This window comes from Rhinoderma darwinii, chromosome 1, assembly GCF_050947455.1.
Source record: "Rhinoderma darwinii isolate aRhiDar2 chromosome 1, aRhiDar2.hap1, whole genome shotgun sequence".
Lineage (NCBI taxonomy): Eukaryota > Metazoa > Chordata > Amphibia > Anura > Rhinodermatidae > Rhinoderma > Rhinoderma darwinii.
In genome coordinates this window covers 575,018,422-575,162,600 of record NC_134687.1, presented here as the reverse complement: position 1 = coordinate 575,162,600, position 144,179 = coordinate 575,018,422, and the positions used below count along the sequence as shown (strand labels likewise).

At 42.7% G+C, this 144,179-nt stretch overlaps 1 protein-coding gene across 4 annotated transcripts; it reads right to left on the bottom strand.

Moving 5' to 3' along the window:
• Window positions 1-83,943: 83,943 nt before the first annotated feature.
• On the bottom strand, window positions 83,944-140,677 carry DEPDC1B (DEP domain containing 1B). 4 transcript variants are annotated; one of them, XM_075854903.1, is made up of 12 exons: window positions 140,503-140,677; window positions 138,109-138,176; window positions 115,373-115,638; window positions 112,902-113,037; window positions 111,215-111,342; window positions 103,407-103,537; window positions 100,741-100,788; window positions 99,964-100,104; window positions 96,667-96,833; window positions 87,668-87,844; window positions 87,374-87,559; window positions 83,944-84,974 (listed from the first exon to the last, which is right to left on the bottom strand). In XM_075854903.1, exons 2-12 carry the CDS (start codon window positions 138,148-138,150, stop codon window positions 84,822-84,824), a joined length of 1,575 nt encoding a protein of 524 aa, XP_075711018.1. In that variant the 5' UTR covers window positions 138,151-138,176; window positions 140,503-140,677; the 3' UTR covers window positions 83,944-84,821. The 4 variants fall into 4 exon arrangements, with proteins under 4 accessions (XP_075711018.1, XP_075711019.1, XP_075711015.1 ...); XM_075854904.1 differs by having other exon boundaries at window positions 138,139-138,176; window positions 140,503-140,676; XM_075854900.1 differs by lacking the exon at window positions 138,109-138,176 and having other exon boundaries at window positions 140,485-140,677.
• Window positions 140,678-144,179: the final 3,502 nt, after the last annotated feature.

Below are 144,179 nucleotides of genomic sequence, written 5' to 3'. Positions count from 1 at the left end.
CATTTAAAACATTTAACAGGACCACATTGCTTAGTACCCAAAGACTTGCAGTACTTTGCAATATGGCCTGAGCCGGCACATGCAAAACATTTAACAGTACATGCTCTGCTGGACTTAGGGCAGTCACCAGTGCATGATCTCTTAAAGTTCTGCATGGCTAGGGACGCACTTCTGACTATCGTACGCTTACATTTGCGTAACACTTTCGTAACAATGTTACCTTCAGGATTCCGGATGGGATCACGATTTGGGACATCTGATCCATCACTCTTTCTACTCCCCCCTTTTTGCCCTGTAGAGGGCAAACTTACAGCAGAATCAGGCCTTGAAAAAGACAAGGCCGGTAACATTTTTGAAAAATCTTTTATGATGTTTTGCATACTGGCAACCAATTGTGACCTAGCAGCAAGCTCATCATTGAACTTGGCAATGATGGCATCCGTATATGCCGCCTTATCCTTAAACGCATTGATCACAGCATAAGACCCAGTCAGCTGTGCATCAATATCATCACCACGATTTCTCAAATCTATCACCTGCGATTCCAGCATGTAAATTTGCTTATCTCTATCAATGTTACATTGAGCATTCTCTGCCAGTTGTGTCTGCAAAGCAGAAACCTGCTTCACATTGTTGACACAACACTGGCAGTGAAGATTTGGGGAATCACTCTTTTCTGAGTGATCAGGCTTCCACGTCTCTTCATAAACACATATCAGTTTAGCGAGCATGTGGAGCCTTTTGGAGGTTTTGTTAAAAACACTCCTCTTGCTTATGCACATCTTATCATGCGCATAAGCCTCGTCCAGCAGAGTGGACCACAGCATTCCTGCTGACTTGTATGTAGTGGGGGGTACTGGGTTGAATGAACTATGTTTAGAAAGTTTTTTAAGTGTGGAGAAATCCATACTTACTCTATCAGAAGTCCTCTTGGTTACTGCATAAGACTCTAATGTATTGCTCGATCGCCCGACGATTTGTCGCTGTAGATCAGCACACCGCAAAGCAAAATAAAAATGTTAATACCTTAGAAAAACAAAACAAAAACAATAGGTTCGCTGTTCTCAGTTGTATCCTGTATTAAGCCTTAAATAAAATTGTGTTACTCGTCCAAACTTCAAGGTCTGGGCGCACAGCATAACATAACACTTCACTGTGTAAGTATGTTATCAGTACACGCCTCACCGTCTATCTTAGTTCACGTTATAACACAATTTTATTGTACAAAGCACAGAAATAAATTGAAACCAGTTCGGGCCTTGGCTCGCCACTTCCCTTTACAGGCTGGATGAATCCGACCCAAAGGAGTGGGAGAATGTACCGAAGGTAGATTTACCAGTAGTGAAATTGGCAAAGAAAGCCGTCCTTCCATCTGATGAATCGGCATTACTGAAAGACCCTATGGACCACAAAGCAGATTCCCTTTTGAAGAAGGTGTATATTTCGTCAGTGGACTCGTGCAAAGCGTTCTTGTCTTCAGTGTCAGTGGCTAGAGCACTCCGGGTCTGGTTGAGCCATTTATCGAGGGATTTAGAAGAAGGTGTCCCAAGGGCAGAAATTCTCCAGTCTTTCCCAGTAGCCTCGGAGTTCCTGTGTGACTCCCAATTGGATAACATAAAGTATGCATCTAGATCCCTATCCCTTTCGAATGCAGCCAGAAGAGCTCATTGGCTTAAATAATGGTCGTGAGATAACCTCTCCGAAAATAATTTTTGTAGTCTCCCTTTTCAGCCAGAGTTCTTATTCGATCCCCAACTTCCGGATATCTTGGAACCCTTAGCGGAAGGCAAGGGGGGCAGGTTTCCTGAACCTAAAAGAAAGGATAACCAGCGGTACTTTCGGGATCAAAAAAGGAGAACCCTTAATCTTCAAAAGAATGTTTCCAGACCGTCAGCGCATGTTTAGAGCAAAGTGGGAAAACCCTTCCTCCTTTCGGAAGAAAAACCCCAATCAAAAGCTCAGTGATTTATGATGCCAAGCGAATCCCGCAAGTAGGGGCAAGGCTTCAGAAGTTCTCCTCTCGGTGGTCGATGACATCATCCGACGAGTGGGTGATGACAACCATCAAGAGAGGATACTCGTTGGAGTTCAAAAAGTTTCCCCCAGACCACTTTGTCCTCAATGTGCATAATCCGATAGTCCATCAGCTTTTACAGGTTTTTCTCCAGAAAGCAGCCTTGGAAGATGTTTTAGTCTTAGAGAGGGGGCAAGGAGTCTACTCCAGAGTGTTCCTGTCCCAAATCAGACGGCAGTTGGAGACTGGTTATAGACCTGACCTTCCTCAATCAATAGCTGTTGAGGAGAACTTTCAAGATGAAGACCATCCGGTCAGTGATGAACCTCCTGGAGAATAACTATTTTCTTGCAACAATCGACGTTATGGATGCATACTTGCATGTCCCTATTCTGTCCGCTCACAAAAATTCCTTCAACTAACAGTCCAGACTAAGGGTGGGATAAAGCACTTCCAGTTCACCTGCCTGCCCTTCGGGATTTCGGCAGCACCACGTGTGTTCACAAAAATTGTAGTGGTCCTAACGGCAGCACTGAGGCTGAGAGGAATATGTGTGGTGCCTTTCTTGGACAACTGGCTAATAAAAGCGCCATCAAAATCTCTACTCCAAGAACATCTCCACACCACACTGGAATTTCTTCACTTTCACGGGTTCTTAGTGAACGTCAGAAAGTCACGTATCTTGCCATCACAGAATCTGAAATTATTAGGTTTTATGGTAAATTCCCAGTCAATGACAGTCAAGTTGTCTCCAAAGAGGATAACTACAATACGGGGTTCAATAGAACACCTCATGCACCATCTGAAGGTATCCGTCCGAGGGGCGATGATAGAAAAATGTATGTTCTTATCAAAGAGATTCAAGGAGGCATCTGAATAGAGATGCGCGTCTTTTATTTTATCGATAGTTTATCTATTATCGATAAGAAGACACTATGGCAAAATGTCTGCCTCTATCCTGAATGACAGAGTTTTTATACATATTCTGAGAATAACATGTCTGGACTAGTTCTTGTTACATTTTGCTTCATATATCACAATTGACATCTAATTAAACTAATTAGAAGTTAAACGTCTGTCTGGAAATTATAATCTCCCTTTTTAGGAACTCAGATACCCCTCCTCGTATATAATATCAGTTATCTTAACCATAAAACATATTAGACATTTTGTTAGTCAAGACTTTTACAGATAAGCTTGCATACACATTTTTAGTCTTCATTAGATAAAGTAATCATAAATTTAAAACTTTCCTAATATTCCCCCTGTTGTATATTTAGCAAGGAATGTTCTGTGACATATCCAAAACAGATATTCTTCTTTAAGTTTTCACCAATTTTTTTCATACATCAGTGTTTTGTCATGGGGTGTTTCCAAGCCATCGTATACGTCCTCATTTTGAATTTCTTGGTACATTGTTTTAGCAATTGAAGTGTCAATGAGTCTCTGAATTAGTCCCCTTATGCAAGAAATGCAACAACACCCACGAGTTACAAATATAGCTGCCACTGTTGCGAAGGAAATCAATAGACTGGAGATGTGGTTACTCCATTTTCCAAACCATCCTTCAAGCCAATTAGTGAAGATGTCATTTATTCAAGAATTTTCCCCAAGCTCTTCGGAGAGGGAATTGAGTCCTTCCAATGCCTTGGTAATACTACCATCAGGAGCTGTATTATTGGGAATAAAAGTACAACAGAAGACACAAACATTTTGCAGACACCCCCTTTTCTGCTAGTAATATATCCAGGGCCATTCTATTTTGCTATGTCCTTAAAGATATAGGTCCCAACTGATCTGCAATGCCCTTTATTGCATCTCTGGTATAATTAACAACTCTCTTTTGATTGTAATATATATAATTAATCCAGTTGACATTCTTATTTATTGTAGACCACCAGAAAAATACAGAAGCGAAGCCTGATGCAATCTGATTTCGGGCCTTAAACTCATTTGGCACCCCTCGGGGCACTGCTATTTTCTATGATCAAGGGAACCTCCAGGGATAGACCGCTTATAGTGATTCAGATAGTATCCAGGGCTATTTTCTCATTCTCTGAAATTCAGGGGCTGAAAACAAGTGGAATGGCATCAGAAGCTGAACCAGAGTACAGCTTCCCTGCCACTTGGCCATTAGCCTAGGTCTCAGCTTCCTGTTTCCAAATAGCCATCAGAGATCAGTCCTTGCCCTTGTCTGGTTGGTAAACCAATTAGAGGAGTAATTACTGTTATTGGTACCAATATCTATGGTGGTTTCACAAAACTCTTCAGTGAGTTTCCCTACTTTCTTACCTTGCCCATTTCTCAGAAAGCAGATGTAGTTGCCTGGGTAAGCAACTACTAAGGGAGGGATTTCATCTCTCCCCACAGTTAGGTGCAATAAAGAAAGTGTCTTACTTAATTGATCACCTGGATTATATGATGCATTCTATAAAGATACACGCATTGTAGACATTGTGGATTCTCCTTATCGGATAGCCTGAAAGGTATAGTAGCCAGATGTGGCCTAGCTTTTGCGCAAGCGATACAGTTAGTTTTATTATTTTTGATTGCAGTGTATCTCATCCAGGCTAATCATTCATTTTTATCACTGTAACCTGTTTCTAATGCCAATTTATCTTCATAAGTGAAGTTGGCCAAATAGACAATAAAGGGTAGGTCTATCTTCGGGGCTAAATGACTTTCAATTGCATCCTTTTCCTTAACATCAATAAAGAAATGCCCTATAGGGTCAGTACCTGAAGCATCAGCTCCTATAGCATATAGTCCCTTATTCTTTTATTAGGATTTCGGAAGGTCAAAAATAACTAGTTACAGTTGGTGGAACTTGTACAGGGAGAGGTAAGTTTCTTCATAATAATTAACTTTTCTTTTAAGGAGGGATTAATGGCAGACATCATGGAATATCCATAATCATTATGGGCTGTGATCCAATTGGCCGAAGACCATGAAGAATATCTCCTTGTCCCTAGGGTATTTACATAGATAGAACAAATGTATTTATCTGAATATGCTAGTTTGTGAGCTGTGTTTCTATCCGTGCATTGGTCTCTAACCACAGCACAAAAATCTATTTCATATGTTGCAGTCTTACCTTCAGTGAAATTAAAATATGTAACTCTCTAAGCTCAGTCTTTAGGGAATCATACCGCCGACCCACGTTTCCCAGGGATCCCATATCTTAGGTTGACACACCTTGGACCCCCATAGGATACCTAGAATAACTGATAACATTTTGCCCTGTCTCCTCCCAGGCTCTGGATGTTTTCTTCGCTGAAGTTTGAGACCAGTCACTTCTAACAAATGACCACCCTTTGTAATCAGTCTTTTATAGCCTAGGATCATAGTGGCAATTCCCTAACTACCTTACAGTGTGATAAGTGTATCCAAGAGGTACGTTTGGCTATCTTTACGGCCGTAGGTGTGGTAAGCAAAACCTGATATGGTCCTTCCCGACGAGGATGATACCAGTGTTTTCTTTTTATAACTTTGATCAGGATCCAATTTCCTGGCTTCACAGGTTCAGGTACAGAGTCAACTGGAATACAATTAGAGATAGAAACTTCCCTGTTGGTAAACATTTTTTCCATATATTCAGCAAGTGTAAAATCAGACTCCTCATCCATCCTAGAGAATGGATTTAACTGTGGTATTACAAATGGTCTACATACATCATTTCAAAAGGTGTTAAACCTGATGCTGTAGGAGTCACAAGCAAACTTAGGACTACTAATGGTAAACAATATACCCAATTATTCCCAGTCTTTTCCATTGTTTTCTTGCGTTTGTTTTTTAGTATCCCATTGTCGCTGTACATTTTCCCAGGTATCCGAAACCTAGGTATTATGTCCTTTACCAATGCTTTAGCGACTGTGATAGCATCTGGGCTTACTGTGGGGAATACTTTTACCCATTTGGTAAATACATTAATAATCACTAAGCAATATTTCTTCCCTTTGAGTTTCGCATGAGAACCAAGGTCAAAGATAACTAACTTTAATAACATACGAAATCAGCATTAATATGCTTGTCTTAACCGGTTAAGGACTAGGCTGTTTTACAGCTAAATGACCAGAGCAAATTTCACAATTTTGCTATGCACTTCTTTAGATGACTATAACTCTGCAGGTGAATAAAGTTCATCTTTGAATTTTACACTCTTTTTAAAGGACAGATAGGGCTTTGTTTTAGTGGCATTTATCAGTATACATCATTTTTAAAATGAGGGAAAAATTCAAGAATTTAGCAATTGTGGCAGTTTATGCTAGCATTTTTCACACATAGTATGGACCACGGACAAAATTCATCTCCTTCTACTTCTTCCGTGCATGGGGATACCAAATATGTGTGCTTTATTCACTGTGCGGGCATGTGCCAGGGCTTGGCATAAAAGGAGGCTTTTTGGCCTTTTCGGTCCAGGAATTCTGCATTTGATTTTATAGCAGCATACTGTTTTCTGGGCGGCGTAATGCTGTTGAAACATTAGAAACACCCCATAAATGACTTCATTCACACAAGTATACCCCACAAGGTTTTCTTCAAGGGGTTTATCATATTTTTAGACAGTCCAGTTTTCTTCTGAAAGTTTATTGAATAAGATGGAATAAAATAAAATGAGCAAATTTTTAGCAAATGCATCAGTTTATGCTAGCATTTTTCATACACAGTATAGACCACCAACAAAATTAATCTCCTTTCACATTCTGCCACTTCTCCTGTGCATGTGGATACCAAATATGTGTGCCTTATTTATCACATAGAGATGTAGGAGGGCTTACGATAGAAAAAGCTTATTTCACAAATCGCCTTTTTTCAAAGCTGGTTTTACAAACACAAAAGAGTTTCTATAAGGCTGGGTTCACACGACCAGGTTACGTCCGTAATGTACGGAACGTATTTCGGCCGGAATACCCGGACCGAACACAGTGCAGGGAGCCGGGCTCCTAGAATCATAGTGATGTACGATGCTAGGAGTCCCTGCCTCTGCGTGGAACTACTGTCCCGTACTGAAAACATGATTACAGTACGGGACAGTAGTTCCACGCAGAGGCAGGGACTCCTAGCATCGTACATCACTATGATGCTAGGAGCCCGACTCCCTGCACTGTGTTCGGTCCGGGTCTTCCGGCCGAAATACGTTCCGTACATTACGGACGTAACATGGTCGTGTGAACCCAGCCAAACACTTCCAAAATATCTGCTCTTGAAGCAGAGATCCCAAAATATTCATCTAGGGGTATAATGGGAATTCATTTTTTTGGGTTTCCTAAAATAAGAAATTGCAGGTTCATGCAAATTGAGCTCACCAGCAGATGAACTTTAGAAAATATGCAAACATGACATCCACCCCCCACCCATTTCCTACCTCACCCTTGGAGTAAAATCAGGGGAAAAATAAAAATGTAATGTAGGGCAAATATATTTTCAACTAATTAAATAAAATCTAATAATTCAGAACAGTGCGGTATTTTTTTAAAACATGGGTCAATGCGCAGGCCTGGTTGCGAGGGACATGAGGGACAGAAATATCGTAAATCTTTGCGGTGCCCGTCTTTTCTGCAGACGCAACACGTTTTCTTGGGGTGCTTCTAGTTGGTGTTGGGGGAATGCGAGTGATGAAATGTCTTTCAGTCAGTCGCGTGACATCCTCAGACTAGGGGCATTCTCTGGTGTCCTGAACATCAAAAATGAGGCCTTCAATAATTTTCTCCTGGAAATCCAGATATGTGTCTCTGCCTCTGTTTTTTTTACAGAGCAGAAATGAATTGTGGATTGCCACCTGTAACAGATAAATGGCCACTTTTTTGTACCAGGTTTTTGTTTTGCGTTTTACTAAATAGGGCTGTAAAACCTGGTCACTTAACTCCACCCCCCCCCATATACTTGTTATATTCGGACATGCTTACTGGTTTGTGCTTGTCCGATGTTGTCCTTCTTTCCCTCACTGCCACTGTTCCTGCGGTATGTATTGTGTTTAGTACATACACATCTTTGCGATCCCTGTACTTGACCGCCAGCAATTCTTCAGATTCATAAGCACAGGAGTCCCCCTTTACCATGTGCTTCCCCACTAATTGCTGCGGAAAACCAATTTGTTTTTTGCACATGGTACCACATGCTCCAGTCCTTGCAGCATGCAAATGCCTAAACAGAGGCACACTCGAATAAAAATTATCACAGTACAGGTGGTACACCTTGTGAAGCAGAGGCTGCATTATCTCCCACACGATCTTACTGCTGGTGGAAAGATCAGGGGGGCATCCAGGAATATTTATTGTGCGGTCCCGCCCTTCATAAATCCTGAAGGTGGTAGTATATCCTGACCCGCTTTCACACCATTTGTAGAGCTTAACGCCATATCTTGCCCTTTTGGAAGGTAGATATTGGCGAAAGCTAAGTCTGCCATGAAAGTTGAGCAGGGATTCGTCCACGCTTACATTCTGCTCAGGGGTGTAGAGTTGCAGAAATAAATTATTGAGGGAATTTATTAGCGGTCTTATTTTGAACAACCGATCACGGTTATATACTGAGTGGCATATAAATTAGTTTCATGGACAATCATATTTAGGAGGTCGTCAGTAATAAATAAATGAAAGTAATCCATTTGGACAAAATTTGTATTGTCCACAGTTATGCCAGGAGTGGCAGTAAATCCGTGGATTCTAGGCCCAAAAGATGAAGCAAGTGCCCATACAAGAGCCTGAACTGGAGGGACGAGGCTGTCCCGTGCTACAGCGATACTAGGCCCTGCGCTTTCATGTTCTGCAGTTTCAACTGTGTCAGGGACAACTTCCCCTGACGATGAACCTGAAGTGACGCTATCTACACTACCGCTAACAAAAAATAAACCGCTATTGCTATATATTATATATATATATATATATGTGGATATATATATAATTATATATTCCCTACCTGCCTATTCTAATATAGTAAAAGATAGAAAGGTAGATAGATAGAAAAAAAGATAGATGGATAGATTGTATAGATAGATAGAAAGCTATCTATACAGAGAATGTTTTACAGTGTAACACTTTTTTTTTCACAGTATTATTCTGGCAGCAATTCGCTCAAGTCTCTTCTTCTTCTTACACGGAAATTCCAAAATAAAAACAAATGTGATCGCTGTGATATGTTTTCACAGCGATCACATGTTCAGGGACCATCAGATTGGTCCCTGATACTCTGCCCAGTGCCCAGAGCTGTTGGTAACAGCATGGGCACAGGGCTGTGTGCACGTGATTGCGTGCACACTGTATTTTACATAGAAATGCATGTTATCGCTGTGATTGGTTGTCACAGCTATCACATGTTGAGGGACCAAAAGATTGGCCCCTGACACTCTGCCCAGTGCCCATGGCTGTTAGCAACAGCCAGGGCACAGGGCTGTGTGCATGCGATCGCGCGTGCACAGTCTCTGAAATGCTGCCGTGATTAGTCTATACGGTGGACTTCAGAGACCCTGACCGCTGGCCGTAAAAACACAGCCAGCAGTCAGGAACCTGTTAAAGGAACAATGTCTTTCTTATTCACTACATAAGAACAAGATGGAGTCTCCAGACAAGATGGCTGCTGCACAAAATGAATTCATTTAAACATTATTTTAATCACTTTCACATTTACCCAAGCCAGGTACTTAAAAGAGGGCTTATCCCCCTTACAGACTTTATTTTCTTAGCTTGCTCTACGGTCATACTTGTCCTACTTAATGCCAAAAAGGTCTATACAGTGGCAACAGGCTGGGCCAACTACTTCACAAATGCCCCCTTTGGCAGCATTCAAAACATCAAACACATAATCTGTAACAGTTTCCAATATGTCGGCCACTTTCTCTATATTATGAGCATTCTTTACTGCTAAACCTACTAATATTGCCAATAATCCAAACTTGTCCTGCCATGGTACATATTGGTCATAATTGTCGCACTGTCACTTACTGTCCTAATGGGACTTTTCCCCTTGCAGATATAACAGGTTGTGGGCCTTTTCAAACCTAAAGACACCCAGGTAACATAACCTCAGTGCTCTCATTGCTGCCATGTACTTCTTAGTTATGAGTGACAACAACCAGTGACCTTCACCTCATAACTCCACATAAAACACCTCAAGTTGTTATTCACAATACTGCAGCATATTTACATACATTATAATTAGAAACTTCAGACAATAGGGTCTCAACTAATAAAAAAAAAATACTATCACCAATCTCATGCTATCACCCCTCAGGTTTGGGTCCCATCAGTTCATTGACAAGTCCTGTACATCAAATCAAACAAACAAACAAACAAACAAACAAACAAACAAACAAACAAACAAACACCTTTATATAAGAAAAACTTCTCTGTCCCTCTGGACAGGGCACCTAGAAAATGTGTAGTTACTGGGTACATTTTATGTCACACTTGTTGTTACTCTTTTCAGCAGGATTTGTACCTTGACCTGAGCTGATTACCTGTAACAGCTCCTACTCACAAAAATATTCACAGATACCATATATTTTATTTGACAAGTGTCTCAAACCAAATTTTTACCTACTCTGAGATTCAAATTAACACCCTTATACATATACCTAATATCTTAGGAAGCTAAAACAACTTGTTTAATTCAATGAAATCCATACAAAATATGTTAGAATGGATATTGTGGACTTGGGAACTGTCCTCTTTTTGGTCTTACAATCCCCTGTGGATTATGTTTGGCGCATGTTAAACAGGTTAAACAAATTTTTTAGAGTAGTTAGTAAAGCCATATGCTGTGAACACTTTAGATATGATTTCTACCATCCCCCTTGTTGAGACATGGCTTGTCCCATGGCTCAATATATCTGAATAAGTTGCTGGGTAGGAGGTATTTGTTCTTACAAGATCCATCTACAAACAGTATGAGATCACTATTTGGTAGTGGAGTATCTTTAAGATCTGATCTTGGTAACACTCTTTCTGCTAGGGAGGATAGGCAATCATGTGGTTCACCATCCTCAACAGTAGGCATCAAGGTCGAAGGATTTAAAGTGGTACATCTTTCTATCATAAATAACACTAATGTAACAGAGGCTCTTATAGCTTCTGCAGTGGCTACAACTGATTGAACATGGAGAGGTATGGCTCTAGCTACTGGGTCAATTTTTGATGAGTAGTAAGCTAGAGGCCTATCCTTTCCTCCATACTCCTGTGTTAGCACTGAAATCATGTATCCATTTTTACAATCTACTGTTTGAAAAAAGGGTTTTGAATAATCAGGTAGTCCAAGCACTGAAGATCCTACAAGAACCTGTTTTATCTGGAAAAAAAAAACCTCCTCAGCTTCAGGAGTTCATTTAATTGAATCCTGGGCTGCAAGGGGTTCCTCATAAATCAAATACATCAATGGTCCTGTAATAGCAGCATAATTGGCTATCCAACTTCAGCAGAAGTTAGTCATACCCAAAAAGGACATCATTTGTCTTTTTGTCAGAGGTTTCTGTGCTTGGAGTATTGCTGACTTTCTTTCTTCATCTAGATGTTTACCTTCTTGGGTAATATGGTGTATGGAATGCCTGTGTGATGCCGAGACTAGTAAGTATATTCCCTAGTACTTCTCCTGTGAAGTGGGTTCCTCTGTCACTCTCAGTATTTGCTTAACAGTGTTTTTTAGCTGTGGCTTTGGTTACTGGCCATGCCTCAGGCCAGTTTAAAAACATGTCAGTACATACGAGGACATATTCATATACACCTACCTTGGGTAGCTGTATGCAGTCCACCTACAGTCGCTGGAAGGGGTAATCAGGGCGAGGCATGTGCTTACTGGGTGTTTTTGTCATTTTACTGGGGTTATGTCTGGCGCATGTCAGGCAACCCTCTACATGTCGAGGCAGCTGCGTTTTGAAATCCAGGGGCAAACCAGTGTTGTATTGGTGTGCCTCCTGAAGTCAGAAAGCCTCTTGCATGCCATATTGTGTCATAATCTTTTGTGACTCCAAAGGTGTACCTTGAGTCTGTATAGACGTTCACCCTTTTACCTGTGCCAACTTAGATGCTTCTGCGAGTGCCATGAGTTCTGCCTCTTGGGCAGAGCTGCTGGAGGGCAGTGACTTTTGCAGCACTGTCTTACCTTCCTGGACTACTGCATACCCGGTGGTGAAATGTCCTGTCTGCTCATTCCAGTATCTGTATCCATCTGCACAATACTGAACCTCATAGTTAGTCAAAGGTAATTAGTGACCATTAGTGACACCTGGTAACCCCTGGACTTCAAGTTGCATTAAATTGTGACAATCAGGCTCATGTTCCGTATCAAACAAGACATTGTAATTTGCAAGTTTGTACATTAAGGGTCTGGCATCCCCCCCCCCCTTTCCCCTCCTTTCTCTACAACCATATTCATAGTGATGGTTGCGTGGGACTGGGTGGTCTTGGATAGCAGTAAACCTATATGGGAAAATTACAACAATAATGAGACTGTTTCCTGAGCAAATATATCAACAGAAATACAACACAAAAGCAAATTATCAACATATTGCAATTGATAAGCGGTGGAGTGTTTGGGGGACAACTTATGCAACAGCTCTTTCATTGCACGGATGACAATATCAGGGGAATTTGCTGCACCCTGGGGAAGCACCATACAGGCATTCTGTTTGTCTCTGTGTGTAAAGGCAAAATATTAGTAACAATCCGGAGACAGAAGGATAGAGAAAAAAACGGGATATTATAGGGAGACACAATGGGAGTTATCAGTCTATTTCTTAATAACTTAGCAATCTATATTTCACTTGCGAGAGAGAGAGAAAAGTATTTTACATTTCTTTTCACATTTTCACACATTGCAATCATCTGCTGCCCCCATCCCCAGCCTTTTCTTCCTTTTTTTCTTTGTTTCTTCAACTCCAACAATTTAGTACAAGTTCAAGGCTTTCTATAATCGCCTAGACTTAAGCACATTGGAGATATCTACATTAGTGTACCCATCAGTCATCAAACCTTCTTCTACTTCCTGTAACTCACTAACTGGATATATTCCCCCTGTTCTAGGCTTTGGCATTCTGCTTATAATGATTAATAGATCATCATCATCGTCCTGTTAGGTGACATACAATACATTGAAGCATGTAGGGTTATAATTGCTGTAAATTACCATTTATAATACATTTTCTTTTCTACATCATTTTTACAATACAGTTCTCCACCTGTTCCACATTTTGTATACTTTCTTACCATGTGCCTAGATCATCGTACTAAACCTTACTACTACATGTCACATTTTGCTTCTATAGCATGGCAGTCAGAGGTTAGTAACTCAAGCACAGGCACAGAAATATACAATAGAGAAATACTCTTATAGATAAAAAAAGGTCAAACCATCACTCAGTACACAAACATTCCCTGCTTCCCTTTCTACCAACTCCTGCTACTGAGTGTAACACAGAGCATTAAAACTAGACAGCGGACCTTTTATGGGATTCAGGGGCTTTTACCGTCCCTCATAGCAGACAGACAGTTCAGGGGTAGTCACAACGTGGACGTGCAAGAGTGCTGTCCAGATTCGCGGACGGGAGTGGTTACCTGCCACTTCACAAACAGAGTTTATAATAAAGTGTCTCAACTTAGACCCACGTTATGGTGGATAAGTCTGCAAAACACAGAGAGACTATACCATATACTTCCGTTCATACAAACAGCAAACATACAGTTAGTATAACAATATTACATATTTTACAATATTACACATATTTTTACAATATTTCACATATTTTACAACCTGTAATATAAACCAAAATCTTCCTATGGAGATTGGACATCAAATCATTAATTACAGCAGTTTATATAGCGAATATGACGTATGCGCACCAGAAGATAGAGAGACTAAATATACAATACCACTGGCACATGTCTATATAATATAAGGTGGTAAAGATAAAAGTTAATGTATTATATACAATGGTTAGTTGAACAGATGGAATTCCTGTGACTCCCTGTCTGGTAACTCACAAAATAGAATCAGTATAGCTTCTGTTCTCCAACAAGACATGTCATCATTCTCCACATTGATACATCAGCAAAAAGTTTAATTTCTTAATTTTTTCCTATCACACTCACAACAATCATTCACAAGTATTATGCTGATCAGTCATATACTTAATGTTCCTGGGTGTTTTAACAGTATTTTTCCTACAAATTTGTCCTGGTAACAATTTTACCTAGGACCACACCTAATCGGACTCCCTTATACACACAGGGTTTTATTTATTTAACCCTCATACATTCATTCTTCACAGTCAAAAAGTCTCATGTGGATTTTAGTTATAGTTTGGGATGAACTAAAAGTAGTTCACGAATAACAATGCTCGCTGCACCTTAACCCCTTAACGCACCATGACGTAACTGTACGTCAAGGTGAGCAGTAAGTTCGCGCACCTTGACGTGCAGTTACGTCTCTGCTTTGACAGTTAACCGCCGCGCGGCGCTACACCGCAGCGGCGGTTACCTGTGCAGGGTGTCTGCCCTGCATTCCCCGTTGCCGATCAGCGGCCCATCGCCGCTGATATCGGCAGTTAACCCCTTAATTGCGGGGCTCGATTTTGAACGCCACAATTATGGTGTTTAGCGCCGATCGGCAGCCCCCGCGTGAAATCACGGGGGCTGGCGATCGTACCCATGGCAACCGGACGCCAGACAATGGCTTCCGGGTTGCCATGTACAGAAGCCTATGAGGACCACCCGGAGGGTGGTCGTCGTAGGCTTCCTGTCAGTGTGACTGTTGCATTCCAACTGTCATTGTGACGTATTACACTACGTGTGTAGTGTAATGTATTCCAGCAGCGATCAAAGCTGCAAGTCTAAGTGTCCCCTAGTGGGACAAGTTAAAAAAGTAAAAAAAAAGAATAAAAATGTTTTAAAAAAAAGTATAAAAGTTAGAAGTGACATAAACAAGAACTGCTTTTTTTCCTATTATAAGTCTTTTATTATAGGTAAAAAAATGAATACGTAAAAAAAAATCACACATATTTGGTATCACCGCGTTCGTAACGACCCCAACTATAAAACTATAATATTATTTTTCCCGCACGGTGAACACCGCAAAAAAAATAAACGAAAGACAATGCCAGAATCACTATTTTTTGGTCACCACCCCTCCCAAAATATGTAATAAAAAGTGATCAAAAAGTCGCATGTACGCCAAAATAGTACCGATACAAACTACAACCCGTCCCGCAGAAAACAAGCCCTTACACAGCTTTTTTGACTGAAAAATAAAAAAGTTACGGCTCTCAGAATATGGTGACACAGAAAATAATTTATTTTCTAAATAAGTTATTTTATTGCACAAACACTGCAAAACATTAAAAAAAAGTATATACATATGGTATCGCCGTAATCGTACCGACCCGCAGAATAAAGTATAATAGTCATTTATAGCCCAGGCTAAACGCCGTCAAAAATAAATAAAAATCATTGTCAGAATTCATGGTTTTTGGTCACCTGGCTTGCCGAAAAATTGAATAAAAAGTGATCAAAAAAAATCGCATGTACCCCAAAATGGTACCAATGAAAATTACAGATTGTCCCGCAACAAATAAGCCCTCACACGGCTCCGGTGGTGAAAAAATAAAAAAAGTTCCGGCTCCCAGATTATGGCGATGCAAAATGTACAGAGCGTTCCAAAAGCGGATAGGATCGGGTGCCATTTATAAGTGCGACACCGGACACATATCTTTGGATTATTATTTATTTACCCCATTATTATACCCTCTTATTATGCCCCTGATGTACTCTGCCAAGCCTACATGTGCCCCCACATTATAAACTGAAATACCAGCAAAACGCCAGAGCTACTACCAAGCAAAATATGCGCTCCAAAAGCCAAATGGCGTCCCTCCCTTCTGAGCCCTACAGCGTGCCCAAACAGCCGTTTACGTCCACCGATATGGCATCGCCATACCCGGGAGAACCTTGTTAATATTTTATGTGGTATTTGTGGCACAAACTGGGCACAACATGTAGTGCACTAAAATGACACATCAGTGGAAAATTTTAATTTTCACTCTGCACCATCCGCTGCACATTCAACCATTCGCGCACCATGACTTAATAGCATGTCGTGGTGCGGGGGGTTATATATGGAGCATCTCACACGCTGAGCCCGCGCCATACGCTGTGGGTGTCAGATGTGTATTACAGCTGATACCCGGGACTAAAGGACAGAAACAGCGATCACGCTGTTACAGGAGCCTGTAAAAATCACAATATACTGCAATACATTAGTATTGCAGTGTATTCTACCAGTGATCTAACGATCGCTGGTTCAAGTCTCCCAGGGGGACTAATAAAATATGTAAAAACAAAAGTAAATAGTTATTATTAGTGGAAAAATTAAATAAATATTTAAAGTCCAAAAAGAAACCCTTTTCACATTTTTTTCTCTAAAGTAATGTAAAAAAATAAAAAAAATATACAAAATTGGTATCGCTGCGTCTGTAAAAGTCCAAGCTATTACAATATACCATTATTTAACTCACACGGTGAACGCCGTGAAAAATAAAGAATTTTAAACGGCAAAATCGCAGTTTTTTGGTCACCTTGGCTCTACCAAAAAATGTAATAAAAAGTGCTCAAAAAGTCTTATGTACCAAAAAATGGTACCAATAAAAACTACAGCTCGTCCCGCAAAAAATATGCCCTCACACCACTCTATTGACTGAAAAATAAAAAAGTAGTGGCTCTCGGAAAGCGGGGAGGTAAAACGAAAAAGCAAAACATGAATCAGTTCGTAAAGGGTTAATTACTTTCTAATAAAAGGATTTATGACCACATGTGGGGTATAGCCGTACTCGGGAGAAATTGCTTCACAAATGTTGGGTTGCATTTTCTCCTTTATCCTTTGTGAAATTGAAAAAATTCAACATTTTATTGGAAATAATGTTGATATTAATTTTCACGCCCTAATTCTAATAAATTCTGCAAAAGACGTGTGGGGCCTAAATGCTCACTATACCCCTAGATAGATTCCTTAAGTGGTGTAGTTTCCCAAATGGGGTTACTTTTGAGGGGCTTCCACTGTTTCAGTCTCTCGGGGGCTTTGCAAATTCGACATGACACCCAAAAACTATTCCAGCTAAATTTGAGCTCCAAAAGCCAAATAGCGCTCCTTCCCTTCTAAGCTCCGGTGTGGGTCCAAACAGCAGTTTATTACCACATATGGGGTATTTACGTAATCCGGAGAAATTGTTTTACAAATGTTGGGGTGATTTTTCTCCTTTATTCCTTGTAAAAATTAAAAATGGCTACCTTTTTTCAGAAAAAAAGTAGATTTTTACCTTTACAGACTAATTCCAATGAATTCAGCAAAACAACTGTGGGGTCAAAATGCTAACTTTACCCCTAGAAAAATTCCTTGAGGGGTGTAGCTTCCAAAATGGGGTCACTATTGGGGGGTTTCCACTGTTTTCATCCCTCCAGTGCATTGCAAACGCGACACGGCACTGAAAACTATTCCAGCAAAATCAGAAATCCAAAATCCAAATGGTGCTCCTTCTCTTCTGAGGCCTGCTGTGGGTCCAAACAGCAGTTTATTACCACATATGGGGTATTGCTATAATCGGAAGAAATTGCTTTACATATGTTGGGGTGTTTTTTCTACTTTATTCCTTGTAAAAATTAAAAATTTCTACATTTTTTCACAAAAAAAGTAGATTTTCATCTTCACATACTAATTCAAATAAATGTAGCAAAAGAACTGTGGGTTTAAAATGCTAACTATACCCATAGATAAATTTCTTGAGCGGTATCGTTTCCAAAATGGGGTCACTTTTTGGGGGTCTTTACTGTTTTGGTACCACAAGACCTATTCAAACCTGACATGGTGCCTAAAGTATATTCTAAAAAAAGCAGGCTCCAAAATCCACTAGGTGCCTGTGTTTCAGTCCATTATCATACTAGGGCCACATGTGGGATATTTCTAAAAACTGCAGAATCTGGGCAATAAATATTGAGTTGCATTTCTTGGGTAAAACCTTCTGTGGTACAGAAAAAATTTATTACAAATTAATTTTCGAAGAAGAAAAATGAAATTTGTAAATTGCATTTGGAAATTCTACTTTGCATTTGGAAATTCTACTTTGCTTTAATTCCTGTGAAACGCCTAAGGGGTTCAAATACTTTCTGAATGTGGTTTTGAATACTTTGATGGGTGCAGTTTTCAAAATGGGGTGACTTCTGGGGACTTTCTAATATATAAGGCCCTCAAAGCCACTTCAGAACTGGACTGGTCCCTGAAAAAATAGCCTTTTGAAATTTTCTTGAAAATATGAGAAATTGCTTCTAAAGTTCTAAGCCTTGTAACATCCTAGAAAAATAAAAGAATGTTCAAAAAACGACGCAAATATAAAGTAGACATATGGGAAATGTTAACTAGTAAGTATTTTGTGTGGTATTACTATCTGTTTTACAAGTAAATACATTTAAATTTAGAAAAATGCACATTTTTGCTAATTTTCTCTAAATCTTGGCGTTTCTTACAAATAAATATTGAATTTAACGACTACATTTTTTCAGTATCATAAAGTACAACATGTCACGAGAAAACATTCTCCGAATCGCTTGGATAGGCAAAAGCATTCTGGAGTTATTACCACATAATGAGACACATGTCAGATTTCCAAAAATGGGGCTGGTCCTGAAGGCCAAAACAGGCTTAGACACTAAGGGGTTAAATAAGGGCGCTTACCAAAACGTTATTCTCCCTGGACTGTAGTGCTCGCTGCACTCTAGACGCCTAGAGCCGCTTACCAAAATACAGTCACACGACAGTAATGTCGCTCACCCGAGGTGGCCACGACGAGGATTTTGTGAAAGACTGTCTCAACATTTCACTTTTGAAACATTGAAGACAAAACATACAAATAAACAGATTCAACCGGTTTTCAATACTTATTATACTATTATTTTACTCAGTATACTTCTCATATATGTTTAACCCCTTCCCTCTTTAGCCACTTTTGACCTTCCTGACAGAGCCTCATTTTTCAAATCTGACATGTTTCACTTTATGTGGTAATAACGTTGAAATGCTTTCACCTATCCGGGCGATTCTGAGATTGTTTTCTCGTGACACATTGGACTTTAAGATAGTGGTAAAATTTGGTCGATACATTCAGTATTTAATTGTGAAAAACACGAAAATATAGTGAAAAATTGCAAAAATTAGCATTTTTCTCAATTTAAATGTATCTGCTTGTAAGACAGGCAGTAATACCACACAAAATTGTTGCTAATTAACATCCCCCATGTGTCTACTTTAGATTGGCATCGTTTTTTGAACATCCTTTTATTTTTCTATGACCTCACAAGGCTTAGAACTTTAGCAGCAATTTCTCACATTTTCAAGAAAATTTCAAAAGGCTATTTTTACAGGGGCCAGTTCAGTTGTGAAGTGGTTTTGAGGGCCTTATATATTAGAAACCCCCAAAAAGTCACCCCATTTTAAAAACTTCACCCCTCAAAGTATTCAAAACAGCATTTAGAAAATGTCTTAACCCTTTACACATTTCACAGGAATTAAAGCAAAGTAGAGGTGAAATTTACAAATTTCATATTTTTTTGCAGAAATAAATTTTTAATACAATTTTTTTTATAACACAGAAGGTTTTACCAGAGAAATGCAACTCAATATTTGTTGCCCAGTTTTTGCAGTTTTAGAAAATATCCCACATGTGGCCGTAGCGTGCTACTGGACTGAAGCACCGGCCTCAGAAGCAAAGGAGCACCTAGTGGATTTTGGGGCCTTATTTTTGTTAGAATATATTTTAGGCACCATGTCAGGTTTGAAGGGCTCTTGCGGTGCCAAAACAGTGAAAATCCCCCAAAAGTGACCCCATCTGGGAAACTAGACACCTCAAGGAAATTATCTAGGGGTGTAGTGAGCATTTTGACCGCACAGGTTTTTTACAGAAATTATTGGAAGTAGGCCGTGAAAATTAAAATCAACATTTCTTCAAAGAAAATGTAGGTTTAGCGATTTTTTTTCTCATTTCCACAAGGACTGAAGGAGAAAAAGCACCGTAAAATTTGTAAAGCAATTTCTCCCGAGTAAAACAATACCCCACATGTGGTAATAAACGGTTGTTTGGACACACGGCAGGGCTTAGAAGGGAAAGAGCGCCATTTGGCTTTTGGAGTCCACATTTAGCAGGAATGGTTTGCGGAGGCCATGTCACATTTACGAAGCCCCTGAGGGGACAAAACAGTGGAAACCCCCACAAGTGACCCCATTTTGGAGACTACACCCATTGAGGAAATTATCTAGGGGTATAGTGAGCGATTTGACCCCACAGTTTTTTTGCAGAAAATATTGGAAGTAGGCCCTGAAAATAATAATCTACATTTTTTCTAAAAAAATCTAGGTTTAGCTAATTTTTTCTCATTTCCAGAAGGACTGAAGGAGAAAAAGCACCACAAAATTTGTAAAGCAATTTCTCCCGAGTAAAACAATACCCCACATGTGGTAATAAACGGCTGTTTGGACACACGGCAGGGCTTAGAAGGGAAACAGCACTATTTGGCTTTTTGAGATCACATTTAGCAGGAATGGTTTGCGGAGGCCATGTCACATTTGCAAAGCCCCTGAGGGGACAAAACAATGAAAACGCCCAAAAAGGGACTCCATTTAGGAAACTACACCTCTTGAGGAATTCATCTAGGGGTGTAGTAAGCATTTTGACCCCACAGACGTTTCATAGAATTTATTAGAATTAGGCAGTGAAAATAAAAACAGTCCTTTTTCTTCAATAAGACGTAGCTTTAGCGCAAATTTTTTCATTTTCTCAACAAATAAAGGAAAAAAAGAACCCAAAATTTGTAAAGCAATTTCTCCCGAGTACGGCAATACCCCATATGTGGTCATAAACTGCTGTTTGGGCAAACGGCAGGGCTCAGAAGGAAAGGACCGCCATTTGGAGTGCAGATGTTGCTGGATTGGTTTCTGGGCGCCTGTGGGCCCAAAACAGTGGAAACCCCCCAGAAGTGACCCCATTTTGGAAACGACACCCCTCAATGCATTTACCAAGGGGTGTAGTAAGCATTTTAACCCTGCAGGTGTTTTGTAGAAATTAGTGTTCACTCGATGTTGCAGAGTGAAAATGGGATTTTCTTCCATAGATATGCCAATATGTGGTGCCCGGCTTGTGCCACCATAACAAGACAGCCCTCTAATTATTATGCGGTGTTTCCCGGTTTTAGAAACACCCTACATGTGGCCCTAATCTTTTGCCTGGACATATGACAGGGCTCAGGAGTGAAGAGTACCATGCGGAGTGGAGGCCTAATTTGGCAATTTACAAAGTATTGGTTCACAACTGCAGAGGCTCAGATGTGAAATAATAAAAAGAAACCCCTGAGAAGTGACCCCATTATGGAAACTGCACCCCTCAAGGCATTTATTAAGAGGTGTAGTGAGGATTTTCACCCAACAGGTCTTTTCCATAAATGAATGCACTGCGGATGGTGCAAATTAAAAATTTATATTTTTCCCTAGATATGCCATTCAGTGGAAAATATGTCATGCCAAGCTTATGACACTGGAGACACACACCCCAAAAATTGTTAAAAGGGTTCTCCCGGGTATGACGATGCCATATATGTTGAAGGAAACTGCTGTTTGGGCACGCTGTAGGGTTCAGAGCCGAGGGAGCACCATTTGGCTTTTGGAGAGCGGATTTTGCTTGGTACTAAATTTGTTTGAGTATTGCTGGTGTCTTATAATGTGGGGGTACATGTAAGCGGGGCGGAGTATATAAGGGGCATAGTCAGGTGGTATGAAAAAAATTAATAATCCATAGATGTGTGTTACGCTGTGAAGCAATCCTTTCCGCACAGGCCAGTGTCGCACTGATAAATGGTGTAATTTCTTATCCCCCTTTTGGTCCACACTCTGCACCTTTGTAGTTTGAGGAATTTTGCTGGGAAGTGTTGTCCTGGTATAATACGGGCACCGTCGCTTCCAGCGGATATGTTTGGGCCCTCCCTTTCCTGGTTCCCTAATTTTAGGTCCTTGATAAATCGCCTCTTCAAACAGAAGAAATGTTCCCCTCGGGCACAACTGCATATTTTTTTATTTCCTGACTTATTGGAGCCATAACTAATTTTATTTTTCATAGACGTAGCGGTATGAGGGCTGGTTTGTTGCGGGATGAGCTGTAGTTATTATTGGTACCATTTTGGGGTACATGTGACTTTTTGATCACCTTTTATCCTATTTTTTGGGATGCCAGGTAAACAAAAAAATGCAATTCTGGCACAGCTTTTTTCGGTTTTTTTATACAGCGTTCACCATGCGTTATAAACTACATGTTAACTTTATTCTGTGGGTCAGTACGATTCTGGCGATACCTAATTTATAGCATTTTTTTATGTTTTACAACTTTTTTGACAATAAAATTACTTTTGTAAAAAGAATGTATTTTTTTTCTGTCGCAAAGTTGTGAGAACCATAACGTTTTAATTTTTTTGTCGACGGAGGTGTATGAGGGCTTGTTTTTTGCGGGACGAGCTATAGTTTTTATAGGTACCATTTTTGGATACGTGCGACTTTTTGATCACTTTTTATTCTAATATTTGTAGGGCAAAGTGACTAAAAAACAGAAACTCTGGTAACGTTTTTTACGTTTTTTTTTACGCTGTTCACCGCGTGCAATAAATAATACAATATTTTGATACCTCAGGTCGTTACGGTCGTGGCGATACCAAATACATATGGTTTATTATTATTTTTCAATAATAAAGGACTTGATAAGAGTAAAAGGGGGATTGTGTTTTATTTGATTACTTGAAACTTTTATTGTTTTCAAACTTTTATTTTTTGCACTTTTTTTTACACTTTTTTATACTTTTTTTACACTTTTCTTCAAGTCCCACTAGGGGACTTGAAGGTCCAACGGTCAGATTTTTTTTTTTCTAATACATTGCACTACCTACGTAGTGCAATGTATTAGATCTGTCAGTCATTCACTGACAGCAAGCCGATTAGGCTTCGCCTCCCGGCGGGGCCTAATAGGCTTCCATAATGGCAGAGCAGGAGACCATTGTGTCTCCTGTTGCCATAACAGCAGTCGCCAGTCCCGATTGCCTGTCAGGGCTGGCGATCTGCTAGTAACCGCTACGATGCAGCAATCGCTTTCGATTGCTGCATCGAAGGGGTTAATGGCAGGGATCGGAGCTAGCTCCGGTTCCTGCCGTTACAGGTGGATGACGCTGTCAAAGATATTTTAATTATCTTTATATGTGTGAACATATATTGCTTTAAATGGACAGTTGAGTTGTCACTAAAGCTCAAAGATCTGCTAACAACAGCCTACAGGGGGGATGAGTATTCTATTCTAAGACTTCGGCCACATGACCTAATGACCTTGTAATCAGCTGATACAAGGGCTGACATGACAAAACCCAAAAACACTTGCAATCCATTTAAACTAAATATATATGTTAAGATAAGCTTGGAACTCTATGTTTTACCATATGTGGTATGTATATGTGTAAGCATGAGGGTAACACCTTCTCTCTCTCTTCATTATAAATAAAGATGGATCCGCCCCCTGTGGGCAGAGACTGTTTGAACACTGAAGCTGCGTGTCATGGTCTCTCTCCGGCCGGCCCCTCTCAGATCCACCATTGAGAGGGCATTCATTAATTTGGAACTCATAGACAAATGCAGATAATGTCCAACGTTAATGGACAATGTAAATTCTGCAGCGACAACGCCGGATCAGCTCCTGACCCGGCGCCATCTTGCCGGCAGCTACGGAAGCCGATCAGGCTCCGCCGCCGGGCGGATCTTGACCGGCTTCGGTTCTAGGCAGACCGGGAGGCCAGTATTAGGCCTCCGGTTGCCATTGCAGCCTCCGGAACCCCGGCAATTTCATTGCTGGGGCTCCGATGAGCTGCAAACACCTTAAGTGCAGCGATCGCGTTTGAGCACTGCACTTAAGGGGTTAATGACGGGGATCGAAGCTAATTTCGGTCCCCGCCGTTACAGTCGGATGTCAGCTGTAAGATACAGCTGAGATCCGGTGATGATGGCACCGACTCAGTTTCTGAGCCGGTGCCAAACATTTGACGTACATGTACGGCATTTTGCGGGAAGTCAATGCTTTCCATGTACGTCAAATGTCGGGAAGGGGTTAATATATGTTTAATCTATAAAAATCATTTATTTAAACTTTCCACAAACCATTCTATTCATCACATGCAAACGACCATCTTATGGCTGCCAGCCTTTTCAACAATTTTTTTCTCTCATATCAACTTACTCTGTAACCACCTGTAATTACTTACTTCGTCATTTAAATTAGCCCAATTAACGGAGTTAACACCTGGCCATACACAATTCCTTATTGAACTGTTTTTTCTTTTTTTTTTTTAAACAAATAATCTTAATACTCTATAATCCTTAATCTATAGGAGATCCTCAAAATCTCCAAATACTTTATCTTTTATGTGCTGGCCGGAATTAATTATTACCTGTAGCCTTCTCACACAGGTTATGGACTTCTAACCTCGAGAACAGTTATTCTCAGGTTTTTATATTAAGACCTGTGCTTAATATAACTAAGACCCAGTCTTAGTACCTAAGATCCAACTTAGGTTTTTATCACATAACCTTATAACATCAAAATATGAAAAATAATAAAAACATATATAAACAAAATTATATTACCTATATTCAGATGAAAACTCGAATCCTCAATTCTTCTCTATACTTTCTTTTAGAATCCTTCACTCCACCCCGTCCATCCCATCAGACTGGATTTAGTGAGTTCATTGAATAACTCACCCCGTGCACGGTATGCAGTCCTCGGGTAGACGTGGGGTCAGGAGATGTTGGATTCCCGGCTCAAAGGGCCCAAATGATAGAATTTATGGTATTATCAAAGAGATTCAAGGTGTCATCTGAATAGAGATGCGCATCTTTTATTCTTATCGATAAGGAGACAGTATAGCAAAATGTCTGCCTCTATCCTGAATGACAGAGTTTTTATACATATTCTGAGAATAACATGTCTGGACTAGTTCTTGTTACATTTTGCTTCATATATCACAATTGACATCTAATGAAAGTAATTAGAAGTTAAACCTCTGTCTGGAAATTCTAATCTCCCTTTTTAGGAATTCAGCTACCCCCTACTCATATATAATATCAGTCATCTTAACAATAAAACATATTAGACATTTTGTTAGTCAAGGCTTTTACAGATAAGCTTGCATACACATTTTTAGTCTTCATTAGATAAAGTAATCATAACTTAAAACTTTCCTAACAGCGATGAAAGTCCTAGGTCTAATGACCTCATCCATAGATGCGGTCCCCTAGGCCAAAGCCTATTTGAGATCATTGCAGCTCGACATCCTCACATCCTGGGACAAGAATTTCAGAAATCTGGACGCTCTGTTCAAAATCTCCAACTGTAATCTTCAAGACCTCAGCTGGTGGTTAATCCCAGACAGTCTCCGGTCCAGCAAGTCTCTCATTCCCCCACCACAGAAAGTCCTTACAACGGATGCCTCCTCCAGGGGTTGGGGTGCCCATGTAGATCACCTGTGGGTTCAGAACAGATGGAGTCGGTGGCGAATTATCATTAGGGCGGTTCGGGCAGCCGCCCAGGGCCCAAGGCTCCCGGGGGGCCCATGGCCGGCCGAACCACACATGATCGCACGTCCCCCCTCATGCCCGGTGGGGCGTCGCTAGCACCGGAGGGGGCCCCGGTGCTAGCAGCAGCCACATTCACACATCAATGAAATGTTACTATAGTAACTGGGGCCTATGTAATAAACTACACGGGCCCCTGTTACTATAGTAACTGACAGTACTTACCCCTCCTCTTCCTGGAGTGCATCGGAGGTTCTGACGTCACAGCGCTGTGCGCAGCGCATAACGTCATGACACTTGATGGAGTGAGGACCTGCGGCCGAAGAGGAGGTAAGTTTAATTCTTGTGTCTTGCTGAAGCTGATGGGTTGGGGTCTGACACCCAGGACCCCCCGCCAATCAGCTGTTTTGAAGGGGTTGCAGCCGCTCGTACGACCGCTACTTCCCCTTCATTCCGGTCACATTCTCACACTGAATCGCCGACATGGTCGTGTCAGCGATTCACAGTGTGAGCAAGTGAGGGAAATGAAGGGGAAGCAAACCCTTCAAAACAGCTGATTGGCGGGGGTCCCGGGTGTCTGACCCCAATCCATCAGCTATTGATGGCCTATACTGGAGATAGGCCATCAATGTTTAGGGACTGGACAACCTTTAAAGCCTACCGTGTGTTAGGCTTAGATACAGGGCCCCAGCTTATACTGCATAAGAATACTGTCTGCTGGACCCTGTATCTAAGCCTACCTTAGGCTTAGATATAGGGTCCAACAAACAGTATCACACATGCACATGGGCCCTCTTCACATCACCGCTGCCCTTCCGTTGAGGGGTTCAGTCAGGTTAACCCCTCAACGGAAAGGCAAATGGAAACCTTAGCTTCCGTTTGCATCACCATTGATTTCAATGGTGATGGAAACTTTGCTAAAGATTTCCATTTGGGGGGATATTCATTTGTATCTATAGGGGGCTGTGTGTAACGCTCTCTACGGGGGGGGGGATGCGTGATATCTACAGGGAGCTGTGTGTGGCGCTATCTATGGGGGTGTGTAATATCCACAGGGGCTGTGTGTGGCACTATGTATAGGGGGCTGTGTGTGGCACTATCTATGGGGGTGTGTAATATCTACAGGGGCTGTGTGTGGCACTATGTACAGGGGACTGTTTGTGGCGCTATCTATGGGGGGGGTGTAATATCTATAGGGGGCTGTGTGTGGCACTATGTACAGGGGCTGTGTGTGGCACTATGTACAGGGGGCTGTGTGTATGTGGTGTTTTACAGTGTGTGTGGTATTATTATATTCAGGCGCGCAGTGTTTGGTGCTATTATATTTAGGGGTACAGTATGTGGCACCATGATAACTTTATTTTCATTTATAGGTGTGGAAATGTTGGAAAAGTGAGAAGTCGAAGACATCTGAGTGGCAAATTCTGCAGAAATCAGTCATGGCCGGAAGAAGTCGTCATGTGCTCTGGACTGGATGGAGAAGAAAAGAGGAAAAAAACTACTAGAATCTAAGATGTCGTCACATGTGAGTCACTAGATTTATAGAGAATCTGTCACCTCTCCTGACATGTTTATTATAGGAAATACTTGTATTTCACAAAAAGTCTTTATGCAGTCCAGGACTGATAGACAATTCCCCTTGTCAGGAGGATGTGTCCCTGCACAGTGTGATACTGTCAGTATGTAGGGACACAGCCCTGTGACAAGGGGAATCCGTAACACCCATTTGTTAATGCTTGCCCAAAAAGGTAGTGTTAAAAATAGTTACGGCGCGGCAGGGCGGCGGTGCACAAGGGGGGCCCAAGTTTGGGTAACAGCCCAGGGCCCATCGTCTACTTAATCCGCCACTGGATGGAGTCAGAAGGAAGTGTTACTATCCTCCAACATGAGGAAACGGAGAGCAGTGAGATTGTCGCTAATATTTTTTCAAACTCATCTAAAGAATCTCCAGATCCTGGTCCAGTCGGACAACCTAGCAACCGTTTTTTATATAAACAAACAAAGAGGAACCAGGATTGTCTCAATGTCGGCCGAATGCAGACTATGAGATTATGAGTTGGGCGGAACAACATTCTTTAGGAATTTCAGCAGTTCACATTAAGGGCTCGATGAACCCTACTGCAGATTTCCTCAGCCGCAACACCCTCCATCTGGGGGAGTGGAGTCTCAACCCTCAGGTCTTCAGCAGTTTAACTGCCACATGGGGAATGTCAGACTTGGATGTGATGTCATCGGAGGAGAACAACAAAGTCCATTGCTTCGGTTCTCTGTACCACACATGCCATGCAGTAGCATTGGATGGCCTGTCTGTCAGCTAGAGAGAAAAATTAGTTTATGTTTTTCCTCCCCTTTCCTTAATACCCAGAGTATTGAGAAAAGTTTGGGATGAAGGAGCTGAAGCCATTGCAATCCTGCCATTTTGGCCCCACAGGGCCTGGTTCTCCCTGGCATGGTCTCTCTCAAAAGGCAGGTTCCTGGAACTACTGGTATCACTGGATTTCCTGTCCCAGAAAGAGGGGTATCACCCGAACCCTCGCAGTCTACATCTCACGGCCTGGAGACTGACCGGGAGAATCTGACGGAATTGGGGCTCTTTTCTGAAGTCATTAACACCCTACTGTCAGCCAGACACCCCTCAAGGGTCAAAGTATACAACAGGGTTTGGACCCTTTTCATCTTCTGGTGCTCTAGGATTTCAGCAAACCCTGTCTCTTTGAACACGTTCCTTCAATTTCTTCAGGTGGGCTTCAATAAAGGGTTGAAGTTAAATACCCTTATGGTTCAGTTTATGCCAATCAATGCCCAACTGCAAAATCGTTTCTCTAACCAACAGTTGGTGAAGACCTTCTTCAAGGCTTTAAGAAACCTTAGGCCAGTCTCTCAGGTACCCTCTCCTTCCTGGGATCTTTCAGTGGTTATGTTGGCTCTGACAAAGCCTCCGTTTGAACCCATGCAAAAGTCGTCCATCAGATTTCTCTCCTTCAAGACCTTCTTCCTGGTGGCAATCATGTCTGCCAGGCACATAAGCGAGCTTCAGGTCTTCTCTTTCAAATAACCCTATTTATGAGATAATGGAGATTGTCTTCAACTACGTACCATGCCTGGGTTCAACCTAAAGTTCCCTCTTTTAAAAATGTCAATCAAGAAATATTATTGCCAGTCCTTTTCCCTAATCCCCAAGGTGAAGAGCAGGAAAATTGGCATACACTGGATATCAGAAGAGCCGTTCTCACCTATATTCAGAGGACAAAAGCTTTTAGGAAAGCAGAAAATTTGTTCCTTCAGCACGCCGGTCCTAATAAGGGTCAAAGAGCAAGTAAAGCCACCCTAGCCAGATGGATTAGGTCAACCATTGAAAAATGCTATCATTTTAGTGAGCTTCAATCTCCTCTGCAGATCAGGGCACATTCCACGCGCTCTTCACCTACCTCACTGGAAGAAGTCGGACATATTCCCCTGGACCAAATCTGCAGGGCTGCTACCTGGGCATCCACATCAACCTTTATCAAGCACTATAGGCTCGACTCACTAGCATCAGAGTGTTCTCTGTTTGGCAAAAGAGTGCTTGAAATTGCGTCTGCTGTCCCACCCATATAGCTATTGCTTGGCAAGTCCCATTTGTGTTGTGCTGCCAAGGACGATCAGGAAAACGAAAATGCACTCACAGAAATTTTTATTTCCTGGAGTCCATAGGCAGCACAAGCTTCCCTCCCTGGCAGAACTTATATCAATTACTTCATCAAAATACGCTGGGGCCTGGTTACCGTTACATACTTATAGGGAGAAGTCCTTAATTATTTAATGCTTATTGCTAATTAACCTGTCTCTGCTTAATTGTACCTAGGGGACTAAAACCCATTTGTGTTGTGCTGCCTACGGACTCCAGGAAATAAAAATGTATATATATATATATATATATATATATATATATATATATATATATATATATATATATATATAGTTATGGTATAGATATGACCAATAATAGCCATTTTATGCAACAATGTGATTTTGTGCTGGGGTCCTCTTTTTCTAGTCCTTGGTTTTTATGATATGTATTGTTTTTAGATATATAATAGCTTTGAACTCTTTTCTTGTGCTTTGGAGTAAATCGGTCATGGACTTTTCTATTAGTGACGTGGTGGGAATCTAATACTTGTGAATACCCAGCCCCAAATACATGTGATTGGGAGTCTTTTTTTGTGTATAACATGTAGTACCTGGTATTATTTATCTGGATTCTAAAAGCATACCAGAAACAAGGCTCTGTAAATCTCTCCCAACGTAATCATGATAACTGTGGTTTTGCACTTGGTGGAGAGAAGATTAGCTTGAGTCTACTGAGAATACTCTTATTGTTTTATATGAATTCCATCTCTGTATTTTAATAAAACAAGTACACAGTTATTTTGTGTAAACGAAAGAAATCCCATAGCACTCCGATGTTTCCAAAAAGTATGTGATTTATTCAGTCAATAGCTGCATTTTTCCGACCTGCTATAGGACCTTTTTCAAGCTTGAAAAAGGTCCTATAGCAGGACGGAAACGTTGCAGCTGTTGACTGAATAAATCACATACTTTTTGGAACCATCGGAGTGCTGTGGGATTTCTTTTGTTTATGTTTTATAATCCACGGATCTGGATTACCTGCTTGCACACATTACCGTGTTCGAATCTGTCGCAGAGTGCTGCTTATCTCTACCTATACAGTTATTTTATGTAGGTATACCTTTAAGATTTAATTCTGAAGCAAAATTATCAGATTCCACAAACATGCTGCCAGGTATTATTAATGGGCTGCACTAATCCGTTTAGAATGAAGTCTGCAGTGTGAGCTCTGAGCCAATGCTCATCTTACGTATAAATATTTGTTTCCATATCTCATCCGTGAGGTAACAATGACTCCTGTGTAATTTAAAAATATTATAATATTTTTACAAAGAGCTCATCTATTGACTTGCACGTTTGTTTTGTGCAAAAGTGGAATGAGAGTGATCTAAACCCCCGTGCATCATGAGCACTCATAACTTTTTTTTACTTTTTTTTTAAGAACCTGCACTTTAACTATATGTTTACAGGTGACAGATTTGTGGTAGAAATTTCTGTGACTCAAAAATCGGTTCTTTACATCTGAATGGGGTTGTTTCTGCAAAATGTGCATGGGATTGCTGCAAACCCTATTCAGATATACTCCTGGCAATCACATGATTACTGGAACAGCTGTCATGTGACAGTGCCGCTGGGTCTAATTAAACCGAGCATAACCCACTTTGTGACAACTGTCCCTTTTTCAGGGTTGTTTTCCACTGTAACCTGGGCTGCTATGGCTTTTTTGGGATACAAGTTGTAATACTACTTCTAAGTTGTAAATCTAATAAACTACACCCCCCCCCCTACCCTACAAACATATCCGGAGCCCCGCCCTGATGCAAGTCCCATAATTAGGCCTTGATGTACACTACCGTTCAAAAGTTTAGGGTCACTTAGAAATTTCCTTATTTTTGAAAGAAAAGCAGTTTTTTTCAATGAAGATAACATTAAATTAATCAGAAATACACTCTATACATTGTTAATGTGCTTAATGACTATTCTAGCTGCAAACGTCTGTTTTTTAATGCAATATCTACATAGGTGTATAGAGGCCCATTTCCAAGCATTACATTTGTGGGTTCGATTAAACTCTCAAAATGGCTAGAAAAAAAGAGCTTTTATGTGAAACTCGACAGTCTATTCTTGTTCTTAGAAATGAAGGCTATTCCATGCGAGAAATTGCCAAGAAACTGAAGATTTCCTACATCGGTGTGTACTACTCCCTTCAGAGGACAGCACAAACAGGCTCTAACCAGAGTAGAAAGAGAGGTGGGAGGGCCCGCTGCACAACTGAGCAACAGGACAAGTACATTAGAGTCTCTAGTTTGAGAAATAGACGCCTCACAGGTCCTCAACTGGCAGCTTCATTAAATAGTACCCGCAAAACGCCAGTGTCAACGTCTACAGTGAAGAGGCGACTCCGGAATGCTGGCCTTCAGGGCAGAGTGGCAAAGAAAAAGCCATATCTGAGACTGGCTAATAAAAGGAAAAGATTAATATGGGCAAAAGCACACAGACATTGGACAGAGGAAGAATGGAAAAAAGTCTTATGGACAGACAAATCGAAGTTTGAGGTGTTTGGATCACACAGAAGAATATTTGTGAGACGCAGAACAACTGAAAAGATGCTGGAAGAGTGCCTGACGCCATCTGTCAAGCATGGTGGAGGTAATGTGATGGTCTGGGGTTGCTTTGGTGCTGGTAAAGTGGGAGATTTCTACAAGGTAAAAGGGATTTTGAATAAGGAAGGCTATCACTCCATTTTGCAACGCCATGCCATACCCTGTGGACAGCGTTTGATTGGAGCCAATTTCATCATACAACAGGACAATGACCCAAAGCACACCTCCAAATTATGCAAGAACTATTTAGGGAAGAAGCAGGCAGCTGGTATTCTATCTGTAATGGAGTGGCCAGCGCAGTCACCAGATCTCAACCCCATAGAGCTGTTGTGGGAGCAGCTTGACCGTATGGTACGCAAGAAGTGCCCATCAAGCCAATCTAACTTGTGGGAGGGCCTTCTGGAAGCATGGGGTGAAATTTCTCCCGATTTACCTCAGCAAATTAACGGCTAGAATGTCAAAGGTCTGCAATGCTGTAATTGCTCCAAATGGAGCATTCTTTGACGAAAGCAAAGTTTGAAGGAGAAAATTATTATTTCAAATAAAAATCATTATTTCTAACCTTGTCAATGTCTCGACTATATTTTCTAGTCATTTTGCAACTCATTTGATAAATATAAGTGTGAGTTTTCATGGAAAACACAAAATTGTCTGGGTGACCCCAAACTTTTGAACGGTAGTGTATATTAATTAAAAACGGTAGACAATAGCAGTTATTCTGTGTGAGTAAAAAACATGAGTTTGAACTAATTGTTACACACTAAACGCTCAATAATTCTGAAAAAGAAAATACCAATGGGCAGATTTTTCATACACCAGTCTTAACTATCTGCTCTACTGGAGTAGGATGCGACAGAACGCACACCTCCTATTCCAACGGACCTAAAATTAAAAAAGTATACTCGTCTCATCATTCCTATTCTCTCCTCCGGGTTTCCCTCAGCGTGTGGCGGCTCATACAAGGTTCTGAAGACCAAAAAAAATTCTCTGTGAAGCCCTGCGCGCGCTGTATCGGTTGCCCCTCTTTGTGATACTTGAAAGTTGGGAGGTATGTGAGAATGTTCAAGCCAGTCAGAAAGAGCTATACCTGCAATTGCCAACATAGTACAAAACTAAGGGAAGAGATGCTCCCAAATTAGGTCTATAGAGGCCTGTGAATCGGCAACCACCATCTCAAGGGATACAAGGCCCCAAGTAAATCAGCCAGCAGCCGCCATTTTGTGCGATTCCAGGTCACAATTGCCACACCAACCACTGTACCAGGGAGGGTGTTCTGTCTGTGGCAAGTATACAGCATGCTAGCCATCATCTGCTTGGCTGAACCATTGCATGTAAGACTGTGTCTCGCAGTGGCAACTGAGAAGAAATGTTGTACTTGTCTGCTGTAGCCATGTGCAGGATCGGCATTAGGTGGGGCAAACTGGGCAATAGCCCAGGGCCCCCTTAAAGGTGTTCTCTGCCTTCAGCTCCACCACTGTTGCTCAACTGCTGACTTGTAGGAGCGGGCGGGCTGCTACATCAGATTGCGAGAGAGAAGCAGCGTTGGAATGGCCCACTGGAGGATCCTCTGTGGGCCCAGGTGCCGAGCTGCATCTCTCTCAGGCCGCGGGGCAGAAAGCCATTGGTTCACTGCCCCACTGCTTAGTCTTGTAGGCCACAGGCTGTTTAAGGCCTGTGTGCTACTAGAGGTTGGGAGGACATCGGCGTTCCTGTGCTGGTGACGCGATGATATCACAACGTTGAGCTACGGAAGAGGACCTATCCACTTGTCGTGGGAGCGGGGTCAGGTGAGGGTTTTTTTTGTATTTTTTATTGGTGCAAAGAGTGCCTAACTACTACAAGGAGTGCACAAAGCGGGCCTAGCTACTACATGGGGGCACAAGGGGACCTAACTACTATATGGCGGGCACAAGGGGGCCCAACTCCTGTATGGAGGACACAAGGGGGCCTAACTATTGTAAGGAGGTCCCAAGGGGGCCTAACCACTGTATGGAGGGCACAGGGGACCTAACTACTACATGGAGGGCACAAGGGACCTAACTACTGTATGGAGAACACAAGGGGGCCTAACTACTGTATGGAGGGCACAAAGGGGCCTAACTACTATAAGGATGGCGCAAGGAGGCCTAACTATTACACGGAGGGCACGAGGGGGCCTAAGTACTATATATAGGGCACAAGGGGGCCTAACAAATATATGGAGGGCACAATGGGGCCTAACTACTATATGGAGGGCACAAGGGGGTCTAACAAATATATGGAGAGCAAAAAGGGGTCTAACTACTAAATTGACGGCACAAAGGGAGCCTCTGTACTATATATTGGCATAAGGGGGACCTAACTACTATATGGAGGGCACAAGGGGGTCTAACACATATATGGAGGACACAAGAAGGCCTAACTGCTATACAGAGGGCACAAATGGAGCCTAACTACTCTATATGGGCATAAGGGGGCGTAACTATTATATAGGGGCAAAAAGGGGGCCTACCTACTATATAGGGGCACAAAGGGGGCATAAATTCTATATAGCACAAAGGGGGACCTAACTAACATGGGGACACAAAGGGGTCCTAAATACTTTATAGGGGTACAAAAGGGACCTAAATACTATATAGGGCACAAAGGGTACCTAACTAACATGGAGACACATAGGGATCTTAACTACTATATGGGAGCCCAAAGGGGGACCTAACTGCTATATGGGGACACAAAGGAGGACCTAACTACTAGGTTAGCATTACTGTGCGTGAGGCACTATTATTGTGTGAAGCATAAAGGGGGCACTATTACTGTGCGGGGGTACTATTACAGTGTGTGACACCAAGAGAGGGCATTATTCCCATCTGGGGCACTATAAATAGTGAGTTTTTGTCGAGGGTGGGGAATAGGTGGGAGGGTGCTGGAAAAGCAAGGAGCCAAAGATGTTTTTGTTGCAAACTCTGCAGAGGCGATTCGTGGCTGGAAGAAGTCGTCATGGTTTTTTTGGGCCAGATATAGAAGAAAAGGGAAAATGAATGACTCCGACGTGAGAATACATCACCAGTGAGTCACTGTATATACCTATACTGTAATCACTTATATGGTCTGCAGAGTGCCTGTATAGTACCGTTATCTTACATTATATAGTCGCTATATACTGGTAATATTGATCTTTGGTTTACTACACACGTCTTACTACACAATCAAGATTGTCGCATTACTTCTATAATGCTGAAGTGTGTGCCCGAAAATCACACATCTTCATACGTCCATGTGAATTCAGCCTTTATGATGCAGAATTTAAAGTTCTGTTAATAGATTTTAAAATAATATAAAATTTGGGGCCCCACTTGTAATTTTGTCCAGGTCCACACTATGACTAAAACCGGCCCTAGCAATGTGTTTGATATTTACCAAAGTAAAGTAAAGACATGTTCTGCCATCACTTCTGTCTTCATACCATCTTTTCCACAACACGCCCTGCCCAATCTGGGGCACCTGCGACCTTACATTATTACTATGTATTTTTTTTTATTCTGCACAATATAGATTGCACAAAGTATTTAGTCCTGACAGGTGGGCATAAATTATTTGTTCTCTGTGCCATGTATGAGATTGACAATGCTGCTTCCCCAGTTAGAATAATTGATTAGGCTACACGATAATTTTCCATGGGATCGGTACCATTCAATACTTGAGAGCTGTGTGGTGACCAGGATTAGTAACAGATTGCCTGGCCGCAGGAGCAGTATGGATTTTCCTTCTCTAGATGGATGTTCTTGTTTCTGATCAGCAATCAATACTCTGTGAAGACTTCAATCCAAACACATCATCTATTGCCACTGAACTTTTCTTTGATAAGTAACGCAACAGATTTATTTTCAAAATGTTTGTGCGCCTTGTATATTATTTCAGCTGATCTGAAGACAAGTCCCTCTGGAGAGGTGAATAAAGGGATATAATGACTTGAAAGTAAAATAAATGTATTCATAATTTTGACACTTTTTCCTTCGAGACTGGAATCATTATAAGCATACAAACAACCTACTAGTCAATTCTGCTTGGCCTTGAAATATAAGTAAATGAAAATCTACTTTGTAGAATCTTTCACTTATACTAAAAAGTTATGAAGTTATGCTATATACTTTCTCTATCAGTGCTTGCAATCATTCAATAGGAACCTTCATTGTTTACTTCCAGAGGATGAAATTCTGCCCTGGTCACACAGGTGCTGGGCATGTTAGGTCAGATTCAGACAGGGCAGATTTGTTATAGATTTTCTGTATAGATTTAACCAAAGTAAAGTACAAGGTTTTCAAACCTCATTCACACATAGTGGATTTTTTGCTGGGGATTTAAGGATTTTTAAATCCACAAGATGTCTATTATGTCATTAATTTGCTCTGAATTTTTCACACAGATTTCCCCCTTTGCAATGTAACACATGCAGATTTTGCTTCAAATCCACAGCAGATTTTTACAGTACAGTATGGATCGCTCTCTTGCAATAAGCTATGTACCAAAGTGTTGGTATTGCTTACATCAGGGCCACCTAGAGTACGCGTCCATTTGACTTACCTGTAGAGATTTGGGGCAAATGACACTACTCCCTGATGCCAGTCCATGACTCTAGCCTGAAATATGGTTAATTTCTTCACATCTTATTCCATTTAACTGTTTCTGGAAATATTTTTATAATTGAGCAATTTTTTTATTATTATTTTCTTTAGGAAAAACTCACCTGTCCCTGTTCCTGCAACTCTTCTGGCCAGGCTTGGCTCCTATGGAACGTCATTGTGCCACCTGCATCACAGAAAGCCACCAAATGTAGGGGCAGGGATCCTAGTAGGGCTCTCCTGCGGCCACTAACGCCTCGCTGAGCATATACACATTTGTATAGAGAAGGACACAGATACAAATGAAAGAAGGGGGGAACCAGGATGTAATGATGGGGGTAGGGAACAGGACAAGTGAGCCCTAATCTACCCGCCACTCTGTCCCTGCCTACTTGCAACGACCCGCCCTAGGCGACGGGGTACAACTGGGCGGCGGTCCCTACGCTCAGTAAGTGCACGAGACAAACAGACAAGGGTACACAAAGCTAAGGGAAATGGGGCAGTTGCCACGGCAACACCGTGCGCAACAAGAGTGGTGAACGAGCCGAGTCAAACCAGGAGTGCACGAGGTACCAAACGCAGAGCAGAAAAGTAGTCAGTAAGCCAGGGTCAGTATGGAGCAGGATCAAATAGTCAGAAGCTGTAGCTGGGCCAGGAAACCACACGAGAAGAATCACAAGCAAAGGAGGAACAGGAAAGGCAGGTATAAATAGACAGAGGGCGGGAGCTAGCTCCGTCTGGCCAGGCTGCGATAGGCTCTCCCACTCCTAAGCCTGCCATCCTGAGTTGTGGAAGCTGGAGTCAGTCTCAGAGACAGACTCAGGTGCAGACTGATTACCTATGGGCGTATACACAGAAGTTGTGCCTGGCAGATCCTTTACAGTACCCCCCCCCCTTTTATGAGGGGCCACCGGACCCTTTCTAAGTGGACCTGGTTTATTGGGGAAACGAAGGTGGAACTTCCTGACCAATACCCCGGCGTGAACATCCCGGGCGGGTACCCAAGTCCTCTCCTCAGACCCGTATCCTCTCCAATGGACCAGGTACTGGAGGGAGCCTTGGACCATCTTGCTGTCCACAATCTTGGCCACCTCGAATTCCACCCCCTCAGGGGTGAGAACGGGAACAGGAGGTTTCCTCGAGGGAGCCAAGGACGGGGAGCAACGTTTAAGGAGGGAGGCATGAAACACGTCGTGTATTCGAAAAGATGGGGGCAACTCCAGTCGGAAGGAGACAGGATTGAGGACTTCAATGACCTTATACGGCCCAATAAACCGGGGAGCAAACTTCTTGGACGGGACCTTGAGGCGCAAGTTCCTAGACGATAACCACACCAGATCCCCGACCATAAACAAGGGGTTAGCAGAACGTCTTCTATCAGCCTGAGTTTTTTGTACGCTCTGGGACGCCTCTAGGTTCTTCTGAACCTGGGCCCAGACTGTGCACAGTTCCCGATGAACGACCTCTACCTCGGGATTGTTGGAACTACCAGGTGAAACGGAGGAGAACCATGGATTAAACCCAAAATTACAGAAAAAGGGGGAGACCCCTGACGAGTTACTGACCCGGTTATTAAGGGAAAATTCGGCGAGGGGAAGGAATGAGACCCAATCATATTGACAGTCAGAGATAAAACACCTTAAATATTGTTCTAGAGATTGATTAGTCCTCTCAGTTTGGCCATTAGTTTCAGGATGGAAGGCAGAGGAGAAGGACAGATCAATCTCCAACTTTTTACAGAAGGCTCTCCAAAACAAAGAAACAAATTGTACCCCTCTGTCCGAAACAATATTGACAGGGACCCCATGGAGACGCAGGATGTGTTTGACAAACAAGGTAGCTAACGTCTTGGCATTGGGTAGTTTCTTGAGGGACACAAAGTGGCACATCTTACTGAAGCGGTCTACTACAACCCACACCACCGACTTGCCTTGAGATGGAGGTAAATCGGTGATAAAATCCATGGATATATGGGTCCAAGGTCTCTGGGGAATGGGCAAAGAACGTAGTAAGCCCGCTGGTCGGGACCTGGGAGTCTTGGACCTAGCACAAACCTCACAAGCGGCGACGTAGGCCTTAACGTCTTTAGGCAACCCAGGCCACCAATAGTTTCTGGCAATGAGGTGTTTGGTACCCAGGACGCCTGGATGACCAGATAGTGCGGAGTCATGATTTTCCCTAAGTACCCTTAGCCGGAATTGCAGGTGAACAAACAGCTTGTCCTCAGGAAGGTTCCCGGGAGCTGAACCTTGATCAGCCGCAATTTCAGAGACTAAATCAGAATCAATAGAAGAAATGATTATACCAGGAGGCAAAATACAAGCAGGATCTTCCTCCGAAGGAGGGCTGGCCATGAAGCTACGCGACAGTGCATCGGCCTTAATATTTTTAGACCCAGCCCTATAGCTAACCAAAAAGTTTAATCTGGTAAAAAATAGCGCCCATCGAGCTTGTCTCGGGTTTAGCCTCCGGGCAGATTCTAGGAAAACTAGATTCTTGTGGTCGGTAAGGACCGTTACCTGATGCCTAGCCCCCTCCAGGAAGTGGCGCCACTCTTCAAATCCCATTTAATGGCTAAGAGTTCGCGGTTGCCAATATCATAGTTACTCTCAGTGGGCGAAAACTTCCTGGAGAAGTAGGCACAGGGACGGAGATGGGTGAGGGACCTGGTACCCTGGGACAAGACAGCCCCCACTCCCACCTCGGATGCGTCAACTTCCACGATAAATGGCTCCATTTGGTTGGGCTGAACCAGCACCGGGGCCGAGATAAAGCACTTCTTAAGGACCTCAAAGGCCTGGACAGCCTCAGGAGGCCAGTGGAGGAGATCAGCACCTTTGCGAGTGAGGTCCGTAAGAGGCTTAGCGATGACCGAGAAGTTAGCAATAAATCTCCTGTAATAATTAGCGAACCCCAAGAAACACTGTAACGCCTTCAGGGAGGCAGGTTGGACCCATTCCGCCACAGCCTGGACCTTGGGGGGGCCCATGCGGAATTCATGAGGAGTGAGGATTTGACCCAAAAATGGTATCTCCTGTACCCCAAACACACATTTTTCGCAAACAGTTTGTTTTCCCGAAGGACCTGGAGCACCTTCCTGACATGCTCAATGTGGGAGGACCAGTCCTTGGAAAACACCAGTATGTCATCAAGGTACACTACAAGAAATACCCCCAGGTAATCTCTTAAAATCTCATTTATGAAATTCTGGAAGACCGCAGGAGCATTACACAACCCAAAGGGCATGACGAGGTATTCGAAATGACCTTCGGGCGTGTTAAACGCAGTCTTCCACTCATCCCCCTCTTTGATGCGGATAAGGTTATACGCCCCCCGTAGATCAAACTTAGAGAACCATTGGGCCCCCTGAACCTGATTAAAGAGATCAGGAATCAAAGGAAGGGGATACTGGTTCCTTACAGTGACCTTATTCAAGTTACCGTAGTCAATGCATGGCCTAAGACCACCATCCTTCTTCCCTACGAAGAAGAAGCCAGCACCTACCGGAGAAGTAGAGGGGCGAATGTAACCCTTGGCCAGGCATTCCTGGATATACTCTCTCATGGCTTCACGTTCGGGACAAGAGAGATTAAATAGCCTATCCTTAGGGAGCTTAGCTCCTGGTACCAATTCGATAGCGCAATCGTATTCTCTATGAGGAGGTAACACTTCGGAGGCCTCCTTAGAGAAATCATCAGCGAAGTCCTGAACAAACTCAGGTAGCGTGTTCACCTCCTCAGGGGGAGAAATAGAATTAACAGAAAAACATGACGTCAAGCATTCATTACCCCATTTGGTAAGCTCCCCAGTATTCCAGTCAAACGTGGGATTATGCAACTACAACCAGGGAAGGCCTAAAACCAAATCGGACGATAATCCCTGCATCAACAGTACAGAGCACTGCTCCAAATGCATGGAGCCAACAAGGAGTTCAAAAACAGGGGTATGCTGAGTAAAATAACCATTAGCAAGAGGAGTGGAGTCGATACCCACTACCGGGACAGGTTTAGGCAAATCAATCAAAGGCATAGCTAGAGACATAGCAAATTCCACAGACATGATATTAGCAGAAGACCCTGAATCCACGAAGGCACTGCCGGTAGCAGACCTACCAACAAAAGACACCTGAAAGGGAAGCAAGATTTTATTACGTTTCAGATTTACGGGAAATACCTGTGCGCCCAAGTGACCTCCCCGATGATCACTTAGGCGCGGAAGTTTTCCGGCTGCTTATTCTTATGCCTAGGACAGGTGTTCACTTGATGCTTGTCATCCCCACAATAGAAGCAGAGACCATTCTTCCTGCGGAACTCTCTACGTTGTCGGGGGGACACGGAGGCCCCGAGTTGCATAGGTACCTCCGAGTCTTCCGTGGAAGAGCGAAGCAACGGGACCTCGGGAGGCATCATGGGGGAGTCAGAGGGGAAAACACAAAAACGTTCAAGTTGTCGTTCCCTGAGACGTCGGTCAAGTCGTACCGCGAAAGCCATAACCTGGTCTAGGGAGTCAGAAGAGGGATAGGTAACTACCAGGTCTTTCAGGGCGTTCGACAGACCCAACCTAAACTGGCACCTTAGGGCAGGGTCATTCCACCGAGAAGCTACGCACCACTTCCTAAAGTCAGAACAATACTCCTCAAACAGGTCTCTTACCCTGACGTAAGGTCACCAGCTGACTCTCGGCAAAGGCAGTCCTGTCAGTCTCGTCATAAATGAGTCCGAGAGCAGAAAAGAAGCGATCAACGGAGGAAAGTTCAGGGGCGTCAGGAGCCAAGGAGAAGGCCCACTCTTGGGGCCCTTCCTGGAGCCGGGACATACTTATACCCACCCTCTGGCTCTCAGAACCTGAGGAGTGAGGCTTTAAGCGAAAGTAGAGCCTACAACTCTCCCGAAAGGAGAGAAAAGTCCTCCGGTCCCCTGAGAACCGGTCAGGCAACTTGAGGTGGGGTTCAAGAGGTGAGGTGAGGGGTACTACCATGGTAGCGTCAGGCTGGTTGACGCTCTGAGCCAGGGCCTGTAGGGAGAGACCCTGCATTTGCTGGGCCAGGGTCTCAAGGGGGTCCATAGTAGTGTCAGGGACCAGGGTAGACTAGGTATATGGGCTTGTGATTATGTAATGATGGGGGTAGGGAAACGGACAAGTGAGCCCTAATCTACCCGCCACTCTGTCCCTGCCTACTTGCAACGACCCGCCCTAGGCGACGGGGTACAACTGGGCGGCGGTCCCTACGCTCAGTAAGTGCACGAGACAAACAGACAAGGGTACACAAAGCTAAGGGAAATGGGGCAGTTGCCACGGCAACACCGTGCGCAACAAGAGTGGTGAACGAGCCGAGTCAAACCAGGAGTGCACGAGGTACCAAACGCAGAGCAGAAAAGTAGTCAGTAAGCCAGGGTCAGTATGGAGCAGGATCAAATAGTCAGAAGCTGTAGCTGGGCCAGGAAACCACACGAGAAGAATCACAAGCAAAGGAGGAACAGGAAAGGCAGGTATAAATAGACAGAGGGCGGGAGCTAGCTCCGTCTGGCCAGGCTGCGATAGGCTCTCCCACTCCTAAGCCTGCCATCCTGAGTGGTGTAAGCTGGAGTCAGTCTCAGAGACATAGACTCAGGTGCAGACTGATTACCTATGGGCGTATACACAGAAGTTGTGCCTGGCAGATCCTTTACACAGGATATTTTAACAATCGGTTCGGAAGAACATAGTGACTCCGGACGGATTCCCCGACAGTCTTCGCCTTGTCTGCCTTGCCACTGCTGCTGTGCATTTACCTCTCTGATGCCTTTGTCTGTATATTTTTATGCTATTTTCTCCCCAGTTGTTAAAAGTTTCTAAATGCAGCTGTCTTGATCACCGGAGGTTGGACAGTTATAACCCTCTGAACATTCACCCCCCCCCCCAGATCTCTGGGGCAAACTATGGGTGGACAAAAATGAATGAGCAGCCATGTTATACATGGTCAACCTTCAGAGCAAAATCTATTCTTTGTTCTGACAGAGGGGGAGGGGGAGCAGAGGATCACCTCTGTGATGTCCATACACCCTAATAATACAACACCACTTTTATTGACTTCCTCTATTGGTGACCACAGTGTCCATACATTTAAAAGTCACAATTGGGGTAATATATTAAAAAGTTTAGGCCAGGTGCGAAAAAGTCGCCCATTTTCGCACACGCCACTTTTTCAATAAAATTTGCAAGTTTCTACTTCTCTCACCATATTCCAAATGTGGTGAGTAAAGAGGGTGGGGCTTTAAGGGAGGGGCAGGGTCCGACAGATCAACAGATTCACTATAATTTAAGCCAGACACTGGCATAAGTCATGGAGCAAATATACACCTGCTCAAACACCAGTCATAAAGGGGTTGTCTAGGCATGGAGCGGTTTTTCATACTGATGACTTGTCCACAGGATAGTTCATCAGTATATGGTCGGAGGGGGCTAACATCCGAACCCCACATTGATCAGCTGTTCTGGCTGCCTCAGATGCTAAGTTTTGCAGTGGTCAGTAGCGGAAGCAAATGGCTCCGACCACTGCACAGCGGTCGTGCTGCAACAATTCAGCTCTGCCCCTATTCAAGTAAGAGGCACCTTCTTAAAAGCAATGGTTCAGGCAGGCAGATAATGACTGGCTTGCTGTATACTTGTCGCAGACAGGGCCAAGTGCGCCTTCCTTTATGCAAGAGGTTGGTCTGGCAATTCAGGCCTAGTAGGCCACAAAATGGTGGCTGCTGCCTGCTTCACTTCAGGCATAGGACCCCTTGCCGATTCACAGGACGTTACAGGCTAATTTGTGACTGTCTCTTCAATTAGTCTTGCACTATGCTGGCCACTGCATGTACACCAAATTCTGACTGGCTTTAACGTTTCCTTTACATTCACACTCTAACCGCCTAGATAGTCCAATGCTCACTCTTTAGGACCTGCTGCCACTACAGGCCCAACGATGGATGCAGCCTAACCCTGTTCACACCAGACTCCTCTAGGCTTCTAAGTTCCAGTTTCTATCTGGTCGGACCTTTGGCTTCTCTCTCTGTACTCCAGTCACTGCCTAGCTTGCAGTTTCAGACCCTCAATCTCTCTGCCCCGGGAAACGCGCTTCCTACGGTTGCAGCCCAGCCAGAGTCCCAACCAGTATAGATGACATGTCTACCTCCGACAGCGCCGTACTCATTCAGAGCTCTCTATCTCTCTGCCTCTCATACGTCTGCAGCTTCAACTCTCCCACCAGCCTTTCACTATTACTGCTTCTATCGTGCCTCCCAACTTTCAAGTATTTCAAAGAGGGACAACAGATGTGGCGCGCGTAAAAAAAAATTCCCCTGTTAAGCCAAACCTTCCCTGCCCATAGATACCCAGTTCAGCTCACAGAGTATCATGCACCCATAGTGCCTCCCCACAGTATAATGCCCCCCATAGAACCCCACACACAGTATAATGACCCCAGAGTTGCCCTCCACACAGTATAATGCCCCATACTGCCCCCACACATTATATTGCCCCTATAGTGGCCCCCACACAGTATAGTGCCCCCATAGTGACCTCCACACAGTATAGTGCCCCCATAGTGCCCTACACACATTATTTTGCCCCATAGTGCCTCACACACCGTATATTGCAAAATTGCTGCCCACACACAGTATAATGCCCCGTAACAGTATAATGTCCCCATAGATGCCCTCATGCAGTATAATGCCCCCATAGATGTCCTCATACAGTATAATGCCCCAATAGATGCCCTCATACTGTATAATGCCCCCATAGATGCCCCCATACAGTATAATGCCCCCTTAGCTGCCACCATACAGTATAATGTGCCGGAGTTTGGAGTACTGCATTTTGCTCCTGCAGCCCATGTGCTTTTTATAATAATGTCTCCATAGTGGCCTCCACACAGTATAATGCCCACATAGTGCCTCCCACACAGTATAATGCTTTCATAGCTGCTTCAACACAGTATAATGCTTTCATAGCTGCCCCTATACAGTATAATGCCCCCATAGATGCCGCCAGACAGTATAATGCCCACACAGATGCCCTCATATTGTATAAATGCCCCACAGATGCCCCATACATAAAATGCTCCCATAGCGGTCCCATACAGTATAATGCCGCCATAAAGTATAATGCCCCCTTAGCTGCCACCATACAGTATAATGTGAAAATGTTTGCGGTACTACGTTTTGCTCCTGCAGCCCATATGCTTTTCATGGAAAAGAAAATAAAGTGCAGAAACATTGAATCGGTAAGTGCCGTGTCTATTTCCCCTCTTGTCTTTTCATAAAGTATAATACCCCCTGAGCTGCCTCCATACAGTGTAATTGTAATGAATCAGGGTAGGGAGACGGACAGGTGAGCCCTAATCTACCCACAACTCAGTCCCTGCCTACTTGCACGGCTCGTCCTAAATGACGGCGTACAACTGGGCGACAGTCCCTACGCTCAGTAAGTGCAAGACAGACAACACAAGACAAGGGCACACAGAAGCAAGGGGGGGTTGGGGCAGTTGCCCACGGAAACACCGTGAGCAACAGGCAGTGGTGAACGAGCCAAATCAACCCAGGGGAGTACGTAGTAGAAAAATCAGAGCAGGAGAATAGTCAGGCAAGTCAGGGTCAAGTAAGTAACAGCGGTCAACGGGTGAATAGCAGGAATTGCAGAGCCAGGAAACCAGACAATCACAGGCAAGGAGCATGCTGCAAGTGAGGGTATAAATAGACCAAGGGCGGGAGCTAGAACCGTCAGGCCAGGCTGTGATAGGTTCTCCCTCTCCTCAGCCTGCAAGCCTGAGTGGTAACAGATCGCGTCACTCTAGCAGACCTTGGGGCTGGTGTGGGCTGATTAACCCCGGGCGTCGACACAGAATCTGTGTCTGGCAAACCCTTTACCATAATGCACCCTTATCTGCCACCATATAGTAAAATGCCCCATAGTACCTAATAAAACACAAAAAAATAAATTCTCATCTAACCCCGTACCCACGATGAGTGGGGGAGATCCCTCTGCTCCTCCGCTCTGTGCTGTGCGTGGCTTGGCGCAGACAGATATGATTACGTCACTGAATTGTGCCTATCTGTGCCGAGATGCTCACAGCTGGCGATACATAGTGAATTGTGAGGCAGGGATCTCTGTGCTTCTCCATTGGATTCAACTGTATCTGCGTCCTGAGAATCGCCTGGATTTGGGACTACCTCACTGAATCCGGGACGGTTGGGAAGCATGCTTCTATCTCCACCAGCAATGATTCTTGTCACAGCTCCTTACTCCCTCCTGCACAGACTTGTTATTTCCTGGACCTTAACCCAAACTCTGAACACTGGCGGGCTGCTTGCTGTTTAATTTTCTCAGCTCCGTCCTTACCGCTAAGTTCCTCCCCCAGCGCTTAGCTCCACCTCAAACAGCACCCGGGCCGAGCATCACAGTGCCTACAACTTTATATAGCCTGCAAGCCAACCATCTCTTGCCATACCTGCAAGGGAACAGCGTTAAATCAACATAACATCTGCACAACACTATACAGAGTGCAACATACACAGTAATCACTCCTCCCCCAATGCTGGCATCACATTGACTGGATGCCACCTAGTGGGGAAAAGACACAAAACCAGCAGATAACAGCTGACAAAGGCACATTTTAAAGGTACAGTGCGCTATTATACTTGCATACTATTTACTTTGCCATCACTTTATTAGATAGGAATACCCATTTAACCTTTTTATTCCTTTGAAGGTGTTTTATATATTTTACATGACCGTGTGACAATCAAGGACCCATAGTTCCTGGATTAAAATAATTAGAATGGATGCACATTAAAATAATTTAATAGATGCACAAATCTGAATACTCTATGGTTTGAAAAAGAATATAGTAATACTACTCAAAGAGCAATACAGGTAGTTTAATGTAGTTTCCGCAACATCTGAACATACCCTACAGTGACAAATTTAGCACTGGATTAAATAAAGCTGTATCAAACTATGACGGTCTGGTATTAATAAGAATAATTCTGATTAGACCACATTATAGTAGAAATCAACATTTGGAAAATGAAAAAAAAAACAACATTTTTTGGCCTAGAGAATACGGCGCGCCATGAATGTCCTTAAAAGTTCCCTGATGCTCCTTCTGCCTAGAAGAGACATCGCCGTATGCAAGAAGCAAATGCCAAAAGTCAGCGGCTGGACTGAGGAGCACATTGCGATTGCTGACATTTGGCATTTTCATATATCGCAAAGAACTATGTTTTGCTCTTTCCCTTATAGACTGAGCAGCAGATGATTTCAGCTAAGACATGCCGGGCCCTCTTCATTACATGCTTTAATGCGTAGGAGTACAAAGTTTTGCATTTTATCTTTTTGGGAAGTGTGTTGGAACATGATAAGGAGAAGTTAGTTTTAGCAAATGAGGATATTGGCAAATAGACTTCCATTATAGAATTTGTTTGTACAAATGTAAAGAGTTTATCTTCTCAGATCTAGTCAGAGTGACAGGCTTTTAGCAACATGTAGTATCCAGCGGCGTAGCTATAGGGGTCGCAACGGTCACAGTTGCGACCGGGCCCCTAAGCCTGGGGGACCCGCAGGGCCCCCATTGCCACACAGCGCTGGCCAAGCTGGCCCCGCTTCCAACTGTATCTGCGTCCTCAGGACGTAGATACAGTTCAATTCAGCATTCACTGTGACGTGAGCGGCTCGGCGCAGGCAGGTGCGATGTAGTGACGTCATCGCGCCTGTCTGCACTGAGTCACTCACAGCACGCACCTCCACTCGTCGTGGGATTGGGGATAGGTAAGTAATTATGTTATTATTTTTCTATTAGGCACATATGGAGGCATTATACTGCGTATGGAAGGGGAGCTGATATGGTAGCTGCTAAGGGAGCACTATACTGTATGGGGCGCATTATACTGTATAGGTCAGCTATGGGGGTAATTATACTGTATGGGGGTATTATACTGTAAGGGACAGCTTTGGGGGGCATTATGCTGTATATGGAAGCTATGGGGGCATTATACTGTATGGGGGGGGCCTTATACTGTATGGGGCAGCTATGGGTGGCATTTTACTGTGTGGGGACAGCTATGAGGGTATTATACTGTGTGTGGGGCAGCTATGGGTCATTATACTGTGTGTGGGCAGCTATGGAGACTATTATACTGTATGGGGCAGCTATGGGGACATTATACTGTGTGGTGGCATTATACTGTGGGGGCAGCATTATACTGTGGGGCAGCTATGAGTGGCAATATACTATGGGGCAGCTATGGGGGCATTGTACTGTGGGGGCAGCTATGGGGGGCATTATACTGTGGGGGCAGCTATGGGGGCATTATACTGTGTGGGGGCAGCTATGGGGCATTATACTGTGTGTGGGGCAGCTATGGAGACCATTATACTGTATGGGGCAGGTATGGGGCAGCTATGGGGGGCATTATACTGTGTGGTAGCATTATACTTTGGGGCCAGCATTATACTGTGGGGCAGCTATGAGTGGCAATATACTATGGGGACAGCTATGGGGGGCATTATACTGTGGGGGCAGCTCTGTGGGGCATTATACTGTGTGGGGCAGCTATTGGGGGCATTATACTGTGTGGGGCAGGTATGGGGCATATTATAATGTGTGGGGGCAGCTATGGGGTGCATTACACTGTATTGGGGCAGCTATGGGGGGCATTATACTGTGTTGGGGCACATATGGTCGGCATTATACTGTGTGGGGGCAGCTATGGGGAGCATTATACTGTGTGGGGTAGCTATGTGGAGCATTACACTGTGGGGGCATACATGGGGTATGTCGGGCATAGGCATGCGCAGGGGTCTGGTGGTGATGGGGAGGGGTAGGGGGGCACAAGCTGAATTCTTGCACCAGGGCCCATGAGCCTTTAGCTTTCCCTTGGGTAGTATCTGTGCTTTTCTGTAGGACTACAAGTGAAACTACTACAATATTTAAACTCAGAAATGACGGAGCATTAAAGGGTAACTAAACGTTCAACAAACTTCTGACATGTCATAGTGACATGTCAGAAGTTTTGATTGGTGGGGGTCCGAGCACGGAGACCTCTACCAATTGCTAAAACGAAGCGGCGGTGAGCGCTAAGCCGCTTTGTTTCTGTTAGGCTTTTTCTGGAACTCGATGTAGCGGTGCCGGACCCCCACCAATCAAAACTTCTGACATGTCACTGTGACATGTCAGAAGTTTGTTGAACGTTTAGTTACCCTTTAAGGCCGTGTGAACACACAGTGGATTAACTGTGGACTAGGTGCAGATTTTCGGTGCAGAATCTGCAACAAACCTTCATCTGAAGTACCGCACAATGCATGTTAATTGGTCACTATAATCTCATTTCTTATTTAATAATCAAACTCTGCATTGGTAGATCTACAACTTCTTAAGGGTACGAACACACAGTGCGGATACGCTGCGTAAAAGTACTCAGCATATTTGTCCTGGAAGCTGCAGGGAATTCCGCCCGATAAACCGCACCATATTGTGGTGCAGTTTTTCATGCGTCATGTCCGCAGCGGAAATACTGCAGGAATAAAATAAAAAAGTTCATAAATTGACCTGCGTCCGAATGGTATTTCTAAAAGTTTTTTCAGCAGATTCAGCTGTGTGTGGATACAGCTATCTCATCCACTTTGCTACTACTGTACTACACTGCAGATTTTCTACAATTAAATCCGTTGCGGAAAATCTGCAGTGTTAACGCTCCTACCCTAATATGGTATAATAACCATTTTTGACTCAGCAACTAGTATTTTCAGCTCTCTATCCCCCGTTGCTATGCTGCATTCACCCAGTTTACAAATCTTGCGGAGACTGTTGCCATTTCAGATCCGTACGACTCACTTCTGTGCTGTGTATACAGATGTCCTCCTGAAGTACTTTCTGCTAGTGAAGACTATGCCGACACTGATTCGGAGTGGTTTAAGCGGCGCTTAAACATTTTGAAAAGTGGCGAGAAATGTGTTTAAAAGGTAAAACAACCGATCTGCATATCTTGCGGCAGCATTTCATCACTAATAATGGAATTATTTTTTTATTTTTCAAATTAAAGGTACACTTTATGGTGTTCATAAGGGTTGTCGCATCATTAAAAATTATTTTCATTGTGTAGATCATAAAAAAATTAACAATATTTGCCATTTGCGTGCTGTTAAAAAAGAATCCAGTGAAGAGTAATGACATTTACCCTACTTATATAGTATGTCGCCACCTGGCATGTATAGCAATGTGTATGTCCACCTGCTGAGCTTAGTTCTGGTGGACATGCATACAGTCACTTTTCTCACAGCCAGGTGTCTGCATAGTGATAATGCCAGACAGGGAAGGAGAGAAGCCTCTGCAGTAGCATAGCAGTATAGCCGAGGAGACTCATTCTGATGCTCAGAGCCCCTCCCCCAGCAACATAGATTAGCAGCAGCACCAAGGGGAACACAGAGAAAAAAGAAGAATATGAAAAGGCTATTTTCTTATGCTAAAAACACGGCAAAATAACTTTAAAACAACTATTAACAGAAGTTCAGGAGTTTAGCTATGAAAAGGATTAATGGTATAACCTTTAAGACAACCCCATACACATGTTGCTGAATCAAATCCACATGGATTAGGGGACTTGCTATGGATTCGCTAATATGCCGTAAACACCACATGTCCTGTATTTTTTCTGGATTTGCTGCAGATGTCCCTCATTGCTGTGAAATCTGTGGTAAAATAGTCTCTATGTATATTTTGCATATAATTCTGCTACAGTTGGGTCCATAAACACTAATCTCAGAGACTTCAGCATTGCTAAAGATCTGAGTATTTGTTTATTTACATCCCATCCCTTGGATGTGGGATAAGCCCCTAGGAATACAGTATATGCATGTATCCCATACACATAGATGGTCTGTATACTATAGTATCAAAATGACAGTACTGCCGTTGCTCTATTCATTTAGCAATAATTAAAAATATAGAAGCCATTAATTTCAAAATAAAATAACGGTAAACCTAGAAAATGTAACAGGAAGAAGATAGCTTATACATGGCTATATTCCAAAAATTCTGGCTACTTACAAATAAAGCTAGCCATACGCTAGAGATTTTGGACCGCCGAAAAGGCTGATTTAGACAATTTTCTGTCAACTGTCAGGGTCTTTTCATGATGCCGATCATCAACAGATCTGTGGAAAAAGCTAATCTACTATGCTAGATTTTTTGGTTGTTGTTGAGTGCAGTCCTGTAAAGTCGTTCATACCAAGCAACAGATTTGAATCTCATTAATAGAAGCACAGACTGGGCCACAGATCGATTGTTGATTTTTCATTTTAATTCATGCAGTTGTTGTCCAGAATGACAACCTTCACAACCATGAACAAATAAAAACGGCTCAGAAAACCGCCATCTGAAATCCTTACGTTATGGTGGCAGATCTAATGCTTCCCCTTCTCTAAATGATGTTTATTGTGGCTTGCAAATTCATTACATAGTTAAAATTTATTGATTATTTATGATGTTTTATTGAAGTGGTCAGCATTAATGTTACGTTAGGCTCCTCAGAGGAGATTTATTGCAAGTTAAACAGGATAGAACAAGACTAGACAGGCAGAAACTGTGCCAAATTAATCACAGTGGCACACACACTCTGTAAAGGGAAGTATTTTATATATTTATATACATATATATTTGTCCCTCCAGAAAGGTGTATATTCCTACCCTCCCCTCACCAAGTAATGAAACACCCTGGGGGGTGGAAGCCATAAGCAGTGAACAAATCCTGTATTTCCAGGAAGCAGGAAGTTCCAACTGCTTGCCCCCCCCCCCCCCGCACCAGGTAATGAGATTCCATGGAGGGAGTCATAAACCCATGCCATCCCCCCTTGCATGTGCATGAGCATGTGATGTCACACAGATGTGTATGGACAAGGTATAAGAGGGTCAACTGTCCCACACTCACCCTCTTGTTCCTGCCTCCCTCATGAGAGACCAACTCACCAACTTTGGACCACATGAACCGCTAAGTATCCACATGTAGCAGCAGCTACATGCAACCTTCTCCCCCTCCTTACGTCAACCCTTTACCTGCATATCCCCTGGTACCTGTACATCCCCTGGTACCGGTTTAACCCTTTCCCACCATTTACCTGCTATCCCCTGGTACACAGCAACCCATTCCCCTTGTTAACCCTTTATCCTCCTTATTCCGTGTTATCCCTTTAGTGCACAGGGACAGTTATTGCTAGGAGGAAGTGGGACAGAAATAGTGAGCGTGTATTGTATTGTATTGTATGTATGTTTAGGTAAGTGGGTGGTGGAATAACGTAGGATTTTGATACCTTGTTTATACTGTACTACGTATAGTGTGAGTATACTCAGTATATATTAACTTGTTATATGTATTGGGGTATACTGATACTATACTGTGATCAGTTACTGTGTTCTGTGTTTGGTATATGTTATATGTAAGTGTGATTATTGTTAATAATAAATATTACCCTTTATTTACTACACTTGTATTACTTAGCAGCAAAGAGAGTAGACTAACATTAGTACAAGAGAAATGTAGGGGAACTAGGCATAACCCTAGTGACCCTGATTATAAAGGAGGTAGTAGTGTGGGTGACATGAGTAGGTGAATCCCACCATTTTACCAGCCCTGTAACATATGACGAGCCAAGGCCCAAACTGTTTTGAATTTATTTCTGTGTTTTTGTACAATTAAATTGTGTTAAAATGTGAACTAAGATAGGCGGAGTGGCGTGGACAGATAACATACGTACACGGTGAAGTGTTGTGTTATACTGTGCGCCTAGACCTTCAAGTTTGGACGAGTAACACAGTTTTATTTAAGGCTTAATACAGGATACAATTGAGAACAGCGAACCTAGTTATTTTTTGGGTTTTTTCTTTAACGGTTTTATTTTGCTTTGAGGGGTGTTGCTCTACGGTGACAAATCGTCGGGCGATCGAGCAACACATTAGAGTCTTCAGCAGTATCGACGTCGGTGTCCTTCGTGTGAAAATCCAGCTGGTCGGGAAAAGTGTTCCGGCGTAAAAGGACCTTTTTCATGCAGCAAGGAACAAGGAGGACAACACTGACCAAGACGACTTCTGATAGAGTGAGTATGGACTTCTCCACACTCAAACACCTTGCTAAACATAGTTCATTCAACCCAGTAACACCCACTACATACAAGTCAGCAGGAATGCTGTGGTCCACACTGCTGGACGAGGCTTATGCGCATGATAAGTTGTGCATCAGCAAGAGGAGTGTTTTTAACAAAACCTCCAAAAGGCTCCACATGCTCGCTAAACTGATATGTGTGTATGAGGAGACGTGGAAGCCTGAGAACTCAGAAATGAAAAGCGATTCCCCAAATCTTCCCTGCCAGTGTTGTGTCAACAATGTGAAGCAGGTTTGTGCTTTGCAGACACAACTGGCAGAGAAAGCCCAATGTAAAATTGATAGAGATAAGCAAATTTGCATGCTGGAATCGCAGGTGATAGTTTTGAAAAATCATGGTGATGATATTGAGGCACAGCTGACTGGGTCTTATGCTGTGATCAATGCGTTTAAGGATAAGGCGGCATCTACGGATGCGATCATTGCCAAGTTGAATGATGAACTTGCTACTAAGTCACAATTGGTTGCCAGTATGCAAAACATCATAAAATATTTCTCAAAAATGTTACCGGCCTTGTCTTTTTCAAGGCCTGATTCTGCTGTAAGTTTGCCCTCTACAGGGCAAAAAGGGGGGAGTAGAAAGAGTGATGGATCAGATGTCCCAAATCGTGATCCCATCCAGAAACCTGAAGGTAACATTGTTACTAAAGTGTTACGCAAATGTAAGCGTACGATAATCAGAAGTGCGTCCCTAGCCAGTCAGAACTTTAAGAGATCATGCACTGTTGACTGTCCTAAGTCCAGCAGAGCATGTACTGTTAAATGTTTTGCATGTGCCGGCTCAGGTCATATTGCGAAGTATTGTTAAATGATTTGAATGTCGTCAGATAGGATATATTGCTAGGAACTGCCACGGCATAAGCAACCGGTGGATTTAGACCAGGAAAAAATGGCTACATGAGAATCTCATCCGGCCATTTGCTAAACCATGTGTTCAAAGATCTGAATAACGAACCACAACTGGTTTGGAGTTCAGACCAAAAACAGAAAAGAAAACAAATATTGGACATAAACCAGCACACTCCAGGTGAGATTTTGATATAAAGGTACAAATTTATTCATAAAAATTGAAATCAAGTCGATTTGCCATATTGATACATAGTATAGTCGATAGACAGATATAGCCAACATAAAATTAGATCCCTAAAACATATTATCCGGAAAACTGATCACAAAAGGGTTAGCTAATAGGTAGAAGCTCAAAAAAAATAGATACACAGTATAGTATAAATATATTCGGTAAACAGTATAGAATTTATCTACCAGTACATGCTTGAGAAAGGCTTGTGTTGAGCTGAAACGTTGCACCGTGGAATAAAGGATCTCCACTTTTGAAAATTTGGTAGTGCTGTCTCCATTTCTTTTCTATCTACCAGTACAAGTGCACTTATCTATTTTGTTACAATCGAGGGGCCCCTTCGATATGTCAAATGTATCTTCTCAAGGGTAATGTGATGAGCCTGTGTCCGTTTGCGATTTGTAGGAAAACAGGGTCTCTCAGATAACACCTCCAGGTATAGGAAGGAAATCTCTTTAGTTAGAGAAAAAGATGATCCGTTCTTCGGATTCGATCAGCATGGACCGATTTTAACCACATGTGTGGGGTGGATCTCTACTTCCAACTCCGGGTGAGCTTCGAGATCCTGGATATGTTTTCCAGCCCAAGACAATTTTGTTTGGAATAGGTTTCAGATATTTTTTCACCTAACACGGTGAGCCAGCATGAATCTCCTTGCCTCGTCCATCTGCCATCCGTGTACAACAGTTCAATTTGCAGCACAGGATCAGGGAGGTATCAACGCAGCAGTGGATCCACCTGGGATTAGCTCGAAAGCAGGTACACGGGGCGTGACGTCAGAACAACCACGTGTCAAAGTAATTTCTCATAGGCTAACGCGTTTCATCCACTCATGGACTTAGTCAGAGCCGGTAGTTACATCGTAGTGTTTCTCACTAATATATAGCGTTCACTCCAATTAGGTAAAGTTAATATTCACCTGGTCCCAATTGCATTTGGCGACGTAAGTGTTTATATCACAAAACACCTGTATATCCATATATATGTATAAACATAATCGGCACTTAGTCTTGTTTTACAATTTCATATAAATTTTCATCACAGATACTTCTTTATGCAACTTAATTGGGTTTGATATGTTGCGTAAATTCAGAAACCACCTAATGGGTTACATATATTTTCTTTAGGTTTATAGGATTTCCAACAATAAAACATTTTCGTAACCACAATTTGTTTCCATTTGGTAAGATATTTGTAAAATACAATCGTACACAAACGAAAATATAGGATATAATATCCCTCACAAAATACGACTATCATTTTTATATGTAAAAAAGGATACTCCAGAAAGAAAAAACAAACCAAAAAAACAAAAACAAAATACAAACAAAAAACAAAAAGCAAAAAACAGCAAACAAAAAACAAAAACCAAACAATAAAAACTAAATAAAATAAAATAAAGAAAAATAAAAGGAATTAGGGAAAAATAAAATAAAAATTAATTAAGATAAAATAAGAACAAATGAAATTATAACAGTAAAATCAAAACATAAATGGATAAATAATAAAATAAAAATAAAATAAATCAAATATGACATACTGTCCGTCGACCCAAATTGCCCAGAGTGCGGCAGTGACCCACCCCACCATCCCCCCGAGGGGACAGGGAGTCAGCCAGGGACAAGCTTAAGCAATCCCAGGCCGGGTCCCAATCAACCCCAAAGGAAGAGAGGGCATGAGCCAAAGTCCCACAACCAAACAGAAGAGAACGACCATGGGATCATCCCAAATACAACCCGCAAACATAAGTCAAAATAGGTATATAAGTTATCGGTCTTGCAAAATAGGTGTTATCACATAGAGGCTAACCAGTGATGTTTATTGTATGTAGGCTGGACCAGAGTGGTGGGGAGGGGGGGGGGAGTTTTGATAGGGGACTATATCACTTATGTTACTGTTTAGATAGATATCAGTATCCATGGTCTAATGAGTTGTGAAGTCGATTTTTAAGGGATGGTTTAGACAACGGTATGCAGTCGTCAAACCTATAAAGCCCCAAAAAAGATCGATTGAAAAACAGATTACCGGTAAGTAATCGATCTTTTACCTATTCACCTATGACAGCACCCCTGGAGATGTAAAATAGAAATTATTTCTAGGGTGGGACCACAGCTTGTAGTACCTTTCTACCGAAGGCCAAGTCAGAGGCTGTATGTAGTTGTAATCTGTAGTGTTTAAAGGTGTGAGGAGAACTCCATGTGGCAGCCTTACATATTTGGTCTAGGGATGCATCTGCTCTTTCTGCCCATGAAGTGGATACGGCCCTAGTGGAGTGTGCCCCGAAGAATTCTGGGGGTTTGAGTTTTTGGTTTATGTAGGCTAGCCGTATGGCCTGCTTGATCCACCTTGCTATGGTAGCTTTGCTGGCTGCTGAGCCCTTATTGTGACCCTGAAACTGGATAAACAAATTTTGTGATGATCTCAGATCTTGGGTAACCTTTAGGTACTGGACTAGACATCTTCTTACGTCTAGGCAGTTAAACTGTTGTTCCCTCTGATTCTTTGGGGAGTCACAAAAGGAGGGAAGGACAATGTCTTGGTTTAGGTGAAAGGGTGAAACCACTTTAGGAAGGAATTCTGGCAGGGTTTTTAAGATGACTCTATCGTCTAGCAGTAGGGTATGTGGAGGAAAGGCAGAGAGGGCCTGGATCTCGCTCACTCTATGGGCTGATGTAATGGCTAATAGAAAGGTAATTTTGAGTGTTAGCATCTTCCAGGAAATAGAGTCTATGGGTTCAAAGGGTGGTTTTATCAAAGCCTGGAGAACGAGGTTTAAGTCCCAGGGGGGAACAGGGGACCTTATCTGGGGTTTAAGTCTGCAGGCGGCCGCTAGGAATCTTTAGATCCAGGGGTGTTCTGCTAATTTAAAATTGAAAAAGGAACTTAAAGCCGAAATCTGAACCTTTAATGTAGTAGGCCTAAGGTTCTTTTTTAGTCCAGCCTGGAGAAAATCCAATATTAGTTGAATATCTGGATTGGTTAAAGGGTTAACCTCCCTGCCTGCGAAGTTTAAGAATGCGTTCCATGACCACAGGTATATCTTTGAGGTAATCGGTTTCCTACTAGCTAGTAGGGTGGAGATGACGGATTCTGAAAATCCTCTCTGCCTAAGGATTATCCTTTCAGTTTCCATGCTGTCAAGTGGAGCTTCTGAATATCTGGGTGTAATACTGGGCCCTGATATAGAAGATCTGGCCTGTCTGGAAGAACCCATGGTTGGTGTGACGACATTTTTCTTAGCCACGTGAACCATGGTCTCTTTGGCCAGAAGGGGGCTATCAGTATCACGCTGGCCCTGTCTTCTCTGATCTTTTTTAAGACTCTTGGGAGTAGGTTCAGGGGGGGGAAGGCGTAGCCTCTCTCTAGACTCCAGCACTGGGAGAGTGCGTCTATTGCTGTTGGGTGATCTGAGGGATTTAGGGAGAAGAACCTCTGGGTTTTTCTGTTTCTTTTGGATGCGAACAGATCTATGGATGGGGTTCCCCATCTGAGAATGATCTCCTGAAATACTGTGGTGTTCAGGCACCATTCTGATTGGTGAAGCCTTTCCCGGCTTAGGAAATCTGCAACCAGGTTGTCCTTCCCTCTGAGATGAACAGCTGATAGAGTCAACAGGTGGTGTTCTGCTAGAGAAAATATCTGTGTGGCTAGGCCCATCAGTGAGGCTGATCTCGTACCCCCTTGTCGGTTTATATAGGATACTGTAGTTGTGTTGTCCGAATAGATCTTTAGGTGCTGACCTGAGATTGCCTGTATGGATCCCTTCAGGGCCTGAAGAACTGCGGCTAGTTCCCTGAAGTTGGAGGATCTGAGAGCGGTCTGCTGGTCCCACTGACCCTGAAGAAAAGATGAGTCGTAATGGGCTCCCCATCCCCAGGAACTCGCATCTGTGGTCATATTGAGAGTAGGGGTTAACCTCCGTGGAATACCCCTTGTGAGATTTGCCCTTTTTAACCACCATCTGAGGGACAGCCTTGCTGTGGAAGAGATGTGAAAAGGTTGGTCCAGGGAGAAACTGCTCCTGTCCCATTGGTCTAGGATGTCCCACTGCAGTGGTCTGGACCTGAAGTGAGCCCATAGTACGGCTGGGATGCATGATGTCATGAGGCCTAAGACTGACATAGCTTCCCTGAAAGATGTCGTATGGTTCAGGTAGATCTGATATCCTGTTCATCAGGGGCCCGATTTTTTCTTCTGGGAGGAAGGTCATCTGTTTGGAGGAATCCAGCAGGGTTCCTAAGAATATACATCTTTTCGATGGATTTAAATTTGATTTCTTTAAATTTATGATCCATCCTAATCTTGTCAGTATATCCCGGACTATCTGTATGTGTAGGGTCAGAGTTGGAACCATTTCTGCTACCACCAGGAAGTCGTCTAGATATGGAATCAGGAGAATGTCGTTCATCCTGATGTATGAGGTCATTTCCGCTATCAGTTTGGAAAATACCCTTGGGGCTTGAGAGATGCCGAAGGGAAGGGCTCTGTATTGTAGGTGGCATACTGACCCGTTGAGTGTTACTGCTACCCTTAGATACTTTTGATGACGGTGACATATGAGTACGTGATAATAGGCATCCTCTAGGTCTATTGAGGCCATCACGCAGTCTTTGGAGAGGAGGTTTATAGTTGACGTGATACTCTCCATGCAGAATTTTTTGTAGGTCAGATAGCAGTTCAGTTTTTTTAGGTTTATAATGACCCTGTGTTTTCCTCCTGGTTTGTTCACTAGGAAGAGGGGGGAATAAAAGCCCTGACCTATCTCTGTGTCTGGAACCTGTATTAGGACCTCTTTTTTTATAAGTGACAGAACTTCTACTTCTAGGATCTTTTGTTGGACTGGGTTCCTTAGGACCCCTGTGGGAAGGAATCTGTCTGGGGGGAGGGTTGTGAACTCTAGTATGTATCCTGTTTTTATGATTCCCAGAATCCAAGGATTCAATTAAATCTTCCGCCAATGTTTGAGGAACAGGGAAAGGCGACCCCCCACTGCCCCCTTGGCGTCATTGTTGGTCCCTATTTTTAGGGTCCTTCTGGGGCCTGAAAAGAAAGGACTTGTTTTTTCTTGGAAATCTCGAGGGTCTAAATTCCTGTGCTTTAGGATTAGCGTACCCCCCTCTTTTGTTACTTGGCCCTCTGGGACGAAAGGACTCTCTTGTTGGCCTTGTTTGTGCCGGGAACCCCTTTTTACTGTCTGATGCCTTTTCTAGCATGTCATCAAGTGGGGGCCCGAAAAGGTAATCTCCTGAACAGGGGATAGCGCACAGCTTCCCTTTGGATCCGGTGTCCCCTTTCCAGGTCTTTAGCCAGATAGCTCGTCTAGCTGAATTCGCCAGGGCCGCTGATCTGGCGGAAAGGCGTACTGCATCTACTGAGGCGTCTGCCAAGAAGTCTGCTGCTTTAGAAAGTGTTGGGAGGGAGACTAAGATTTGATCCCGAGGGGCCTTGTCTTTCAGATGTACCTACAGTTGTGCGAGCCACACTTTCAGGGATCTGGCCACGCAGGTGGCTGCGATGGCTGGTTTGAAACCCCCCGTAGAGGCTTCCCAGGTTCTCTTAAGGTAGAATTCGGCCTTTCTATCCATAGGGTCGGACAAGGAGCCTAGGTCTTCAAAAGGAAGGGAGTGTTTCCTTGAGATCTTGGCTACTGGAGCGTCGAGCCTGGGGATGTTATCCCAGTCCCTGCATGCGTCTTCCTCAAAGGGATACTTCCTTTTGAGAAACTAGGGAATGCTTGTCTTTTTATCAGGAGTTTCCCATTCCTTTTTAATAAGGTTAGATATGTTCCTATGGATGGGGAAGGTTCTATTCTTTTTAGGTCCTAGCCCTTGAAACATAATGTCCTGGATGGACCGTGGTTCTTTGGAGTCGTCTATATTCATAGTCGCCCTGACCTTTTTTAGGAGTAGGTCAACATCCTCCGTTGGGAATAGATTTCTCTCTCCCTCCTCCTCACCTGAGGAATCGTAGGAGCTGTACTCCCCTTCTTCGCCTAGCTGGGGGTCCCCTTCAGTTGAGGAATCCGAATCCAACCTGCTAGAAGAGGCGACCGGAGGATCTCTTCTCTTTCTAAGGGACTTTAGTGAGCTCCTCACTTCAGCCTTTACAATATCTTTAATGCTTGTGGCTAAATTTGTGGACTCTTCTGATGTAATATTATCTAGACATTTCTGACAGAGTCTTTTGTTATAGGAAAATGCGAGTTTCTTTTTGCATATCGCACATTCCTTGTTATGGGCCTTATCCTGCTTTTTCCTAGGACAATCCCTGGCCTAAACATATGTACAAGAGAAAGGGGAACAGCATTAAGTAAGGGAGAGGCCTTCTCTTACCCCACTCTGGCGTCCTCAAGTACCGGGCTGGAGGACTTGGCATCCGAGGGTTCAGTGCGTCCTGGAGCTTCTCCTGGCGACTCCATGACTGTGGAAGCTGGAGAGCGAGTCCTGCTGTTACTGGCCTAAAATAGGCCAAGGATTGGCTGGGAGGCCCTCGCTCCGGACGCTGGAGCACCACCTCCCCACGTGGGCCAACGGAACACCGCCCCCTGGAGTGTTGGACGCGCCCGGAAGTGACGCGTCGCGGCAACCGGACATGCCAGTGAGAGCGCCGGGAAGCCGCCAACGCTGGGTCTGGTCCGGCCCTTCCCCAAGCCAAACAAGCCCCGGGGATCCGCTCCCCGCCAGAGGAAAGCCCACTCTGTGGACCTTAAACCACCACCTGTTTTGCAGCAGGAGGGGGACGATGGACCGGGAGAGGCGGGAGTACCTATCCCAGACTAAGGTTGCTCCCAGGGGGGAGACTTATAACTTTCCAGAGCACCCCTAGTGGAATAAGGTAAACCTTGCTAGGGGGTCTGCAATCCCGGAGAAGTGCTTTTTTCCTCAGGAGAATCTTCCATCCGGAGGACAGGAAACCTGACTGGGTGTGTGGAGAGGTGTGTCCATTTTATATCCTCAGGTTTCCTGTCCAGCGGATGGGACGTCTCTCCAGGGGTGCTGTCATAGGTGAATAGGTAAAAGGACAACATTTAAAGGAACATTGAATTTAAATTCATCATTGAGACCACCTGGGGCCAATGTGCCCAGTGTGTATATCCACATGGTCTCCTTTTGTAATAGTATCTTGTTCCTATCTCCTCCCCTCCTATCACCAAACAGTGAGTAGATCCCCATATATTTTAAGCCAGAAGGCGATTGCTGGTGATAGACTTTGAAATGCACCGCCAAGGGGTTCTTCATTTCACCTTTTCTTATATCAGACACGTGTTCACTTATACTTATCTGGAGTTCCCGGATGGTTTTCCCTATATACAGTGAAGGAAATAAGTATTTGATCCCTTGCTGATTTTGTAAGTTTGCCCACTGTCAAAGTCATGAACAGTCTAGAATTTTTAGGCTAGGTTAATTTTACCAGTGAGAGATAGATTATATAGAAATAAGTATTTGATCCCCTACCAACCATTAAGAGTTCAGCCTCCTCCAGACCAGTTACACGCTCCAAATCAACTTGGTGCCTGCATTAAAGACAGCTGTCTTAAATAGTCACCTGTATAAAAGACTCCTGTCCACAGACTCAATTAATCAGTCTGACTCTAACCTCTACAACATGGGCAAGACCAAAGAGCTTTCTAAGGATGTCAGGGACAAGATCATAGACCTGCACAAGGCTGGAATGGGCTACAAAACCATAAGTAAGACGCTGGGTGAGAAGGAGACAACTGTTGGTGCAATAGTAAGAAAATGGAAGACATACAAAATGACTGTCAATCGACATCGATCTGGGGCTCCATGCAAAATCTCACCTCGTGGGGTATCCTTGATCCTGAGGAAGGTGAGAGCTCAGCCGAAAACGACACGGGGGGAACTTGTTAATGATCTCAAGGCAGCTGGGACCACAGTCACCAAGAAAACCATTGGTAACACATTACGCCGTAATGGATTCAAATCCTGCAGTGCCCGCAAGGTCCCCCTGCTCAAGAAGGCACATGTACAGGCCCATCTGAAGTTTGCAAATGAACATCTGGATGATTCTGAGAGTGATTGGGAGAAGGTGCTGTGGTCAGATGAGACTAAAATTGAGCTCTTTGGCATTAACTCAACTCGCCGTGTTTGGAGGAAGAGAAATGCTGCCTATGACCCAAAGAACACTGTCAAGCATGGAGGTGGAAACATTATGTTTTGGGGGTGTTTCTCTGCTAAGGGCACAGGATTACTTCACCACATCAATGGGAGAATAGATTCAGCCATGTACCGTCAAATCCTGAGTGACAACCTCCTTCCCTCCACCAGGACATTAAAAATGGCTCGTGACTGGGTGTTCCAGCACGACAATGACCCGAAACATACAGCCAAGGCAACAAAGGAGTGGCTCAAAAAGAAGCACATTAATGTCATGGAGTGGCCTAGCCAGTCTCCAGACCTTAATACCATCGAAAACTTATGGAGGGAGCTGAAGATCCGAGTTGACAAGCGACAGCCTCGAAATCTTAATGATTTACAGATGATCTGCAAAGAGGAGTGGGCCAAAATTCCATCTAACATGTGTGCAAACCTCATCATCAACTACAAAAAACGTCTGACTGCTGTGCTTGCCAACAAGGGTTTTGCCACCAAGTATTAAGTCTTGTTTGCCAAAGGGATCAAATACTTATTTCTCTGTGCACAATGCAAATAAATATATATAATTTTGACAATGTGATTTTCTTTTTTTTTTTTTTTTATATAATCTATCTCTCACTGGTAAAATTAACCGAGCCTAAAAATTCTAGACTGTTCATGTCTTTGACAGTGGGCAAACTTACAAAATCAGCAAGGGATCAAATACTTATTTCCTTCACTGTACATCTTATTGCAGGGACAGATGATACAATATACCACCATACAGGATCGACAGTTTATGAAGGTTTGTACTCGAAATTCTTTTTCCCCTTTGGCATCTCTAAACCTATCAGTTTTAAGGGCATATTTTCAGTAAGAGCAACTCCCATATTTAACCCCTTCAGGACACAGCCTGTTTTGGCCTTCATGACGCAGCCAATTTTTTCAAATCTGACATGTTTCACTTTATGTGGTAATAACTTCGGAATGCTTTTACCTATCCAAGCGATTCTGAGATTGTTTTCTCGTGAGACATTGGACTTTATGTTACTGGCAAAATTTGCTCGATACATTAAGTATTTAATTGGGAAAAACACCAAAATTTAGCGAAAAATTGCAAAAATTAGCATTTTTCTAAATTTATATGTATCTGCTTGTAAGACAGATGGTAATACCACACAAAATTGTTGCTAATTAACATCCCCCACATGTCTACTTTAGATTGGCATTGTTTTTTGAACATCCTTTTATTTTTCTATGACATCACAAGGCTTAGAACTTTAGCAGCAATTTCTCACATTTTCAAGAAAATTTCAAAAGGCTAGTTTTACAGGGGCCAGTTCAGTTGTGAAGTGGATTTTAGGGCCTTATATATTAGAAACCCTCGATAAGTCACCCCATTTTAAAAACTTCACCCCTCAAAGTATTCAAAACAGCATTTAGAAAGTTTCTTAACCCTTTAGATGTTTCACAGGAATTAAGGCAAAGTAGATGTGAAATTTTCAAATTTCTTTTTTTTTTTGCAGAAATTAATTTTTCATCTATTTTTTTTGTAACACAGAAAGTTTTACCAGAGAAACGCAACTCAATATCTATTGCCCAGATTCTGCAGTTTTTAGAAATACCCCACATGTGGCCCTAGTGCACTTATTGACTGCAGCACCAGCCTCAGAAGCAAAGGAGCACCTAGAGGATTTTGGGGCCTTCTTTTTTATTAGAAAATATTTTAGGCACCATGTCGGTCTGAAAGGCTCTTGCGGCGCCAAAACAGTGGAAATCCCCCAAAAGTGACCCCATTTCGGAAACTATACCCCTTGAGGAAATTATCTAGGGGTATAGTGAGCATTTTGACCCCGCAGGTTTTTTGGAGAAATTATTGGAAGTAGGCCGTGAAAATGAAAATCTACATTCTTTCAAAGAAAATGTAGGTTTAGCTAATTTTTTCTAATTTCCACAAGGGCTAAAAGGAGAAAATGCACCACTACATTTGTAAAGCAATTTCTCCCGATTAAAACAGTACCCCACATGTGGTAATAAACGGTTGTTTGGACACACGGCAGGGCTCAGAAGGGAAGGAGCGCCATTTGGCTTTTGGAGTACAGATTTTGCTTGATTGGTTTCTGGGCGCTATATCGCATTTGCAAAGTCCCTGTGGGACCAAAACAGTGGATCCCCCTCAGAAGTGACCCCATTTTTGAAACTACACCCCTCAAGGTATTCACTTAGGGGTGTAGTGAGCATATTAACACCACAGGTGATTGGCAGAAATTGGTGTGCACTCGATGTTGCAGAGTGAAAATGGGATTTTTTTCTATAGATATGCCAATATGTGGCGCCCAGCTTGTGCCACTGGAGACACACACCCCAAAAATTGTTAAAAGGGTTCTCCCGGGTATGGCGATGCCATATATGTGGAAGTAAACTGCTGTTTGGGCACACTGTAGGGTTCAGAAGGGAGGTAGCGCCATTTGGCTTTTGGAGTGTGGATTTTGCTTGTAGTAGTCTTGTATTGAGTCTTACTGGTGTTTCCGTTTATAATGTGGGGGTACATGTAAGCCGGGCGGAGTATATAAGGGACATAGTCAGGTGGTATAATAATGGGGTAAACAAAAACAATAAAATAATCCATAGATGTGTGTTACGCTGTGACACAATCCTTTCTGCACAGGCCGGTGTCGCACTGATAAACTGTGTCCTTTCTTATCCCCCTTTTGGTCCACACTCCGCACCTTTGCAGTTTGAGGAATTTTGCTGAGAAGTGTTGTCCTGGTATAATACGGGCACCCTCACTTCCAGCAGATATGTTTGGGCCCTCCCCTTCCTGGTTCCCTAATTTTAGGGGCCTTGATAATTCGCCACTTGAAACAGAAGAAATGTTTCCCTCGGGCCGGCACAACTGCATATTTTTATTTCCTGGCTTATTGGAGCCTTAACTAATTTTATTTTTTCATAGACGTAGTGGTATGAGGGCTGTTTTTTTTTTTGCGGGACGAGCTGTAGCTTTTATTGGTACCATTTTGGGGTACATGCAACTTTTTGATCACGTTATCCTTTTTTTTTTGGGAGGCAAGGTGACCAAAAAACAGAAATTCTGACATTTTTAAAATTCTTTTTATACAGCGTTCACCACGCGTTATAAATTACACGTTACCTTTATTCTGCGGGTCACTCCGATTCCGGTGATACCTAATTTATAGAACTTTTTTATGTTTTACAACTTTTTGCACAATAAAATAACCTTTGTAAAGAGAATGGATTTTTTCTGTCGCCAAGTTGTGAGAGCCATAACGGTTTTAATTTTTTCGTTGACGGAGCTCTATGAGGGCTTATTTTTAGCGAGACGAGTTATAGTTTTTATAGGTACCATTTTTGGGTACATGCGACTTTTTGATCACTTTTTATTTCAATTTTTGGAAGACAAAGTGACCAAAAAATAGCAATTATGTCAGTATTTTTTTTACGGCGTTCACTGTGTGGAATAAATAACATAATATTTTTATAGTTACGGTCATTACGGTCGCAGCGATACCAAATATGTATGGCTTTATTATTTTTTTCAATAATAAATGACTTGATAAAGGAAAAAGGGCGATTGTGTTTTGTGTTATTATTTGAAACTTTTATTGTATTTTTACAACTTTTATTTTTACTTTTTTTACACTTTTTTTTTTACACTTTTCTTTAGTCCCACTGGGGGACTTGAAGGTCCAACTGTTTGTTTGATGTTCTAATACATTGCACTACCCATGTAGTGCAATGTATTAGAACTGTCAGTTGTTCACTGACAGCAAGCCGATCAGGCTCCGCCTCGGGGCGGGGCCTAATCGGCTAACGTAATGGCAGATAGGAAGCCTTTGTTAGGCTTCCATTTGCCATAGCAATCGCCCCCCCCCCCGCAACAATCGGCCCCCGCAATCGCGTCGCGGGGTGCCGATGTTGCTATAAGAACTTAAATGCGGCGGTCACTATTGACTGCCGCAATTAAGGGGTTAATCGGTTCGGATCACCGCTGTGATCCGACCCGATGTTTTCCCCCAGTACTAAGGCTGCTAGTAGCAGCCTGTACTGGGAGATGCCGGGCTGCGGGGAGCGTCTGTGTGCTCTGTTAGGAGCACACGTGGATTAACGGGCTGCAGGCACAACGACCAGCTTTGCAACCCGTTAATCTACGTGGTGTGGTCGTGAAGGGGTTAAACATGCCTTTTGGTCGGTCTTTTATCCAGGCCTGATGTTCCTTGGTTTTCCTTCTAAACTCCGAACAAACCAGCATATCTCCAAGATTTGGGGCTCTTTTAGAAACCATACACGGTGATAGACCAACCAAGTTCTTAATTTTAGGGTTAATCGTCAAGTGTGACCAATTTTTTAGCATAAGGTTGCGCAAGATCTCCCAATGTGAACCATACCTTGATATAAAACGTACCCTATCATCTTTTGAAGTGACTTTTTTCTGTTTCTTTTCCAGGATTTAATTTCTATTTAATCTAAGGGAGCGATTATATCCCCGTTTTATTACCTTTCCAGAGTAGCCCCTCGATTGAAATCTCTCCGACAATTCTACAGCTTCAGTGTTAAACTTTTCCAATTTTGAACAATTCCTTCTTATTCTAATAAATTCTCCCACCGGGATTCCCCTAATTTGAGATGGTTTTGAGTTCAGCTGTGAATTTTAAGTAGGCCATAATTTACATGTTCACAGTTAGATGTTATCTATTTGATGTCTGTACTGTGTGTTTATGGTCTGTTGTGTTTGTTCCAAGTTCTTTTGTTGTCATTTGTGTTTTCGTTTATGGTTCCTTCACAGATTCTATTGTGGTGTATCCCTGGTTATCAGTAGTTATGTAGTTATACTATATGGGTGTTGCCTGTATTTATAATACATAAGAAAGCCACTCCAGGAAAACAACTGGAGAATCAGCCAATGAATAATGATGTATTTGCTTGTTCTGTGAACTAATATTAGGTATAGAGGTGCGGACAGGTAACATAAGTTCACTTCTAGTGTTATGTTACACTGCGCATCTAGACCTTGAAATTCAGGATGGTAATGCATTTACATCTATAATCTCAAAATGTTTTAATTGCTCTCAATTTGGGATAATAACGTTGGAATTGTTATGTAACACAATTTCATTTGAGGCCTGATGCGAGTGCAATTAAAAACAGTGAATAAATGTATGATGATTCTTTTGTGTTTAACTGGAGTGGTCCTTTAGGAAAGGTTGACAGGGGGAGGTGACCCTGGCATTACACCCATATCTTGATTTTAAGATAATGAGTTTGGTAAGATGGGGATATAGTTCCACAAACATGAGAATTGTGAAGATCCACAAAATGGTACTTCATCTACAGCTCCCCTCAGATATCCTAACCTATAAGGGCAGCCATCCATATTTGTCTGTACAGATGGATGTTGAAAGGAGGATACGATCCTCTGCCAAGGTAGTTAGGACCGGGTGCTTAGACACCAGTGTTGAGATACTAAGGGGACCTGTGAGATGAAGGTCAACCCAATACCCTCTTCAAGCTTAAGATACATAGGTCAAGTGTATTGGAGTTGGTACCGAGTGCAATATGTTTACTACACCATCTGTGCGACTAATTGCACCGGAAGAGGAATACTCCTCCAAGGAGCATTGTACCTTTTTGTATTGTCACAGGTATCGATGTAGCAGAACGGAAGAAGTCCAGTAACCCCTGAGTAGAGGCTCGATAACCGCCCAGATGCTCCTGTAAGACTCCAGATGATCCTGAGTTCAGTGCGGAAGAGGATATCGTGGAGAAGCTTAAACGGAATGTGTCATGAAATTTCTTTTTTTTTTATCATATTGCTTTTAATACACCGCTTTCCAAATAATTAAGCAAATGTTATTTTTCGCTGATTTTCCTAAATATTCGATGCAAATGACAGTCAGTATAATCTTCAAGCCATAAACCGTTGGAGTATAATGCGAATTTTATTGAACAAATCTCCTAATGATAACAGATTTTTTTTTAGAATTAAAAAACTCAAAATGCACTGTTTCAAATTATTATGCACAACAGAGATCAAAATATTTTAAAGGTTGTAAAGAGAACTAAAATGGTAATTTGTTGAATTTGCAGCATCAGGAGGTCTTATTTACAGAAATCAAAAGCTCTTTCAATCAAAAAAAACTTAACAGGCCAAGTTACATGTTAACATAGGACCCCTTCTTTGATAAAACCTTCACAATTCTTGCATCCATTGAATTTGTGAGTATCTGGACAGTTTCTGCTTGAATATTTTTGCAGGATGTCAGAATAGCCTCCCAGAGCTTCTGTTTTGATGTGAACTGCCTCCCACCCTCATAGATATTTTGCTTGCGGATGCTCCAAGAGTTCTCAATAGGGTTGAGGTCAGGGGAACATGGGGGCCACACCATGAGTTTCTCAACTTTTATGCCCATAGCAGCCAATGACACAGAGGTATTCTTTGCAGCATGAGATGGTGCATTGTCATGCATGAAGATAATTTTGCTACGGAAGGCACGGTTCTCCTTTTTGTACCACGGCAGAAAGTGGTCAGTCATAAACTCTACGTACTTTGCAGAGGTCATTTTCACACCGTCAGGGACCCTAAAGGGACCTACCAGCTCTCTCCCCATGATTCCAGCCCAAAACATGACTCCACCACCTCCTTGCTGACGTCGCAGCCTTGTTGTGACATTGTGGCCATTCACCAACCATCTACTACTCCATCCATCTGGACCATCCAGGGTTGCACTGCACTCATCAGTAAACAACACGGTTTGAAAATTAGTCTTCATGTATTTCTGAGCCCACTGCAACCGTTTCTGCTTGTGAGCATTGTTTAGGGGTGGCCGAATAATAGCTTTATGCACACTTGCAAACCTCTGGAGGATCCTACACGTTGAGGGTCGCGGGACTCCAGAGGCACCAGTGGCTTCAAATACCTGTTTGCTGCTTTGCAATGGCATTAGCAGCTGCTCTCCTAATCCTATTAATTTGTCTGGCAGAAACCTTCCTCATTATGCCTTTATCTGAACGAGCCCGTCTGTGCTCTGAATCAGCCACAAATCTTTTCACAGTACAATGATCACGCTTAAGTTTTCTTGAAATATCCAATGTTTTCATACCTTGTCCAAGGTATTGCACTATTTCACGGCAGCAGAGAGATCCTTTTTCTTTCCCATATTGCTTGAAACCTGTGGCCTGCTTAATAATGTGGAACGTCCTTCTTAAGTAGTTTTCCTTTGATTGGGCACACCTGGAAAACTAATTATCACAGGTGTCTGAGATTGATTACAATGATCCAAAGAGCCCTAAGACACAATACCATCCATGCGTTTAATTGAAAAACTAATAATTAAATGTTTGACACTTAAATCCAATGTGCATAATAATTTGGAACACTGTGTATGATATTAACATAAATTTTATTCATTTGTGTTCTCGTGTTCTACTTTTTACTTTGTACTTACTTTTACTTCTCTATGGGGGCTGCCATTTTTTTTTCATTTCTGTATGTGTCGATTAACGACACATACAGAGATGGAATACGGCACATACAACCCCATAGAGAATGCGAACGGGAGCCGTTCCATTCTCTGCAGCGTACGCCATCTGTGTGGGAACGGCGCATGTACCGCTCCCACACAGACCAAAACGAAGCTCGTTCGCAGAGCAAAATCCGGCGCCATTTTCTTGTGGACCGGAAGCTGCTGCCGGACAGTAAGATGACGACTTCCGGCCGCGGCTTCCGGCCATATGTTCAAGGAAGCAAAGGCGCAAGGAATAGGAGTGGAGGGGGGCAGCAGCGGCAGGAAATTTATGTTCGTGTATGTGATGTGTGTATTATGTCCGTGTTATACTGTCTGCTGAGCACTGTATCTAATCCTCCTACACTGTGCAGTCGCTCAGAAAATGGCGGCACACAGCGTAGGAGGTTAGAAGATTCAAACCCCTCCTTCTCCTGGCACTAGCCAGAATAAGGGAGGGGGGATTGTGTGAGGACACTAGAGAGAGTGTGTCTACCCCAAATTTGCAGCATAAAGCAATGAGGTTGCTTTACCACATTGACCATGCTGCAATTTTGGGAACTGCTCTCTCTAGTGGCCAGCACATGGAAATGTTATAAATTAGAATCTAATTTGTAATATTTCCTGACTTGTGAAAAAATTAAAACAATGTGTAATCACTTAAATATTAATTGTTTAAACTAAAAAAAATTAAAATAAAAATTTCTAGCGACACATTCCCATTAAGGAGTCTGAGAATCGAGCCTCCATCCCATTCCCTGAAAAAAAGACTCAGAGGTGTCCTGGTGGGAGAGCCTGTTTGGATACAACCACAAAGCAATTTTGTTCTTCAACCTGCTCATCCACCCTGTCATAGTACTGATGGGTGAAAGGACTTGCCGACCAAGTAAACTAAGTCAGGCGTAAAAGAATGAACTTGGACTAAGGACATAATACCAATACTGTCCTGCGACCCATAATTGTCGAGTTTATGTATATACCTGTATTTGTGTAGTGTAATATGAATCAATGTGTCGTACAAAAACTTTCTAGGTGTACAGATAGACATTCTAGGTGTAGATATGTGTCCGCAACATAGGTATACTCAGTGAGGACATGCTTGTCCCATAGTGAGTGAGTGTGTATGTGTAGGAGGGCATATATTTGCAGCCTGTAGTCCCCCCATTTATATGTGTACCTTGCACGTGTTTATGGAGGAGTAGTGAGAGATGAGGTTTGAGAATGAATCTCTATATGTACACTACCATTCAAAAGTTTGGGGTCACCCAGACAATTTTGTGTTTTCCATGAAAACTCACACTTATATTTATCAAATGAGTTGCAAAATGACTAGAAAATATAGTCAAGACATTGACAAGGTTAGAAATAATTATTTTTATTTCAAATAATAATTTTCTCCTTCAAACTTTGCTTTGGTCAAAGAATGCTCCATTTGCAGCAATTACAGCATTGCAGACCTTTGGCATTCTAGCTGTTAATTTGCTGAGTAATCGGGAGAAATTTCACCCCATGCTTCCAGAAGCCCCTCCCACAAGTTGGATTGGCTTGATGGGCACTTATTGCGTACCATACGGTCAAGCTGCTCCCACAACAGCTCTATGGGGTTGAGATCTGGTGACTGCGCTGGCCACTCCATTACAGATAGAATACCAGCTGCCTGCTTCTTCCCTAAATAGTTCTTGCATAATTTGGAGGTGTGCTTTGGGTCATTGTCCTGTTGTAGGATGAAATTGTCTCCAATCAAGCGCTGTCCACAGGGTATGGCATGGTGTTGCAAAATGGAGTGATAGCCTTCCTTATTCAAAATCCCTTTTACCTTGTACAAATCTCCCACTTTACCAGCACCAAAGAAACCCCAGACCATCACATTACCTCCACCATGCTTGACCGATGGCGTCAGGCACTCTTCAAGCATCTTTTCAGTTGTTCTGCGTCTCACAAATGTTCTTCTGTGTGATCCAAACACCTCAAACTTCGATTCGTCTGTCCATAAGACTTTTTTCCAATCTTCCTCTGTCCAATGTCTGTGTGCTTTTGCCCATATTAATCTTTTCCTTTTATTAGCCAGTCTCAGATATGGCTTTTTCTTTGCCACTCTGACCTGAAGGCCAGCATCCCGGAGTCGCCTCTTCATTGTAGACGTTGACACTGGTACTATTTAAAGAGGCTCTGTCACCAGATTATCAAATCCCTATTTCCTACTGAAGATGATCGGCGCTGCAATGTAAATAACAGGAAAGTTTTTTTTTTTTTTAAACGATCATTTTTACCCAAGTTATGAGCAATTTTATTTTCATGCAAATGAGCTTTTCAATGGACAACTTGGCGTGTTGCCTCGTTTTACCAACTGGGCGTGTATTGTGTTTTTACCAACTGGGCGTTGTGAATAGAAGTGTATGTACGCTGACGAATCAGCATCATACACTTCTCATCGTTCCCACCCAGCTTCTTTCACTGCAGACATACAGCGTGACGTCACCCACAGGTCCTTCAACATTGTCGTCGGACAAAGATACATCGGCTCCAGGCGTCCAAAAGGTTAATATGCTCGTCTCTAGGGAGGCCATGTCAAGCCTCCTTGGCTCTGAGCAACATCTCCCCACAAGTGCAGTCCATGTCCATTATCTCCCAATGCTTTTGATATTGTATAGTCTATCCTCCTCAATTTCTTTGTTTTACTTGGCGCCAGCACCCCACACATTTGAAAAAAAAACTCAGCTGATTTTAATCGAGGAATGATCTCATAAGTGTTTCTGCTCTTGCTTGTGCTCTCAGTTGGCCACTGGGGGCGAATGGCAAGGTGAGCTTATTCCATCTGTTCACATGTTGTGGTGCTGTGGGGTGGCGTCTGTTGCTGTGGTGCTGCATTTGTGGGGGGACGTAGCCCAGAGCCAAGGAGGCTTGGCGCGGTCTGATAACATGGGTGCTTTTTGGCCCCTGGGTTGCTCCCTCTGCAGGAGCGGTGCTGCGGTGGCCGCCATGCGGTGCTGCAACCATTAAAGTAGGCACCCACTTTGAAAGAGATTGCCGTGAAGTGGCAAGTGGGCTTATACAGTTTGATCAAAATGTTAACAAAGAACCTCATGTTCATTTTTAGAAATTATGCCTAGCGGCTCAAATCAACGTATACATTGTGGATATTGCAGTCCATTTCTATTTTCTCCCAATACTTTATCACACACATGTCCTGATGTATTCAAAGTAGCACAAGCTCTAGATTAATCTTCATAGCGGTCCAAAAAGTAATAATGCTGCCCTCTACTGGTAATGTAGCATTATCACAACACAATAAAAACAGTTGTCCATTTTAATGAAATATCTAGTTTAATATAGATTATAATTTGTTTACTTTTTTTTTTATTGCAATTGAAAAAAATAAGTTGTTTGCTGTCATTACGTGCAGAATGAGCGGCAATTCCCCTATCAATATATTGTTGGAGTGTTAGATGAAACCGGACTAGGTGAGTGAACCCACACAAACTCGTGGAGAACATAAAAACTCTATATGTACTTTACTCAAGGTCGTGCGGACATCACCTATTTAAAGATAAATGATAAGGCCTCATGCACACGGCCGTGCCGGTAAGCACGGGCCGCGATTGCAGTCACGGCAGGCGGCCCGCATTCTCAGCCCATGCTCCCATACAAAGTATAGGAGCTCGGCCTGTAAAATACATAATATAGGACATGTCCTATCTTTTGCAGTACACTTCTACGGCCTGGGCACCTTCCCAAAAATAAACGGGAAGGCGTCAGTGGACAATAAAAGTGAATGGGTAATTAAGGTCCGCAATTCCGGACGATTTTTACGGTCGTGTGCATGGGGCCTAACTCCTTATTACACTGCACTGTGCTTCCGAACTCTGCGTCGATGGGAATAAGTTATAGCACTGTTAGGCCTCATTCAGACAGACGCATTTTAGCGGTCCTATTACTGCTGCAGCTCCAACCCAAAGAATGGTCTAATGATTCGTATTAACAGCGTCATAAGGATCTATGAAGCTGTTAGTTTGGGTCATTAGACCCATAGCCATACCGAGACTTTTGGGCGCTATATTGACCCCAAAATACACCCACATTACAGGTGTATGAGGGCAGGAAATAGAGTGTAGTACTGAACATTACAGGCAGTAGCAGAGCATTTGTAATTGGGTGATTGTGGTGTACGTACCTCACATTGGCATCCACGTTCAGCGAGTAACAATACATATGGGCTGGGGTTTATTTGCAATTATTGGTGTCCAATCAGAGGAGCTGATTTTACAACCGTGATCACCGGTTACTAGGCAGAATAGGGAACCTTCCCTGCAGCAGGCAGTTGCAAGCAAGCGAGGAAGAAGTGTCATGTGATCGAACCATCCTATTCAATTAGCGGGTACATGGAGGAATATAATTAAAATTGGATACAACTCCATTAATGGAAAATCAAGACTGAATGTGTTTGACCCCCATGAGGTATAGTGATTTGTATTCACGGATTTGGATGTGACTAGGAGCTTTAGTCCTGGTATCCGGTTATATATAATGAGATTTACTAATAAAAGTTAAGGTGTAGGTAATCTTTAATTATTAAGTAATAGCTACATGTCTTTTATACAACACGCATATGTGTGTATCTACAGAGTACAGGATGGGGGTAATATACTGAATGTCAGGCTGTACAGGACAAAAAAAAACCTGAACAGCTCCAGTGATAGCAGGCATGCTGATTGGCCGGTCAGGAATTTGGCTTGAATTTCTACAGAGGGCAGCACTGATGGCCATTTAGATTATGTAAATTGAAGAGCCACTGAGGAAATATTCTGATGGTGATGTCACAAAGCTGACTTAGATCTCCACCAATCAGAAAAGAGCACCGACCAGAAGAACCAAATAGAAGCACTCATGAGGTAATAGTCATGCTGACTTGGATTTCCTCCAGGGAGCAGCACTTGGGGTCACAATCACAGGGTATGTGGACCCACTAGGCTGCTCTGCCGAAGCGGAGAGGCAGCTGACCTAGTCGCGGTCTATACAAGAGTCTCTATCAATTCGTAACACAAGGGTACCTGAGATAGTCCAGATAGTGGCCGAGGCTTCAGCACGGATGGAGGTGGGTGCAGCAAGTTGCGCCAGATGGCAGACAACACTAGACGTGGCAGACGACACGACTCCAACACTAATAGGCTCAGAAAAAATAACAGCACGGGACACAGCATACAGGTAGCAGGGCACAGGTAACAACAGGAACGGGAAAACACTAAGAAACCATTTGCAAGACTGACATGGGATATACTAACAACGCTCAGGCAAGGATCAGAAGAGCAGGGCCCTTTTTTTATAGTGCAGGGAATCATGGGCAGTTGATTATGATTATTGATTTGTGTGAGCGGTGGCCCTTTGAGACCGGGCACAATCGTGCGCACGCACCCTACAGGACACAGCGGACCGGAGCAGAAGTGAACGCTGGCGTCTCCTAGGAAGAAGACGCAAGCCAGCGCTCAGAGATCCATGGCTGCGGCCGCTGGGGGGTGAGTAAACGCGACGGTCCGCGGCCATGGACGTTACGCTGGATATAAATAACCAGTCGCCTCTCTGCTCATTCTGCATTATTGTCTTATGCAGTAGCCTTTTGTTCCTTCCTTGTGAACATGTCAGATCGAAGAGGAAATAGCAGAGCCAAAGCCGGGATCAGCAGAACATCCAGAGCTGGCCTGAAATTTCCAGTTGGCCGTATACACCGTTTTCTGGGAAAGGTAATTATGGCTGAAGCTTCAGCGCCGATGCTCCATTCTTCCTGGATGCTGTGATAAAGTCTATGACTAAGTAGATCATGTTCTTGCCTGGGCTCGAAGTCCGGTATTGGAACAGTTGTCGCATTAAACCTCATCACCTACAGCAGGCAATGCATGCAGATTTGGAGCTGGATGAATTGCTAAAAAAAAAATGCCATCATAGCCCAGGGAGGCATTGTGACCCAGGTCCCCATCCTGGTTATGTACCCGTTTCATCCAGATTTTGCCACCTGCAGCCCTTTAAAAGTCTCTCTCATTAACCCAGAAGCCCTTTTAAAGGGCAACCCCACATGTACCAAGGAGCCAATACCGGTCTTCTATTCCCAGCTTCAGTGGCCACATACACAGTTTAGTCACATTATTATGACCACCAGCTAATATCCAGAGTAACCGCCATGTGCAGCACGGTCAGCAGCTAGACTGGCTGGGAGTGACTCAATAAGGTGCTGGTAGGTTGTCTCTGGTATCTGGAGCCATGCTGACTACAGTGCATCTCACATTTGCTGGAGGGTGCGTGGCGTGGGGGAGGATCCATAGAGCAAACAAGACGATCTAGGTGGTCCCACAGATGCTCAATTGGGTTCAAGTCTGGCAAATTAGGGGGACAGGGAAGTACTTGGAAGTCTTGGTCATGCTCTTCCAGCCACTGACTGACATTTCTAGCCGTGTGTCATGTCACATTGTCTTTCTGGAAAATTCCTTCTGCCCCAGGGAAGACTAACAGCATGTATGGGTGGACGCGATCTGCAACGATGGATTCATACCCAAATCCGTTCAGAGTACCCTCCACATGGATGAGTGGACCCAGAGCATAACGCTGCCGGCACCAGCTTGTGTCCTTACATCAATGGTTGCAGGGTGTTTGTTTTCTGATGTTTCTCGCCTGACACACCAACGTCCATCCGATCGATGAAGGTGAAAACGTGACTCATCGGAGAAGGCAACCCTTTGCCAATCATCGGTGGTCCAAATCAAATACTGCCGTGCAAATTGAAGCCTTTTTTTTCCGATGTACCTTTGTTAGCATAGGACCCACATCAATCACCTCATCAATTTCACGTGGTGTTCTGCAGTTACCACGTCGGTCATTCCCAATGGTGCCATTTGTACACTCACGATACACTTTCACCACAGCAGCACGCAAACAACTCCACATACCGCGCTGTGTGAAAAATACTGCCACCCTGGGCCCGAAAGCCAATAATCATCCCTTTTTGCAACTCTGATAAAATCGCCCCTTTTACCCATGGCAAGAACAAGTGATATGTGTTCAGACAGCCTATCGCACACCTTATACACCCACCAAGCCAGCCCACGACACATCACTTCCTTCATGGGCTACGCGCTGCCGACGTCGAACATAAGAGGTGGTCACGATAATGACACATATATACACATTACATAGCCAGTTCTAACGATAAGTTCTAATGATAAAATGCACCTACATTTCTGGTATACTGGTTCACAGTTCAATCAATAGCACAAGGCAAAATAAGGATATGGATAAAACACAAGGTGGTATAAACCATAGAGGTAGATCTTGAAGCATCTATGGGTCCCTTGGAGAGAAGGGGAACATTCTGGATTTTGGTAAAGGGTCATAGAAAGGAAGTGGAGACGGAAACAAACACCAGGGTAGCATAATGCAGCACCGTATTGGGGGCCCAGTTTGACCCATTCTATGAGACTCCCTCTGTTGCATACCCAAGACTTGTTGGTCGATCAAGTTAATATTACCAAAAAAAAACAAAAAACAACATGCGTGATCCAATCAATATATAGATTATTTCTTGATCACATCATGCCCGTTAGGATCTATATAGAGTAGCACTTGGGACTGCGTGTTTGGATGATTATAGCACATTATTAGCGGAGCAGTTTAACCCTTTGCCGCACCAGTACATCCTGTGTTGCAGTGCTTTAAGGCACCGGAACGAACCGGTGCATCTTGGATAAAAACGGTCACCATGTCAAAGGACAGGGTGACAGAACTGTGCCATCAACTGTTTATGACAGTTGATCGGCACAGTAAGACTGCAGGGGACCAATCGCTGTGATTGGTCAGTCATAGCAGACTGACCAATCACAGCGGTCGCTGTGATTGGTCAGTCACAGCAGACTGACCGATCACAGCTCCTTGACAATGTGTATGTGATGGCGCTGGTTCAGAAGCTGAACCAGCGCCATCACCGCCGGGTACCGGCTGTCCGACACCCCGCTGTAACGGCCAGGACCGGCGCTATGCTCCGATCTGGCAGATTAACCCCTTAGATGCAGCGATAAAAAGCGATCGCTACATCTAGGTGGCTTCTAGCCTGTCGGCAACCGATTGTTGCCATCGGCACAGGTGTCAGCTGTTTGTCACAGCGGACATCCTGCTCTAACGGCCAGGCCCGGAGCTAGGCTCCGATCCGGCTGATTAACCCATTAGATGAAGCAAACTGCATCTAGGTGGTTAGATCGCACCCTATGGTTGCTAATGGCAACCATCGGCACCCAAATTTTCACTTTGCTTTATCCATTGAGCGTTCATTTCTAATACAAAAAAAACCTGTGTGGTCAAAATGCTCACTACACCCCTTAAAAAAATGCCTTGAGGGGTGCAGTTTTCAAAATGGGGGTCACTACTTGGGGGTTTGTTTTACTATTTGACCCCAAAGCCCTGCCATTGTGGGCCAATGCTGCGAAAATCACCAAAATAGGCCTCACATGCGCATTTGCTCTTTCACTACTAAGCCCTGTCATATGTCCAGGCAAATGATAAATGCCTTGCGGGGTGTAGTTTACAAAATGGGGTCACTTCTCCGGGTTTTACTCTACTCTTGTACACCAGTCCAACAAAACCTGCGCTCTAAAAGCCAAATGGCGCTCCTTCCATTTTGAGATCTGCCATGTGCCCAAACAGCAGTTTAGGGCCACACATGGGGTATTCCCATACCCGGGAGAAATTGGGAAACAAATTGTGTGTTGTTTTTTCTCCTATTACCCCTAGGGTGCGAAACAATATATTTTTGGGGCGATTTTTTTTTATATTTTATTTCCACTGCCTCATTCTAATACAATCTATGAAACACCTGTGGAATCAAAATGCTCACTACACCCCTAGATGATTACTCTGAGGGGTATAGTTTCCAAAATCGAGTCACTTCTCAGGGGTTTCTACTGTACTGGTACCTCAGGGGCTCTGCACATGCGACATGGTGCCCAAAAACAATCAACCAAAATCTACATGCCAAGTAGCACTCCTGCCATTCTGAGCCCTGCCGTGTGTCCAAACAGAAGTTTATGACCACTTATGGGGTATTGCCGGGAGAAATTGCTTTACAATTGTTGGGGTGCCTTTTCTCCTTTATTCCTTGGGAAAATGAAAAAGATTCAACATTTTAGTGGAGAGAATGTAGATTTTAATTTTCACTGCCCAATTCCAATAAATTCAGCAAAAAAAAAAAAAAAAGTGGGGGTCAAAATGCTCACTATACCCCTAGATAAATTTCTTGCGGGGTGTAGTTTCCAAAATGGGGCATCACTTTTGGGGGGTTTCCACTGTTTTGCCGCCTTCAAACCTGACATGGTGCCTAAAATATATTCTAAAAAAAGGCAGCCCCAAAATCCACTATGTGCTCCTTTAATTCTGAGGCCGGTGCTTCAGTCCATAAGCACACCAGGGCCACATGTGGGATATTTCTAAAAACTGCAGAATCTGGGCAATAAATATTGAGTTGCATTTCTTTGGTAAAACTTTGTGTTAAAGAAAAAAAATGGATTACCAATGAATTTTGGCAAAAAAAAAAATAATTTGTAAATTTCCCCTCTACTTTGCTATAATTCCTGTGAAACGCTTAAAGGTTTAAGAAACTTTCTGAATGCTGTTTTGAATGCTTTGAGGGGTCAAGTTTTTTTAAATGCGGTGATTTATGGGGGCTTTTTAATATAAAAGGCCCTCAAAGCCAGGTCAGAACTGAACTGGTCTCTGAAAACATAGCCTTTTGACATTTTCTTGTAAAGTTCTAAGCCTTGTAACGTCCTAGAAAAATTAAAGGACTTATAAAAAAACGACGAAAACAAAAAGTAAACATACGGGAAATGTTAACTAGTAATTATTTTGTGTGGTATTACTATCGGTCTTACAAGCGGATACATTTAAATTTAAAAAAATTGCACATTTTTGCTAATTTTCTCTGAATTTTGTGGTTTTTCACAAATAAACACTGAATATATCTACCAAATTTTACCACTAATAGAAAGTACATTGTGTCACGAGAAAACAAAATCTCAGAAATCACTTGGACACATAAAAGCATTCCAGAGTCATTACCACATAAAGTGACAAGCCAGCTTTGAAAAAATTGTCTGTGTCCTGAAGGCCAAAACAGGCTGTGTCCTTAAGGGGTTAATGTCCAATTTGTGAAAAAACAAGTATTTATTAAGTGCATATCATACATTGTATCATTATACAACAATTACAAATCATGCAATTGTAACGGACCTTAAATAAAAAAAAATATTGCATAAAACATTTTAAGCAGAAATTACAAATATTATTTATGAAGCCTGTTTTTTGTTCTTTTCTTCAAAAGTTATTTTTGAAGCATTACAATGCAAAGCTGTGCTATTATTGAATTGCAACTCTAGGCAAAAGCTTAAAATGCAGTTTTTGACTACAGTCAGGTGGCTCTATATGTCCCCAAAGCTTCCCTTATTGCTGGGTTGTCAGGGCCAGCACACGCTTCAGCTGCGGAATAGTACAGGACAGAGGAGGGTTTTTATTACGACGATGTGCAAGTAAATGAAACTTTGGAGGTATGGAGAGCTCTTTTATGTCATGTTCAGACGTTATAATTCACTGTATTTTAACGATATATATTGTGCTCCCACAAATATGAACATTTGAAAATTCACTGAAGTGATAAATGAGTAAAATGTATAATTTTTATTTCATAGCTATCTAAAAACAGGGGTACAATCACCACTGTGAAAAGCCCAACCGTGTATTTAAAAACGTATTAAACAGAATACTCCCGCTGACATCTATGCGTGCATGCTTCCGTGTTGTGCAGTAGAATATCTGCTGCTGAAGATATATCGCTGGCATCCTGGCCAGACTGACAGACCCCTGATGATAAGTATAGAAACGCGTAGGGTCGGGTGAAGTGAGGGCATTTTGTGTAGGGGGCAGTGGCATTGTTGTGCATCTGTACATTGGGAGAATCTGGTGCGGTTAACGCAGGCTCCTGTGTGAACGAGGGTCCAAACCACTGCTTTACCAATGTTATACGCTGATTCCATATTTTGATATCTCTGTTTACATACCCAGTCACAAAGGGTTCGCAAACGAACTAGGACTGGGAGTATTGTGTTTAATACGTTTTTAAATACACGGTTGGGCTTTTCACAGTGGTGATTGTACCCCTGTTTTTAGATAGCTATGAAATAAAAATTATACATTTTACTCATTTATCACTTCAGTGAATTTTCACATGTTCAGACGTTACATATTATGTTGCGAAAATGTTGCCAATTTTTACCACAATGCAAAAGGCTAAAAGCCGCTGCAAATTAGCATGTAACAATTTTCTGTCTGGTCTTGTAGTTGAACTGTAAGGCCCAGTTCACACGTAGTTCTTTTACGCTGAGTGTGCTGCAGAAACCACATCAGAATCAGTGCCAAAAAACTTCCAAAACTGCCTCTCATTTATTTTAATGGGAGGCGGAGGAGTTTTTTTTCCCCGTGCTTTTAGCCGCTCTGAGTAAAAGAAAGGCGGCATGCCGCGGTTCCACCTCTAACCTCCCATTGAAAAGAATGGGAGGCAAAGAAAGCATTTTCCGCTGGATTTTTTGCCGGCGGGTGAATAATGGCCGTCAAAAAATAGGACGTCCTATTTTTGGCCGTTTTAACGGCCCCCATAGAAGTCAATGGATCAGTTTTTAACGTCTGTCGACTACACTATTGATTCCGTCGGAAAACCGGAAACCTTCCGGAATGGTGATGAACGGAAACCATTAGCCATGTTACCGCCACCATTGAGATCAATGGACACCAACTGTGCTGTCACTTTCCGTTGCGGGGTTCACCCAAAGGGAAACCTCCGACGGAATCCCGGAACGGAAATGAACGGTGATGTGAACAGGCCCTTAGCTTACAACCAACCAAAATTCAATGGATTGATGGATTTAAAGTGAATGTCCAACCCTGGAACAATATTCTGTTTACATTTGAAATAGGTTCACAATTCTGTGCAGATTCATTTCTTAAATGTATCTTTAAATCAGTCGAAGCTATATACATATATTTTAAAAGGAACACATTTTGGCTTCCTGCAGCTAGAGGTTGCTCAGGAGCTTACTGCATAGTGTTAGGGTATGTTCACACTGCCTATTTTTGGCCGTTTTTCAGGCCGTAAACGCCCGAAAAATCGGAAGCAGAACGCCTCCAAACATCTGCCCATTGATTTCAATGGGAAAACGGCGTTCTGTTCCGACAGAGCGTTTTTTTACGCGTAAAAAACTGCAGCGAAAAAGTGCAGAAGACTTTTTGGGACATTTTTGGAGCCGTTTTTCATAGACTATTGAAAAAAGCTCCAAAAACGGCCATAAAAAACGCAGCGAAAATCGCAAGTGGCACAAAAAAAGTCTGAAAAATGAGACGTTTTTGACTCTGCGTGTGAACATTCCCTTATACATAGATCTCAATTAGGAGATGCAGTGAGTTCCCTCTAGTGGTGGCTGCAGGTAGCCAGCATGTTATTTTTTAAATATAGATCTATGCAGAAGATTTATAGACAAGGAGAAAAAAAAAAAGGCAAATGTCTGGATGTATGTTTCTTTGCCAGATGAAGAGATCGGTCCGATCTCGTAACGCGTAGCATTCTTATCCATTAAACATATATCTTATTTAAACTTCTTGCCTTGGATAGAATCCTTCAATTCCACAACATTTGGACAGCGCTGGAGAATTTTATCCTCCTTTTTTTCTCCATTTATCTCGATATGCAGAAGATTTGTAACTCTGTAACTGAATAATAGCTCTGGGCGCAATAAAAAATTAAAAAAGTATTTTCTACATTCAGCGTTTAAGATCGAATACTTCTGGGACATTAGGATTTATTTTTTTTTGTCCCAACATGGTATAAGATGTATTTTCGTAGCCTAGCTGTTCCCTTAGCACAGGAGGATTTGGACATTATGAACATTTGATGTAATGAGGGGCTGGCATCCAAAATAATTTGCGACAAATCTAAGTTTCATCAACAATTCAAGCAGGTGTTCTGGCAACATTACCACTACTATACCTCACAACAATATTACATTTTTACAAGATTTATGAGTTAAATACGCAAGTATCTGGAAAGCAGATTTATAATCTTCTTAATCACTCATTGTAGCAGCATCAAAATGAAATTCCTCAATATATTCAATGCCTATGGGGGCGATGGAGATAGCAGAGTGCAGACATTGAATGAAGCAGCAGAGCACATGCGCGACCGCTGCACTATTCAAAATCCTCCTCACTGCGATTAAGCCCCCACCTATTTTTCAAATCGAGAAGAGGGGTGGGGACCACATGAAGTCCTTCTATGACACATTCAGAAAATGTATTTTTCAGCCTTTGGGTTGAGATACAGAGCAGCAAAGAATAGGAGTTTTGATCCATTTTTTTTTCTTCTTTTAACTTTGTCTTTTTATCGCACAGTAACAAGATGTTATTTTCTCCCATTTCATATAAAAATATATAAAACATACCAGTATTCGATAAACCTACCATAATGTATTAGGGAACAGCAACATCCTTATATACTTCTATTATCAATATCACTGATAATACAGCATGTCGGGTCAGTTGGGTAGAGCCGCTGCTTGGACACGCATGCTATTGTGACTTTGGATGCAGTCCACTGTTTTTGCTTGCGTGATAATACAGCAAGGATGTTACGACAGCCTGTATTTGATGCTCTATGTGCATAATATAGCATTGTCTAGAATACAAGACGTCTGATATTAAAGCAAGAAAGCTGAAAGAATATAAGGGAGTCTCTTCAGAGACAACCCCATTCAGAATGCAGACCCTGGGTCAATTATCTGATCGCCCTGGGTCCTGCTCTTGGGAAACAGCCGATTTTGCTGGAGGAAGCCGTGGCCAGCCAGACATCTTCCCTACAGGGGCCGCTGCAGGGGCGGTGTAGTATCACATTGCACTAATTCAGATATATAGCGCCGCTTGTTCTGAGCAGCTCCCTGTCCTGGCTTATAGAGGGTTTTGAGCAGGAAAACCCCTCTATGATGTGCATATGTCCTGATAGACAGGGGTGGTCTTCACGAGAAAGCCCCCTTAAATTCTGTGGTGATGCTGGTCGCCCTCCCATTTTTATTATAGCAGCATATTCAGTAGACCTTTATAAAAAAACAAAATAATGACTTTATGTTACAATGACAAATTAGGTATACATGTTCTTTGTAGTAACCCAATAAATACAGTGACAGTCACTGGTTTGTTTGTTTTATTGCCATCAAGCACTTCAAAGTTTAAGCCCTAGACAAAATAAAGAGCATGGGACTGGATCCCAATGTCACATGCAGTAGCGGCCCATTAACAATCACAGTTTACCTGCAGCCTTTTATGCTTACAAGGCCAAAAGGTAAACCATAAGATCGTCCTAAGATACAGTATTTCTTACAATACGCTCTTTAGATAATGCGTGTACCCAAACATGGCAATATAGCGATACAATGATTTAATTCTGCATAGCTACATTGTCGTATGCAGGTATAGACATACATGTTGAGTACTTATCCTAGGGAAATCAGTTTACCTTTGGCTATATAGGCGGAACAGATAAGGACCGCCAATAGAATTATGCAACGTATCAGAGGACGGTAGATAAAGATGCAACGTGGCACGAGCCTTTGTGAATGACATTTCATAGCCTGAGGATATGAATATTATTCGTGGCATAAATATCAAAGTGAAGCTTCAAGTTTAACCAAGATTGGCTCTATAGTCAGCAAATGCATCAATGGGACTTGATAGGTGCAAGCTTATCGATCAATAATAAAAGTATATAAAACTCAAGTGTAATGGCAGAGAAAATTTTAGCCACTGATTAGAAAACAGTTATAATACTTTTTATTTTTCTCTGTGCTAAACCAATGCAGGAAGAAATGTTACTTTACTTAGATTATATAAGGGTGTCCTGTGTTGTTTAGCCAATATTTACTCAAAAAAGGTAGAGCTTCACTTTATATTACAGTCAGACTGTTCATATTAAAAAAAAAAAAAAAAAGTATTAAAATAATTAGTTTAGAAATCTAAAAAAACAATTATAAAATTTAAAAAGAGAATGTTTACCCATGACACTAAACGAATTGTAGATAAAAAAAAAAATGACAAAAATATTTGAAAGTATATATACAGTGCTACGTTATTTCTCAGCCATCCAGTGTATTGAAGATTTTCAAGTATGTACACGATTTAAAAAACAAAAACTATAGTGAAGTACATTTAAATGTTCCCAGAGAATTATATCAAGTACATTTTTGATTATCAGTAGAGCATATTGTAAATCCACAATCCAAGGGGGGGGGGGGGGGCTGGGGGAGTCTTGAAATATTTGCTGCGTAACAAAATGCAAGTTCATGTTAACAACTGACCTATTGTAATAGATAAAATACTGATAAGTGGTTATCGATGAACATCTCTCGTGTATTGTAAACGATCACCTAGATTCTAGGTCAAATCAGAGATTTCGCTCACATCCGAAAACTCCGTGTCCTCTGAAATGACTGGAAAGGTCGTTTTAGTGTGAAAAATGATATTAGGCTTGTTTTCTCTGGAAATATTGCGGCTTCACTTTCTGGCGTGGGGAAACGTTCCTTGTAGACGTGAGGGTGGGCTCTCTGGAACTGAAGAACAAAAGTAAAAATTAAAGCAAACCAGTTAAACACACATATATAAGAAGCATTTGTTGCAAACGATGAAGATTACAGTAGGTCTGGTATATAGACTAGGAGTGGTTTGTACAGGCCTATCATGTTTTTACCTAATCTCATAACTAAGTATTACTAGTGCATGGATTATTTTTTCTCTCCATTTTTCTCTCTTCAATTCAAAAATTTTATAGTAACATATCTTGGATGATGCTGCCTTTACTTTTTGGAAACATCAATGTAACTGGTCCCAAACCTCTTCCAAAAAAATTAATAAAAATGTAAGTCTCAAACTGGAGATGGACAGTGACATCAGATAACCCTGTCCCTCACACAGGTTCAGGTCAGCGATTTACACACTTCCTTTTGTTACTTTACTGTGAAAGCTTGCTATTTTGGTCCAGCAGTATAATAGACCAACAGTTATCGCCAGCAGCCACCTGCATCTGGCTGCCCATTTCCCTTGCAGCAGTATGGACAGTCTAGGCCTGCCAGAGGGGCTCTCTATTTTGGCTCATAGAAGGGGGGGGGGGGTCTCATTCTGATGCTAGGGTCCATTTAACAAGTACAACTTGCAGAAAGATACAGTTCAAAAGTCTACTGACATGATATATAGCGACGTCAGATGATACTGCCACTCAACAACTGTACTACTTTATCTACGACTTGAAATTTTCCATAACTCTGAATTGCCCTGCGCACAGGTGTAAAACAAAATGTTTCTGACTGGGTTGAAAGCATATATTTCTATAAAAAAATAAATGAGCAATATGCCAACTGTGAAGGATGGCTTATTTGCTTATATTCTCTGTATTAAATTACATTATGAATTATCAAGCAGGATGCAAAATTACTAAGATATGTATTAAATGATTTCATTTTGTGCAGCGGCCATCTTGTCTGGAGTTCCCATCTTGTTTCTTTTATAATGAATAAGAAAGTCATTACTCCTTTAAGACAGGTTTTCATGTTATTAAAGTTAGTTATCTTTGACCTTGGTTCTCATGCGAAATTCAAGGGAAGAAGGAAAGGGGAGCGTGAGATAGGAGGTGGAGGAATGCTCACATATGCATGTGGGAATGCCTCCCCCATCTTACAGGAATATGCTTGCCAAGAGAGATAAGGCACCTGCAAGCCTGATGTGTGAAGAATTCTAATGATGTATCTGGAATGTATTGTATGTCTGTAATTGGCTGAACAACAAATATTGTCACATTGTCTCTGATTGGTTAACCTCAAGCCAACACCCCTTCTGAATGATAGTATTGTAATTTAGTTTGGCAATAAACCCCCAGAGGAGTATTTTGAGCATACCAGCAGCGTCTGTGTGTTATTTCTCCTCTCTCAATATATATCGATATGAAATTTACTGATTAGGATGCTGGATAAAGTGCCTGGCGTGAGTGTCTGTTGGAACGCTCGTCTAAATCTCAGTCTAATATATTTTGAGCCATTGACTTCCACGACACAACCAAAGGTCAACTTAGAAGATATGACATAATTTTTCTGTTTGCAGCCATCAATAAAATCCCTCATAACTGCATACATGAACTGCTTATAAAGCAACAAATGATAATATCAATATTTAATCAAATTGTTGGTATCAAGTAACAGAGAATAAAATTGGGCTCCAATAAAGTGTTGACACACTAAGAAAATGCCAGATTTCTTGTCTCGTCTATGGGCTGTATCTGGCAATGTAGTTTAGCCCATTAACTTGAAGGGGAATGGAGTTGCCATACTAGACAATCCCTGGACAAGAGTGTGTTGCTGTTTCTGGAAGAAAATCATCAAGTTTTTTAATCTCATACAACCATTATTAAGGCTGGATTCACATGTCATGAGTTGATACAAAAGAGAGGGGATGTTTCATTCTTCTTCCTATATTTTCGTTTTTCGAACCACTCTTGGCTTTGGCCATGAAAAAAAGGCATAAAAAAAAACAAAAACTGCGCCAGAAACTACACATGTGAATCCAGCCTGAGATAAACTATATTTCAGGAAACATGGAGACTCAAATAGGAAAGACTTTGCAATTAATACTTTTTCACCATTGCTGGTCACTAACCAGGGGCCCAAATATCTAGCCTAGAAACAAGAGCCATGGCTAGCTGGTAATGCTGCAAGATCTCCATATTTGTGAGTCCCTAGTTATAGAATATCCACCACCAGCAGAGTGGAAGAGAATGGCAAGTGGCGCGTTTCTCTGAAATAATCCAATTTCAACCAATGTTCATATGTTGTCCCCTATGTCTCAATTCTGCCAATACACAAAATCACCATCCCATGCCCAATAGTAGTCTAGTCAGGCAACAAAAGTACCTACAAGCCGAAACACAACTGATCTGTAGATCCAGAAGCATAAATATATTAACCTGTTTCAGTTTCTTCTTCTTCTCCTTGGAGGACCACAAATTATTATTTATTATTTCTTCCAATACAACCTTAACAGGATCTTGAGGTTTCCTCAACTTTTTATATTCATATTCACATATTGTCTCCTGTGGCTGGAGGAAAGCTGCATGAAGCGTGGCGTCGATGTTGGCCCCTGGATACTTTATCTGAAACCACATTAGAGAAGAAAGGATATTACACATTTGACCAATTACATCAAGTATGGGGAAAGGTGGACGGTACAATGTAAAAGTTAATCATATTGAAATCTATACCTGGACCCTTCTTTGGTGTGCCACATAATCTTCCACAGAATTTTTATAAGATGTTGGAACAGTCAAAATATCCTGGCAATTGTCCATCATGAAGGTTACCAGCTTTGTGGATAGAAGTTCACCCAGGTCCACCTCCTCTTTAGAGCGAAGTACACAGCGAGAAAAGGTCTGAACCATCTGACAATGAAGCGGAGATGAAGGTTTGATGGTCGTTGTAGAAAAGTAGGCATAATACTATAATATAACTTACTATGAAAAATATATTTAAAAAGGGGGACATTTGCCCAAAATGATCTGAAATGTCATAGATAAAGGTGAGAAGATGAGATTGCTAAAGTCGCAGTTCAAAAGATCACGGTTACTAGAAAACTGATGGTTATTTATAGAGGGCCTGTCACCAGGTTTATGCTGGGGTAGTGACAGAGACCATGATACCAGCGATGATTCCTTCGTTTATTTCCTGCATCACCCGGATGGGCTGGTAGTCCTCGCAACGCTGTACGCACTGAAGCTCGGCTACCCGCCGGTGATTGACAGCTTTCGCTCTATGCACAGTATGAGGAGAAAGCAACAAATCAGCCAACGGAGGGCAGGAGGAGTAATTAAAAGTCACAGAGCGATCAGCTCGTGCTGCAGGAGATCATTTATGAAAACTACTGAATATTGCAAAGTGACCTAGTGCTGGAATCATGGTTCTGTCACTACTTTATGTTGTCCTTAGATAGGGCAGCATGAACCTGGTGACCGGTTCTCTTTAAACACTTTGCTTATAATGGGGTGTTAGTACCATATTTTAGTACTATGTTTGGAAATCTAAGTTAGGTTTAAGCCCTATAAAGACCCCTTTCAATCTGGAAATCAAGGTCATCGGCTCGCATTTATATCATATCAGATGACAGGATTCCCCCTTTATAACAAGTGATTCCAAACTACTTAGGAACATATATGTATTAAAGATCATCGAGATCAAATACGAAGTTAAAGGGGTTATCCGGGGACTAAAAATTGAATTGCAATAATATATTTATGTGAAACTAAGTAACTTACTAATATACTTTAATAAAAAATTCTGTACTAAACTGTGCAGATCAAACCTCATGAATTATTCAGGAAGTGCTGGAGCTTTTCTAATAGTGATGACGCTCCGACACGGCCCCACGTGACTGAGCTCTTGCTTCATGTGCTGTTCGTGAACATGACCACAAGGGGCTGTCACATTGCCTATTGCTTGAGTCCCGAGCAGAGAATCAGCTAGCGCTTTGCTCGGGACTCCAGCACTGCTCCTGCCGTCCATATTTGATTAATTCAGGGGTTTCCTATCGCTGGAGTCCCCGAGCAGAGCATCAGCTGATGCTCTGCCTGGGGACTCTACAACTTCTGCCCACGTCATTGTCACTGTCCATATACCTCCGATCTCCGCCTCTGCTGTATTTTTTTTTTTCTTCCACATGGTGAAAAGTATTAAAAATGAAATAATAATTTGATATGTTTTCTTATGTTGGCCACCAGGGGGAGCAAATCCCAGAATTACAGCAAGGTGAATAAGGCAAAGCAACCTGACTCACAGCTGCCGTAAATGTGGGAGGGAATATCACCCCCCCGTCCTACAAGCCAGGAAAAGATGTCTTCAAATTGCTAAGCAGTGTCCGGCTGCCATTTTGGATGTGATTGTTGAAATGCAGCTGGCAGAAGCTATTGGACACCAAAAGTCTAAGGGTATGTTCACACGCTTACTAAACAAAGGGAAAGCAGCTCCTGATTTTCAGCCATTTTTTAATCAAAGTCGCGTTTTTGGAGCAGTTTTTCTATACTCAATGACAAAATGGCTCCAAAAACGTCCCAAGAAGTGATATGCACTTCTTTTTGGCGGGCGTCTTTTTACGTGCCATTTTTGGAAAATGGCCGCGTAAAAAAACGCCCGTCGGAACAGAACGCCGTATTTCCCATTGAAACCAATGGGCAGATGTTTGGAGGCGTGTGAAAGTGCAGTGAATAACTTTTCAGTTGACGGGTTCACACGGCGTGTATTTGACACGTGCTTTTTTTGCGCATTTTACATGCCTCTCCTGCTAAATGTCTTTATACCTCCATCCTGCTGACAGTCTCCTCCAGCGTCAACATACAATCCTGCTGACAATGATGCTGGAGGAGACTGTCAGTAGGATTGTATGGTGATGCTGGAGGAGACTGTCACCATACAATCTTGCTGACAGTCTCCGCCAGCGTCCCCGTACAATCTTGCTGACAGTCTCCTCCGCAGTAGAGGAGACTGTCACACCACTCTGTGATAGGAATAACCATCTGCTGCTGACAGTCTCCTCCCCGACCTCATGCTGACGGATACCTCACCTCCTCACCCGATCACAGTCCGCACTGACAATACATCTAGCAACAGGGGGGGGACCGCCGGGGTCACGAGAGCGGAGGTGTGAGTGAGAGAGTGAGAGTGTGAGAGAGAGACAGAGACACACACACCTTACCTGCAGTGCAGCCGGTCTTCATAATGGCGTCTGCCATCTCCCTACAAACCAGATTCTCTGCTGTGTGACTGAACTGCGTCTGCGCAGTACAGAGCCAGATAGCATAAGCAATGAACGGCTCCCGTTCATCGTGTCCTATGCCCTGTAGCTGCTGTATTCCATCTGTGTATGTGTCGTTAAGAGACACATACAAAGATTAAATAAAACATGGCAGCCCCCAGTACAGTAAAAGTGTCAATAAAAAAAAAACTTTGTGTGTGAAAAATTAAATAAAGATAATATTTTATTAAATAAAAACACAAATTAATTAAAAAAAAAAAAAAAATGACACGGTCCCTTTAAATAAAAACATACCTGTAAAAAAAAAAAAAAAAAAATACATATACACATTTTTTACAATAAACATAGAAAAAAAAATCTCAATACATAAAATACACGTATTCGGTATAGTCGCGAGCGCAATAACCTGCACAACAAATTTGTAGCGTCATTTATGATGTTTACACTGTAAAAAAGAGAGAAGATAAAAACTGCTTTCTTTCACTTATTAGGGTATGTTCACACGCAAACTCAAAACACGTCTGAAAATACGGAGCGGTTTTCAAGAGAAAACAGCTCCTGATTTTCAGACGTTTTTTAGGCCACTGGCGTTTATTCGCTGGGTTTTTTACGGCCGTTTTTGGAGCTGTTTTCAATAGAGTATGAAAAACGGCTCCAAAAACGTCCCAAGAAGTGACCTGCACTTCTTTTTCGCTGCCGTTTTTCAAAACGGCTGCGTAAAAAAACGGCCCTTAGGAACAGAACGTGTTTTTTCCCCATTCAAATCAATGGGCAAAATGTTTGGAGGCGTTCTTCCGATTTTTTGGCCATTTACGGCCCGAAAAATGGCTGAAAATAGGCCGTGTGAACATACCCTTAATGTGAGGCACGTGGTGTTATGAATTTTACACATTAAGGCCTCATGCACACGACCGTAAAAACTCCCGTTATTACGGGTCGTAATCACGACCCATAATAACGGGCTCCTAAACTTCTATTGGCGACGGGTGCCTTCCCGTTTTCTCACGGGAAGGTGCCCGTGCCGTTGAAAAAGCTAGAACATGTCCTATTTCAGGCCGTAATAACGGCACGGACAGTCCATAGAAGTCTATGGAGCTCTCGTAATAACGGGTGGCTACATGTGTGCACCCGTCATTACGGCAGCGTTGCTAAGCGACGTCAGTAAATAGGCACTGTCCAGGGAGCTGAAAGAGTTAACTGATCGGCAGTAACTCTTTCAGCACCCTGGACAGTGACTACCGATCAGTATAAACCTGTAAAAAATAAAAATAAAAGACGTTCATACTTACCGACAACTTCCTGCTTCCTCCAGTCCGGTCTCCCGCCCGTTGCCTTGGTGACGCGTCCCTCTCGACATCCGGCCCGACGTCCTGGATGACGTTTCAGGCCATGTGACCGCTGCAGCCAATCACAGGTCAATCACAGGCTGCAGCGGTCACATGGACTGCCGCGTCATCCAGGGATGTCGGGCTGGATGTGAAGAGAGGGACGCGTCACCAAGACAACGGCCGGGTAAGTATGAATTTCTTTAACTTTTATTACAGAAAAGGCTGTCCCTTCTCTCTATCCTGCACTGATAGAGAGAAGGGGCTGCCGATTAGTGCAGTGCTATTTTGCCGCCAAAAACGTGCTCGTAAATACGGGTGGAATACGTGTGACACCGGACCCATATTTACGAGCACGGGTTCGTAAATACTGGTGCAAAACGGGTGGAATACGTGTGACACCGGACCCGTATTTACGCCAGTATTTACGGGTGGGAAAAAATACGGTCGTGTGCATGAGGCCTAACCCAATGTTGTCCATTATGACTGTGAAACATGATGGGGTTAATTACGATTAATGTGAGGCACATGGAGGTTCAAAATTCATCACACCACATGCCTCACATCAGAAAATGGAAGGATTGTTTGTTTTATTTTATTGTTGGCAACATACAGTTTTGGTATAGAGAATCACAATACTACATAAAAGTATCGGTATCGAAGTCCAAATTCTGGTATCGTGACGACCCTAACCGGAACAGCTGATCAGTGCAGGGCCTGGGTATCGGACCGCCACGGATCATATACTGATGCCCTATCCTGTGGATAGATCATCAGTATGAAAAACCGCCCACTGCCTGGACAACCCCTTTAAGGTTAGGACATAATTACGCATATGTATTCAGACAATAGTAAATGCAATCATATAGATGTTTAGGCCGCCATAATATTTCTATAAAAAAATGGGGGGAAAAAACAAAACTAACATTCCTAAAGTATAGCAACAGGCACTAAAGTACATATTAACCCTTCAGTGACCAGCCTATTTTAGGCCTTAAAGGGACAGTGTCATGATTTTTTTTTTTTTAATAATTTATGTGGTTTATTTAATAAAATATTATATTGACTTTATTAAATTTTTCACACACAAAGTTTTTTTATATTGACACTTACTGTACTGGGGGCTGCCATGTTTTCTTTAATCTTCGTAGGTGTCTCTTAACGACACATACACAGATGGAATACGGCAGCTACAGGGCATAGGAAAAAATGAACGGGAGCCGTTCATTGCATCTGACTCTGTACTGCGCAGACGCAGTTCAGAGTCACACAGCAGAGAAGCTGGTTTGTAGGGAGATAGCAGGCGCCATTATGAAGACCGGCTGAACTGCAGGTAAGGCGTGTTGTGTCTGTCTGTCCCTCTCTCTCAGACCCCAGCTCTCGTGACCTCCAGCGGGCCCCCCCCCAGACGGCTCCCCCTGGCGGGCCCTCCCAACGGCCCCCCTACCCCGGCAGTAGATGTATTGTCAGTGTGGGCGGTGTGCGGACTGTGATCGGGTGAGGAGGTGAGGTATCCGTCAGCAGGAGGTCGGGGAGGAGACTGTCAGCAAGATTGTATGGGGACGATGGAGGTGACTGTCAGCAGGATTGTGTGGTGATGCTGGAGGAGACGGTCAGTAGGATTGTATGGGGACGACTGTCAGCAGTATTGTACAGTACTCCGTGATGCTGGAGGAGACTGTCAGCAGTATTGGGTGGTGATCCTGAAGGAGACTGTCAGCAGGATGGAGGGATAAAGACATTTAGCAGGAGAGGCATGTAAAATGCGCAAAAAAAGCACGTGTCAAATACACGCCGTGTGAACCTGTCAACTGAAAAGTCATTCACTTCACTTTCATCATTCTAAGGGTATGTTCACACGCAGTGTTTTCAGACGTTTTTCGGGCCGTAATCGTCCCAAAAAACGACTGAAAAATCGGAAGCAGAACGCCTCCAAAAATCTGCCCATTGGTTTCAATGGGGAATACGGCGTTCTGTTCCGACGGGGTGTTTTTTTTTTACGTGGCCATTTTCCAAAAATGGCACGTTTTTCATTGACTATAGAGAAACGGCTCCAAAAACAGCCGTAAAAAATGCAGCCAAAAACGAGAGTTTGATTAAAAAATGGCTGAAAATCAGGAGCTGTTTTCCCTTTGTTTAGTAAGCGTGTGAACATACCCATAGCCTTTTGGTGTGTCCTATAGTTTCTGCCAGCTGCATTTCAACAATCACACCCAAAATGGCAGCCGGACACAGCTTAGCAATTTGAAGACACCTTTTCCTGGCTTGTAGAAGGGGGGGGGGGGGGGGAGTGATATTCCCTCCCACATTTACAGCAACTGTGAGTCAGGTTGCTTTGCCTTATTCACCTTGCTGTAATTCTGGGAAGTGCTCCCTCTGGTGGCTAACATAGGAAAACATGTAAAATTATTATTTCATTTTTAATACTTTCCACCATGTGGAAGAAAAAAAAAAAAAATACAGCAAAAAACGTAAGATATAAATCGAAATAAGTAACTTACTTAAAAAAATTTTTAAAAAAAAATAAAAAGTTTCATTCGCGACACATTCCCTTTAACAGCCAGGCTATTTTTAACGTTTTTCCATTGTCTCATTCAAAGAGATATGACTTTTTTATTTTTGCGTCGAGGCGGATATAAAGATCTTGTTTTTTGCGAGACAAATTGTATTTTTCAATGGCACCATTTTGTGGTACATAGAATTTATTGATTACGTTTTATAAACTTTCAGTGGGTTGTTACGATTGCAACTAAACCAAATTTATAAAGTTTGCTTATGTTTTTTCTACTTTTACACAGTACAAAAAACACTTTTTTTTTTTCGAAATTATTTGTCTTTGTGTCTCCGTATTTGAAGAGCCAGAACAAATTTTTCTGTCGATGCAGCTGTCTGAGGGTTTTTTTTTTTTTGCGGGACAATTTGTAGTTTTTATTGGTACTATCTTGGAGTACGTGCGACTTTTTGATCACAGTTTATCACATTTTCTTTAACCCGTTAGTGACCAACCCATCGTGTTTCTACGTCGGTCACTAACGGGCCTTATTCGATGCCATAGACTTTTTACGTTGCGGCATCGGAATAAGTTTACAGAGCAGGGAGCTGTCAGATCTCCCTGCTCTCAGCTGCTAGAGGCAGCTGAGGGCTGGGAGCGTCCCTGCTCTGCCGTGTGAGATCGATTTTAGTATCGATCTCACACGTTTAACCCCTCAGATGCAGTGCTCAATAGCGAGCACCGCATCGGAGTGGTTTTAGAGAGAGGGAGGGAGCTCCCTCTCTCTCCCACCGACACCCGGCGATATGATCGCCAAGTGTCTGTGTCTCTAATGGCAGCCGGGGGTCTAATAAAGGCCCCCAGGCTGCCTGGAATGAATGCCTGCTAGATCATGCCATAGGCATGACCTAGCAGATGCCTGTCCGTGTTAAACGGACAGGCAGTAATACACTGCAATACAAAAGTATTGCAGTGTATTGTAAATGCGATCGCAGAATCGCATATATAGTCCCCTAGTGGGACTAGTAAAAAAGTGAAAAAAAAGTTTAATAAAGTTAATGAAAAACCCAGCTTTTCCCCTTACAAAATGCTTTACTATTAAAAAACCAAAATAAAGTTAAAAAGTTACACATATTTGGTATCGCCGCATCCGTAACGACCCCGACTATAAATCTATTACATTATTTAACCCGCACGGTGAACGCCGTAAAAAAAATAATAAAAAACTATGGAAAAATTGCTGTTTTCTGTGAAAAAATGTAATAAAAAGTGATCAAAAAGTCGCATCTACTCCAAAATGGTACCAATAAAAACTACAAGTCGATTTTTCTATTCCACCCCAAAAAAAAGTTAATAAAAGTTAATCAATAAATAATATGTACCTAAAAATGGTGCTATTAAAAAATACAACTTGTCCCGCAAAAAACAAGACCTTATACAGCTATGTCGATGCAAAAATAAGAAGGTTATAGCTCTTGGAATGCGACGATTGAAAAACGTAAAAAATAGCTTGGTCATTAAGGTCCAAAATAGGCTGGTCATTAAGGGGTTAAGGCAGGAATTACAGAAAACTGGCATTCTTGCATAGTTTTTTTTATTTAATTTTTTACGGCATTTGCCGTGCGGCGCTACCAAATGAGGGGAAAAAGTTGGGTTTTCATTTTTTTTCACATATTTATTTATTATAAACTATATTAAACTTTTTTTTCCCACTTTTTTACTAGTCCGATTACTTGTATAATATTAATTGCAGAGTGCTGTTGGGGTGAGAGAGGGAGCTCCCTCCCTCCAAAACCACTCAGATGCGGCGCTCGCTATTGAACGCCACATCTGGGGGGTTAAACGGGCAAGATAGATACTAATATCGCTCTTGCCCGTTAGAGCAGGGCTGCTCCCAACTCTCAGCTACCTCTAGTAGCTGAGAGTAGGGAGATTTAACTGCTCCCTGCTCGATTTATTCCAAGGCAGCGCCTTAAAAAGGCTAATGCATCGAAATAAAGCCTGTTAGTGGCTGCCGTAAAAACACTAATGGGTGGTCACGAACGGGTTAAATCATTAGTGTATATTAAAAGATTTTTCTCCTTTTTACCTGCTCTCCGCAACAAAAGTGAATTAATTTTCTCAAGTCATTTTGTTGAATAAGTGCTCAGTACAACGCTGCAGGATATGTCAGTGCCATATAAGCAGCAGTTGGAGAATCAGTGGAGAGGTGGCGGGGATTACGGAAACAGATGAATTCGCTGTGCTCAGCCGTTTCCAGAATTTTCGGCCACCTCTGCACAGATTCTCCTGTGTATATGACATAATATTTTTTTATCTGATCGGAATACCCCATTTAGTAAATTAAAGCTTTCTCATCTAAAGTAAGCAAAAAATGCCCTGGAACCGGACTGAAAATCCATATCAAAATTACATGTTTATTTTGTTAACTTCACACATTAAATCCGCAGAAAAATCCTCGAGAAACCTACGAACACTTTTTTCTGAAAACATATGTATTGCAGACACGTGCTCTGGGATAAAAAGATAGAACATGGAATCTTTTGTTAGGCAGATTCAGCCGCCCCCTCACAGAGGAGACACCTGTAGTGCCGAGCACAGCAGTCAAGGAGCTTCAATTATCCAGAGTCTTTAATAACATACCAATGCTCGGTTCCCAGTAGCATCACACAGAGGTGGCATTTCTCGGTTAAAGCTGATCCTCGCCATCATCCTCATTAGCAGCTGTAGTTTCCTGCGATTTTCCGGTGGCAGAAGAAGACAGCAAACTTGAAGAGCATCAATAGCTACAAGTCTGTTTTGTAGAAGACCTACGACAGCATAAATCACAACGAGGAATGGAAAAAGATGATATACTTAGGAGGGAATGAGTAACGTAAACTTCCTTCCGGCAACAAACATGTCTCATTAACAGAAATTGGGGGAAAAAAAAACAAAACAGGTTTTCTTTGGACAATATATCTCAATTTAACAACAGAGAAAAATACATTACTTTTCATATAGTAATATGAAATAATATCATTGTAGGAAATAAAGAGAGTAGAAGCTATTATATACAATGATCTTTAGTAGTTAATAGGAGTATACCCTCTAATACAGTGGTTCCCAAATTTATTTTTTTGCTACAAGCTGCGCCCCCGACGCTTAGTCTAACTATGCTTGTAGAAGACGTGACGCGCGCACGTCTGCTACATGTACTGCCCACAACTTCCCACTAGAAGAGCCTGACAGAGGGAGAGGAGCCATTAACGCTGAGCAGGGTAAGTTTTTCTTAAATAGTATGTTAGCAATTGTGTGAGAACTGGAGCCAGGGGAATGCTGGAAGTTGTAGTTCTCTCCTCTCATACCTCTTCCCTGTAATGTCCTCTGATATCACATAACAGCATGGACATGCTGGGAGTTGTAGTTCTCTCCTCTTATACCTCCTCCCTGTAATGTCCTCCAATATTCCATAATAACAGCCTGGACATGCTAGGAGTTGTAGTGCTCTCCTCTTATACCTCCTTATTTATTCCTTCCCCAGGAGTAAGCACACTTTGTGTCTGTGATGGTCACTTTACTGTGAGTGGGGGGCAGATGGTTATTTTACCTGCAGCGCTCGTTTGGAGTACTTATTTATTTTAAGTCGTTGAAGCTAATGCAAATGTGGACAAAAAAACACAGCGGAAAAAAAGCGTCAAATAACGCTGTCAATTCAAGATCTAAAGGAATCTTGAGGCAGATTTTTTTTTTCTGCCTTACAAAAAACGACGTGTGAATATGCACACGAACATATTTTTTTTCCTCCCGTAAATACGAGTCATTTGTCACACGTATTCGACCCGTATTCACGGACCCGTGCCCGTAAATACGGGTCCGGTGTCACCAGTATTCCACCCGTATTTACGGACCCGTTTTCTCTGCACTAATCGGCAACCCCTTCGCTCTATCAGTGCTGGAAAGAGAGAAGGAGCAGCCCTTTCGGGCAGAGTTTACGCAGCGATTGAAAGTAAAAGAAGTTCATATGTACCGTTGTCTTGGTGAAGCGTCCCTCTTTTGACATCCAGTCCGACCTCCCTGGATGACGCGGCAGTCCATGTGACCGCTGCAGCCTGTGATTGGCTGCAGCGGTCACATGGGATGAAACGTCATCCCGGGAGGCCGGACTGGAGGAAGCAGGGAGTTCTGGGTAAGTTAACTTTTAATACTATTAACTCCTGCGGTAGTCACTGTCCCGGGTGCTGAAACAGTTACTGCCAATCAGTTAACTCTTTCAGCACCCTGGACAGTGACTATCCCCTGACGTCGCCTAGCAACGCTCCCGTAATTACGGGTGCACACACGTAGCCACCCGTAATTACAGGAGCCCCATAGACTTCTATGGGCCTGCCCATGCCATAATTACGGCCTGAAATAGGACATGTTCCATATTTTTCAACGGCACGGGCACTTTCCCGTAAGCAAACAGGAAGGTACCCGTGGCCAATAGAAGTCTAAGGGCCCGTAATCACGGGCCGTGATTACGGCCGTTTTTACGTTCGTGTGCATGAGGCCTAAGAGTGTAGTTCTTGTTTTTAGCCGTTTTGTAAACAATTTTTGGTAGGGGTGCCCTGAGGAATTTTTTTTTTCCAGGGGTGCCTCGAGCCTGAAAAGGTTTGGAAACTCTGCTCTAATAAATTAATGTTTGTTTTAGTAAATACTTGTATTCCCCAAGAAACAACAATTCTGGAGCATATTTTCTTAGTACTAAATTGGCAACTGGGTGTTACCATTCCCCTTGCCAAAGGGGTGTGTCCCTATACAGTCTCACTCAGTAAGTACTGATTGATTGGACATTGTCAGAATGTGTAGGCACACACCCCCAACTGGTAAAACCTAGTTGTCAATTTATTCATAAATTTCTCAGAGAAATAATAGAGGAAGGCCACAACTTAAGATTCTATGAAAAGATACTACAGAATTGTTATTTTATGGGGAATACAAGTATTTACTAAATCAGACATGTCAGGAGAGCTGACAGATTCTCTTTAAATAAAAGTATTTCCTAATCCAATCCTTTCTCTGTTAAGTGCAATGTTTTAAGGTTGTTATGGTTCCAAATCCACATTCATATCCACGTCCACACATAAACACCCTATGGCTGACACTATTCAACACAGGTAGGATGTAAAGATTATGGTAATTGAATCGAAGCAACGCCTCCATGCAAACACCTCAGATGGGGACGGGACATAAGATCATCAGAATCTCCCAGTGGTGCAGCCGCAGGCTTTAACCTGTGATTTCAGTGATTATACAATCGCCATAGAAGTTTTTACAATTTTAATGTACAATAATCATTCACGGAGGAAAAACCAGGAGAAATGTGTAAGTGGAATTCCCTGTACGCAAATAAGACAGGTCCTATATAAAGACAATTTACACCCTGAACTCAGAGTAATGTTTCCTTGGAGAAAATGGGAGGAATCCTGCAGCTCACCTTTATGCGGGTTTACACTGCTAGTAGCGCTCGGGTCCTTGTGTCGGCACACGGCAGGGATATGGAAGAAAAACAAGAATTGGATCCAGCGCTGAGACAAATGTGATGATTAAAAAGGAAACTTCTTCCAAGTTTTATTTGGTAGTTAAATATAAAATCAGCAGGAAGTATTCCACGGTACAAGGGGTAGTTGAGGATATAGGCAGTGAGGAAATTGGCACCGCCTATATCCTCAATTACCCCATGTACCGTGGAATACTTCCTGCTGATTTTATATTTAACTACCAAATAAAACTTGGAAGAAGTTTCCTTATTAATCATCACATTTGTCTCAGCGCTGGATCCAGTCCTTGTTTTTCTTCCATAATGTTTCCATGCCTTGTCTTATTACTCAAAGTTGTAGTAATCCAATGGTGGCAATGTAAGAAAAGCAACTCGATCGGCTGGTTATCTCTAAAATTAATGTTCATTCACTGACTTACCGAGTATATTCACAAAAACATCAAACAGCTGAAATGTCAGAAGTGGCTCCTGTAGAGAACTGTAAAAATCAGTGATGGTCTTAAACACATCTCTTTCAAAGCCCGGGTACATGGGCTGCTTCATTTCTGAGCAATTTGGCCCTAAACAAATAAGAAATGAGTTAAAAAGTACGGAGGAGAAAAAATATATAGGACTTTTTTAGAACATATGGTTACATAAAATAATGGCCTAATAATTAGCAGACAGTCTATGAATTCATCCCACTAAAGATATTAAAAAAGAAGTCTGGGATTAAAAAGAAGGGTCTGCTTTTTTCCCCTCTGGAACAGCGCCACTTTCATCCATTGTCTGTGTCTGGTATTGCAACTCATCACTATTCAAGTGAATAGGTTTGAGCTGCAATACCAGACACAGCCCTATTTTCTAATCCCAGACACCCCCATTCACAATAATCAAACCCATAAAAATATTTTCCCCACCATAACGTTTCATGATATTAATAAGATAGATCATAACAACACATTGATCAAGAAAGCCTGAACGCTGGGAACTCCACTTTTCTTAAAAGTAGGCCAGTTTCAGTCCCATTTGTAATGGAAGAGAAGGTCCCACTTAGGTTTTTCGTTATTGAAATGAATGCAAATGACAGAAACCAAAGAGTGAGTTATCATTTTCCTATAAATTTTAGGCTTTCAAAGAATACACCAACTAACCCCATAAACTAAATAATTGTATGTAAATATGGAAGAAATTGGTAAAACGTTATATATACTTACAATTTGCTAGGCACTTCATTGCTGACAGCAGCCAATGGGGAAGCTCTTCTGGAGAAACATAATAATGCAGTCAATATCATTCATACAGGTTTTATGTGTACTGCTTATGTAGAATTGTATATACAAAAATGGAATTTGAGAGAGGGCACGACCAACTGAACAGAATAGGCTATTCGTGAACTATCGATCAGCAGAACAAAGTGACCAATATTCTTTCTGGAGTACCACAACGCCCTCACGGCATACCCAGGCACAGAACACACACACACGAACACACACACACGTCTGGCTGTGCCTGGTACTGCAGCTTGCATACCAAGTACAGTAAGACTTGTATAAGTGCAGCCATCTGCCTGGAAAAACTACTTTCTGCTTATCAATGGGAGTGTGTGGGGGGGGGGGGGCGGTCAGTCACCCAGCAAATATAAGTTGATGGTAGATCAAATTAGACTTAATTTGCCCTCCAGGACTCTCACGATTCTGTTTTTTTAACAGATACGTTGAGTTGATTCTTTAGTGGCGCCGTGCTGCAGGAAGAAGCTCGGCTTCGTTCTATCCCTGCATTCCCACAGAACTGATGTTCTGTACTGAACAAAATTATACAGTACAGAACAGCAGTTCCGCGGGGAAGCAGGGACTCCTCGTATATAGCGATACCACCTCCCTTGCAGATCGCATCACCACCCCACCCCTTGTAGATCGCAGCACAGTAGCTCCCACTAGGAGCTGAACCCCCAGCTAAAGCGTCGCCAACCTCTGGCCGGGGATTTAGCACCTAGTGGCAGCTACAGTGGCGATATCTACAAGGAATATGGGGGTGGGTGCGATCTACATGTGGGGGTGCGATCTACCAGATGGGATGGTGGTAAGACCTACATGTGGAATTGCGATCTACATTGGCACAGACTATATGTGGGCACTATCTACAGGGACATTGTGGCACTATCTACATGGGCATTGCTGTTTTCAGGGGATTAGCACAAAAAACCCTGACAAATGAAATCCATCTTTATTTTTTTTTAAACGGCCATGAAAAACAGACCGACGGACTGGAAACGGATGAGAATTTGGAGACACTGATGCAAAATGGACATGAAAAACATTTGATCAGTTTTTAATGCCCATTTTTTTCTTTTGTTACGGTTGTGTGAATGTAGCCTAAGGCTACATTCACATGACAGTGAAAAACAGCCGTGTGATGGCCGATGTTTGAACGGCCGTCACACGACGGTTTTCAGAACAATAATGTTCTATGGGCGCACTCACACTGCAATTTTTAACGGCCCGTGAATATTGGCCATCAAAATAGGACGTCCTATTTTTGGCCGTATTCACGGCCAGACGGCCCTCATAGAGTCAATGGATCAGTTTTTAAGGGCTGTCAATACATGTAACAACCGTTAAAAACGGATCTGTGACATGGAGGATTAAGAAGCAGGGGAACTATTGGTTCCCTTGCTGGCTATCGGCGGCGCGATGACATACTCACCGATGCAGCGCCGTCCTCTTCAGGTGTGGTCTCTAGTTTCACGGTTACTGCGAAGGCGACAAGATGACGTCATCGCGCCGCCTTCGCAGAACCCGTGAAGACGAGAGACCACACCTGAAGCAGTTGTCAACTGTAGCAAATTTTTCGGGACTGTCCTGAATATACAGAGACAGTCCCGTAGGATTACTAAAGGGAGGGGGAGGGTGTGCCATCCTCTACAGGGGGGGCTGTGAAACAATCATGACAATGACCTTCCTTTGGGGGTTTTCAGGGGGTTGGGACAAAAAAAAGCCTGACCAATGAAATCCATCAGTTTTTTTAACGGCCATGAAAAATTGATGCAAACCGGATGTCAAACGGCCATTAAAGACGGACTGGAAATGGATGAAATTTTGGACACTGATGAAAAATGGCCATGAAAAACTGACAGTTGATCAGTTTTTAATGGCCATTTTTTTTTCACGGTCGTGTGGCTGTAGTCTAAAAGTTTATGTTGCCAGGAGTCCAGTTTGCATGTACCGTGATCGGCCTAGGAAATCCGGCAGACACACGGATCGTTTTTCACAGGCCAATCACGGACGTGTGAATCCGGCCTGAATGTAAATTTATTAAAGCCCCATGGTGGGGCCGGTACTGACAGGGTCCTGCTCAGACTTCAGACACTATAATGTAATCTCTCCCCAGAGTGCCCGCTCGGAGCTAGTTGCCTGGCCCTGCTGCAATGTCAGGAGACCTGCTGAGGGGCTGACAGGCAGAAAGGGATGTTAGTGCATGCAGTGCATCATTGATTCTATATTCGGTTAACCTGTTCCCTGCCGGGGAACACAGAAGTTATAATCAATTAGAAATAAATTTTTCCAATAGTATTTCTGATAAAAAAAAAGTATTTGCAGAGGTTAAAAGTTATGAAGTTACGTACAATTATTACAGTAATATATGCTAAGCTATTTATATAAAGTAAATCATTTAATTATTTCTTGGTATTACTGTTAAATAAACGGAAAAAATAAGAAAATAGAGAGTCAAATTTAAAATCGCCCAAAGTGTTGAAAAAATAAATAAAAAATCTTTAATTTTTTGACAAAATCACCCTGCCCTAATTGATGGCCTATCCCAAGGATGCACAATTACTTCAATCTAAACAAAGACAACCCCATTGTAAATATAGGGCACTCACGTGATCTGTTATCCATCATCACGATCCCTTGTTTATTGACATTGTACACATTGTGCATTATGTGCTTGCCATTTGTCTGCTTATTGTCCATCACATCATCCAAAGAATCAAGTCCAAAAATCTTCTGTAAACTGTAACACAGGGAAAAGGCAGTTAACCTATTATTAATTCACAAGAATGACTTAATTTATTGCATTTAAAGGGAATCTGTCACTTATTCATTCATTAGAATATGACGCGTGAGTGAATAAATGGTAATTTTCTCAGGTATAATTGGTTTATAATAGCAAACATGGGGACGTTCGAACTGGTTTTCCCAGCACCTATTTAGCAGTGTTAGGAGTTTAGGGGGGGGGGGGGGATCTGCTGCCAGATTCCCTTTAATGAGATTGATCGGATTAAAGAACAAACAAGAATACACCTGGTATTAGTCACTGTGGGACCCATTTCTAAACAGAACGGGAAGAAGAAGGGAAGAATGCAGAGAATCCCTTGGGAGACATCATAAACTCAAAGACCCATAGCCAAGGAATTTATAGGGTTTGAGTGAATGTGCATCTCAATTTTTGTTCCCGAAAAACAAAAACAGCATATAATCTCTTCATATAGTAACCCTGCCCAGCAGCAAACTTCTGCTAAAGCAGTCAGAAGAACAAGTTATCTCCTGTGGAATTATTCTGTCTCACCATTATACAAAGGCGGCTACAGACCGTGTGATATTTCAGCTGGTAAAGTTACTAACTGGTTGAGAAGTATGTAGTGCATGGATAACCAATTAACCCTCAAGAGATCACGTGATTTTCTCATTTACTAATGTACCTGTTAGCCCCATGATGCATCAAGGTCACCTCCGACACAGCAAGTCGTACAGTGGCCATACTCCTTCAATAGCGGTCAGCCGAATACCCGTTCTGCCGACAGCTATTCCTCTCGGGGGAGAAGGTAATAAAGAGAGTAGCTGCCAGACAACTGGCAGCGGCTTATCTCCCTTGAGACTAAGAATCAGGCATGCCCTATCCTTTTTGTTCCTCCCTGACTTCTGCCGAACAAACGTCAGAAGAACATCTAATACATATTAAATAGTCGTCACTGTCTAACTACCATGGGTTTCAGTAAACCAACTGACACTGTAGAACCATCTTGAAGAGGTTGTCCAGACTTATGTAAATAAAGCTTAATCAAATAGAAGGAAAATTATTATTTTTATTTCATCACTTTCTGATCTTTGCTTGCTTTCAGTGAATGTAAACCTTCAGAAGCGGAAAACCTGTCCTAACCTAGTTCTGCTCACACATGATGCCGTTACTATGTATCAGTGCTGCTGTGTTTAGCGCACAGAGGCGGAGTATTTAAACTAGGGCTGAGGAGGGAGGTCAATGTAGAAAAAAAAGGGGTAGCCAGGTTAGAGAGGGGTCAGACTATATTGGTGGGGGGAGAAACAGAATATGGGGAGAGGACTAGACAACAAGATAAGGAGATCCTTTCGTTACAAAACATCAGTGTAAATAAAAAGGCCCGATTAATGTCAAATCACATTTCTGATAATAAAAGTGAAAAACTGACAGGCAAGTTAAAGTGTATGTTCACAAATGCCAGAAGTCTAGCAAGCAAAATGGGGGAGCTGGAGGCCTTGATACTGGAAGAAAATATAGATATAGTTGGTGTTGCTGAAACATGGCTGGACTCTTCACATGACTGGGCTGTAAATCTACAGGGTTTTACACTTTTTCGGAAAGACAGGACACATAGGAAAGGTGGTGGTGTATGTCTGTATGTGAGAAATGATATGAAGGCGAGTGTGAAAGAGACAATAGTGGGTGAATACTGTGAGGAGGTTGAAACCTTGTGGGTGGAACTAGAAAGGGAGGTAAACACTGAAAAAATTACTTTTGGTGTAATCTATAGACCCCCCAATATAACTGAGGAGATGGAAGTTCAGCTATATAAACAGATGGAGCGGGCTGCACAGGCGGGTACTGTAGTGATAATGGGAGATTTTAATTTCCGGGATATTAATTGGTGTCATGGTTCGGCTTCAACTGCAAAGGGGAGACATTTCCTCAACCTGTTGCAGGAAAATTTTATGGGCCAGTTTGTGGAAGACACGACTAGAGGTGAAGCTCTGTTGGATCTGGTCATTTCTAATAATGCAGATCTTGTTGGGAATGTCAATGTTCGTGAAAACCTCGGTAACAGTGATCATAATATAGTTACATTTTACCTATACTGTAAAAAACAAACGCAGGCTGGGAGGGCAAAAACATTTAATTTTAAGAAAGCCAATTTCCCCAGGATGAGGGCGGCAATTCAGGGTATAGACTGGGAAGAACTAATGTCAAATAATGGGACAAATGATAAATGGGAGATTTTCAAATCTACTTTGAGTTATTATAGTGCAAAATTTATTCCTACAGGTAATAAGTATAAACGACTCAAATTAAACCCCACATGGCTTACACCTTCTGTGAAAGGGGCAATACATGACAAAAAAAGGGCATTTAAAAAATACAAATCTGAGGGTACAGCTGTAGCCTTTCTAAAATATAAAGAGCTTAATAAAATCTGTAAAAATGTAATAAAATTAGCAAAAATACAAAATGAAAGGCAGGTGGCCAAGGATAGTAAAACAAATCCCCAAAAATTCTTCAAGCATATAAATGCAAAAAAGCCCAGGTCTGAACATGTGGGACCCCTAGATAATGGTAATGGGGAGTTGATCACAGGGGATCAAGAGAAGGCAGAGTTACTAAATGGGTTCTTTAGCTCTGTATATACAACAGAAGAAAGAGCAGCTGATGTAGCCGGTGCCAGTGCTGTTAATATATCAGTTGATATACTGAATTGGATGAATGTAGAGATGGTCCAAGCTAAATTAAATAAAATAAATGTGCACAAGGCTCCGGGACCAGATGGGTTACACCCTAGAGCTCTTAAAGAGCTTAGTTCAGTTATTTCTGTCCCCCTTTTCATAATATTCAGAGAATCTCTAGTGACTGGTATAGTGCCAAGGGACTGGCGCAGGGCAAATGTGGTGCCTATTTTCAAAAAGGGCTCTATGTCTTCCCCGGGTAATTATAGACCAGTAAGCTTAACATCCATCGTGGGGAAAATGTGTGAGGGGCTATTGAGGGACTATATACAGGATTATATGACAATAAATAGCATTATAAGTGACAGCCAGCACGGTTTTACTAAGGACAGAAGTTGTCAAACTAACCTAATCTGTTTTTATGAAGAGGTGAGCAGAAGTCTAGACAGAGGGGCCGCTGTGGATTTAGTGTTTTTGGACTTTGCAAAGGCATTTGACACTGTCCCCTATAGACGCCTAATGGGTAAATTAAGGACTATAGGTTTAGAAAATATAGTTTGTAATTGGATTGAGAATTGGCTCAAGGACCGTATCCAGAGAGTTGTGGTCAATGATTCCTACTCTGAATGGTCACCGGTTATAAGTGGTGTACCCCAGGGTTCATTGCTGGGACCCCTATTATTCAACTTATTTATTAATGATATAGAGGATGGGATTAATAGCACTATTTCTATTTTTGCAGATGACACCAAGCTATGTAATATAGTTCAGTCTATGGAAGATGTTCATGAATTACAGGCAGATTTAAACAAACTAAGTGTTTGGGCGTCCACTTGGCAGATGAAGTTTAATGTAAAGTTATGCATCTGGGTACCAACAACCTGCATGCATCATATGTCCTAGGGGGAGCTACACTGGCGGATTCACTTGTTGAGAAGGATCTGGGTGTACTTGTAAATCATAAACTCAATAACAGCATGCAGTGTCAATCAGCTGCTTCAAAGGCCAGCAGGATATTGTCGTGTATTAAAAGAGGCATGGACTCACGGGACAGGGATGTAATATTACCACTTTACAAAGCATTAGTGAGGCCTCATCTAGAATATGCAGTTCAGTTCTGGGCTCCAGTTCATAGAAAGGATGCCCTGGAGTTGGAAAAAATACAAAGAAGAGCAACGAAGCTAATTAGGGGCATGGAGAATTTAAGTTATGAGGAAAGATTGAAAGAATTAAACCTATTTAGCCTTGAAAAAAGACGACTAAGGGGGGACATGATTAACTTATATAAATATATTAATGGCACATACAAAAAATATGGTGAAATCCTGTTCCTTGTAAAACCCCCTCAAAAAACAAGGGGGCACTCCCTTCATCTGGAGAAAAAAAGGTTCAAGCTGCAGAGGCGACAAGGCTTCTTTACCGTGAGAACTGTGAATCTATGGAATAGCCTACCGCAGGAGCTGGTCACAGCAGGGACAGTAGATGGCTTTAAAAAAGGGTTAGATAATTTCCTAGAACAAAAAAATATTAGCTCCTATGTGTAGAAACTTTTCCTTCCCTTTTCCCTTCCCTTGGTTGAACTTGATGGACATGTGTCTTTTTTCAGCCGTGCTAACTATGTAACTATGATACACTGGAATTTATTTAAAATAAAGTGTAGCGTATACAATTCAAACATGTGCACACCTTTTTTTTTTTTGTGAAAATCCAGCAAGAAGCACTCACCCTCTACAAGATCCGTTAATCAATATGTTTTCTGGATGTACTTATGTTGTACTCCTAGTAATTGGCAGCTATTTCCTTTTATGATATTCTGGGCACCGTGGCACAATGAGACGAGAATCGCATATGCAGTTTTTGATGGGATAAAAAAAAAAAAAGGAAAATTATAAAAGAAAGACTGAGGTCTTCTCTCTTTTGTATCCACTCCTGCATTTGGCTGAAAAGCTGCCACAAAAACTGCATATGCGATTCCAGCCTAAGGCCTTATTCACACGAACGTGTCCGTTTTGCGCGTGTAAAAAACGAGTTTTTCCTGCATTGCAGTTCCGCGTCACATCAGTGTATGGTGCTTGTCAGCGTTTTATACGCGCGTATGTCATGCGTTTTTTACGTCAGCACAGCACACGGATGTGCGTCCGTGTGCTGTCCGTGATTTTCATGCACACATTGACTTCAATGGTTGCGTGATGCGCAGAAAACGCACAAGTACAGGACATGCAGTGAGTTTCACGCAGCGGACACATGCTGCATGAAAAACACTGAATGTGTGAATGGCCCCATTGACTTGCATAGGTCCGTGTGACGTGCCTTATTTTCACGCGCCTAACACAGACGTGAAATACGCTCGTGTGAATTGGGCCTAATTCACACGACCATGTTCGGTCTGTGATATACGATCCGCATGTCGGCAGCATTTCCCGGACCGAACACAGTGCAGGGAGCCGGGCTCCTAGAATCATAGTTCTGTACGATGCTAGGAGTCCCTGCCCGGCTCCCTGCACTGTGTTCGGTCCGGGAAATGCGGCTGACATGCGGACCATATATATCACGGACCGAACACGCTCATGTGACTTAGGCCTAGTGGACAATTTTAGCCGACACGTTACTTTTCTGAAAGAAGTAGAAAAATGTTCTAAAATAAACAAAACCGTACTCGCCTCTTCAATTCACAGATGCCCCAGTGGTCCACCGCTGGTCTTTGTTTACAAGATGCCAGCAATGATGTGCCGTAACTGCTGCAGTCAATAATTGGCCTTAGTGGTCATGTGCCATAGATACTAGCGTCACCACTGAACGCTCAGGGGTGATGCTACTAAGTATGGCATGTGACTTCATCGCTGGCAGCATGTAGGCAAAAACTGACGGGGGAGCGCCAGAGCATCTGCACTGGATTGGCAGGAGATTGAATACGCAAGTACGGATTGTTTTGTTATTTTAGAACATTTGCTACGTCTTTTTTTTTTTTCCCCAAACGCTCGGACAAGTGATAGGAAAGAAAACAAATCATTAAAAATGATCGATAAAAAGGACTTGCGGATGCGTCCCAGTGTATTGCATAAGGGATCAGGGATCTAACGATCGCTTGGTATAGTCCCCTAGAGGAGGGGGGGGGGGGGTATAAAAGTAAACATAAATGGTATCACCGCATCCATAAAAGTCTTAACTCTTAAAATATCACTGGATGATCTGTACGAACGCCGTAGGAAAGACAGAAATTCACAATGCCAAAGTTGCATATATTTGGTCACCTCGCTTCACCCCACAAAAAGTGATAAAGTTGTATGTACCCCAAAATGGTACAATAAAAACTACAGATTGCCTCACAACAAAAACAAAAAACCAAGCCCCTCACTCCGCTCCATCGATAGAAAAATAAAAATGTATCGCTCTCAGGCTATGGCAACGCAAAGCTAAAATTTTATTTTTTGCAAACTATTTCTTCTTTGTAAAAAGTAGTACATCATAGAGAAAAAAAAATTACATTTGGTATCGCCATATTCGAATAAACCCGCAGAATAAAGGTAACGTAGTTTTTTCCGCATGATGAAGGCCGGAAAAAAAAAATAACAATGGAGTAAATCAGTTGTTTTTTTTCAAATTTCACAACGCAACGAACGTATTTTCACTTTCCCAGTACTGTATAGTAAATTGTGCTATTATAAACTACAACTTGTCCAGCAAAAAACAAGCTCTTAACTTTTATTCTAATAGCCGTATAACAGCTCTTATAATAAAAAAAAAAAAAAAAAAAAAAAAAAAAGTTATGGCTTAGAATGAGACAATGGGAAAAAAAAAGAAAATTGGCTGAGATGGGCTATCTACAAGATATTGGTGTGTCTGTGGGAATTTTTGTCCATTCATCCAGAAGAACATTTGTGAGGTCAGACGCTGATGTTGAAGGAGAGGTGTTGGATGGGGTTGAGGTCAGGGCTCTGTGCGGGCCAGTCAAGTTCTTCCACACTCACCCAACCATGTGTTTATGGAATTTGTTTTGTGCACTGGGGCATAGTGATACTGAAACAGAAAAGGGCCTTCCTCGAACTGTTCCCACAATGTTGGAAGCTACAATTGTCCAAAATGTCTTGGTATGATGAAGCACTAAGATTTCCCTTGACTGGAACTATAGGGCCTAGTCAAACCCCTGAAAAACAACCCCATAATATTATTCCTCCTCCACCAAACTTTACAGTTGGCACAATGCAGTCAGGCAGGTAACATTCTCCTGACATTCACCAAACCCAGACTCGTCCATCAGACTGCCAAATAGAGAAGGGTGATCCACCACACCAACAGAACACGTTACAACTGCTCCAGAGTCCAGTGGCGGCGTGCTTCACAGCACTCCATCCGATGCTTGGCATTGTGCTTGGGGATGTAAGGCTTGCATGCAGCTGCTCGACTATGGAACCCCATGCCATGAAGCTCCCGGGAACATTTTTTGTGCAGATTTTAATGTCAGAGGTTTATACTCTGCAGTTATGGAGTCAGCAGAGCGTTGGTGACTTCTGCACTATGCGCCTCATCACTCGTCAACCCTGCTGTGTAACTGTACGTGGTCTGACACTTCGTGGCAGAGTTGTTGTGGTTCCTAAACGCTTACACTTTGCAATAATATCACTCACAGTTGGTCATGGAAAATGTAGGAAGGAAGAAATTTCCCAAACTAACTTGTTACAAATGTGGCATCCTATTACAGGACCACGCTGGAAATCAGTGCGCTGGACCCATTCTTTCACAAATGTTTGTAGTGGCCGACTGCATGGCTAGGTACTTGATATTTTATACCTGTGGCAATGAGACTGAATGAAACACCAAAATTCACTGACTAAGAGGTGTGTCCCAGTACTTTGTCCATACATATATACACACAGTGTGTATATATATATATATATATATATATATATATATATATATACATACACACACAGTGTATATATATATATATATATATATATATATATATCTGTAAATATTTGATATTACACAGTAAGCTTACCGTAATAGTGTCCGAGATTTCCATATATCTTCAATATTTGCTGTGGTTAACTCTCTGCGATACACCATTCGACAGGTAGGCACTTCCCCTATCGCAATGCTGTGACGTTTATACCACATCTCAGAATTCTGGGAGAAAAAAAATAAAAAAAAGTTATAGGAGGCAATAGCATGAAGCTCTTTGAACGGGATAGGCCATCAACAGCTTATGGGTCAGGGTCCGTCTCCCGGGACCCCCGCCGATCAGCTGTTTTCAACGGGGTGTAGCTGCTTCCATTTTATTTCTACTTTCTCACTGTGAATCTTCGACACGCATTCTAGTCTATGGGAGTTACGAGAACAGGCAAACTGTATCAGACATCTGTCCATATTCATTATCAAATGTTTTAAAATACAGTAACAGATCCAAGATGAGCTGCTGTGTTTCTTTACACTCACACAAATTTCCAAAGAGTCAATATGGCATGGTGCAAGTACAGATATCAGACATGAATGACCAAGCCTTGCAGTCCCTCAATAAAACGGGTAGTCCAGTTTAAGCAAATTAATATTTTTTTGTATCATTAAAAGTTACACAATTTTCCAATATACTTTCTGTATTCATTTATCACGGTTTTCAAGATCTCGGCTTGCTATTATTCAGTAGGAACATTTATTGCTTACTTCCAGGGGATACAATTCTGTCCATGGTCATGTGATGGACACAGGAGCACGGCTCGTTACATTATGTGTATCAGATATGTCTTCGGATGATCCCAGCACCTGTGTGTCCATCACATGACCATGAACAGAATTGTATCCACTGGAAGTAAAAAATGAAGGTTCCTACGGAATAACAGAAGCAGAGATCTTCAAAATTGTGAGGAATTAATATAGAAATACATTGGAAATTCTTAATTATTAAAAAAAACAAAACATTAATTTGCGGAAACCGAACAACCCCTTTAACTATAAAGGAAGGTGTACGCCCACTACTTTGCTTGGAACAGAGACTGGGGAACAGCGGTTTATAGGATCAGAAGGACATCAGTAGTCAGACCCCCTCTGTCCTGGCTTTTGAAATTATTTAGTCAATACGCCATAAAAGACTTTAGTCGAAAACCCAAATGACCTGTGAACACGCACCCGAGTCTCTCTATGGTAAACATGTATACGTCCATGTCCGATTTAATTATAGATCCATGAACTATACAAATAGAATTAGACTCCTGACATTTCAGCTAGACTCTTTTTTTGATAAATAACGACTTATAGTCACAGAGTTCCTGGAAACAAATGTTAACAACGGCGCTTATGATTAAAACGGCTGATGCTCCAGCAATCACGAAAAAAAACAAGCTTCAGTTACACCTGAGGGGTACGTAAACCACAGAATCAACTTGATTCCTGAGCAATTTGTCTTGTGCTTGAAATCTGAAGAGCTGGATAAATAGAACGAGAGGAAATACGTTTGATTAACATGTTCCCTTATTTCACTTGGGAATGAATATATTAGCATAATAGAGCATCAGCCATGAAGATTAAAGTGCAGCAGGTGGCATCTTAGAATACATTTTGAAATAATGCCATACAAAAAGAGAAGAAGTTTTTCTTGGTTCAATGACATAAGGAATGTGACAAATGTTTGTCCCTAAATGAGATTTTGTAGTTCGAAAGGCAGGAGATGAAATGGAAAAAATAAAACTAACCATTACAACAGGTTTCACGGGAATATGAGCTCGTGAAGTCACAGAGTCTTCATCAGTCCAACGAGGGAATGGAAGAGGGTCCACTTTTTGAGGAGGTCTTTTTGGGTATGGTTTAAGGGGCGAGGTCGGTGGAAACCTGTATACAAAGCAAAAGAGAATTAAATTGTGCCAATGATGTATCATAAATGTTAACAGTGACTGTATGAGGTCAAGATGACTTCCACTAGTCCATAAACAAAGAAGTGCCAAGTAAATAATTGAGGTAGACTACTTTCTAGATGTACACGTATGTATTGGTGTCCTCCACTGTCTCTAAAGCGAACCAGTGTCAAAGAACGCCGGTAGTCTTAATAGAAGCGGACTCCAATTAATATTCTGCTTGGACAGGACTGGTTAATCCATTCCAGACCAGCCCACGTAAATTAACGGGCTGCAGCACTAGTACTTGTGCCTGCAGCCCGCTATAAACCAAATACGGTGATCACATGAAATTTTGTTGCACGGCTTGTTACATTGCTTCTCCTCCCTCTCTGTCCGATCGTTCTCGGACAGTGAGGGAGAAGAAGCACTGTGGCGAGCATCTGCAGCGTGTCTATCATAAAGACACAAACTGTGAAAAATACAAAAAACTACCTCCTCAACGAGGGCCGTGTAAACGAGCGCCGATCAACGAGATAGCTCGTTGATCGACGCTCGTTTGCTCCTTTCACAAGGAGCCATTATCAGTAATCGATGGGGACAAGCACTCGTAACTCCGATCGCTCGTCCTTACATATCTATCATATCGACAGCGCATCTACCGGTTTAAGCCAAGGTGGATTAGACTGGCAGCATGTGTGCGGTTTGTCTTCTGGGTTGCAGCGGCACCAGTTGCCATGGGATGCTGCACTTCATAGAGTAGGGACCAACTTAAAAGAGGTCGTCTTGAAATGGCAAGTGGGCTTATACAGTTGAACATGGCACCTAAAAACCAATCCAGCAAAATCTGCACTCCAAAAGAAAAATAATGCTCCTTCCTTTCTAAGCCCTCCCATGTGCCCAAATAGCAGTTTATGACCACATATTTGGTATTTCCATACCCGGGAGAAATTGCGCAATTAATTGGTGTATTTTATTATTTGTGAAATCTAAAAAGTCGAAGCTTAAAACTACATATTATTGGAGAAAAAAAATCTTTTTCTTTTTCTTTCTTTCTTGGCCCACTTCAAATAAATTCTGTGAAACACCTGTGGGGTCAAAATGGAGACACTTCTGGTGGGTTTCCATTGTTCTGGTACCTCGGGGGCTCTGTAAAAGTGAGATGGTGGCTGAAAAACATCCTAATAAGAATGGTGGCAACAAGACGAGTAATGTGTGCCTTCATTTCTGAGGACTGTGTTTGAATCAAGTAGCACACCAGGCCTACATATGCCAAGCTGGAGAAGTGCATTTTTGAGAAAAAAAAAAAAAAAACTCCCTGCCTTTCCTGGGCTACATCATCTTACATTTTTAAATTTCACCTTCCTATTGCTTTAATTCCTGTGGAACACCTAAAGGGTTAACAAGGTTCATAAATGCAGTATTGAATAATGTGAGGGGTGCAGATTCTAAAATGGGGTCATTTATGAAGGGTTTCGGTTATATAGGCCCCTCAAAGTCACCTCAGAACTGAATTACGGTCTGCAATTACGGACCAATTCACTTCTATTGACCACGGACACCTTCCCGTATATTTGATCAATTTTAGGTAGAACCCTGTGTATCAGGGACACATTACCGTCAGTTCAGCTGAACTGGCAGAAGTGTCAGAGAGAATGATACAGCTTCTATTTATACAGGGCACATGGAAGCTGTATCATAAAAAAGTAAAAACAAAAATTTATATAAGTTAATGCAAAAAGTGCTTAAAACAATAATCAAAAAATACATTCAAAAGGTTTCCATAGCCTTTAAGGCAGAACAAATATAAAGAACCAGACAACCAATAAGCGAAGACATTTCCTGCGGTCACCAAAATTTCGGGTTGTTTTCTATTGACGTCTGAAGTAGTTCTTGAATAAAATTGAATAGGGTCTAACTAGTTCCTAAAGTCTAGAGTAATTTGGCTACCATTGGTTTACGAGCTTACTATAGGGTCTACCCCTCTTACTTTAACCATAGGCTGAAGAACTATGTCCACAAAATCTAGTTTTGCCTACTAAACTGTCAAATACTAGGTAAACTTCTTTCAATAAGTAGATGGTTATACTAGGCGGAAACGGTTTATTCAATGAGGGAACTATCCATCCAGACGCTCTGTTTTCATAATCGACACTAACCATTATTATTTTTAACCATTCACTCTTTTTACCTGTTTTATGCTTTCTTCACATTTGTGTTTCCCTTTTGTTATTTGCTTTGTATGTAAATGATAAAAAGGAGGGTGTGAGAACGGGTATCCTGAAAGTCAAAGACCAGGACACACACGCATAATTTGCATTCACAGAATTTACCTGTACAGGCTGTTATTATCATCTAAGTCTTCTTTCCCCCATCTTCCTTTTACATCCTCAATGACGTGGTTCTTCAGGAATTTCTTTAAGAGCTGGATTGTTTGACTGCGAGTTACTTCTGGGCCAAAGTTTTGGTTGCACTGGAGGAGCTCATGTAGCCAGTCCACAGCTTCTGTTGCCGTGAAACACTGCTCATAGGTTTTAAAGTGCACACGATGCTTCTTCTGGGTCATTCCAGAGCGGAAAAGTTCAATAGTTTCATTCCACTGAAAGGATAATAGGAGTAGAGTTACATTTTTCAATCAATCCAGTGAAACGAACATTGTGTTGGGCTTTCCAATCCGATAACCATTGGGACATGCTACATGTAAATAAATAAATAGTGATAGAAAAAAAAAATATCTTTAGACCTTCATTTTCTGATCATTTGCTTGATCGCAGTGAGGAGGTTGAACGTAACGTGGGTCAAGCATGCGCCCGCCGCTTCATTCACGGTCATGAAAATGACTGAAACAGCTGAGTGCTGCACTCAGAGGTTTCTGTCATTTCTATAGATATAGACTGCCACTCCATTTAATGTCCTCCTCACTGTGGTCGAGGAGTGAGGAAGATCTGGGGGTTCGGGAATCCTGTTCTCACCATCAGTGGAGGTCCAGTGGGGCCCCCAGCGATCAGAAAATGATCACCTATCCTGTGGTCAGGTGACCATTTATGATTTTTGGAATACCCCTTTGAGATGAAGCTGAAATCATCTCACCCTCTGGAGGACCCACCATGTCCATGAATTACTCAGACAGCCTATTGATTTCTATATGCACTGTATAATAATTTTATTTCATTGTGGTAGTACGGAAGGTGAAATTAACACTTGCTACTTGGTTCCCTCACAGATGTCAGTGGATTTCTGAGGGTCCCGGTAGAGGGGAAAACTATGGTGAGCTTTTGGGGCCCCTTCTAAGGCTATGTTTACATTAGTCGTTTTTTTGTGGCGGTTCCTGCTGCAGTCATGGTAATACCGTCAAAAACGCACAATTTTTGTCAAAGCCAACATGTTTTTGCTGCGAATACGGTGTTTGCGTCAAAAAAACACCCCAAAAACAAAACTAGGGATGTCACGATACCAGAATTTGGACTTTGATACCGATACTTCGTTTAGTATTGCGATTGCGATACCAAAACAATACTTTGCCAACAGTAATAAAAAAAAAAGTTCTTCCATTGTGAGGTGATGAATTTTGAATGTGCCTCACATTAATAGTAATTAACCCCATCATGTTTCTCAGTCATAATGGGTTAATGTGTAAGGTACATGATGGGGTTAATTACTATTAATGTGAGGCAAATGGATTCATCACACCTCGTGCCTTACATTAATAAGTGAAGTTTTTATTTTTTATTTTTTTTACAGCGTACACATCATAAAATGACGCAAACGAATTGTTGTGCAGGTTATTACGGCCGCGCCAATACCGAATAAGTGTATATTTTATGTGTCAGATCGGTGAGCTGGAGGTTTCCTCCCATTTCCCTCTTCCTTCTATACTATATTTTATGTATTGTGATTTATTTAAAATGTTTAGTGTGTGTGTGTGTATTTTTTTAAATTTAATATTACTTTTATGTTTTTACTTTATTTTTAAACTTAAATGTACTGGCATATATCTATGGACATACCTCAGTATGCACTAACAGGAGATATGGTAAGACAGCCCTGGGGTCCTTCAATAGATCCTGGGCTGTCTGCCCATATATGGTATGGCCCTCGATCACGTCACAGGAATTCCCTGTGACGCGATCCAGGGGCATCCCCCTTTTTCACTTCCTGCTTTGATCGCAGTATTCAGGAGAATAGTGACGGAGATGAGGTTTCTCAGATCTCCGCCGTTATAGAGTGGGGCTGCGGCTGTGTAATACAGCCATTGCCCTGCTCCTGACAGTAAGTGCGCGCGCGGTCAGCATGAGGAGATGCGGCCGGCGCTGCACTAATGAGCAGCGGCGCAGGCACTGAAGATAGAACATGGGGGTGTTTTGCAGTGCGCCCACCAGGTTCTGTCTTCATTGCCGACAATCATTAGAGCAGCGCTAGCCGCATCACATCATGCTGACCGCGCGCACTTGTCAGTACTCAGGAGCGGGGCAATGACTGTATTACAGAACCGCAGCCCCGCTCTCATACATCCATGTGTTACTATACTGAGCTGTGCGGCCGCACAGCTTAGTATCAAAATACATGAAACAACGGTATCGAACCGTTTGGGGATGTACGGTATCGAAACAGTATCAAAGTTTCGATGCATCGTGCATCCCTAAAAGAAACATGCACATACAGAAAGAAATTTAAAAAGTGGACAACTCCTTTAAATATAATACATTTAGCATTGATCTGACCAAAAATTAATAATTTCTAGCGAAACTCTTTGGCCGACATTTATTGATATGGTGTATTTTGATTTTGCACCAATGAAATTAGAGGGTAGTTGGCGAGAACCGCGCCTAACTGATTTATCTTTTTTTATACAAATTTGGCACAATATTAGATGCAACATTTTCACTTTTACCAAGATCGCTCATCCTCATACATTTCTATAATGTCGGCAGCACATCTCCTTGTTTAACTATTGGGAACGAGTGTTCTGACGAATGTAAACAGGGCATTGATCAGTTCATCAACTGATCGGATCTTTTATGGGGCAAAAAAATTGTCGCTAGCACATCTCCCTGTATACAGGGGATGTGCTGCCGACATGATGCAAACGATTGTAATAACCATCGTTCACCCCCCCATACATTAACAATTATTGCTCCTTGTGAATGGAGCTAATAAATGCAGATCAACATGCTGCATCATCGACCAGCGCTCTGTTTTTCCAGCCAGTATCGGGCCATGTAAAAGAACCTTAACAGATAACCCATCTTTAGAAGGAAAACTCCATTATAGCGCGGAAGAAATATTGTTCTGAAGTTAATTACAGCTAAAGATTATTTTTTCTTATAGGGGTTGCCTGATGTTAGACGTGGGATGTGTCTGGTATTGCAGCTCTGTCTAATTCACTTGAATGGGGCGGAGCTTTTTTTTTTTTTTAATCTATAGGCCCTATTAGACAGTGATTATCATAAAAATTTTCATATAATTGCTAGAATGTAAGAGATATAAACTCTAACGTTCCCAGATATGAACTGACGGGCTGGTTCCCGTTAGTTACTTCCAATTATAGTATAATATACACCGTGTTCCAAATTATTATGCACATTGGATTTAAGTGTCAAACATTTAATTATTAGTTTTTCAATTAAACTCATGGATGTTATTGTGTCTAAGGCTGGGTTCACACGACCTATTTTCAGGCGTAAACGAGGCGTATTATGCCTCAATTTACGCCTGAAAATACGGCTCCAATACGTCGGCAAACATCTGCCCATTCATTTGAATGGGTTTGCCGACGTACTGTGCCGACGACCTGTAATTTACGCGTCGTCGTTTGACAGCTGTCAAAACACGACGCATAACATTACAGCCTCGTCAAAAGAAGTGCAGGACGCTTCTTGGGACATTTTTGGAGCCGTTTTCTCATAGACTATTGAAAACAGCTCAAAAACGGCCGAAAACGGCGCGAAAAACGTGAGTTGCTCAAAAAACTTCTGAAAATCAGGTGCTGTTTTCCATTGAAAACAGCTCCGTATGTTCAGAAGTTTTTGGCTCAGCGTGTGAACATACCCTTAGGGCTCTTTGGATCATTGTAATCAATCTCAGTCACCTGTGATAATTAGTTTGCCAGGTGTGCCCAAAGGAAAAACTACTTAAGAAGGACGTTCCACATTATTAAGCAGGCCACAGGTTTCAAGCAATATGGGAAAGAAAAAGGATCTCTCTGCTGCCAAAAAGCGTGAAATTGTCCAAGATATTGCACTAGGTATGAAAACATTGGATATTTCAAGAAAATGTAAGCGTCATCATCGTACTGTGAAAAGATTTGTGGCTGATTCAGAGCACAGACGGGTTCGTTCAAATAAAGGCATAATGAGGAAGGTTTCTGCCAGACAAATTAATAAGATTAGGAGAGCAGCTACTAAAATGCCATTGCAAAGCAGCAAACAGGTATTTGAAGCCGCTGGTGCCTCTGTTGTCCCGCGAACCTCAAGGTGTAGGATCCTCCAGAGGTCTGCAAGTGTGCATAAAGCTATTATTCGGCCACCCCTAAACAATGCTCACAAGCAGAAACGGTTGCAGTGGGCTCAGAAATACGTGAAGACTAATTTTCAAACCGTGTTGTTTACTAATGAGTGCCGTGCAACCCTGGATGGTTCAGATGGATGGAGTAGTGGATGGTTGGTGAATGGCCACCATGTCCCAACAAGGCTGCGACGTCAGCAAGGAGGTGGCGGAGTCATGTTTTGGGCTGGAATCATGGGGAGAGAGCTGGTAGGCCCCTTTAGGGTCCCCGACGGTGTGAAAATTACCTCTGCAAAGTACGTAGAGTTTATGACTGACCACTTTCTTTCGTGGTACAAAAATTAGAACCGTGCCTTCCGTAGCAAAATTATCTTCATGCATGACAATGCACCATCTCATGCTGCAAAGAATACCTCTGTCATTGGCTGTTATGGGCATAAAAGAAGAGAAACTCATGGTGTGGCCCCCATGTTCCCCTGACCTCAACCCTATTGAGAACCTTTGGAGCATCCTCAAGCAAAATATCTATGAGGATGGGAGGCAGTTCACATCAAAACAGAAGCTCTGGGAGGCTATTCTGACATTCTGCAAAGATATTCAAGCAGAAACTGTCCAAATACTCACAAGAATTGTGAAGGTGATATAAAAGAAGGGGTCCTATGTTAACATGTAACTTGGCCTAAATTTTTTTGGATTGAAAGAGCTTTTGATTTCTGTAAATATGACCTCCTGATGCTGCAAATTCAACAAATTACCATTTTAGTTCTCTTTACAACCTTTAAAATGTTTTGATCTCTGTTGTGCATAATAATTTGAAACAGTGCATTTTGAGTTTTTTAATTAAAAAAAAAAAAAAATCTGTTATCATTAGATTTGTTCAATAAAATTTGCATTATACTCCAACGGTTGATGGCTTGAAGATTATACTGACTGTCATTTGCATCGACTATTTAGGAAAATCAGCGAAAAATAACATTTGCATAATAATTTGGAACGAGGTGTAGAGGAAGTATTAATTATAAAACTTAGCTTTTATTAAGCTTTAATAAAATATGGAACATCACATGTTCTGTAGTGAAATAATTACTGACATACAAACACATAAGTATCGAAGAGGCAGTGGTATATATCTCTAGGCTTTGTGGACAGAATTGCTGTCTAGCATGCTTAGTCTTGTAGTACTACTGTGCATTATATCTGTCCTATTATCAGGTCTGATAGACTATCTCAAAGCCTGATAAAATTTAATTTAGATAGATTAGGTTGAGTGCAGTGAGCAACTCCACCTCCTACGCATTTCACCCTATTCCTGGTTCGTCAGGGAGACGTCAGGAGTATATGTAATCTGACTCATTGGTGTTTGGCAGTGGCAGCGAGCGCTTCATTTCCGCGTCTTTTTGTGTATCAGTAAGACACTCCCCTTCCGGAGGTTCGGCCGTCCGATGGCCAATCACTGACAGGTTTACTTACCTCCTCAACCTTCATGATTCCCAGCCTCTCATTGGACCGATTATATTTCCGTCATCCTGGGATGTTTATGCGCCATCCCTATTGGTCTAAAGCTCTGTCAGTCACTATACCGATTCGGAGTATCCGTTCCCATGTAGTGTATTGTCACATTAAGTTGAATCTTCATATTGGAGACAGATATCTAGGAACTATAGTAATATCTCATATGTCCATGTGTATTATCTCCTCAGATGAAAATATAATATTGTCCTATAGATTCTCTTCAAATAGACATTGGTCATAAGTATATAGTAAATCTAGACAATACAACTCTGAGAAAATATATTGTGTTGGTCACAGCCCTACGTGTGTTATCTCCTCAATGGAGCACTTATAATAGACACCTAAAGATTTTTTATATCATTCATGGTGATATCTAGCTGAATACATTCTGATATAGCTTAGAGAAGATGAAGTCAAGAAGCCTTGTTATAGACAGGGATATAATATCATCCTATAGAAATATTGATGATAGGGATACAGACGATCCGAGAGACTTGTCATGACACAACAGCTCAAGAAGAATATATTATATTAGTCACACCCCATAAGATCTTCTCTAGGTAGTTTTTAATCTTAACCAGTATACTTTTACATTACCATTGAGTGGCTCTACAGGAAACATGCAAAGTTTACATTATCATTGATACCTTCTGGGGTGACTGATCTAATTTTATATATCCATCTTGACTCAGTTTGGAGCAGCAGTTTGTCTCATTCTCCCCCTCTTGGGCTAGGGTCAACTTGCTGAATCCCCTGGAATTTAATGGACTTGGGGTTACCCCCATGTATCTGCCATACATGTCGTGATATTGTGGTATCCCTTCTGTTGAGGATGTCATTATAGTGGTCTCTAATACATTTTCTAAACTCTTTTGGTTTTACCTATAAAGTCCTTGGGGCATGTGCATTTTGCCAAGTATATCACCCCCCTGGCCTTACAGTTGATAAAGTGTTTATTGAGGTATTCTCTACCGGTCTTCGCGCTAGTAAACGTCTTGGAAACCACAATAGACTCACATGCAATGCAGTTCCCACATCTATAGGTCACCAGAGGTTTCCTATTTAGCCAGCATGTTTCAAGAGGTTCGTCAACACAATGGCTATGTACCAGCTTATCCTTCAGACTTTTATTGCATCTGAATGTTATCTGTGGTCTCTCACTAAGACCAAGTTTCAGATCTTCATCCTCCATCAGGATACCCCAGTGCCTATTGATTATGTCCCGTACTTGTGTATGGGACCCATCATAAGTCCCTATGATGCGTATAGTATCTTTGGTATCTACCTTATTTTTAGGTGTCAGGAGATCATTTCTCTTCTGTATCACTGCATTATTAAATGCGTCCCTCAGAATTTTATCCGGGTATCCCGTGTCTGAATCTATACCTCAGATCTCTCGCCTGTACTAGGAAGGTTTTCATATTTGAACAATTCCTTCTAAGGCGGAGGTATTGTCCCTTCGGTATGCCCTTTTTCAGGGCATATGGATGGGCACTCCCACCTCAGGAGGCTGTTGGGTGCAGTAGTCTTCCTAAATACATCCGTCAGTATCCTACCACCAACTCCTCTAGAGATTCTTACATCCAGAAATGCCAGGGTATCACTATCGCATTCTGAGGTGAATCTGAGTCCTATTTGGTTGATATTTAACTCACTTAAAAATAATGCAGTGTCTTCCTGGGTACCTATCCACAAGAAAAAAATACCTTTGATAAATCTTATCCATAACCCAATAGACTCATAATATTTGTTGTTGGCATCTGCAAAAACTATATTTAGTTCCCACCAGCCCAGGAACAGATTAGCATATGAAGGGGCACAAGGGCTCCCCATAGCAGTGCCCCTGAGCTGGTGGAAGTAGCGGTCTCTGAAGAGAAAACATTTTTTAGTCAAGTTGAATTCAAGCAATTCCATCACAAAAACATTGTGTGGTCAAATGATAGTCTTCAGAGACCGCTACTTCCACCAGCTCAGGGGCACTGCGAAAAATAGTGGACTCACACAAGGACCAGAATATGGACATTTCCACCATTATACATACTAAGAATGATTTTTTTGTAGATTCGTTTGTAATAGTAACACAATAAGACATCAAAAGGTCAACCATTTACATATTCCAAATCAACCAGATCATACAGAAGATATGTGGGCAAACAATTTTCAACAACGATACATTTTTAGGGTGTGTTCTGGCACAGAAAACTCGCAAAAGGGCCCAAAGCCCTGGCCACTTTTGTGGAAAGGGGCAGGGTCACAACTGCCCAACAAATGTGTTATAGTTCACGCCATCGGACAAGTTAATAAAAAATAAATAAATACATTTTAAAAATAAATGCTCACCTCATCACTTCTTTTCCCATCATGCTCCTTCAGTGTGCGGCGGCTCCTTCAAGGTCCGTCAGGACGTTGTATGCAACACAGCTCTGATGACGACAAGTGGTGCATTACATATAAGGCCCTGACGCTGCTCGGCATCAGGTCCTTGTATGAGCCGCCACACGCTGAAGAAGCCTGAGGGGAGAAGAGAAGTGGTGAGGTGAGTATGCTTTTTTTTTTATGAAAAAAAAAGAGGAAACAAACAGTGCACAACCGCGCCGGTGGCACACGCTTGGTCAAAAGATGCAGCCTATTTATTAAGAGGTATATATGTTTCACTTCTTACTCTAATTTTTTTTTCCATTAAGACTGGTGTATGAAACGCAAGGCTTAAAAAAAAAAAAAAAAAAAAAAAAAAAAAAAAATGGATTCTTAGGGTATGTTCACACGACCAAGTTTTACGCCCCGAATTACATCTGAAAAAACGACTCAATTACGCCGACAAATATCTGCCCATTACTTTCAATGGGTTTTACGATGTACTGTGCAGACGACCTGTCATTTTACGAGTCGCTGTCAAAAGACGGCGCGTAAAAAGAAGTGCAGGACACTTCTTGGGACGTAATTTGAGCAGTTTTTCATTGACTCCATTGAAAAACAGCTCCAATTACGTCCATAATGGACGCCGCGAAAAACGCGAGTGCGAGCAATTACGTCTGAAATTCATGAGCTGTTTTCGCCTGAAAACAGCTCTGTAATTTCAGACGTATTTTACGTTTGCGTGTGAACATACCCTAAGGGTTTCATCCTATTGTACATTAGGCTTAATGCACATGGAACAACAGTGTGAATGGAGTCTATACAATGACTCTCTATTAGGCAAGTTCACAAGTGACGTAATTATTGTGGATAGTCAGCGCAGAAATCCACAACGATGTATGGTGCATGCACAAGGCCTCACATCTAGGAATTATTGTCACAATGTTGCTACAGCGTTTCCTGCACGCGGATTTTCATGGTGTTTTTCGCCCGCGGCCATCGAGCACTGCGGGCCTAAAACGCAGTGAAATACGCTTTCTCTGCCTCCCATTGAAGTCAATGGGAGGTCGGAGGCGTAAACGCCCGAAGATAGGGCATCTCCCTTCTTTCTCCCGCTGGCGGGAAAAAGACGCCTACGCCTCCCATTGAAATCAATGGAAGGCATTTTCGGGCCGTTTTTGACAAGTTTTGCAGCACGGTTTCCGCATCAAAAAACTCGTAAAAAAACTCAGTGTGAACACAGCATTAGAAAGGTATTATCACATGGTATAATAGTTTGCACTATTATATTATGTATTAGATCATTTCATTATCCATGTATGAGCGGCATACACAAAGAAAACTCAACCATGTCTTTTAGAAGTGAGAGGAATTTTTTTGGTCAGACACTGTGCTTCATGGACGGTCAGTAGGTCAGGTAAGAAATATTGCTGGTGGCAAAGGTCACTGTGGTTTATATAGTAGAGGTGCCGTTAAGATAAGGATAAAGTCATCAATAACATTTCAGTCTAAACTATATGTGCCCAGAACCTCTAGCACCAGAGTTTAAAAAAAAAAAAAAAAGTTTACAATGCATTATACACCGCATTCAAAATTATTATGCAAATGTTATTTTTCTCTGATTTTCCTAAATATTCGATGCAAATGACAGTCAGTATAATCTTCAAGCCATCAACCGTTGGAGTATAATGCAAATTTTATTGAACAAATCTAATGATAACAGATTTTTTTTTTAGAAGTAAACAATTCAAAATGCACTGTTTCACATTATTATGCACAACAGAGATCAAAACATTTTAAAGGTTGTAAAGAGAACTAAAATGGTAATTTGTTGGATTTGCAGCATCAGGAGGTCATATTTACAGAAATCAAAAGCTCTTTCAATCTAAAAAAACTTAGGCCAAGTTACATGTTAACATAGGACCCCTTCTTTGATATCACCTTCACAATTCTTGCATCCATTGAATTTGTGAGTATTTGGACAGTTTCTGCTTGAATATCTTTGCAGGATGTCAGAATAGCCTCCCAGAGCTTCTGTTTTGATGTGTACTGCCTCCCACCCTCAGATATTTTGCTTGAGGATGCTCCAAAGGTTCTCAATAGGGTTGAGGTCAGGGGAACATGGGGGCCACACCATGAGTTACTCTCCTTTTATGCCCATAGCAGCCAATGACACAGAGGTATTCTTTGAAGCATGAGATGGTGCATTGTCATGCATGAAGATAATTTTGCTGCGGAAGGCACGGTTCTTCTTTTTGTACCACGGAAGAAAGTGGTCAGTCATAAACTCTACGTACTTTGCAGAGGTCATTTTCACACCGTCAGGGACCCTAAAGGGGCCTACCAGCTCTCTCCCCATGATTCCAGCCCAAAACATGACTCCGCCACCTCCTTGCTGACGTCGCAGCCTTGTTGGGACATGGTGGCCATTCACCAACCATCTGGACCATCCAGGGTTGCACGGCACTCATTAGTAAACAACACGGTTTGAAAATTAGTCTTCATGTATTTCTGAGCCCACTGCAACCGTTTCTGCTTGTGAGCATTGTTTAGGGGGTGGCCGAATAATAGCTTTATGCACACTTACAAAGCTCTGGAGGATCCTACACCTTGAGGTTCGCGGGACTCCAGAGGCACCAGCGGCTTCAAATACCTGTTTGCTGCTTTGCAATGGCATTTTAGCAGCTGCTCTCCTAATCCTATTTATTTGTCTGCCAGAAACCTTCCTCATTATGCCTTTATCTGAACTAACCCGTCTGTGCACTGAATCGGCCACAAATCTTTTCACAGTACGATGATCACGCTTAAGTTTTCTTGAAATATCCAATGTTTTCATACCTTGTCCAAGGTATTGCACTATTTCACGCTTTTCGGCAGCAGAGAGATCCTTTTTCTTTCCCATATTGCTTGAAACCTGTGGCCTGCTTAATAATGTGGAACTTCCTTCTTAGGCTGGGTTCACACGACCAATGGACGGAACGTATTTCGGCCGGAAGTCCCGGACCGAACACAATGCAGGGAGCCGGGCTCCTAGCATCATAGTTATGTACGATGCTAGGAGTCCCTGCCTCGCTGCAGGACAACTGTCCCGTACTGAAAAAATGATTACAGTACGGGACAGTTGTCCTGCAGCGCGGCAGGGACTCCAAGCATCGTACAACTAGGATGCTAGGAGCCTGGCTTCCTGCACTGTGTTCGGTCCGGGACTTCCGGCCAAAATACGTTCCGTCCATTACGGACGTAACATGGTCGTGTGAACCCAGCCTTAAGTAGTTTTCCTTTGATTGGGCACACCTGGCAAACTAATTATCACAGGTGTTTGAGATGGATTACAGTGATCCAAAGAGCCATAAGACACAATATCATCCATGAGTTTCATTGAAAAACTAATAATTAAATGTTTATGACACTTAAATCCAATGTGCATAATAATTTGGAATACGATGTATACGCTCCTGGTTTTTAAAGAGCGTGGTCTCTGGGCATGTTATCATTGTGACCACCTGTCACAATGCTATACCCGTCGTCACATCCTCGCGGCACCCCCCGCTGTAACTTCTCCCTCTCCTGGCAAGATGTCAGGGAGGGAGAATAATAATAGTAGTAGTAAGACACACACACTTTTTCTTCCTCCAATAGATAGACTTCTATCTATCTCATACCCATCTGTGTAGCACATATATATATACACATACACACACACACACTTTGATACATAGTATAGTTTTAGGCTGGGGCTACACAGAGATTTTGGACACGACACAGTAGCGCAGCCAAAGATCACTATGCTCCGTAGCCTACACAGCAAGTAATGAAAGTGAACGTGGTCGCGGTAATTTTTTGTTATACAAATAAAGATTATTATTTCTACCCATCTCATACATTATGGCCGTGATTTTCAGGTCGGACAGCCGCAAAGTGTCACCCGCGGGCCGCTTGCAAATCAAGGGGTGTGCATATGGCCGCGTGCATTAATTTCAATGAGCCAGGCTCTGCGGCATAGAAATAGAAATGAATGGGACCTCAATTCACCCGTGGATTTTCGGGGGAATTGCGGCCGCAAAAGCACGTTTGTGGGCATGGGGCCTTATAGAAGAACAATTCACTTTTAAATTGGCACATGGCCAAAACCTGAAAATGGGCCTGGTCAAGATGGGGGGTAAAGCCTCTGGTCATGAAGTGGTTGAAGAGTAGCTAAATGTTTGACAAACATCTGACATGTCAGAAGATTGGATTAGTGGGGGTCCAAGCACTGAGACCCCCCCACCAATCGCTAGAATGAAGAAGCAGAAGCGCTCATTTGAACACTTAGCCGCTTCGTGTCCATGTATCGGAGTACAGGCTCATAGACTTTCTATTGAGTCCGTACACAGATACATTTATTTCCTTAAAAAGCCAAATAGACACAAAGCGGCTGAGCGCTCACACGAGCACTTCAGCTGCTTCATTCTAGCGATTGGTGGGGGTCTCAGTGCTCGGACCCCCACCAATCCAAACTTCTGACGTGTCACTATGACATGTCAGACGTTTGTCAAACGTTTAGCTACACTTTAATCTCTGCATAAAAAGTGACACAACTTTTTAAGATACTTTGTATTTTAATTTCTCATCTTTTTCAAGATCTCTGCTTAATGTCAGTGAATATAAACATTGTTATTTACATCCGGAGGCTAAATATCCTTACAGAGCTAGTTCTGCACTTAGAAGGGAATACAACTGTATCCAGTCTAAACAATATTCTGCAGTTGTTTTCAGAGTGCAATATCTAGGTGATTATAGGGTGCAACATTTTTGTAGCATTACCCCCCCCCCCCCTTAAAAAATAAAATTAAAAAAAACAAAATAAAAACTCTAGGAAAATCTTCCGTTAAACAGAAAATATCCCAAAAAAACGCTGCAAAATCCTCACATTGAACAAGTGATCTCTTAAGGCCGGGTTCCCACGGTTCGGATACGCTACTTACGGTTCGGATACCTACTTACCGCAGCCGTTGCCACGGAGACGCGTCCCTCGTTTGCCGTCCGGACCTGCCTCCCTGGACGACGCTGCAGCCCATGTGACCGCTGCAGCCTGTGACTGGCTGCAGCAGTCACATGGGATAAAACGTCACCCCAGGAGGAAGAAGCAGGGTGATCTGGGCAAGTATGATTTTTTTTTTCAGTTGCAATATTTGTGGCGGAATCGCTGTGATTACGCCGCAAAAGTCGCGACACCTGGCTTTCTGTTGCGAGATTTGTATCCCCATTGAATTCAATGGGGAAAACCCGTAACAGAGAACCTACGAAAACGCAGCACATATTGACATGCTGCGGATTTAAATTCCGCACAGCAATTTATTAACGTTTTTGCAGTGTTTTTTTTCCGCAGAGTAGGCATGAGATTTTCAAGATCATCCAAACACATTCTTCTACACAATACATAAAACATTAGTAATGTGCTGGAACTTGTAATGGATAAAACCTGTGGAGAGCTCAGTATAGATTACGCACAATGAGATCACGTGACACTGACAGGAAATCACCAGACAACCACAACTGGTACAGAGGCCATCGAAAGAGAAGTGTCCTGCAACATGATATTTACTGCGTATACACCTAAGAATTTAGAGTCTGGTCCCTTTAAATCAGGGCACTTATCGTATGATTATGAGCGGCATAAAGTTAATCTCCACAAGATGCAGGGCACACCTGTACATAGAGCGAATCTTCTCATAATATACCTCCACCAATCAGGATTTTAAGGGGGAATTCAGTGAATGCAAGAACACCCACTAGCTTATTATCAATAGGACAAGTGATAAAAAGCTTTAACCCCTTCAGGACCAAGCTCATTTTGGCCTTCAGGACCAGACCCATTTTTTCAAATCTGACATATTTCACTTTATGTGGTAATAACTCCGGAACGCTTTTACCTATCAAAGTGATTCTGAGATTGTTTTCTCGTGACACATTGGACTTTATGATAGTGGAAAAATGTGGTCGATAAATTCAATATTTACCAGTGAAAAACACCAAAATTTGGTGAAAAATTGCAAAAATTTGCATTTTTCTAAATGTAAATGTATCTGCTTGTAAGACAGGCAGTTATACCACACAAAATTGTTGCTAATTAACATCCCCCATATGTCTACTTTAGATTGGCATCGTTTTTTGAACATCCTTTTATTTTTCTAGGACGTTACAAGGCTTAGAACTTTAGCAGCAATTTCTCACATTTTCAAGAAAATTTCAAAAGGCTATTTTTACAGGGGCCAGTTCAGTTGTGAAGCGGCTTTTAGGGCCTTATATATTAGAAACCGCCAAAAAGTCACCCCATTTTAAAGTCTTCACCCCTCAAAGTATTCAAAACAGCAATTAGAAAGTTTCTTAACCCTTTAAACGTTTCACAGGAATTAAAGCAACGTAGAGGTGAAATTTTCAAATTTCATTTTTTTTTTGCAGAAATTCATTTTTATTCTATTTTTTTTGTAACACAGAAGTTTTTACCAGAGAAACGCAACTCAATATTTATTGCCCAGATTCTGCAGTTTTTAGAAATATCCCACATGTGGCCCTAGTGCGGTAATGGACTGAAGCACCGGCCTCAGAAGCAAAGGAGCACCCAGTGGATTTTGGGCCTCCTTTTTATTAGAAAATATTTTAGGCTCCATGTCAGGTTTCAAGGGCTCTTTCGGTGCCAAAACAGTGGAAATCCACCAAAAGTGACCCCATTTTGGAAACTACACCCCTTGAGGAAATTATCTAGGGGTATAGTGAGCATTTTGACCCCGCAGGTTTTTTGCAGAAATTATTGGAAGTAGGCCGTGAAAATAAAAATCTTCATTCTTTCAAAGATTATGTAGGTTTAGCGAATTTATTCTAATTTCCACAAGGACTAAAGGAGAAAAAGCACCACAACATTTGTAAAGCAATTTCTCCCGAGTAAAACAATACCCCACATGTGGTTATAAACGGATGTTTGGACACACGGCGGAGCTTAGAAGGGAAAGAGCGCCATTTGGCTTTTGGAGCTCAAATTTAGCAGGAATGGTTTGCGGAGGCCATGTCACATTTGCAAAGCCCCTGAGGTACCAAAACAGTGAAAACGCCAAAAAAGTGACTCCATTGAGAAAACTACACCCCTTGAGGAATCCATCTAGGGGTGTAGTGAGCATTTTGCCCCCACAGGTGTTTCATAGATTTTATTAGAACTGGGCAGTGAAAATAAAAAAAATCCTTTTTCTTCAATAAGACGTAGCTTTAGCTCCAAATTTTTAATTTTCTCAACAAATAAAGGAAAAAAAGAACCCCAACGCTTGTAAAGCAACTTCTCTGGAGTACGGCAATACCCCACACGTGGTCGTAAAATGCTGTTTGGGCACACGGCAGGGCTCAGAAGGGAAGGAGCGCCATTTGCTTTTGGTGTACAGATTTTGCTGCATTTGGTTTCTGGTCGCTATGTTGCATTTGCAAAGTCCCTGTGGGACCAAAACAGTGGATCCCCCCCAGAAGTGACCCCATTTTGGAAACCACACCCTCAAGGTATTCACCTAGGGGTGTAGTGAGCATGTTAACCCCACAGGTGTTTTGCAGAAATTCGTGTGCACACGATGTGGGAGAATGAAAATGGGAATTTTTCCTTAGATACGCCAATATGTGGTGCCCGGCTTGTGCCACCATAACAAGACAGCTCTCAATTATTATGCGGTGTTTCCCTGTTTTAGAATCACCCTACATGTGGCCCTAATCTTTTGCCTGGACATTCGACAGGGCTCAGGAGTGAAAGAGTACCATGTAAAATTGAGGCCTAATTTGGCGACTTATAAAGTATTGGTTCACAATTGCAGAGGCTTTGATGTGAAATAATAAAAGAAACCCCTGAGAAGTGACCCCATTTTGGAAACTGCACCCCTCAAGGCATTTATTAAGAGGTGTAGTGAGCATTTTCACCCCACGTGTCTTTTCCATAAATGATTGCGCTGCGGAAGGTACAAATTAAAATGTTTCCCTAGATATGCCAATTCAGTGTCAAATGTCATGCCCAGCTTGTGCCACTTTTTTTTTTTATATACACCGTTCACCGTACGTTATAAACTACATGTTACCTTTATTCTGCGGGTCAGTACGATTCCGGCGATACCAAATTTATAGAACTTTTTGCACAATAAAATTACTTTTGGAAAGAGAATGTATTTTTTCTGTCGCCAAGTTGTGAGAGCCATAACTTTTACATTTTTTCATCGATGGAGCTGTATGAGGGCTTGTTTTTTTTGCGAGACGAGGTATAGATTTTATCGGTACCATTTTTGGATACATGCGACTTTTTGATCACTTTTTATTTCAATTTTTGGAAGACAGTGACCAAAAAAACAGTAATTATGGCAGTGTTTTTGAGGTTTTTTTTTACGGCGTTCACTGCGCTGGATAAATAACATAATATTTTTATAGTTCAGGTCGTTACGGTCGCTGCGATACCAAATATGTATGGCTTTATTATTTTTTTCAATAATAAATGACTTGATAAGGGAAAAAGGGCGATTGTGTTTTGTGTTATTATTTGAAACTTTTATTGTATGTTTTCCAACTTTTATTTTTACTTTTTTTACACATTTTTTTACACTTTTCTTTAGTCCCACTAGGGGACTTGAATGTCCAACTATTTGTTTGATGTTCTAATACATTGCACTACCTATGTAGTGCAATGTATTGGAACTGTCAGTTGTTCACTGACAGCAAGCCGATCAGGCTCCGCCTCTGGGCGGGGCCTAATCAGCTTACGTAATGGCAGACAGGAGTCCATTGTTAGGGCTCCTGTTGCCATGGTAGCAGTCGCCAGCCTTGCCATCGCATGGCAAGGCTGCCGATTTTCTACAAACCTCTAGGATGCAGCGATCACAATGGATCGCTGCATCGAAGGGGTTAATGCCAGGAATCGGAGCTAGCTCCGGTTCCTGGCGATAGATCGGGGTGTCCGCTGTAACATACAGCGGACACCCACTGCTGATGACGCCGGCTCAGCTTCTGAGCCGGAAGCTGAGCCGGCGCCATCTTGCCGATGTTACCGGAAGCCTCCTGGGCCCCGCCGACGACGGGGCATAGGAGGATTCGGTTACAGGCTGATCGGGAGGTAAGCATTAGCCCTCCGATCGCCTTTGCAGCCACCGGCAACCCAGCGATCACGTTGCTGGGGTGCCGGTGGCTATAAACTCCTCACATGCTGCGATCTCTATTGAACGCAGCATGTGAGGGGTTAATCGGTCGGATCGGATGCTAGCTCCGGTCCTGGCCGATACCTTAGGGTGCCAGCTGTAACATACAGCTGTCACCCGGTGGTGATGTCGCTGGCTCAGCTCCTGAGCCAGCTTCATCTCCATGACGTATATTTACGTGAAAATGCGGTAAGCCACCGATTTTAATGACGTTTATATACGTGATCCGGCGGGAAGGGGTTAAAGGGTAACTAAACGTTCAAACTTCTGTCAACATGAATCAATGTAGCGGAGTAGGGGGCTCAATAGAAAGTCTATGAACCCGTACTCCGATACATCGGCTTTCCGGAAAAAGCCGAACAGAAACTAAGCCCCTGAGCGCTCACAAGAGCACTTTTGCCATTTCGTTTTAGCGATTGGTGGGGGTCTCAGTGCTCGGAGCCCCATCAATCAAAACTTCTGACATGTCACTATGACATGTCAGAAGTTTGTTGAATGTTTAGTTACCCCTTAATTTAAAAAGGATCTGTCACTAGTTTAGTAATGCCTTATCCCCTATATAATCTAATAGGTGCTATGATGCTAGTGAAAGTTGTGTCCTAAAACATTATTTTAAAAGTTATGAGCTTATTTCTAAATATGCAAATGAGCCTATACTAGACAAGTGGGTGTCAACAGCAGCGATTCTCCTGAGGTGGAGCTCCCTCACAGCCTCTGACTCTGTCCTATCAGCATGAAGCTGCTTCACACAGTGTGAGGCCTCCCGCACACTTCCATCACCGTTTTCACAGCCATTTTTGACGAATCCGTGTGCCCGTTTTAGCAGCCATGTGATTTCCGTGTGCACTCCGTGTTTCTATTTCTGAGCGCCGAGCATGGTACTGTCCAGGGTGCTGAAAGAGCAGGGTTGTTCAGCGCTAGTCACTGTAGAGGGTGCTGAAAGAGTTAATGGGCTGCACTGATCGGCGGTAACTCTTTCAGCACCCTGGACAGTGACTAGCGCTGAAGAATGACCATGCTTGGCGCTCGCAAAATAACATTTTTATGAAATAAAAAAATAAGTTCATTCTTACCCAGAACTCCCTGCATTTTCCTCCTGTCCGGCCTCCTGGGATAAAGTTTCAGCCCATGTCACCGCTGCAGCCAATCACAGGCTGTAGTGGCGGTCACAAAAGTCTAGATGACGTCAGAAGGCCGACCTCCAGGGATGACGCTTCATCCCACGTGACCGCCTCTGCAGTCAATCACAGGCTGCAGCGGCCACATGGACTGCCGCGTCATACAGGAAGGTCGGACTGGAGGAAGAAGGGGGACTCGTCACCAAGACAACGACCGGGGTACGTATGAACTGCTTTTTATTTTATTTTTATCAGTAGCCTCTTCTCTCTATCAATGCTGGATAGAGAGAAGTGGCTGCCGATTAGTGTAATATACTTCAGCCCGACCGGACATTACTAGGCAACGGCTCCGTCACACACATGCCTTCCGTGTGCCTTCAGTTTTTTTGACTGCCCCATTGACTTGCATGGGCCTCGCGGTCACGGAATCTCGGACAAAAGTAGGACATGCTCTACTTTTGGTCGGAACGGAGCAACGGGACCATCAAAAAAACTGAAGTGTGCATGGCCCCATTGAAATGATTGGGTCAGGGTGCTAGCCGTCAGAAAAACGCTAGCACCCTGAAGAAAAAGAGTGAAGTGTGCAGGAGGCCTGAGAGACTCAGGCTGGAGGAAAGGGGGAAATCACTTAAAACAGCCATATCTCGGGCTGAAAGAGGAGATTCTAATCTTTCATATGGCACCATGATCGTAGTTCTAGCTGTGAAATAACCGGAGATATCACCAGTTGAAAACACAGTCAGGAATGGAAGCTGTATACTATATGATCACGCTGTGTTGCTGGGCAGGGAAGAGGCTGTATGCTGATTGGACAGCGTCATACAGAAAACATTACACCGCCCAGAGTGAAAGGAAAGAGTCACCGCCTATTTGGCTATTAGAGTCACATTTACATATTTAGAAAAATGCTCATAACTGCAAATAAACGTTTTTGAAAAACAAATTACACTGTAGTTATCAGCATCATAGCACCTATTAGATTAGTTAGGAGACCGAGAATTAATAAACTGGTGACAGATCCTGTGTCATTTGTCCAGTGGCAGGTTATCTATTAGGCTGGGTTCACACGACCTATTTTCAGACGTAAACGAGGCGTATTATGCCTCGTTTTACGTCTGAAAATAGGGCTACAATACGTCGGCAAACATCTGCCCATTCATTTGAATGGGTTTGCCGACGTACTGTGCAGACGACCTATCATTTACGTGTCGTCGTTTGACAGCTGTCAAACGACGACGCGTAAATTGACTGCCTCGTCAAAGAAGTGCAGGACACTTCTTTGGACGTTTTTGAAGCCGTTTTCTCATAGACTCCAATGAAAACAGCTCCAAAAACGGACGTAAAAAACGCTGCGAAAAACGCGAGTTGCTCAAAAAACCTTCTGAAAATCAGGGGCTGTTTTCCCTTGAAAACAGCTCTGTATTTTCAGACGTTTTTGGTCACTACGTGTGCACATACCCTTAGGTGCCAACAAACGTAAGAAAGCCATCATCCAAACCATCATTCTCACAATAGCTATTAGCACTCAGACCGAGGGAGATAAGCAGACAAACACCTCTGCCACTACTTATCTCATGCAAAGTAATAAGATAGGTCAGGAAAAATCCAACCAGTCTGATCTATGTTTATTTCAATACCAACACTTGAGCTGCCAATAGATGTTGGATAGATGAGGATGGGATTCCCCCACAATCTCATGTGTAAGGTTGTGTCACAACTGTCCCCTAATGGAAGATATTGGGGGGGGGGGCACAAGAATCAGGAATGCTGAATTTACACATGCCTGATCCTTTAGGGTATGTTCACACGTAGTCAACAAAAACGTCTGAAAATCCAGAGCTGTTTTCAAGGGAAAACAGACCCTGCTTTTCAGACGTTTTTTTACCAACTCGAATTTTTCGCGGCGTTTTCGCACCGTTTTTTACGTCCGTTTTTGGAGCTGTTTTCATTGGAGTCTATGAGAAAACAGCTCCAAAAACGTCCAAAGAAGTGTCCTGCACTTCTTTTGACGAGGCTGTATTTTTACGCGTCGTCGTTTGACAGCTGTCAAACGACGACGCGTAAATAACAGGTCGTCTGCACAGTACGTCGGCAAACCCATTCAAATTAATGGGCAGATGTTTGCCGACGTATTGGAGCCGTATTTTCAGACGTAAAACGAGGCATAATACGCCTCGTTTACGTCTGAAAATAGGTTGTGTGAACATACCCTTAGGCACCTACCAGCTCTCCCAAGTATGACAGATTTTCAATGGACCTCTATAAAATTGGTGGCATATGTAGACAAGAAAATTAATGCCCATGGACACCTTTGTGACCATACCTTGGGTTGTAATAAACACAAATAATAGGGTCCCATTAATTGAACGTTCAATTTACTACTGGAGACACATATATATATATACATACACAACCGTTCAAAAGTTTAGGGTCACTTAGAAATGTCCTTATATTTGCAAGAAAAGCACAGTTTTTTTCAATGAAGATAACATTAAATTAATCAGAAATACACTCTATACATTGTTAATGTGCTAAATGACTATTCTAGCTGCCAACGTCTGGTTTTTAATGCAATATCTACATAGGTGTATAGAGGCCCATTTCCAGCAACCATCACTCCAGTGTTCTAATGGTACATTGTGTTTGCTAACTGTGTTAGAAGGCTAATGGATGATTAGAAAACACTTGAAAACCCTTGTGCAATTATGTTAGCACCGCTGTAAACAGTTTTGCTGTTTAGAGGAGCTATAAAACTGACCTTCCTTTGAGCTAGTTGAGAATCTGGAGCATTACATTTGTGGGTTCGATTAAACTCTCAAAATGGCTAGAAAAAGAGATCTTTCATGTGAAACTCGACAGTCTATTCTTGTTCTTAGAAATGAAGGCTATTCCATGCGAGAAATTGCCAAGAAACTGAAGATTTCCTACAACGGTGTGTACTACTCCCTTCAGAGGACAGCACAAACAGGCTCTAACCAGAGAAGAAAGAGAAGTGGGAGGCCCCGCTGCACAACTGAGCAACAAGACAAGTACATTAGAGTCTCTAGTTTGAGAAATAGACGCCTCACAGGTCCTCAACTGGCAGCTTCATTAAATAGTACCCGCAAAACGCCAGTGTCAACGTCTACAGTGAAGAGGCGACTCCGGGATGCTGGCCTTCCGGGCAGAGTGGCAAAGAAAAAGCCATATCTGAGACTGGCTAATAAAAGGAAAAGATTAATATGGGCAAAAGCACACAGACATTGGACAGAGGAAGATTGGAAAAAAGTGTTATGGACAGGCGAATCGAAGTTTGAGGTGTTTGGATCACACAGAAGAACATTTGAGAGACGCAGAACAACTGAAAAGATGCTGGAAGAGTGCCTGACGCCATCTGTCAAGCATGGTGGAGGTAATGTGATGGTCTGGGGTTGCTTTGGTGCTGGTAAAGTGGGAGATTTGTACAAGGTAAAAGGGATTTTGAATAAGGAAGGCTATCACTCCATTTTGCAATGCCATGCCATACCCTGTGGACAGCGCTTAATTGGAGCCAATTTCATCCTACAACAGGACAATGACCCAAAGCACACCTCCAAATTATGCAAGAACTATTTAGGGAAGAAGCCGGCAGCTGGTATTCTATCTGTAATGGAGTGGCCAGCGCAGTCACCAGATCTCAACCCCATAGAGCTGTTGTGGGAGCAGCTTGACCGTATGGTACGCAAGAAGTGCCCATCAAGCCAATCCAACTTGTGGGAGGGGCTTCTGGAAGCATGGGGTGAAATTTCTCCCGATTACCTCAGCAAATTAACAGCTAGAATGCCAAAGGTCTGCAATGCTGTAATTTCTGCAAATGGAGCATTCTTTGACGAAAGCAAAGTTTGAAGGAGAAAATTATTATTTCTAACCTTGTCAATGTCTTGACTATATTTTCTAGTCATTTTGCAACTCATTTGATAAATAGAAGTGTGAGTTTTCATGGAAAACACAAAATTGTCTGGGTGACCCCAAACTTTTGAACGGTAGTGTGTATATATATATATATATATATATATATACATACACACACAATCCCATCGATACACCAAATAATACAATACCAAATGCTCCACATCAGAAATGCTGTGTAAGTAGCGGACTCGACTAGCAACAGAATTTTGCTGCAAAAAACATTTGCAGTGATTAATTGATTATTGGAAGACAAACAACTACAGATAATGTCATAATACACCGACATCAACGTGTAATATTGACATCGAACTCCATATATACTTCACTAAAGTAAGTAAGGCTTCTTTTTCTCATACCGATATTAATGGATCACATCGACCGTAATGGGATCCATAAGGGGTCTATATTTTGTAGAATGGTGTAATAGACTATGCCATCCTACCCATCAAAAGTAACGGATACCTGAACAAAGGTTAACTGATGCCAACTGACCAATGCGTCCATTAGTGGAAATGTTTCTCTATGTTTTTCTGTAAAAATAGAGATTATTACATCCAGCAAAATGATGGAAAACACGACAACGTCAATGGATTTCGTCATGCAATGGATATCGAGCTTCCGTAATTTTCGTTGGTCTGCTGACGGAGCAGAACATCGGAACGCAGATCTGAACGAGCCCTAACATCTGTATTCAGCAATTCAGTTCTATTAACTTAGATCACCACAGATTCTTAAGGCAATCTAAATTCTGTAGAATTGTGGGGAGTCTGCAGTAATACAGACGAAGGGCCTGTTCACACAGAGTTTTTGCAGGCAGAAAATTCTGCCTGGAAAAATCAGCTCCGGTTTTTTTGAAGTTGTTTAGCACTCCACATGTTTTTTGACGCGTTTTTTTCCTATTTCTTCAAGAGACAAAGTGAAATTCAGCGCGCGTTTTGTGCCGGCAAAAAAACGCCTAAAGATAGGGCATGGTCGCTTTTTCCCACGAGCGTTTTTTTTTTTGCTCGCAGTACAAAAACGCCTCCACCTTCCATTGAATGGGAGTCAATTTCGGACGTTTTTTGCAGTGGAAACCGCTGCAAAAAAAACTCAGTGTGAAAAGGGCCTTAAAATGTGGAGAATTCTGGCTGTGTGAAACCGACCCAAGATAGTTTCTAAAATCAGAATACTGTACTTACAGCCAGCTTCACCCATCCACGCTGGGACTTGTAGTTGCACAAAAGGGCAGACATAGGAATGAACTGACCATTACTTTAAAAATAAATTAAAACAATTAAGACCTGAGGTAGCCGAGGACATCACCCATAAGATGTCAAGTAGCAACAGATAAGCTTATAACATGTGCACCTCATGGCGCCCACTCTGCAGTTACATGTTCCGGCATTGTCAAGCGACATGCCCAATAACTTCCGATGAAAAATGTAAGTTGTGTAACCTTGGCATGAAAGGATCACGTCATCACCTCATGGGCATTACAGGACACTAGCCATAAGCCCCTATTACACCGGCCGATTTTGGCCGCTGCAGCGAGTGCCGATTAACAAGACATTGCTGATCGGCGCTAGTTTGCTCCAGTCACAAGGAGATATTGATGGGGACGAGCGGTCATTACTCTAATCGCGCGTCCCCATATATCATCAAGTCAGCAGCGCGTCTCCCTGTTTACACAGGGAGATGCCATGTCGACAACAATTATATTTCACTTTTTAAAAACCGTACGATCAGAAGACAAACGAACGTTCGCTCGTCCATCTGCTGATCGCTGCCCTGCCTGATAATTGCTCAGTGATCTCCAGATGTTGCAAAACTACAATTCCCAGCATGACCTGGCAGTCTTTGGCAACCAGGGAATGCTGGGATTTGTAGTTTCTCAGCCACAGGTTGGAGATGACTGCCCAAAGACAAATACACAAATTGATTGTCTGAGAAATGATTTGCACATCTTAAGGCTATGTTCACACGGGGTCTTTTGCCGAGTTTTTTGACGCGGAAACCGCGTCGCAAAACTCGGCAGAAACGGCCCGAGAACGCCTCCCATTGATTTCAATGTGAAGCGTCGGCGTCTTTTTCCCGCGAGCAGTAAAACTGCCTCGCGGGAAAAAGAAGCGACATGCCCTATCTTCGGGCGCTTCCGCCTCCGACCTCCCATTGACTTCAATGGGAGGCAGGAGAAAGCGTATATCTCGCTGTTTTATGCCCGCGGCGCTCAATGGCCGCGGGCGAAAAACGGCGCGATAATTGCTGTTCACACAGAGTATTTTGGGGGAGGAATATCTGCCTCAAAATTCCATTTGGAACTTTGAGGCAGATATTCCTCCCCAAAATACTCCGTGTGAACATAGCCTTAGGGTATGTGCACACACACTAATTACGTCCGTAATTGACGGACGTATTTCGGCCGCAAGTCCCGGACCGAACACAGTGCAAGGAGCCGGGCTCCTAGCATCATACTTATGTACGATGCTAGAAGTCCCTGCCTCGCTGCAGGACAACTGTCACGTACTGTAAACATGATTACACTACGGGACAGTTGTCCTGCAGCGAGGCAGGGACTCCTAGCATCGTACATAAGTATGATGCTAGGAGCCCGGCTCCTTGCACTGTGTTCGGTCCGGGACTTGCGGCCGAAATACGTCCGTCAATTACGGACGTAATTAGTGTGTGTGCACATACCCTTAAGCCATATTGGAGAATCCACCAGGTGGGTGAGGGATCTGTATCAGCAACTACAAATAACCCCACATCTAGTGATGTCCGTAGACTAGTAGATGGTTTGCAAACTGTATAATAACAAGACATTCCCATGCAGCGTATCTCTACACCTCTGATGGTGCCTACATTTCCCGCAGCTCTCACCAGCTTGGTAGCTCTGTACGGGCCCGGGCCTATGATGCGGTGCTCCATGTCCCCGGCGCGGCCCGGCCGCCTCTCCCCGGTGTTGCTCTGTCTCTAGGAGACGGATACAGTTTGAATCTTGTACCTGCGGGACGGCAACAGCGTATTGGCTGACGTGACCCCACGTGGTGTCTCTGGGGAGGGAGGTGGCCGCAGCAGGGGAGTAGTGACTGTGTCAGTGCAGAGATTTCCTATTCTCACTTGTTTGTACAACTTTGTGAACTGTGCCGGGGGCGGGGAGTCTGTACCTGCGAGAGCACGGGGAAAAGCCAGTGACCGATGATGCTGCTGAAGTAAGCACTGGCTTGGCTCTGTTCACTCTCTAAAAGCCATTGTTAGTAGCTTATGGAATGCGTTTTTGCGTCTGTTATGCCATCTGACCCTATAACAGACTTCGTATTTACTAATATTGGAGAATGGGGACCTCGTTTATCAAAACTGACCTTGTTGCCCATAGCAACCAATCAGAGCTTAGCTTTCATGCAGGGGCGTAACTAGGAAAGACCGGGCCCCATAGCAAACTTTTGACTGGGGGCCCCCCTCCACTGGGTGTCACACAACCCCTCCCCCCCCTGTAGATAGTGCCTTTTTTACAGCCCCCCCCTGTAGATAACGCCATACAGCCCCCCTGTAGATAACGCCATACAGCCCCCCCTGTAGATAACGCCATACAGCCCCCCCTGTAGATAGCGCCATACAGCCCCCCTGTAGATAGCGCCATACAGCCCCCCTGTAGATAGCGCCATACAGCCCCCCCTGTAGATAGCGCCATACAGCCCCCCCTGTAGATAGCGCCATACAGCCCCCCCTGTAGATAGCGCCATACAGCCCCCCTGTAGATAACGCCATACAGCCCCCCTGTAGATAGCGCCATACAGCCCCTCCCCCTGTAGATAGCGCCATACATCCCCCCTGTAGATAACGCCATACAGCCCCCCCCTGTAGATAATGCCATACAGCCCCCCTGTAGATAGCACCATACAGCCCCCCCTGTAGATAGCGCCATACAGCCCCCCCTGTAGATAGCGCCATACAGCCCCCCCCCTGTAGATAATGCCATACAGCCCCCCTGTAGATAGCGCCATACAGCCCCCCTGTAGATAGCGCCATACAGCCCCCCCTGTAGATAGCGCCATACAGCCCCCACTGTAGATAGCGCCATACAGCCCCCACTGTAGATGGCGCCATACTGCCCCCCCTGTAGATGGCGCCATACAGCCCCCCCCCTGTAGATGGCGCCATACAGCCCCCCCCTGTAGATGGCGCCATACAGCCCCCCCTGTAGATGGCGCCATACAGCCCCCTCTGTAGATGGCGCCATACAGCCCCCTCTGTAGATAGCGCCATACAGCCCCCTCTGTAGATAGCGCCATACAGCCCCCTCTGTAGATAGCGCCATACAGCCCCCTCTGTAGATAGCTCCATACAGCCCCCTCTGTAGATAGCGCCATACAGCCCCCTCTGTAGATAGCGCCATACAACCCCCTCTGTAGATAGCGCCATACAGCCCCCTCTGTAGATAGCGCCATACAGCCCCCTCTGTAGATAGCGCCATACAGCCCGCTCTGTAGATAGCGCCATACAGCCCCCTCTGTAGATAGCGCCATACAGCCCCCTCTGTAGATTTCGCCATACAGCCCCCACTGTATAGAACGCCATACAGCCCCCACTGTATAGAACGCCATACAGCCCCCACTGTAGAGAACGCCATACAGCCCCCCCTGTAGAGAAGGCCATACAGCCCCCCCCCTGTAGGGAACGCCACACAGCCCCCTGTAGGGAACGCCGTACAGCCCCCCTGTAGGGAACGCCGTACAGCTCCCCCCTGTAGGGGACACCGTACAGCTCCCCCTGTAGGGAACGCCATACAGCTCCCCCCTGTAGGGAACGCCCTACAGCCCCCCCCCCCTGTAGGGAATGCCATACAGCCCCCCCCCCCCCTGTAGGGAATGCCATACAGCCCCCCCCCCCTGTAGGGAGCGCCATACAGCCCCCCCCCCTTGTAGGAAATGCCATACAGCCCCCCCCCTTGTAGGGAATGCCATACAGCCCCCCCTGTAGGGAACGCCATACAGCCCCTCCCCTGTAGGGAACGCCATACAGCGTCCCCAACCCCCCAAAAAAATGCGACCTACAGTGTGTCCTACAAAAGACATGTATCCCCTCTCCACAGGATATCCACAGGATAGGGGATACATGTGTGATCGCTGGCAGCGATAGGGAGAACGGGGGACCGAAATTCCCCCGAAGTTCTCCATCACAAACCTCTGACTTCCGGCGTCTGCGCAGCTCAATAAAAATGAAAGGAGCGCTGGTCACACATGCGCACAAGCGCGACCGGCGCTCCATTCATTTCTACAGAGCTGCCGACACAGACCCCGGAAGTCCGAGGTCTGTGATGGAGAACTTCAGGGGACTTTCAGTCCCCCATTCTCCCTATCGCTGCCAGCGATCACACATGTAGCCCCTGTCCTGTGGAGATCCTGTGGAGAGGGGATACATGTCTTTTGTTTAATGGCAGAGCGGGGACATAACTCCCTGCTCTGCCGTAGTGTTAAGTCGCGCTGTAGCAGCCATAGCGGCTGCTAGTGGAGCCTCCGGCCATGGTGGGGGCCCGTGCCGGCGGGCGACACGGGCCCCCTCCTGCTGCGGGCCCCATAGCAGCCACTACGGCGGTAGTTACGCCACTGCTTTCATGTCTTTAGCTCCTCTGGAAAAATGAAATATTCAATTTGATTGGTTGTTATGAGCAACAAGGCCATTTTTTTTTTTTTTTTTTTTCGTTTTTCCGCCAGAATTGGAAAATAAAAAAAGATATGCTTTGTTTTTATAATTGTTCAGGAATTCCAGGATACTGGCAGCATTGGAAGATAAGGGCCCTGTTCACACAGAGTTTTTTGACACGTTTTTTGACGCGGAAAACGCGTCGGAAAACGCGCCAAAAACGACCCAAAATGACTCCCATTGATTTCAATGGGAGACGGAGGCGTTTTTTTACCGCGAGTAAAAAAAACGCCTCGCGGCAAAAAGAAGGGACATGACCCTTCTTGATGCGGTTTCCGCGTCCAAAACCGCATTGAAAGCAATGGGGACACGTCAAAAAACACCTCGAACTAGTGAGGTGTTTTCTGACGAGTATATTGCCGAGTGTTTTGGAGGAGTTTCTTGCAGGAGTCGTCTCCTGCTGCTAGTCCAGCCCAGCAAGGGGCTGTCATTTCTTGTCTGCTCGTGGAGCCTGAAAAACATCGTGGACAGAACTCAGGGATACATAAAACCGAAGTCCTGCATCCAAATCGAATACAAGTAAGTGCAATTGCTCCTATGTTCCATACATGCTATACATGTATGGAGCTGTGCATTTTTTTTTTTAGATTTTTTATTTTAATTTTTTTTTTAGATTTTTTTTTTTAGATTTTTTTTTTCAATTTTTTTATTTTTAATTTTTTAATTTTGTTATGCAGTTGTTCATGTATGTCATCTCTTTTTTATTTTTTTTTAACATTTCAGGAACAGAAATGACGACAGCAGAGGTGTACCACCGAATGGACATTGATGTTGGGAAATTGATTCAAGAAGTAAGTATACTTTTTTTTTTAAATGTGGGCCTGTTCACATCAGCGTGGTTTCCGCTGAGGGGT

Excerpts from the sequence above, each read along its gene's own strand:
- DEPDC1B (XM_075854900.1), bottom strand. The coding sequence starts at position 140,550 with ATGGAGCACCGCATCATAGGCCCGGGCCCGTACAGAGCTACCAAGCTG. Across the intron at positions 111,343-112,901 it reads CCGTGAAACCTGTTGTAATG|AATTCTGAGATGTGGTATAA; the intron begins GTTAGTTTTATT and ends TTTTTCTCCCAG. Across the intron at positions 100,105-100,740 it reads AATGAAGTGCCTAGCAAATT|GGCCAAATTGCTCAGAAATG; the intron begins GTAAGTATATAT and ends TTATTTGTTTAG.